The sequence below is a fragment of the Lepisosteus platostomus genome, chromosome 8 (assembly GCF_059453375.1).
Source record: "Lepisosteus platostomus isolate fLepPlt1 chromosome 8, fLepPlt1.hap1, whole genome shotgun sequence".
Lineage (NCBI taxonomy): Eukaryota > Metazoa > Chordata > Actinopteri > Semionotiformes > Lepisosteidae > Lepisosteus > Lepisosteus platostomus.
In genome coordinates this window covers 10,763,319-10,907,497 of record NC_142618.1, presented here as the reverse complement: position 1 = coordinate 10,907,497, position 144,179 = coordinate 10,763,319, and the positions used below count along the sequence as shown (strand labels likewise).

The 144,179-nt window shown below is 36.9% G+C and overlaps 2 protein-coding genes across 14 annotated transcripts; one reads left to right on the top strand and one right to left on the bottom strand.

The window, feature by feature from the left end:
• Positions 1 to 15,360: 15,360 nt before the first annotated feature.
• bpnt2 (3'(2'), 5'-bisphosphate nucleotidase 2) lies at positions 15,361 to 24,597 on the bottom strand. Of its 3 annotated transcripts, none has more exons than XM_088642407.1 (6): positions 24,526 to 24,597; positions 20,977 to 21,211; positions 19,936 to 20,098; positions 19,503 to 19,598; positions 18,304 to 18,465; positions 15,361 to 18,164 (listed from the first exon to the last, which is right to left on the bottom strand). In XM_088642407.1, exons 1-6 carry the CDS (start codon positions 24,546 to 24,548, stop codon positions 17,893 to 17,895), a joined length of 951 nt encoding a protein of 316 aa, XP_088498533.1. In that variant the 5' UTR covers positions 24,549 to 24,597; the 3' UTR covers positions 15,361 to 17,892. The 3 variants fall into 3 exon arrangements, with proteins under 3 accessions (XP_088498533.1, XP_088498532.1, XP_088498530.1); XM_088642406.1 differs by lacking the exon at positions 24,526 to 24,597 and adding an exon at positions 21,578 to 21,802; XM_088642404.1 differs by lacking the exon at positions 24,526 to 24,597 and having other exon boundaries at positions 20,977 to 21,802.
• A 47,538-nt stretch (positions 24,598 to 72,135) lies between these two features.
• Positions 72,136 to 133,750, top strand: fam110b (family with sequence similarity 110 member B). Of its 11 annotated transcripts, none has more exons than XM_088642399.1 (5): positions 72,146 to 72,283; positions 92,779 to 92,827; positions 112,940 to 113,033; positions 123,838 to 123,906; positions 130,745 to 133,750. In XM_088642399.1, exon 5 carries the CDS (start codon positions 131,049 to 131,051, stop codon positions 132,162 to 132,164), a length of 1,116 nt encoding a protein of 371 aa, XP_088498525.1. In that variant the 5' UTR covers positions 72,146 to 72,283; positions 92,779 to 92,827; positions 112,940 to 113,033; positions 123,838 to 123,906; positions 130,745 to 131,048; the 3' UTR covers positions 132,165 to 133,750. The 11 variants fall into 11 exon arrangements, with proteins under 11 accessions (XP_088498520.1, XP_088498525.1, XP_088498519.1 ...); XM_088642401.1 differs by lacking the exon at positions 92,779 to 92,827 and adding an exon at positions 75,510 to 75,619 and having other exon boundaries at positions 72,164 to 72,283; XM_088642393.1 differs by lacking the exon at positions 123,838 to 123,906.
• The last annotated feature ends 10,429 nt before the right edge of the window (positions 133,751 to 144,179 follow it).

The following is a 144,179-nucleotide window of genomic DNA, read 5'->3' as shown; positions in this document are numbered from 1 at the left end:
CAGGACACTGGGGAAAAGACTTGCCTTCGGACAATAGGTGTTACAAAGCGTCTTTCAGTGCCCTTTACAGACAGCACAATCCAGAAGGGAGTGAACAGACACGGGGAGGTGACGAGGAGCTAGGCTGGTAGACGAACAGGGGGGCGTGACGAAGGTGCTTGGTGGGGCGTGGTACAGGGGGTGTTACTGAGTAATTGAACTGAACTAGAAAGAGTAGCATCTGCTTAAGATAGTGTGGTTGGAGGTCTCCTCTGACTCAAACAGTCAGACCTCCTCTGAGAGGGTGGAGGAGGCACAACCAACCTGAAGTTGAGGGAGTGAACAGTGGTTCTTCGTTTCCACATGATTTTTCAAAAGTACAGCTGCCAGGAACAAGAAATTCAACAATAAAAGGATTTCAATTGCAATCTGCAGGAAGAAGGAGAGCTATTTCTTTGCAATTATGCTGTACTGGAAGCACATACAATAAGGCTATTAATGTATAAATCAATTGTGGGATTTTTCCTATAAAGCGACACTTTTTCTATAACCCATGGGTCAGTGGTTTTATAATGAATTCTCAGCAAGCTATGGATTCTCAAACATTTCATTCGGAATATTCCTGTAAAAAATAGGAACTTTAAAGAACCAATTTATACTGTATGCTCTTATGATCTTGCATAAAGTACACAACAATGATCACATGGACAACAAATTTAATTGACCCAGAACACTTGGCTGGGTAAACACCTCTAAACACCTCTCTCTAAACAGCTCTACCACAATCTCAACAGTATTTTGTTTATCTTTGTTTATCATTGTGTTAACACGTAGCACTAAAAGGAGTTCTTTAACACAAATTCAAAGGGGAGATCAAGTTCTAATGCTGTAATACTGATTCTGCTGTAAAAAAAATACAACTAACATCCTATTTAAAATCCCCCAAAGCCCCAACAAGAAACAGACATACTGGTACAGTAGGTTAATTGGCTTCCGAGTGGTGTGAGTGTACAGTAAGTGTGTGTCTCTGTGTGTGCTCTGCAATGGACCGATATCCCATCCGTGTCCAGGTTGTGTTGCCTGTTCCCTGTTTGCCGATGCCGTCTTTCCCGCATCGGCAAATACCCTAAATTGGATGTAGCGGTTAGACAGATTAGAAAAAATAAAAGGAAAAAAAGAAAGATTCCAAAAAGAAGCTCTAAAAAGACTATAGTGCCATTGTGCAATGTAAAATGTAATCTAATAATCTAATGGTTGTATTTGGACTTTTGTGTTTTTGACGTGTGAAGTGCAAAACCTTTGACATCTTGAATATGGCTGCATTTATACATAATTTTTAACTGATACTGTGCAGGGCATTTGAAAGTGCATGAACACATTATTAATTAATAGTGAGTAACTTGCATTGACCATGCAATCACTAGGCAAAAATAATATTGCTCTTAATCTTAAATTGTTAACAATTTTGGTTATTTCCTTGTTGCCTAAAGTTATATCAGGTTTCTTTACAGTTTGTTTCTTTTCAGAAAAAAAGGTACGACGTGCAAATTTAGGTATTCAGACGTGCCACAGAAAATAATTCAGCACATTTTTCACCTCCATTTAAAAAAATATATATTATATTTATAGCGTGTTCAAGACCGAAACTTTGTTGAATTTAAAAGTCTGACTTGTTTAGACTTATTTTTGTTAATTTATTCATGTGTGTGTCATTTCCAACACCTGACACTGCCAGACATGCCCTGATATTAATGTTACAATTTTACAATGTGGGTGACATGGAATCATGTTTGTAATCTTTAACAAAAGCAAATGTTTTCTTCCTGTTGCCAGTTTTGAAGCTTCTTTCTTGCAATTAAACCATTGATTCCTTTATCACAACAAATCTTTTGTTTGATCTGATATGTTCAGTTTCTGGCAATAATTAACTTTATTTAAAATGGATACTAAGGAGAAAATTGCCCATTTGTACACTTATCTGAATAACTCTAAAGAATACTTTATTCTTTCCTAATGAACATGAATTCAGTATGTAACATCACCAGAAATTAAAAAGCATGAGAGATGCAAAATTTCCTGGATAATTGTAGGTACAGCAGTTTATATTCATATTCAATAAACATAATGGTGAAAATTTTCTTTTTTCAGCACCATGGTTGCTTTTATTAAAAAATTCTAAAGCATGTGTCATTACCACAGTTCCTCATTTCATCTGTATGAGTTTCCTTTTTTTTCTTAACTACCACACATACTAACAGAACTTATTTAAACTAAGAGGACAGGTGAGCTCTATAAGTATAATAGGGTTTATATTTTATTTAAAGCAAATGAGATTACTCTGGCAGCTGCATGGTGGAGAGACATAATAATTATATTAATTGCTTACACTTATATAGCGCTTTTCTGGACACTCCACTCAAAGTGGCTTTACAGGTAATGGGGACTCTCCTCCACCACCAATGTGCAGCCCCACCTGGATGATGCAACAGCAGCCATAGTGCGCCAGAATGCTCACCACACATCAGCTATCCTTGGGGAGGAGAGCAGAGTAATGGAGCCAACTCATAGATGGGGATTATTAGGAGGCCATGATTGCTAAGGGCCAATGGGAAATTTGGCCAGGATGCCAGGTTTACACCCCTACTCTTTTCGAGAAACACACTGGGATTTTAAATGACCACAGAGAGTCAGGACCTCGGTTTTACGTCATCCGAAGTATGGCGCCTGTTTACAGTATAGTGTCCCTGTCACTATACTGGGGCATTAGGACCCACATTGACCGCAGGGTGAACGCCCCCTGCTGGCCCCATTAACATGTCTTCCAGCAGCAACCTTAGTTTTTCCTAGGTGGTCTCTCCCATCCAGGTACTGACCAGGCTCACACCTGCTTAGCTTCAGTGCGTTGCCAGTTGTGAATTGCAGAGTGATATGGCTGCTGGGTTCAAATCTCACGTGAGGTACAACAGATATACCTTCGAACAAGGTACTTCACTCGGATAGCTCCTTTAAAATGCCCTTCTGTGCAAAAGGGCACAAATGTAATGAAGACAAATGCCATATTGCAATGTTAGAATTTGCCACATATAGAAACACATCTTTCAGCAAAGTATGTGTAACTAATACTGTTAAGTCATTCAACCTTCCTTGAAAAAGAATGGATTTACACAAATCAGACAGACCAGATGTTTTCTACCTTGGAAATACTTTTTTAATTAATTCAGTCAATTGGTCTGCCTCTGGATAACAATTTACTCACATATCACCGGATTTAGTAGCAAAGTGAGGAGGATATCAGTGTATTCCTTGACCACATAAGTGTCTTATCAGTTACAAAGTCAGTGACATGATTAAAATTGCCCTCAAAGGCATTAAGGCATTTTACAGTGCCTTGAACAACTGCCAAGTAATTAAATATTTAGAAAATCTGTGTTTGTCATCATAACCTGCAGTTCTAGCTCAGATGATTCATCTGTTGTCAGTTCCCATAAAGCAGATTAAGTATGCAAAATATATATACTGTATACTGTATTTAGAAAAACTAATGAAAATGCTTTATTGATGATTACCTGTTCACATTTTGATTGTTTTGTGTTTAAGAAAGTGTAAAAGGTTACAACTGAGAGAAAGTCATTGGGTCCGTCTACTGTATCTTGTTTGGTCGCTTGAAACTATTTGATCAGAGGAACTCATAGAGCCATTTCTTGAGAGAATGCCAATGTACCAGCTTTGACAATGTTGCACGATAGCTTTAGAAAAATGGCAAAAACGACTTGCTGTTCAGGGCTATTATAGCAAGGAAACAGAATTATAATACCATTTTGTATGGTGGCCTTCAAAAGTAATTCTCTCAAAATGCATTACAATACAAAAAGCACATTTAAGGGACTAAAAAATGAAAGACTATTACAAATGCAGGAAATCAACATACATTGCCTTCCCCATGCCTTCGCATTGCTAACCCCAAAATGAGCCAGTAGAGTTTTGTAACAAAGTTCCTAAGGAAATGAGGACTGAGGACTGACAAGTTACTTAGAGAGATATTAATACTTTCATATAAATGAATATAAGGGAACTATTATATAGTGTTTCTCTTTATTAGTTTAAGGAGTAACTAAGGAAATAATATATCTATTCCAACACGTGGAAACCATTATTTTCTATCAGATTTGATGTTATTACTGTATGTGTATGTACTTTCTTGTGGGTAACTGGTTGTGAATTACTGACAGCTGAATCTGATTCAACTTGGCTGTTGTCATCTCCCCTGAAGTTTGGGAGGGATTAGAAAGTCCATTAAATTGCAAGTCAATTTTTTAGGGTCTGATGTTGACACATGGTTTGCAAATAATAAAAAAATATATATTATTGTGGCTACTAACTTGGTCAGTGAAAAACTGTTTCTGAATGTATAGTATAGAGATATTCAGTTCTGTATTTCATGAGGCAAATATTTGTTCGCTTGTATATTTATGAAGGACATACAAAATTTTAGATAATGTTCATTATAACCTTATGGCAAAAAGCGGCATTAAAATTATTAGTTATGCCCATGGTCAAGAGTTACAGCAGCCCACTGATGAACCTTCTGTCTTTATTATGTGTTGTTGTCAGAAACATGTCATTGCCTGGTAATACAGGGCATGTTTGAAATTAGGTTACGGAACCTTTTACACAGAGGTGAGGGTGGCGGTTTCTTTATTTAATTTAGAGAAACAAGGAAAGAAGATAATTACTATAGTGACATCCAGTCCCTAAGCAACTAATTTTGGCAGGACCGTAATTAAATGTAAGGATAACAGTAAATGCACCCTACAGCTTTGGTGTGTATAGACTGATAACAATGTTTTATCCTGTAGCAGCTATTTAACGCTGCCACATAATTATTTTGATTTGCTAATAAATAAACCTAACTCAATTAAATTCCGCTGTGTCCAGTTGATCTGTTTACTTTTTTGTTTATTATTAGTGTCATATTTCCAGTGGAATATTTGGCTGGAGGCCTGATTTCCCGACTGTGAAGCAGCATACGTTCAAAGGTATTAGCTACCAATGCAGTGTGCATGAATACAGTGTCATGTTAATTCGTTTTATTACTTTGAGAAGATAATTATTATAAAATACATCTCTAGAGTCTTATTCGTGCGATCCTTTATTGTGCACCACCAGACACCGGCCTTTGCTTCTGCTTGCTCAGCATTTAAATGACTCATAAAAAATTGCCCCTGGACAGCAGATAAAGTTGTTTTTCTGTCTCCTTTTAGAAGAGGCTTTGCTACAGGAGAACTGACTTTTTCAGCAAATTTAATGCTTTATAAAGATAAGACGAAGGCGCTCCTAACATTTTAAACTCATTCTTTCTAGAAAGATCAGGAACACCAGAGGCAACTACTGTTTATTTGTTCTTCAAATTGCCTGCTGTAAATGATAGTTTTCTTTAAAATTTATTTTTGCAGGTTTCCGCACATAATGTAGGACTAAGTTTCCCGTGTTATCTAGATTTACACCCCATTTCCACTCTTAAAGCAAGTCAGAGTTTGATATATGTTCTTATTTCTGCCATCAAAGTACAATTTCCAACAAATAGGCTTTAAAATAAATAAGAAGTGCTTGCTTTAAGCAGTACTCTTACCACATTATCTACCATGGCAACTGAATAATATTACAATGGTAACATAACTTATCTTGCTCAGGGACAAAATATAATTGTCACTGTTAAGTATCATTGTAAATCGTGGCTTTGGATTTTATTTGGAAGAGAAGAGTTTTCAAAACAGGACCAAATTTACCATCATTATTTAGTTTATCCACTGCTTAGTGAAATTAGGAATTATAACCAATGTGGACACATTTATGTAGTGATCATGTTAGGTTTTAAAAATTGTTTTACAAAACACTGCACTAATGGCCGATAAATGTAAACCTCTATTATTCTTTGATTCTGGAAGTGAATAATGACAAAAGGACAACAGGAATAACATGTCTGAAACAGGACTGAAACTGAAGTATACCAATGTTTTGTTCTTCGTGACTGCAACAGTTTCTAAAAAGTTCTGCAGTTCCACCTGAAACAAAATAGTAATATAAAAATACTGTACGGTAATCATATTTAAAACATGTTTCTGCCATATATCGTAAAACTGCTCAATACACCAAAGAAAATAATGACTGTTAAGAAGGAACAAAGAGAAAGAAAATATTTTTGGTCTTTAAAATCTGTATGTAAAGGTACATTAAAAGCACTGATCTACATAACATAGTAGAAGCAAGATTTCACAGATATTTTATTTTGAAATATTTTTGGAATTTTATGGAAATAAAGTACATTGTATCAGAGTAGCATGTCTATTCATGGATCAAATTGCCTTAGTCAGCTTAGTAGACTCCAAACTTTAGGCAGTAAATGTTTTGTTTACATCACAGTAGTCTACTGAGTGCACTGCAACTTTGATGATGTTTTTTAATTGGCTACTACTACAGTACCTGTAGGTGTTTAGTACCTTGTGTAATACAATGGTTATTTTACAGCTTGTTTAATCAGTTTAAGACTGATTTAGTGAAAGACTGGTTGAAGTTGATCTTCAGGTGCTATTAAGTGGGTAGTTTGAGGAACAAGATGCACAATGATCATACTGCATAACCAGTTAACTGAAAGCGCACTGAAGACTTATGAACAGAATTTAAAGGCACAAAACAAAGTGTCTATAAAAGATAGTTCAGAGTGAATAAAGTGCTTTTAACAAATATGTATTTCAGAGAGAATCGTATTATGAATGCAGAGGTCTTTCAGAGTGAATCAAAAGCTATGGATACAGAACAGCAATATTAATACAACGATGTTTCAGAGTGAACTGAGACCTAATACAGACGTTTTTCAGAGTAAACCTAACAATACAAATGCAGACTAACTTTGTACTATGAATACAGCAAAACAAAATGCCTGAATCTTTTCAATATTCTTTATAGTGACTGCTTATATAGTACATATCAGCCAAGTCACAATAGCTGATATGTAGGTTTTACTATATTACAATTTAAAAAAATGTCTTGGGTTTCTTTAGCATTTCTTTTGGTTCATTGGTTTAATCAATTCAAATCAAATAATCAATTTGCTAAGGAAACAGGATGTTTATCAAGAGCAATAGCACTTTAATAAGTACAGTACACATTCAGGTTTTACAATTTTATGAACTGTAGTCTTGACATTAGAAAAACAAACTCAATAAATGCTATCCTGTCCATCATACACTACCTGAATTCCTCATCTGTTTCAACAGTGGAATTTTTACTTCAGTCAATGCCTACTAGGATTGCAAAGACTATAATGGAGTTTGGTTACGGATATGAAACTTTAATTCCCCCCCGCGGAACTGTCAATATTGAAGAATTTTTTTTGGATTCTGACTGATAAAACCAGATCCTGACTGATCCTTTTGTTTTCTGATGACTAAGTTCATTATGGTAAAAAGGCGAGAAGACAGCAACTGATTGACAATTCTCTAACAAAACAAAACATTAAAAAAAATTTAGCCTGAAGTGGCTAAAGTTCTTTTCCGATTTAGGAAATCCAACCTTGAGCACATATCCACATTAATTAGGGAAAGAAGGCAAACGAAACCTTATGAATGTAAATGAAGTGATTTTGAATTCGAACATACAGGATGGGATAGGCCCATGAACTGCGTTTCTCTGCTGTCCAACAGAAAAAGATAGCCATTAAAAATACACAGTATATCCAAGTGGATTACCTCTTGCATTGCTCAGTGCAATAAATTGGAAACTAGTCTGTTGCCAGGCAACATAAAGAAAGGCAACATTCACTGAAGGGGTGGCAGGCTCCAAGGCACATTGCCACACTCTCCCAGTGTCACACATGTTCATTGCATCTTGTTATACCTTTACAAAACTTCGTATTTAATTAGTATCAATAGTTATTTATAGCTTTTGTTTTTACATCGTGTTCATGTTTTGTAGTGAAATTTGCCCAGATAAGATGCTGGGAGTTAGTCACCCAATCTAGCCCATGAAGAGAAAATAAAAGCTCTACACACTTTGTCTTTTCATCCCCCCTTCCACCCACCACTGATGGCCCACCTGTGCTGTGGGTGACAGGGGCTTCACAGAATGGCACTGAGCTGAATAAATTAAAGAGGGAAACAAAAAGAAGGGGAACCTCTTCAGATTGCATGGTTTTCAAAAAACAAACGGATGTATTTTTATGTACAGTATAGTACAGTATGTGCATATGAACTTGAACTTGAACTTTATTGCCATATGTAACCGGTACTGGTACAATGGAATTCTTACAGAAGTCTCTCGATTGTAAAACAAGTGTAAAAAACAAAACAATCAAGACAATGTACAAACAAACAATAGACAATGTGCAAGTAAACATGCAGACAGTTTGAATGTAAACAATACAGACGTGTAAACAATGACTGGAGATGTGCAATAGATAAGAAATCATAAAGAGGTAGATGGTGATGGTGTACAGTAGGTGTGGTCCGAGGGGGATGGCTAAATGTGTTCGCCAGTCTCACTGCTTGTGGATAGAAGCTATTGAAGAATCTCTATTGAAGAATGGAAAAGATGGCTGTTGCTTTGATACTCTGCGGGACTCTGTGCAATTACATTAACATACCAATCTACCTCTATTCATGCCTAATATTACATCTGGCTTCATACCTGTACCTGTGTAACTAACGGGTGCTTTCCTCTGGTTGGTGCATTAAACTGAGTTTAACTAATTGGCCATGAAAGATCCCATGACACTGTTTGTAATGGAAGGGTTGTTAAACCCAGTGCCCTGAATGAAACTCTGGGCTTGTACCATGTGTCCTACTTAAAATTCCACCTTAATTCAATTAGCCATGTCTTTTTTCACTTCACTGCCTGATCTGTTGGGTAGTACTCTGTGGTTGGTGCTTTAGGCAGTTCTTCCCGAGTGTAAAGTAGTATAGGAACCTTTGGAATGAAAAGTACTATCGTATATAAAATCAATGTATTATATCTGAAAATGAATGCTGAACAGTAACTGATGATCCAGGATTTTTTAAGAGCGTACAGGCAGAAGAGACTTCATAATTAAAAAAAAAATGTTTACTGATGTCTCCTGTGTTTTTTTAATTGGGTAATTAGTTTAGTTCTTAATCATTACAGATGTAATGTCTTGAAATATCAAATAAAAGCATTATATTTGAGAAAGTTGAGAGAGTTTTCTATTTCATGTTGCTGCACAACAGTACAACACTCCTTTTTTACATTTTCGGCAATGAGATTTTTTGGAAATGAGCAGTAGTGTAAGAAGTGTGTGTCAATGCGTGAGGGAAAGATGGTGAAGTAAAGTACTGCCAGGAGCTACAGCAGGTGGTAATACAACTGCTCTCATAGGAGAGAGGTTTACCAACTTACAGAGGTACTGTATTCTGGACTACTAACATTTCACTATGTATCCGAGACATTCTTGCTGTGAAAAACATCTATGGAAATCTGGAAAGTGTCCTAAAACTTTGCTGTCATACCGTTATTGGATTATCTCCAAAAAGCACTAACTGTACTGTAAGTAAACAGCCATTTTGCACTCTAGAATTCTAGTTGTCAAAATACTGTATATATTTTATTAAATATTAAATGTGATATAAATGTTTCTGCCTGATGTAGCAAAAACTGCATTTCATGCATACCTTTCAGTGATTATTATTATTTTCCCTTGACTTGACCATGACTTTTACTAGATGTACAGTCTTCCCCCTGGTTTATGAACCTCTGGTTTACAAATTTGTGATACAAATAAGCCAGTACTACATACCTTATGAACAACAGTTTTTGCCTCTTCATAGGCAAGAAAGTCACTGTAAAAGGGAGGAAAAAGGGAGGAAAAAATGCTGAGGCTTTGATTCTAGGAGGACATGTCCAGCTTAATTGGACTTTGTCTCTCTTTTGCTGAACTTTGTGATAGGTTACGTTGTGATAGTTGTGTTGCGGATTGTGTGTGATCTTTTCATTTATTTTATCTTGCTTTATCTGCACAATACATATCCGTCATGGGTTGAATCATATACAAAATGTGGAAAAATCTTAGTGTAGTGTTGTGAAAGGAAAGAAAGCACTAAAAGTAATAACCATGGGCAAGAAAATGAAAATAATTATGTGATTGGAGGGTCATCACAAAAGACTATTGTGATGCTATGATTTTGACTGCTTCAACAGTCCGTAGAATCATTTTACAAGATAAAGAACATGGCAGAATCTGGTATTGGTGCAGTGATAATCATTGATAGACATTATGAAGGCACAGGAAAAAAAGAAATAGTTTCATTTTTTCATTGTTTACAATTGTATAAAAGGAAATAAATGTTTCTTTTATATGGTTGTAAATAAAGTGATTGGAGGGTTGGTTGGTGAAGATCTAATGATTTAATATGATTTCACTGCTTGTTAGTACTTTGCATATGTTGCATATTATGATCGGGCCTTAATTGTAGAATACTCACCTTTAGATTAGCCACAACAGAGGTGCATAGACAGTCAGAAGGTATATAAAGGAGAATTCAGAGAAGAGAACATGAGCCTGCTCTAAGTCTCAACATGGTAATGGTCTCTGAGGTGCTGTTAGAGTACACAGGACAAATATACTCCAAATGAGAACCGACAGAGGGAAACACTGCCTAGGAAGAATGAATGGCTGCATTTGACCAGCTGATGGAAGAAAGCACTACCTGAATGAAAAAGACCAACCTCGGTCTGAACTAGCACGGATGGAGCAAGACGTGACTGATTCTGTATCTTGATCTGTGAAGGAACATCGCAGATGTGAGGAGCAGAGCAGAGTCACCGCAGCAGGTGAAGAGAGAGCGCAGTCGTTCCAGAAGATCAGTTGGCCTGCCTTACTTCCCCCTGTCTCCCACATCATTGGGCTGTTGACAGAGACAGGGATCTGCTGTGTCTTAGAATAAAATGAATTCTGGAACATATGAACCAGATGACCCACAGCGCTGGAGGCTGTTACGGAAGGGAATTTCTTTGCGTAAAATGTAAGAGAGAGTGGCAGCCAATAAGGCCAACCTGAAGCATAAGGCCTAAAGGGATGGAGTTAGCAAACACAGTCTGGGCTGAGGCAGTCATGAGGAGTGAAGGGGACGGAAAGGGGATTGGCTTGGCACCTGTCCCAGCAGCGCTTAAAGTAGCGGGAAAGGCCATTGACGCCACAACCCTTCTCTTCACAAACCCAGAGGAGGAAGCCATTGCCCTGTCATTGATGACACCTGTCCCAGAGACTCCATCAGGTAATGAAGTAAGTCACCTGCACAACGACACCAAATTCCCCGTATTCTCTGTGTTACTGTGTATTACTCTATTTACTGTATTGCTCTGTATTACTCTGTACATGCCAGCATATCACCCTGCAATTCACATCTGGCAGCCCACTGAAGCTCAGCAGGTGTGAGCCTGGCCAGTACCTGGATGGGAGACCTTCTGGGAAAAACTAAGGTTGCTGCTGGAAGAGGTGTTAGTGGGGTCAGCAGGGGGCGCTCACCCTGTGGTCCATGTGGGTTCTAATGCCCCAGGACACTGTACTGTAAACAGGCGCCGTCCTTCGGATGAAACGTAAAACCGAGGTCCTGACTCTCTGCGGTCATTAAAAATCCCAGGGCGTTTCTTGAAAAGAGTAGGGGTGTTACCCTGGCATCCTGGCCAAATTTCCCATTGGCTCTTAGCAATCATGGCCTCATAATAATCCCCCTCTATGAATTGTCTTCATTACTCTGTTCTCCTCTCCACTGATAGCTGATGTGTGGTGAGCGTTCTGGCGCACTATGGCTGCTGTCGCATCATCCAGGTGGGGCTGCAACTTGTTGGTGGAGGATAATCCCCAGAAAAGCGTTATGTAAGTGTAATGAATTATTATTATTATTATTATTATTATTATTATTATTATTATTACTTCATACTCTTTTCCACAGGGACCAGACCATGGTTGCAGTTTTCTTGCAATCTGTGAGCAGAGCATTGATGCTCTGGCAATATCTTCCCAATACAGCTTCAATTAGAGCAATGGCTTTGAAGCTATCTCTTGATTAGAAGTCACATTAATAGTGTCACTCTGCCCCCATATTTTAACTCTAGTGTAAAAATATTTTAACTCTAGTGTTTAATTTGCACAGCAAATTAAAATAGATCTACTAAACATTTGAATAATAGTCATACAAAAATATTTGGGCTTAGAAAATTGAAATTTAATCATTTTGGAACAAGCGGAATGTTATTAGCACACTATTTGAATCAGAATTTCCTCCCTGGGTTCCTGATTATTAATGTTTCCTTCATAATTTAATGATAGTCATTGAACTGCTTGTCTGGTGCACAAAAGAAAAGATTAAAGTTTTTAATTCCTTCCCTGTAAATGTCAGGAGTTCTTGTAAAATGTAAAATGAAATGGTATTTTTTATTTCTCCTCATTCGTTTAAAACCCATATATACTATGTTTTATAAGAGCTTTGAGTTGCTCTACAGATTGAAGCCTCCTTTTAATTCATAAAAGACTGATTCTGAACACTATCAAAGATCTCCTTTTGGTTAATGGCACAAAAAGACAAAAGATAAAGACTTTTAATATGGGTTCCTGGGTTTCTTATAAATTAATTGGATTTTAGCCTTTCTGACATATTGAGGCAATCTGCAAAGGTCTATCACAGCTCAAAAGATTAGTCACGAAGGCCACAGTAATGATGTTATTATTTATGTGAAATACAATAAAGCACTACTTTCAAATCAAGAATTTGTGACTTGTTGCTTTTTTTTTTTAAATGATGAAATTCATACTTAACCTGTAATTAATTGAGTCAGTGCTGCTCCTTTTCAACATAGGCACGATTTATTTATTTTTTCACTGAAATAATATAATATTTTTACATAAATAGAAACACTTTTTCTCCAAAATAACCATTTGCTCATAGAAGCTAAATGACCAAATTCAGTGGTATAAGAAATAAATTGTTTAGGCAAATACTGTAGCACCACCTGCTGGATTCATTTTTAATTTCTTGAAAGTCTGTCCACCTCAGTTACTTTCACTCTATTCCTTCAGCTAGTATATACAAATTGATTTTACAACAGAAAAAGAAGAATTACAACCATTACCAGAAAGCTCTTATCCCAGGTAAAGATTGCAGCAAACCAGAGCCTTTCTTGAAAGCATAAGGCAGAACTATATCCTGGATGAGATGTGAGTCCATCACATCTAGCCTGAGTTTGAGAGATTTGAGCAAACAGAAGCATAAAGACAAAACATGGACACAGGTGAAAAAGCAAACTCACAAAGTATGCTACTCAGGGAAGAGTTGGTCTTAGCACCCTAAAGCTATGAGACAGAAGTGCTAAAGTTCATCCTGACTTTTTCCCAAAGTTACAAAGTCCTTGAATTGGCTAATGCATATTTACGTATGTGCACGAATTATTTGCAAATCATTTACATATTTCACAACACGGATTTAGAAAAGGTAGGTCATGTGTAATCAACTTATTAGTTTTTTATAACAAAGAACAGCAGTAATGCATATACACGAATCAGATGATACTGTGTGTGTTTATAGAATTTCTGAAGACCTGATAAAGTTCCTCGTCAAAGATTAATTCTGGGCACTAAGCATTCAGGAACACGTGAGTGTACTGAGAACTGGTTAATAAACAGAAAATGGAGAATACTCAAATTGGGGTACAATAGAGATTTGTTTTGGTACTACTATTATTTCAAAATCATATCAGTGATCTAGATTCTGGTATAGTTAGAAAACTACTCATGTTTGAAGATGACGCAAAATTGGGATAACAATATAGAAGCAGCAAAAACGATAGAAACAGGAAACAAAATCTAAAAGGTCGAGTCTTAGACAAATTTTATAACTGGGCAAAACCCTGGTAGTTGATGTTGTATTCAAGTGGAGACTTTTACATTCAGGTAGTAAGAATATAAGCTGTAAATATAAAATGGGAAACAGAACTAGATGATAATACTTAATAAAAGATTAAAATAATTATTCTTCACCCAAAGGATTATGAGGAACAAGGTCATGTCAAGTCATGTTGTTTGAGCTGATACTCTGGATTTCTGCAAGATAAAAAGATGGATGAGATCCTTGGATCAATTAGAATTTTCTATCATTCTAAAAACACTAAGGATCCCATAGCGCTTTATAAACTGTTTTGAAGGGGGGAAACACTTTATCCACCTTGGAAGTAAAGCACCTACCTGTATGATTTGCAGTAGCCGTTATGTGTTAGCTACCCCACTGTACAGCAGATCAGATGGAGAAGTCAGACGTCTTCAGCAGAATTAAATGGAAAAATGTAGGGAGGCCTGATTGTGCAAGTACAGTACAAAGTGGCATCTAGGTATGCATTTTCCAGTCATGTCTTTATATTAACAATTTTTAATACTGATACTTAAACAGTATTAATATTTAATACTGATACCTTCCTCAGATGTGGATCAGCAGAACATCAACAGGACATTAGGCCCATTAAATATGACTGGGATGTTCTTTGAAAATGTGTGGGAGAGATTTTTGAGGAATGGACAGTTTAAAAACTGAACACCTTAATCATTAGCAACTTGACTCATCATGATGAAATGTGTGCTGCAACTTGGGGTGACACATCAAAAGACTGTTGCCATAATTTGGGAAATCAGCAGTTCTCTTTCATTCTTTTTTGATGGAAGGGTTACCTTTCATTTACATTTGAGATCTTTGACTATTGATCAAAGTTCAAACAAAATTAGTTCATGTGAGCTTACAGTATATACTTAAAGGGGAACTGTAACACTATTTCTATGTTTCGCAATTTTTAGCTGGAGGCCAGGAGGAGATGAACAGTGTCTGGCTATCACTGCTGACCTGCCAGCAGGCGGACATAATGGATAAGGGTCAAAATGTAGAAATGTAATCATATACATATAATTCTACATAATACGTTTTGGTTTATTTACCACATTTTTAAAATGTTTTTTAAGTGCTACATGTCCCCTGCTGCTACAGTTTTACACTGGCGATATTTCAGGCAAGGATTCTCTGTCCTGAGTTCCATTATGTAAGGAATGCGAATGGTCTCAGGTCTTCACTGAAACATTTTGCTAGGACAGTTTCAGAAGATCTAACCTGTCTTCTAGACTACAGCCAGTGAGCAACCTGGAAGCCAGCTTGCACTGGCCGTACTAAAGAACGCTTAGCTAACAGAAGAAAAATAACTCAAACACTATGCATTTGACAGAGGCTGTGATTTTTGTAATATTTTGGAATCCTGAACACAACAATAAGTGATCCATAAAGATAATGTCGAATCAGATTGTAATTAAGCATCGTAAGACTATTCAAAACAATCAAAGTATTTATTTTCAGGTCTTTCTTTATTCATTTTTTTAGTCACCAGCCCCATTTTGGCACATCAAGTAGAAAAGATGCATTTTTAAACTTTGCACAAGTTCACTCTTCACATCATTATTTAAATAAGTTACCTAAAGAATGCATGTTTTTCTGTTAATAGATTTATACAAAGTATTGCTTAAAGAGTGCCTGACCAACTATTACACCACATTATAAATGTACCTTTATTTCACATGAAAATTAAATATCTTGAGCAATGTTGAATAAATTCAATTTTGAACATCTCCGATGCAGCAAAATCACAAATTCAGAGAAGATTCGGTGAATTTAGATTGTATGTACCATTTTCCTTCTACATCTTTACATAACATCCCTTAAATACATTTGAAAATGAAAAGGTTTACAGAACTAAATAAAAATAAAAATACCTTGGACTTTTTATTCCAGAAATTATCACATGCCTTGCAGTGGGTTTGCATCTACACACAAAAGAATACTGAAGCTCAGAGGCAGAGATTCTAATCATCTTGCATTGTGACACTATAAAGATAAAGTAAAATAAATTCAAAAAAGAACATGACTCTGTCATTTATGTTTTAGATCATTTCTTTTAAGGAAGTACTTTCATGCAAATCAAATTTTTCTTTTCAATGGAAATTGGCTATAATAGTAGCTAAGTGTCAAAGAATGTGCAAGAGGAGAGAAACAATAAACACATAAAAGACATACGATTCCCAATGAGTCCAACACCCAATGTACGGAAAATGTTTTTGAAAGGCAGTTTTCCTAAAAATAACAGAGCAAATAACAGAGACAGGCAAACAATACTATTTATGTTGAGATGATGGACGGTTTGCCAAAATCTGCACTGCTTCCTCTTTTTAGATTTAATGCAGAGTTCAGCATTTTAAAACAGTTTCAGCACATTACAAAAATGGACTGCAAGCATTATCAACAAATGGAGCACATTTTTTTATTTTATTTTAAACTTCATTTTTTCCTAAACAAAATATATTCTTTTTGCTGGGCTGGAAAAGTTAATTCGCATTTCCACAGACCACCCACGAGTAAAATGTCTGATGGAAGCAAGCTTGAGTTTCCTTTGTGAAACACCCTCCTCCTTGGCATTAAGAATGTAAGAAAATCACTTTTAAGCCATTCTTAACTTCAGCAGTAGAAAACATGTGAAAACTATGTACAAAATTGAAATCAACACATTGCAAACTTGACATCAGTAAGCATGCAGTACATACGTATTCTCACAAAGTAAGAAGTAGCTTTACTATAAGGCTTAGTTTCACAATATTAACTTCATGCGCACCTCTGTTTAAAAACTGAAAAGATGTCAGCACAGAAGGTACACAACACTGTACAACCAATAAGAACATAAGTACTTAACTCCGCCCACAACAACACACATTCATACAAAAATAGTCCATTTGGAAACATGTACAGTATATTTGCATCACAGTGAATGTACACTATTGCAGGAATCTATTATTTGCATGAGCTATTTTATTTTAAATAATTTTTCTAAGCAAACCCCCTTAGAAGAATTCTAAAAATAAATTAGTCTATGTGAAATGGTATTAAATCATATCTATTGTATTAACCCCAAAACTGCAATAGATTTATATTTATGGCATAATTTTATCCAAATGTTAGTATTTACAATAAGTACTCTTCAGCAGCCAACGATTCCTGTCTGAACCAAGAAAATCAGTTATTAATATTTCATACTTTAGATCTTAATACACCATTTATTATTCTATCTATGTGGAAACTATTTAAGTCTCCAATATTATTTCAAAAGTCCATGATTCAGATGATCAAAAGCAAGGTGGTAAATAATGTGACTTACAAAAAGCACATCACATTTTTTAATAGAAGTTATTGTAAGCAAGTGACATTCTGATCTGAAGATCTATCAAATGAAACAGTAAATATTTTAACCATATAACGTACCGCAAAGAACAACTAGAATTTTTCTAAAAAATATATTTCTGTACATGATCTCTGTACCTAAACATTACAACAGCTCAATGTTCTATGTTCTGTGCGCAGATCTGAATTCTGCCTCTTAAGGGCATCAGAAATGGAATGAAAACCAACAGTCCCTTAGTGTTGGTTTCATCAAACCTGCAAACACCTCCCCTAACAGAAACTGTTAATGCATTTTACTATTTAACTCTCTACTCTATTAAATCTCAGCTATTTTGATACAATTCTATTTGTTATAGCCCCTTTTATTCCTTATTGTCTGAAATCCGTAATGTTTAGAATAACTGCCTTAAACACTCAGGATCGAATGATACGAATTATTAGAAAAACCACAAACGCTCCTTAATGTAATTTCAAACAGTCCACACTCCCAAACCACTGAGTATTTTGTTAATTTTCTGGCTGTTTTTGAGAAAATCAAATCAATATTGAAGCTCTATCCTCTTCCCCACTGCATCACGTAAAGAGGACCAGACCAGGAAGAGTTCCAAAGCTTCCAGATTCAAGTTTTTAAGCTACTTAAGTAAACACCTTTTCAGTTGTGTTTCTCGTTCTCTCGGTTTGGGAGCTTTTCCACTAATGCTTTATGATTCACAAGTAAACTCGCCAACAGTCCTCCCTCATTGGCTTCAGAACCAGCATAGTCTATTTCTTCTCCTTTCAAAGTAGTCATATGGCCTCCGAGGGCTTTCAGAATCGCATTGCCTGCACAAATATCCCACTTCTTGATATATGTGACATGGACGTAGACGTCAGCCTTTTCATACTTCTCTTCTGGTATGTCCAAGAGAGACAGCACCTTGTACCCTACAAAAAAGTTAAAACCCATGTGATATCATAATGCACATTTGTGAAGCGACATGTATTAATACATGCAAATACATTACTGACAACTTGAGGATTGTCAGCTACAGTGAAATAATGTAATATGTTCCTTGTACAGTACCTGCTCCACCTGCAGGAAGGATGACTGTGTCGTTTCCAAAAGCCTCCTGAATAAATGGCTTCACTTTTCCAGCATGAGATCGGGAGACAATGATTCGGGGTGACTGCGTATTGTAGGAAGGCCGGGCATTCACATTGGAACCTCCACCTACCATTGCCCATGCTAGGGGAAAACAAAGGAAAAGCGAATGTAAATATATAAGCAAGTTCTTATGTAAATCAAATTCCAAATGAGGATATTCACCTTCAAATAGTGTAGTAGGATCATCTGAAATTGATCACTTTCATGTTATTTTGTTCAGTGCCAAGTGTCCAAAAAGTGTCCAACAGACAACAGTAACAATCACGCTGCTTAGATCTTTGTATATTTTGACATTATAGACCTGAGTTTCCATTTATTACTACGATGTAAAGCAACAAGAAAAAAAGTGATGTGGTTAGAAAATGGAGGCTTTATAACAGGGAGCTATCCTCTCTTTTTAAAGTATGCAAATGGGTTAAAAGGTGCAAAAACGCAGAGACTCACACAGCTTAGGCCTTATTATAACTATCAACTAGAAACTTTAAATGGAATGCAAGATGAACCATGCAGCTTGAGCAGAGCTGGTTACAGTCCAGATTGTAGCAGGGGTCCCTGAGTGGTGAGGAGGGCTACTGCTAGTGGATATTCCAGTCAATGATCATCCCACTACAGTACTGTGGCTCTAGTTGCTCTTAAAACAGTGATTCCAAATCCTGGTCTGGGTGGCTCACACACCTGTTAATTTTCACTCCGTTCCACCTGCAACTGAGAGCTGAGCTGGTGACCCATTAAGTGTGTGGGGGCATGAGGACCACTGTCTTAAAGGATGATGCAATTCTTGCACAAGTTGGCACTACTACAAACTGCAATCAGGGCAATACAATAATGATACAGTTTAAATAAAGATGGCACTCTTTATTTGTATTTATTACTTAAAGATGGCACTTCCACACTAGAGTAAGAAACATCAAGTTTTTTTCCCCTACTTACGACAATGCTATATCTGAAAAAAAAAACACTTTCCTTCTAAAATGTCTAGATGAATGTACATTAATTATGCTTCATTATGCAGTTCCTTGGGACTTTAAGACCCCTTTGCTTTTTGTCCTCTGGAGCTCATCCGTAGTCTAAAAGGTACAAGAGGTTACAAAGAACAATGAAGACACAAGCACACATACCTGTATACCCTGTGAATGGATTATGAATTACTCCAATGACAGGTTCACCGTCTACAGCAACACACACCATTGTCGTCACATACTGGCGAAGGCCCTCTGCCAAAGCACAGAACGCAAATTTTAATTTATTTTTCAATCCGCAAAAATTATGAGAACATGATTAGTTCTCACCACAGAAAGGGTGAGCTATTCAATAAAGCATGAATCATTACCCTGTTAAAAATGATGGGAAATATATTAAAACTATCTCATTTTGCCCAGCAACTCCTGCTACCCTCTCTGCTTCTCCTCTTCTGCAAGTCTTTCAATACATTAATATTCACGGAACCAAGTATTATTTAAAGCCGCAGACAAGATAATGTATCAAACTCTGTACTAAGTAATTACACATCTTCTCCTTGGGATCATGGGAAGACTCATTAAAAACAGACACCTGTGTACTCTTGAGTTGCATCCAGAGGATCGATCCACACAGTGATGCTCTCTGCAGGAACTTCTCTGCTTTCTGTGATCTTGTGTCGAATGTCCTCTGGAATCACGTGGTCCCACACAGCAGATTCTTGATCAGCGACATCATCATGTTCTTCAGAGTTGACCTAAACAAAAATAAAATTCCAAATCATTCAGATACGCATGGCAATTTACCAAGGGTTTTCAAATTAAAAATATGACAGACGAGCACATTTAAAAAAAATGAAATGTGTATAACTCTTCTTCTCTGGGATGTTTAGAGCAGGGGAAAAACTGCCAATCCCAATGTTAAGAGTGTAAAGAACATGAGAAATAAATATTGATAAAAACATACAACTCAAAGTATAAAATAATTCATTTTGGGATTAAATAAGTGGAACCTGCATTTTTTTCAACATAATATAAAACACTGTAGCCTGAAGATAAGACTGTTTATGAAATATTATATATTACACTGCACCCTTAATTGCTGTCTGGGCAAGTCCATTTTACAGACAATCTACGCTATCTGTAATGATAGATCTTTAAGTAATTACTTCATAATACTAGATTAATAGTCATCCCATCTTGTAGCTGCTCTGCAAAACTGATTTAGAAAGCAGTTGTTAGTCTTGCCTACATCTGTCTACTTAGTTGATCAGCCCAGTGCTGGAGCAATGAACGTCCTTGATGTTTTCCCTTGGATATGAGAGGAACATTACATCTAAATTTGGCAACTTATACCACACTCATAACAGCACGCTCTTTGAATGTCTGACACATGGATTCCAAGACCTACTATTCATTTTGGTAAAGTTCCTGCGCTAAAAGCTCTTTAGTACGCATAGTGGTCCATCACACCTTATCAACTTTCCCATCTCTGTTGAATGCTCTGCATTCTCCAGTGCTGAATTCTTTACCATCACTCCGTTAGCCCAGTGTTTCGTTCTCGTACATGTTGACTGAGGGTAGGTAGCTGGGGATGACCACAAACTACCCAACCGCACGATTGAAATGAACCCACCTTTACGGAGGGGAAGGTGCTCTTAATAAGGTGATACATCTTTCTGTGGGAGTACAGGTCTCCCAGCGTCAGCATTTCTTTTGCGCCTTCCCGTGTCTTCCCCTTCGATTTCTCCTCAAGCGCATTCTGCTCCCGGACGCGCTTCACCTCTCGCCCGCCGACGGCTGCCGCCTCCACGGACACGGCCAGCAGCTCCCGCAGATCCACGGCTCTCCCCTGCCGGAACGCGGCTATTCTGCTCGAAATGACGCCGGCGTAGAGGTGATAGATCACCCCGAGCCCCAGCAGACAAAACACAGCCACGCCAAGAGGAGACAGACGGATGCCCATCGGAGCCATGGAAATGCCAATATTGCGATGCAATAAGCATACAATTACACACAAGGGCACAAAACGGAATATATATTTCTATATTTATAAAAATATATAATAATGTTTAACACTGGGTAACGTTGGCATAAGGACTTCAGCGTCAATTCCTTGTACGTTTATACAAAGTACATTTACCAACGACATCCATTTAAAGGATGTTTAACGTCGTTCCATGTTTTTTTTTATTTTAATTTTTTAAAGTATCTCTGAGTAATAGTATAGCTCTTACTTATCGGATGCCGATAGTCCATCGCATAAGCTAAACATTTACCGGTGGATTATTCATGGCTATGTCTTTAATAGGGTAAATTCAAGACACACGCAACAATAGGAACTTCAAAGAAAAAAAAAATATTTCGCACAGAAACGTCGCTCAATTCCCTGGCTAATTGAAGTTATGATCAAGACTGCACACCAATTTTGGAGTAAACAATTCCACGTCCACGGTAAGGGTTCAAACCTTAAAGACGCCAACTTCCTCTTCCAGGTCAAACTAAAAAGTCACATGACTGTTTTAGCAAATGTAGTTTACAGCGAGTTATAGCAAGTTTGGGATGTGCGTTGTAATTTGTGCTTTTGTCATATGGCATTGTTATGATTTGAGAAAGACATTGAAGGGTATTCTTATTGTTTTTGAGACGGTGAAAAATCAGAATTATCGTTTTATTTAGGAAAACTGCTTCCCAGATCACTTCCTCACCTGAGGCGCAAAGAAATTAGGTACAGGGTCCAGCTCTTTAAGGGCCCAGAGATTTTTGTGCCGAGATCATTTGTCGAACTTCATTATGTGATATATTACAATGATAACGATATAGTAGCCTGTGAGGTTTAGCCGAGGCGCGATTATTGCTATTTGAAAACATTTCCCCTACAATGATTACACACGGAATGCAAACGGTATGCTTACCCTATATTTTCACTAGAATTATTTAGCATTCGGTTTAAGTAAATGATTTTCAAAATTAAGCTTGGCCTCGGTAAGGCCTCCAGCGAAAACGAAACAGTAATGTTACAGGAAGTTAAGGAAATTCAGTCTATTCGCCTGAAGACAAGGACTTGTTTCATATCATGCCCTTTACAGAAGTTAATATTAGGACTAAGGGATACAGAATACCAAGGTCCAAATCAAAAGTAATAATCTTACAGTTTTACCATGGCACATCTTCTCATCTGAGATAATATTGCCGAGGATCTTTAAAACAAGCTGCTGTCAGTGTGGACAGCAAAATGGTCTTAAATTTGTATAGCTATTACTTATCGGATGCCGGTACTCCATATATTTTTAGGTTACGATAGAAGAATATTAATATTTGACTTTTAGTGATCGTATTGGTGGATCTGTAGGTGGCACGCTTACAGCTGGACCAGAATTTCTAAAGCAATGCCCCGATATTTTAAGTGGGAACACTGTGCTCTAGAAAGTGTCGTTAGGAGGAGACATTAAAACAAGGCTGTAGCTTCTTTGTCATTACAGACACCAGGCTCTTCAAAGAAGTAAAGGCCCAGTGTCCTGGCTAAATTCCAGTCTGTGTTTAAAATACCTGGCCACCAATAAGCTCCTCCTTACTTCTGAAGTGAAAGGAATTTTCTGGTTCCCGCCTGGGCCTGGTGTATGAGTGATGGTAGCACTCCATCACAGCTGTGTATCGCCATACAGTATGTGTGCTGCATTTCAGTGGCAGACGCAGTAAGAACAGAAGAAAGGTTGCAATTGAGAGGAGGCCATGAAGCTCTTCTAGCACGTTTGATAGTTTGCTGCTTAAAATGAAAATATTCTATTAATATAAAGGGGAAAAATGCTTGATTATGTTCAAGAAGAAAATAGAAAATATTGTTTTTTGAATTTTCTATTCAATTGAAAAAACATTTAAATAAAAATGAATTATAATACCAAATGTTAAAAAGGTGAACAGGGAGGTTGTAATTCTTCACAAATTTAGTAAGAAGCATAAATAGAATACAGAGATAGTCAAATTTGCTGGTCCTTGATAATGTCTCTTCCTGTTAACTTTCTATGTCCTGTAAAGGAAGTTTATTTCATATTTACTCAAAACAGAAAATAAATGAGTTCTACTTTTTCACTCTCTTTTCTTAGTTCCACCACTTAGTGTCCACCACTAGATGTCAGAATATGCTAAAGAATAACAATAGACTCGTATTGAAAGCAATTCACACAATCCTAGAAACATTTTTTATAGATTATACAGTATGTGTATTATATACAGTATGTATATTTTTTCAACAGGGATTCCTTACTAGGAAGGAGTGCTACATTCACAGTTTCTAGCTATAATGTTGTGGTAAAACAAGTGGTTTCCTATAACAAAACATTGATTGAAAATGTGTTTATACTGTTCTGGAGAATGTAGTTTGAATATTTGCTAGTAAATATCCAAAATGTGGTTTAAAATACTAATAGGGCAATACAACTGGTAATATTGTGAAATAACTGCTAAAGGGAAGCCATTCGTATATGTATAAACTGTGGTTGTTTCTAATTTTTGGATAGCTTGATTCACATTCAGACCTTTATTTTATTTCCTCAGAATTGCATAATGAGTTTAACATGACACAAGTTGGAAATAATAATAAATGGGACAGATAGCAAATAATGGGTAAGAGAAAAGTTAAGTGGTATATAATATTGATTATGAAAGTTATCATAATGAATTAGATAAATGCTTAACATTAATGTTCTTAACATGTAAAAAGTTAATATTTCCTTTATATTTCTACTATTGAGATTTAAATGCGAGTTTTGTTTTCATGTTTACAAATATTTGAATGGAAAATGAAACTAATAATATGAGCGTCCTGTGTCGAAGCAGTATACCCAGCAATGTATTACCTAGCCTACTCATAACATCTCATTTAGATTCATGCTGTTGCTAATGGTGATTTCGTGTGGCAGCTGCAGATAGTTGCCATGGCAACACTGTTCCTTTACTTTAGTTCACCAGTAGAGTTCATCAATCCCCAATACGAGTGTCAGGAGTTCTTGGACCCAAAACACATATTTACTGTTTTGTTTTTCATTTTTAAGTTGTGGTATTCTGTTTGTGCCCTGAGAAGGAAAAACACAAAGCACTGCCGCTGAAACAGACAAATATGCTGATTGCTGTTAAAACTCATTTTTCCATGTTATCCAAATGAAATCAGTAGGTATAGTTACAGTACCTTTTACTGGTTGCAGTAGACATAGTGTGTTTCTTTTTCTTGTTAGCTTGCAAATAATTGAAATAAAATGTTCTGGAACCCACACGTGTTTTCTTTTCTATAGTGATAAAAAAGGGTTTTAGCATATTGTGAGGATTTCTGAGTTTAATGATTTAAGGATACAAAAACAATTAATTATTTTGTCAACAGAGATACTGTCTGCTCATCTGGGGTACTGGCTTTGGCAGGGAGCATCATCTGTGGGAAAACAAAAATGAATATACATTTAAATGATTACAGGAAAAAAAAACAGAATTAGGGCAATGATGAAAGACATATACATGCAATTTGGAAACCAATAGTGTCATTGTCACACACTGGTTTAGGCTAAAACATTTTGTGTGACCACTTAAGTTTGTTACCCTGAAGAATCTTTGTGTACATTTAATACATTTTATTCAAAATTTACAATTGTTACTCACCCTAGTGGGAAAAATGTCAATTTTCTTCTTGTTGACATTTCTAAAAATGTGATGCTTTTGACTAAAAATCCATCTTTTAATATTTCTCGCAAAGTTTTAAAGTAAATGTTTTAAAATACTCTAACTCGTAAAATAATTCATTTTTAAACCGATAAATTCTCATCTTAACCCATTAAGATCAGGGTGGAAAAATGTAAAGTAATTTTCATTTTCAGATGATTTATTTAGCCAAACAATTGTTCTTGTAACACATTTATGTTTATATATGCATGTGTAAACAATACAATTGCAGGAGCTATGCAGTACTTTTGTAGTAATGTGTTAACATAATGCAGTGTGCAAAACAAAACAACACAGTCTTTCAGTTCCCAAATTATTTCACTAAGGGACGCTACTTGATTTGTAAGAAATACTTGTTGAGCATTCTTTAACTGAAACTATTCACCTTAGTGTACTATATCTATGCAAATTAAGTGACACTTGCTGCTAGATTGCTTACATAAGACATATGCCAAAGATGATGTCATGTAACATAAGTGTTACCCTTAGTGTAAAATATCCTGTATGTTCCTATCCATGCAGTGTAATTGCTAACATAACTGTTGATGTTATTTTTATTTTAAAGAATGTACGATTGTAGAATGGAAATTGCAATAAGCTGTAAAGCACTTATCCTACTGTAGTTTTCTTTATGGAGCTCCTCAGAAGAGTCATATTTCTCAACAATGATCTTGCTATAAACAAATTAGTCTTTCAGAATTTACTCTCAGAGGCAGAACTGAATTCAGCATTTGATAAATTCAAATATACACCTCTCAATGCAACTGAATATCATAAATAAATCACATCACAGGTAAAAGTTCTAGCTATGTACATCTATGTAAATAAACAGATATACAGATATCTTTAGCTGACTATAATGTCACTGATTTGTAGCTCTCAGCTAATTAATCAATTTATAATTCTAAATGAATTTAATTGTTTTTAATGTAATGTAGACTTAAAGCAGTGAATAAAATAATGACATAGTGGGTTAATTTACCATTTTCTGGGGTACTAGTTAATATTTGACTCAACCGGACACTGAAACAGTACTGAATTGGAATTATATCTGTGGTCCTGGGCGCTCCAGGGCGTTTCTCGAAAAAACAGGCGTATATCCCTGGCGTCCTGCCCAAATTTCCCATTGGCCCTTACCAATCACGGCCTCCTAATAATCCCCATCTATGAATTGGCTTCATCACTCTGCTCTCCTCCCCACTGATAGCTGATGTGTGGTGAGCGTTCTGGTGCTCTATAGCTGCCATGGCATCATCCAGGTGGGGCTGCACACTGGTGGTGGTGGAGTGGAGTCCCCATTACCTGTAAAGCGCTTTGAGTGGAGTGTCCAGAAAAGTGTTATATAAGTGTAAGCAATTGTTATTATTATTATATTCTGCAAGCATTCTCACTGTTCTTTCTTTATGTAAATATGGGTTAGAGACCAATGCTTAAAAAAGAAAAACCTTTCTGGAATTTCATAAGGGAGAACAACCACATCAGGACCCCAGATACTACTTCTCTACTTCAACAAATAATCAGTCTTCACAAAATGAGACAAGCTGAGGCCCTGTTTCCAAAAACGTGGAGTGCTTTAAATGGAGATACATCTCTGAATCCCCAGCAAAAAAACGAAGACTGCTGATGATATTTCCGTCCCAGAAGACCCCAACGCTACATGTTTTCAGTTACACAATGCTCATGTGGCTTCTGTACAGCCCAGTACTGCTTGGAGCCTGCGATCAGTGGCAATAAAATCAGAACAAGATGCAGAAGGCAGTTTCCTTATCCTTCAACAGGAGGAAACCAATACTGAGGACCAGGTGAGACCATTTTGCAGTGCTGGGAAAACATACTAAACTGACCCAGGGTCTTCAAAAGAAGATGCACATCACAGGCAACTGCTCCAGGATCCTCAAAATACATGTCAATTTAAAAGGTAAAAATGAACCCTATTTATATTAAACTTCATGATGTGTTGTGCATTTTAGACATGATGAAAGTTTAACACAGCAATAAAACTGCACAGTGTGCCCCTTATCAGAACTTGCCCAATGTGTGACAAGGGAAGTAGTTTTATCAGGAATATAATAATGTACAGAGGTAGTGTAGTGCATTCGGTATAGTCATGTGTAGAAACATTCCTTTGCATTTGCTGTGGGGTACTTTAAAGCTCCAGATGTCAAATCTATTTAATTTCTGCTGCTGAGAGGAGGCTTGACAGAACAATAGGGAGAATTGTTTGCTCTAACTTTGAAAAGCAGAGACTTAAGTCCCTTCTTGTAATTTTGTTAATGGAAATTTTAATTAATGATAGAAAGGAATAAACATACACTTAAGATCATGGACAAAGGTGCTTTGCAAAACAGTAACACTTCAGACCAATCATATTGTGTGTACCAAAAAATATGGGTCAAGATACTGCTGTAAAACAAAATTGAAAAAATCACTTGTAGATTCTGTTTTTTCCAGAGCAATAACACATATCATTTTCCATAAATAATATGACAAAAATGACTTTATAAGGAGAGTTAATGCAGCCAGGATAAATAACTGAACAAACTACATGTCCATACTATTGAAAGATCCTTAAAGAAAACCTATTTTAATAGGTGCTTGAAACCAGGGCATCTATATCATTTATCTTTCTTATATCCCATCAATATCATCTAGATTAAACCATGTAATGCCATTTACAAATTTTGGTAAAAATTTAATTTCATGAGTGAATGTCTTTTTCCTCAACTGCATGTTCAGCATGAAGGTTTTCTTTGGAAGTGCGAGCGAGGAGCTGTATCAGCATGTGAGGTTAATACCACACTTAAATGTACTGTATGAAGAAAAGTACTATGCATTTGCATAGCCATGCATCACACTGTGAGACACACTGAAGTAACTCTCACATCTGTCATAGCAGTCCTTAATGTACCTGTGGTAAAAGTTCACATGAGTGATTTATGCGAGAAACAAGGAAAGATTTCATGTCTATAATGTAATGTACTGTACATCTAAAAATAAAAGGCTGTCTTTAAGGCTACAGACGCTGGACCAGAAATTCAGTGGCCCAAATCTAGTGTAGAGCTCTGTGGTTGTACCCTTCAGCAAGATATATGATTGAAATTGCTTCAGTCAAGGCTTTCTGTATGAAAGGGCACTATCCAGGTCATCACCGTAAATGAGAAATTGTTCTCAATTGACTTATCTTTTTAATAAAGGATGAAAAAAAGAAGCCTGAAAGATTCACAATCGGTTCCCACACCAGCCTGGCGTAATATCAAGTAAAGTTAAAGAATGCTATTTATCCTGGTCTTTTAAAGTCTGCTATCCCACCCACACTCTCGTGCTTCAAATATCTTAATAAGAGGCAAATAATTTGCAAACTCTCTTAATGAAATAGAGCATTAAAAACAAAGCCCTGTGACTGGACCAATCTCTCCTTGACACTATTTCAAGTCTGATCATTTCCAGTGCCAGCTAAGAAAAACAATTTGCATAAACTGTTAAACAGAAACGTGATCTTGTATTTCGACTTGAATCAGAGATGGAACTTGCAAGAGTCTGAAAAGAAGTAGACTAAAGCCATTAATTTATGTATACTTCTGCCTTCACTGCACTCTTATTTTAAAAGCCTCAGAATGTGGCTGATTTTCATGGGACTGCTTTTAAACTGAAACATCATGGTTTTGTAAAGCAATATCTGCAGTTAAATGTAATTAAAATAAACCCTCATCAGCAGTTTGCCTTTTCCCCATTGTTTATATTCTAAAAAGAAGTATATTAATATAATCTGTGGCTTTACATGGAGTGTACAAGTCTTGGTCAACACAAAGGAATTCTTGTAAGGGGGTTTTCAGTGTATTAAGATAATTTATTTTCCCTGTCTTCTCAGCTTTATGTTTTGAATATTTATGCAACAGAATGGGAGAGTGTTGATGGAAAGAGATTTAATTAAGAAAAGAGCTTTGGGTGTTGTATGAAAATAGTGAGTTATTGCCAATAAGTTTTAATAGTATTAGAAGACCCCTATAAACCTTTAGTACCATGAATCCTCATGATTGTGATGATATTTGTGATAGTGTACATAGCGGATGACATTATTGATCACAACATAGGACTGATGTTAAGTGTAAGTTACCATTATATTCTTAATGAAATGTGTAGAAGAGAAAAGTCGTGCACACAAAAATCTTTCTTTTGCCGTAGGTTTTTAATATGTAAATTAACAAAACTAAGATATTGAATGGGCGGAATATGCTCTTTTTCCATTGAAAAAACACTGAGCCAGGATGTTTAAAAGTCAAATTATTACTGAGTTAAGTAAGTTTTATCATCTGCAATCTGAAAGATGAAAACGGTGAAATATAGGAGAGTTTCAGATTCCACCTATAACATAATTAGCATATTGTAGCAGGCTGGCTGCCCTGTACTTTATGTTGCTGCTTTAAGTGGTGCAGGCAATAGGACAAGAATTTTTCATGCCCAGTTATGATTGCAAGGGATTCTGTGCTGTAGGAGGTGTCATCCTTTGGACTTTAAATAAAGATTGCATAGCACTCTTTAAAGAGCAGTGGAGTCAATCTCAGTGTCCTGGCTAAATTCCACTCTAGGCCTGTATAATCTGGCCCCAAAAAACAAACAAACAAACAAACAAACAAACAAACAAACAAACAAACAAATTGAATTGTAATTCAATTGGTGAAGCCTTTTCTCTTTCCTTTACCTGATCTACTGTGTGGTGGGGCTACTGGTGCATAGTAATGGTAGCACATCACTCAGATGGATACAGCTCTTTAGTGGTTGTATCCCATGTCTTCCTCAAATATTTATTGTCCAACTGAATGAATACGGTAAAACATCATATTGATATGTCCGATTACATAAAACATACTCCTTTGGAGTGCAGGGTTCATCGAACTATTTAAACTCCTCATAACACACTACTTTTTGAGGAAGTAGTATTTCTGGAAAATTCTGGAAATCCAGAGCCTATCCTGCTGTCCTGGAAGATTAGAAGCAAGACAGGACCACAGCTTGGATAGGAGGCCAGTTCAGCAAAGGACACACACAGTGACAGAAATTCATACACACACACAAACAAAACAGAGATCCCAATTCTGTGTTCTCAGTGTGTTTGTCTTGGTTTTTGTTTTTGTTTTTTTGTTTCCTCTGAATGAGTAGTCATGAGAACTACACCATTTAAAAAAGTAAAGTTTTCATTTAATCATTTAAGGTTTTTTTAGCATCCTTTGGCGGGCTTCCCCAGAGACTCGTCATTCAGCAGTCTTATTCCCGAGGATGGTGCTGGAACACCTGTTTTTAGCCTCAGAAGGATTTTTAGTAGCATCAATGATCGATGTGCTGCGCTACTGTATATCTCAGCAAATATAGTCATGAATGTACTGTACAGTATCTTCAGTTTCACAAGTTAATAAATTAACTCATACACTGGTGTGTAAACATCATTGATATCCTAGACACAATCAGAACAAAATGACTCAGAGCCTCTGCTATTGTTTTCAACTATAATTACAACCTATTTGTTATTAATACACACATTTAAGTTTGGATAAGAAGAACCAAACATGTCATGGAATTGTGTTTCTACATAAAGAATCCAAAATCGAGTGAAAAGAATTGCACGTGAAAACTGCACAATATGCAAAGCTAAATACAAAGACAAATAAAAACAGTGTTTCCTTCATAACGTTTTCCAAATGAATTAGTTTTTAATAAATGTCAAATACATTTAACATGTAATGAGACAAAAATAAATGTTTATAAAATAATTTTGACATATTCATAATAACAACAACAACAACAACAACAACAACAACAACAACAACAACAACAACAACAATAATAATACATTCTTACACTTCTATAGTGTTTTTCTGGAAAACTCCATTCAAAACACTTTACAGGTAATGGAGACTCCCTGCCACCACCACCAATGTGCAGCCCCACCTGGATGATGTGACAGCAGCCATAGTGCGCCAGAACACTTACCACACACCAGCTCTCAATGGGGAGAAGAGCAGAGTGACAAGCCAATGTTTACTGTATGTGTTTCTCATTTTTAAATGTTAGAATTGCCTTGTGTGTTCTGTGTTCTATCATAAGTAAAAGTTTTCTTTTTAATTACATACTATAGAATACTTGTATTACACTTAACAATGACAACAGCTTGTTAAATTTAGACATCAGAATATTTTACATGCATGCAATCAATACAGGGAGAAGGATGTATTTGAATTACCTCAGAAATATATTACATATACTTACCGTGTGCAGTTTTCTTTAAAGCTTGTGAAACAGAAACAAAGTCGTTTTAGAAATCTACTTAAAGGATTGCTCTACTGAGCTGTGAAACTTCAAAATTAATATCCTTGCAGATGTACCATACCACAGTAATGAATTGCATCACAGAAGAATGAAGGAATATTTCTGCCCGTCTTGTCATCTAATAACTCATTTTGACAACACTAAAAAAACAATGTTCAATTAAAAAAAAATGCATTTCATTTCAGAAATATTTATTTCTCAGCAAGAGCAGGATGACACATGTGTGGCATCTGCAGCACAGGGCTTGAAAACACGTTTTCAACATCTAATGTTAATTATTTAGTAATTACTGGGGCAAGGCTACTCCATGAATAATAATTTCAGGTCAGCTTTTGTGCAGCAACCTACAGTATGCAACTGAAAATCATTTTACAAACAGTACAAGAGTACAGATTATTTTGGGGGCCATAATAATCAGTTAATGTTCATAAAGGTTTTCCTTTTGTGCTTCCATGTTAAAAAGAAAATATCATGCAATATCACCAGTATGATTAATTATGAAAAAATACGTTCTCAAAAAGATTTTCAAATTGTTAAAATAAATAGGTACTGTATGTACTGTACAGTGTTTTTGTATGATATACTGTATCAGATGGTATTAAGCTACTTTTGGAAGAAAGAAGGCAGGAGGTTGAAAATGCAATATCTTAAAAAAGCAGACAAAACAGAGCTGGAGAATAATAGACAAATTAGCCTTACATCAATTGCTTTTAAACATATGGACTTAGAGTATAAGAAGATCTAAGTGAAAACTGCATTCTATAAATAATGCCTGACAAATCTACAAGATTACTTTAAATTATTAACTAACTTCACTTTCATAAAATTATACAATGTGTCCATATTGCTCCTTTAAAACATCATAATAGATTTAGTACTTACTTCATAAAATCATCAGCAGGATAAACAATGTGACACCCATGTAATACGGACACATTAAAAGTGGGGAAATTACCGACAAGTGCCAACTAAGCAATAAAAGTCTGTACTGTATGCAAGTGAAAGTGTCCACATCTGACAACAAACCTGAGAATAGAAGTGTCCTGAGGTAGTGGTTTGTGAAATTCAAATATGTTAAAAAGGCAAAGAAAGTCAATATTCTACACTTAATAACTTATTCTAAGAGAGAACCACAAGGAAAACACAAAACCATCTGTAAAAGAGAGAATTTAGTCCATGCAGGGATGATCACAACTGGACATTTTTGCACAATTTGAAGAATGAAATTGAAATTCTTCAAATTTCACACAATTTGAAGAATGAAAGTGAAAGTAGCATTTAAATCAAGTTTCCATAATTATATTTGTTCACTGTAGCTACATTTGTTTTCATGTTTTGTATGGCATACAAAGGTAAATAAAAGTATGCCATACACAGTCCAAAAAAGGTGTTTGAAGAAATTGGGACTTTAAAGAACATTACACCAGAACTTTACACCAGGAACATGATTGCTACAGGTACATAATAAAGAAGCATAGGTATTTTTAAGTTACGTTATTGTGTCATGCAGAAAACAATGGAATTGGTGTATTTTTCAACCATATACTGAAGTCAATGTTATGTAGAAAAACAGAAAAGAGTATTTCAATAAGAAAATGCATTAGGTTGCGAATGAAAAAAGTTTAGAAAAGGAAGGTGCGTCTGCATACATTTGCTGTCAAGGAACAAGAAGAGAATAATTCCATAATTCCATGGTCCTTTGTTTAGAAAAGTGCCCCAAAACCTGAAAAGAAATGGAAACTTAAAGAAATATCATAATTGTATTCATTAAAAAATAATGGATACGAATAACGAATTACAGACTTACAGAAATATGCCTGTGACTCTAATATTTCATAACTATATTTGGTATGATTCACACATACAATTTGGGGATCACCTCTGCAATTAAAGTGGAAACTACAGTATCAATTATTTATTGTTGGTAAAAGTGTTAATAGTTTTCAAATAAGTACTGTGTGACACTTTTGATGAAGTGTAAACAAAGGCAGTAATCTCAAGTTACAATTAAGGATCAGTAAAATAATCAATATTAAGGAAAATATAAAATGTAACAATGTAACTGCCAAATCAATAGTGGATGGATAGATTGTGAAAAACTCTATAACTGAAAGCAACAGAAGTGTATAATCTTAAATAAACATTGATAATAAGCTTATTCCAGAATGTAATCCCATTGATTTGTGTAATGATCCAAGAAAATAGCATGTTTTTGCAAACACACAAATTGCTCAGATTTGTCAACTCTAACTATTTTTTACTCCATCCATTTCAAAGATTTAAGATTTAATGTTGTTTTGTCTGTTGAGCTAATGTTTTCATCTTCTTTCATTACCTAATAAAATAAAATGCTTATAAATAATTTGAATAAGAATGATTTGATTTTTTTTTCCGTCTACAGCTGTAAACTATCTCAATTAAGATAATTTGTACAGACATTAGCATTAACGTGGTAGCTAGGTAAGGCAAAGCATGGTCAATATAGGGATGGCAGACTTTCAAGGAAAAACAATTTTCTGCTATAAGTGGTGTTGGTGAACAAGTTGGTGGTACACTTCCCTTTGAACCAGAATTTCTGATCCTATTTCCATGGTCGTATGGTCACCAAGAACGTTGGGGGTGGTGTCCTTTTGGATGAGATTTTAAACTGACGCCCTAACCACCTGGTCAATAAAGAGTAAGGATGTTAACTGTGGTGTCCTGGTTATGTTCCCCTCAAACTGTTCCACCTAAAAATGCTCCCCAATCCAATCAGTGGAGCAATTTCAGACTTCTCTACTTGATCTGCCGGGAAGAGGGGCTTCACAGAAAGAATTTTAATTAAGGAAAGTGCTTTGGACTCCTTTGGGATCAAATTAAAATTGTTCCCAGATTTTACTGCAATACGTCACTGACACAACAACACATATATACGATATATTAAATTCAACATTGACAGTATGTTAGATATTTGATCAAACAAATGATAGTAAAAAAATATTACATCCGACACCAACAGCTAAGTACATCGCCAGCAGCCATATTACCCTGCAACTCACAACTGGCAACTCATCTAGTAATTCCTGGTCTAGATCAGTTTGCAGGCAAAGGTGATGGTGTATTTGTACTAGCTAGCAGACATAGCAGACTGAAGCTCAGCTGGTGTGAGCCTGGTCAGTACCTGGATGGGAGTCCTCCTGGAAAAAACTATGGTTGATGCTGGAAGAGGTGTTAGTGGGGCCAGCAGTCTTTGTGGGTTCTAAAGCCCCAGTATAGTTATGGGGACACTATACTGTAAATGGGGGGGCCGTCCTTTGGATCAGATGTAAAACTGATGTCCTTACTCTCTGTGGTCATTAAAAATCCCTGGTTGTTTTTCAACAAAAGAGAAGAGGTGTTAATCCCCATCTATAAACTGAGTTCATCACTCCCCCCCACTGATAGCTGGTGTGTGGTGAGTGTACTGGTGCACTATGGCTGCCGTCGCATCATCCAGGTGGATGCTGCACATTGGTAGTGGGGAGTCCCCATTACCTGTAAAGCATCTGTGTTTGCTGTCTGTGCTTAAAGGCATGAAGCTCACATTGCTTATGTGATGATTATTTCTTTGTGCTGATGTACCAGTACCGAAGTTGATGGATTAGTGTGGAAGTTTTCTTAGTTCTTAATTGTGTATTTTTAGCAAGAAATCAATAAAATATTTTCCTTGACCTCTGTTTAAGAGTACTTTACCACCACATGTTATCTTTCATTCTTTGTCTTATATCATACAATGGAGCAATAGGAGTTAAATCAAACTGCCACTGGAGAATTATTGTGGAATATTTTGTTTTGAGGGAGTTACATTACTGGGTAAAAATCTAGCAAACTGAACAATATATTTTTGTCTTTCCAAAATACTTTCCCTGTTCCTCTTCTCTGTAATCAAATTTCCTTTGACTGCAGTCAGGGGAGGTCAAAATCATGACTGAGGTAACAGACTGTTAATATTGTAGGAGTTTCTGAGAATTATGCTGTTTTCCAGAAATAAAACTTTAAAGGGGTAATTGAAGATAATTACTTCTTGAGGAGCACCTCTTGAATAAGAGATGGAGGAAATGCAGGGCCATAGATTTCCAATATTTATTTTTTTTACAATAAAGCAGAAAGTAATATACTATACAGAATTTGACCTTTACATTTACATTACACTGTCTATTATTATCAAACAACTTCAGGTTTTTACACCAGCACACACTGATCCATTTACAAATATTCAATATGTAAAAATAATCTAAGTAAAATTTAAATAAATGGTATATAAGTTATTTTATGTTTATTTTCCTTACCCATGTAGTCTTAGATTTTGGCCTCTTAAGTTGGTTGATTATATGATTACTGTAATAAATGCATTGGAATGGCATGTTACCATGGCTACTTTTAACCTTAAACATTAAAGGTTACTTACTTGCATTTAATCCATATATTTTCAAACCACTTTATTCAATACAGGGTGGCGGGGAGCAGAAGTCTATACTGGCAAGCAATGGGCACAAGGCAGGGTGCACCCTGGATGGGATTGTAGTCCATCGAAGGACGAGCACTGACACACAAACACAGACACGCACAGACTCACACCAAGGCCCATTCTCGGAAGCCAATTAACTTACCAGTACGTCTTTGGACTGTGGGAAGAAACCTAAACACCCGGAGGAAACGCATGTGAACACAGGGAGAATGTGCAACATGTAGACAGCACCACAAGCCCAGAATTGAACCCAAGGCCCCAGTGTTGTCACAAATTGCACACGGGCGTGTAAGCGCTCCCACATTCCCACGAGCTCTTCTCTCCCTAAACGTCCACGCACCAATCTGCTCAGCACTATTTAAACCCACACTAGTCTTCCCTTCCTCGCTCACCATTGAGGTCTCCTCCCTGAACTGTGTATTCGTATGTTTCCTCCCCTGTTTTACTTGTTGTTAGACCCCCAGAATTCTGACTCAACGCCTTCCTTCGACTACGTCTTCGCCTCCCGATTTGGTAATTACGAACTCTCGACTCCTTCCCGGATTTTGGACCCCTGCCCTTGTACTCGACCACGTCTTCGCGTACCGACTCAACTTCTAACCTTCGCCATCAGAAGTGCCTCACATAGGATCCCTATCTACCGAGGTCCGGCTTTACTTGACAAGTGCTGTGAGGCAGCAATGGTAACCACCACAACAGCCTGGACAGTCCAAGCAATTCTGAGTGGTGGTGCCTGAATAGTCAGCTTCGCTTAAAGCCTCCATTTGTTGGCTGCGTGGCAATACCCAAGTGCCAATCCAACAGAAGGCAAAAGCCTGAAATGTGCTACAGAGTTTGAAACACTCTTACCTTTTGGTCATGCTGAAAATGGTCTAACACAGTCTTGTTATGAGGGAGGGTGGAAGGAACCCAAGCAGGATCACTTCAGGGAGACATTCACTGCAAAAATCTGCAACGGAAGATGAGATCTCAAAAACACCAGGAGGTAGTCTCTATTTGCAGGCATACAGTAGGTTCATTGTCAAAATGGATTAATTTGACACCTTTGTCACTGCTTATCATGCTGATATCCCATATGTAAATGCAGTATATCAACGGTACTGGGAAAAGCACTGAGAACAAGAAAAATACTAGACTCATTAAATTTTTGTTATACAAAATGTGACAGCTTGAGTCACAGATGCAGCTTTCTTTACTTCACCTTTAACCACATCCAGGTACGAATGCATTGTGACAGCTTAGTTTCTGGCAGAGGATTGCTTTGGTTCTCTTTTGTGGTAATGAAACCAAATGATTTCATTAGAATTATAAGGAAGAGCTGTTTAAGATAACCCAACATGATTTTATTTAATCACATTGCTCAGCAGGACCCGCAAACCCCATATTGTATCTTACATCTTACAGTAGATACTTCTGATATGAAAATCGGAATATTTAAAATTGGGCGTTCAAGATGTTCAGCAGAAAGGGCATACTACTATACTTTTTTAACAATTAGTTAGTAGTTAGTCATTTTCAAACCAGAACATTGCCTACTCCTGGTTTTAGAATGGGTGAGCATTAGTCGTTTGAGTTGCTAAAGAAGTGGTATCTGAACATTCATGATTTGTTAAAGAAATTAACACCAAGACCCAGTTCTTCTTTGGCTATTCCAAATGACTGATCTTCATCAGTCACCTTATTGTCTGTTTCCCATTGCAGCCAACGGCAACTATTTCATGCAAACAGATGAAAGTTTGTGTTACTGTGTATATAATAATTTAGGTTTATGAGAGCTATTCCATACAATGAAAGAAAGACAAAATAACTATATATTCTTAAGAATGTATTGTTTTATAAAACATAGAAATATAATTTTAATAACCAACTCACAATGTCTGTGGTTAAAAAAGAAAATGATCATTTCTTTTAAAATAAATACCTTGAAAATAAAATTGGAAAATTCCTGCCAGTCTGTTTTGCTCAGCTTTGGTTTAAGAGACCTGGAAATCACACAGCTGTACACCTGGAGACATGCTTTAACAAGCCATCAGCCTCTGTCTCCACTGTATGGCCAGAATGCTGGCAAAGAAATAGCAGGATTGTGCTTCCAACCAAATCTGGCAGCACTTGTCCCTGCCATCTACAGTATATCATAGTCTGGTTTCATACTGGAAGCATCCAGGCAATAAAACTGCTTCGGTTCTCTGGTCAGGATGAGCCACTTGGAAGCAATCCTATCCTGTAAAAGACTGTAGACCAGATCTGCCCTGTGGTAAAAACAGATTTAAGTTCTGTATCTCTAATTAATTGCAATTATTTGTGACTAGTTTTATTTAATGGGTGCTGAAATGTTTCTTTAATTAAATTATTTGCATGCTTTAGTTAACTGATTTATTCATATGACAATGCCATTTCTCAGTATATGGTCTCCACAATACCCACCAATATTTTCCAAAATGGGACCCCATATTCAATTCTGCTTTTATGCCTGCTGCTTAAAAGCTGAATTATTGCTCTTAGCTACACTGTTAGAAGAGGAGAGCCTGGTGTTTGTACTAATTAATAAAATAATTTTGTCTAAGATATTAAATTATTCATTTCAATTTATTATTATATACATCATAAATACAAGTGTTGCAAAAGAGTTGCACATCCTAAATAATTTAAATGGAAAGAGTTCAGTCATGAGAACTAACAGAATGAAAGAAAGAATGTTATTGACTTCTGTGTGGTGAAGAGAATGTTTTATAATAGAGACTGGCTTTATAATAGAGCTTTATAATAGAGGCTCTCCAGTTCTGTGGCATAGGATAATTTTGTCAGCCTCTTGATACAGTAATCCACAAACTTTGGCAGTGTTTCTAATGCACTGGAGATGTTCAACAGAGGCCACGGTAACCCAAATTTAATCAGAGCAATAGTGTTTTCCTCCCAGAAATGGAAGTTATCTGGGCGGCTACTGTGGTGATGCATTGTGACCTCCTAACTGGCACTTTAACATGAATGAGAGATCATTCATAAAGCCAGTTCTGGACATTTCAGTGTAGCACACTTGGAAAAGGAGACAGTCATGAAAAGTAAGTGCAGATGGATTGAGGCCTGAGAGCAGTGTGGCCAACTTTTTACACAAGTCTTTGGAGATGTACAGAACACACTCAAGTCTTGTTGTGGATGCTGAGTCACTGAGGAAATAGGAGACATTCTTTAAAGGAGTTTAGTGGTCTTTAAGTTGCCGGCATTTGAGCAAGATAAGAAAAATGGCCTCAGCTCCTCTCTTTGTGGCTTATTGTATTCTCATGTTCTCATGCAAACAATCAGAAATTGGCTAAAGAAACTTGGATTTGATACGATACGGCTGAGTTGTTTCCCGGTCTCCTGGCTCTGTTTTTCCTCCAGCGTGGTTAGAATTTACACAGTGAGCAGGCTCACAGGGAATTGCTAAAGATTGTAATTCAAGTTCAAGTTAGCAGAAAAAAAGGCTTACAATTTTGCAGAGAACATATCCAGATTTTATCATCTGGAGTTAACAATAAAATTAACCCTTAACATGTACTCTAGCTTTAAATATTCAGCCCACTATTGCAAACATTATACAGAATGTCATTCTCTAGGACCACTACAATATCTGTGCCACTGTACCCAGATGCATTTATTAAATTGTACAAGTTTACCTTACAGAGCACATTAGTATTGATGCTTTGCATATGAGGCAAACACACTTCACAACGAAATATATTTTTCTCTGAATGACTTAAGGAGTCACAGCTAGAGCTAGAAAACAATAGCAATTGACAACCGTTAAAATTTTGCTTGGATATACATTTTCACTGGGAAGCCTCTGTCTACCTTAAGCTCTTACACACGGATTTTCCTGATGATCAAACTGATTGAGCACACTAACAGTTGTATTCATACATTATTTAGCACTTTTCAGCTCTTTAGACCTGGCCTCCCCCTGCCACATGTCCAACTGAGGCAGAACCAGGTTGTAGCTTACTGATGTGCAGAGGACATTATTCTCAACTGAACAGTACCACATATTGTATTCTATAGGGCAAGATAAACTGGAAGTGGTTGTGTAGAGATTTGTATATCTTTGCTCTGAAAGTGAAATATTTAACAAGCAATACACTAATCACACATGCAAAGATAAATCAGAGAATAAAAACATTGCTTAATTAGCCCTAACAGATCAAAAACATTTTGTAGAAGTGTTTGAGCGCCAAGTTTTTATACTGATTGTTTGAGAATTTACAGTATTTTCTCACACATACTGTACATTTTGTTCTGAAATCTTGTATAAACAATCCCTTTAAGCTTTTCTGTGCTCCTCTATAATAGTCCAAGTTTAAACTGGAACCATGCTCTATATGAACCCGTTCCATAATTCTTTTTTAAATCACAGTTTGACGTCAAAAACAATTTCCTATTTTCTTTTCAGAGATTACATAATTTGATAAATATTTGGCATTTGTACTGAGAAAAGGGTGACCTCAGTTTGCTATGGGCACTTGATGTACTGAGTATTTCAAGATTAGCCTACGTGAATTGCTTGGTAATGCAAACACTTGACTTAATTTCTATATACAAATACAGCTTCATACAATCTCAATATGTGATACTTCTGATAAGTTGCATTTCTCACAATTTCAGTATTATCCCTTAGGGTTTTGGGCTATAAGCATGCTATGCCTTTTTAAGAGAACCCAGTTGTACAAACCTAATGTATAGAATTATACTGGACGTTCAGATACGTACTTCAAATCAGGAGGCATAGCAAGGTTAGTTGATGAATCCTGTGTTTCCTAGAAAACAAAAAGCTTAATCTTGACTTAAAGCCAAGACTGAACAGTATGTGCTGCAAATACAATCATGTAGATTTAAACATTGATAGGCATATCATATTTAATATAATTCTATTATATATAATTCTAATATTTGAGCCACAACAGCTCAACAGGCAGCTATTTAATTCTGGTTTCAAGGTGTTTTAAACAAACAGAGCACATGAGTTCCCCCTTGACTGGAGACACTGGAGCAATCAGGGTAATTCAGTCAGGGAACAGCATCAGTGTCAGCAACAGGGAACCCACAACTTAACAGCTCCAGGAATCTACAGGCCATGTAGGTACTGTGCTGCCTGCATTGCAAAATGGTGCAATAATGCAACATTTCTGCACAGCAAAAAAGCAAAAACAAACTAAAGTATGTCCTAATTTAAAGGTAAGAATCTAGACATACAGTACAATATCATTTTTTATCAATATGGATAGAACGTAAAGGATGGGGCTGAAAGCCAATGACCTTATCCTAAAGAAACAGATTCTGTTCAATGTAACTCTTTCAAAGTCACTGTGGCATCCCTAACCAGTCCTCCTTCCCCAGCTGCTCAGTCTGGAGGGACAGCCTGACCTAGGCAATGTCTGGATTCCTTCCACTTCTTAAAGATTGACCTCACCATGTTCAAAGAGATACTGTACAAAGGGTCTTTGAAATGTTTTTTACCCCTCTCCTGATCTGTGCCTTCATACAACTTTATCGTTTTGACAGCTACTTGGTTTTCATGGTTGAATCTTTGCAAGAAATTCACTGCCTTACTTAGGGACCTTACAGGAATAGATGGATTTATTCTAAAATCATAAGAACCTTAATTGATTTAATTAATTACCTTAATTTTGTGCACCTAAATTTAGGTTTGCTACAGCAAAGAGTGGAAATACTTATGCAAACATGACTTTTCAGTTTTTCTTTCATACTAAGTATCTATTTAGTTCAATATTTTTGTTTTTTGCTTTGAATTTGTGGAGTAGATATTAGTTGCTACTTCAAAGTGTAATGGCTGCAAACACAAGAGCAGCAAACTGTGGAAATTGTGCAAATATCTGAATTGTTTTTAAGACACTATATGCTTTAAATAAAAACATCCCCCAAGAATTAACAGATTATGTTTTCCATTTCATTTTACTAATGGAAGAAGGGTGAAAAGGAAACACAGATCAGATACTGAATGCTTGAATTATCTGTGTGCATAAGTTTTGTAGCAGGTACCTCCTTAGATTTATTTAATGTATTTGTTTTCTTTCTGTTTCTATTTAAAGATGTAACAGGTTGGAGATATAGTTTACAATGCTTTTTCACGTAGCTAAAGTTAATAATGCAAACCTACACTGCTAATAAAGGATATAATTTTTATAACTTTACTGTTTCCTTCTGTGGAAACTTTGTTACTCACTTTAATTGGCAAAGACCTTAGTCTTACTAACAGAAAACAATATCCCTTTTAGAAAATATATATAAAACTAAAAATGCTGTTTTGAGGAAGTGATTTCATAAAACAAATGAAATCCTAAAATTTTGCAGCTGCAAGTCCTGGGATCAAATGACTCAATATTCCTAAGACATCCACCTCTCCTGCGTTTGGCTACAATCTTCCATGTCTATTTTTAGCTGATGAAATCTGTTGGTGTTAAAGTTAAAGGTCTTCATCCATCATGACATCATAAGTTTGGCTTCACTGGTAATACTGTACATACTGATAATGTGAATAAAATCTCATACAAAGTAGGTTAATTCTCAATGCATACAGTATACTAATATGTCCATAGAGCAGACAGCCACTTATCCTGTTAAGGGTAACCCAGAATCCATCTTGAAACTGTAGAGTCCAAGGCAGTATTACACTCTCGACAGCATACTAGTCCATTTCAGGACACAAACATACAAGTATAGAGGGGCACCATGCTACATACTCATTCCTTCAGAGGTCTGCGAGCAAGCTGTAGCACTTGTAGAATCTGGGAATATGAAACTCCTCTTGGAATTTTGCCCTGAAGCTCTTACACATGGATTTTCTAGAGCTATGAGGCAGAAGTGCTAACCATTATGTTACCATACCACCCATTTTGCATGAAAGCAATACATAAAAAAAAACTTCAGTTAAGACTTTTGGTCCTGTCACAGTGTCCATTCGCTAGCAGCATAGTAGACAAAACTTTTCCATTGCACACTTCATATTGCTCATGTTTTATCATGAATGACATACACTGTAAGTGTAGCTTGGTTAGCATTAAAGTTGTGGGGGTGCTAAATACTCTTATGGCACAATTCTAATACAAAAACACACACCTTTGCCCAAAACCAACAATGTATCAATTAAATACCTCTGCTGCAAAACGTCAAAGAATTTTCTCATATTATTATGTTTCTGTTATAGTGTGCTAGCACCAACATTTCCTACTTTTCCATCCGTACCTAAAATAGCAGCACTGAAGTAAATCTCTCCAAAAGGCGTAATGATTTGGCTAAAGATGCCCCTGCAGAATAATTATGCGTATGAAGCTGTATCTTGGAATAAATGCGGCCTAGTTTAGGAAGAAATACACGTCATTGCTAACAAATTCCATATGTCCAGAATGTGGTGCTGTGTTTTTAGTTGCTGCTTGCTTTTAGTACGGAGTAACATCTGGATTTTATTCATTGCTTATATTTATTCCTTGTTCTGTTCCCTGGTATTAAGTTTTTTGGTTGCATGTCTAAATGTAGACATACTGTAAGTATTCAAGAAGTGAATAAAAATGTGTGTACACATACATGTGGCTTTTCATACCACACAGAGGGCGCTGCTTGTTGCTAAGCAACACTTGCTGCAGGCAGGCCTCGTTTCCAATAGATGGGAAAAAGTAGTAAATAGCAACATTATGTCATTATCAGTGATCCTAGTTTTTCAAAATATTAAATTTTTCCTAGAAAACATGGAATTCCATGTTCTTCCACATTTAAAATAAGAACTGAGGTTAAACTAAACTAGTAAGTATTATAGTCAGATGGGTGAAAATTAATGCTACTGTTTTGTTGCAAATTGGATGTAAATGCATTTATACAAGCAACACTGGATTAAAACACATACTGTTGCAGTTGTCGACATTTTGAGTGGACTACACGTTATGCAGTAGTGCAGTGCATTAAACTGTGACTACAAAAGACTTACAAAAACAACAAAGCAGAAGCACACAACTGTCTTGTAAAGATTGGCAAGAACTACACTTGTCTCATGCTCTCTTCTCTCACCTCTTAGGGACTCACCTCTGACGAACAATCCCTGTAAGCCTCTATCCACCTTTTCCTTCCTTCATTCTTAACCCCCTGACACCCTGCTTCCTCTATCTTATCTGGAAATTTTGTCACGTTTTTCTCCTCCAAAATCTCTGACATCTGCAAGTTCAGCAAAATTCCTTTCTCAGCCACTACTCACAGGCCTGCTCATCCCCTGTCTCCTTATACTTCTTCCTCTGGTTCTTCCTCATTCTGTACTTTCACAAACCAGTCAAACTGCCATCTCTGCTCCTTGCTCCAGGGCTGTAAACCTACTGTGAACAACCCAGGACCCTCTCTCTGCTCTTACCTCTTCTATGCTGGGGCTCCTGATCACCTTCCCTATGTTTTCTCTCTCCTTAACACTGTTAAACTGCCATTTCCTTCTGCTGTTAAACATGCTGGCATTATACAGTACTTCTCCTACAGAAACGCACTTGATCTCTTTTTAGCTCTCTTTGTAGACATTCTGGCAAACTCTGCCCTCTACCTCCAACCTACCCCGATTCCTGCTTCTCCTCTCATCTTTTCTTTTCCTTGCTGTTCTCCTGCTGCCCCACTGCCTCCCTATTGTTGTATGCATCAAATTCAAGATCTGTGTTCTCAACCACTGTGCTGCTGCCTTTCTTCAGTCTTTCCTCTGTCCCTCCACTTTCCATTCTTCCTCTTCTGCCAGACTATCTCTACCCTTGTGCTTCCAGTGACGGTTCATTGTCAACATGTGCTACTCTGGAGTTTTTAATTCTCACTTTTGTATTATACTGTATTTTGTTTTAAATTTAATATATTTGAATGGCACCGTTTTCTAAAATCATGTCATGTATTTATTTGTTTTTTTCATAGTTTCTTGTGATTTGTTTTTTGATTTTACCATACTTCCCTATGCATTACTATAGTTTTACCTTGATTTGCATATGCTTTCCGTTTTGTGTTGTGATGAAAAGATTTTAAGTTATTAAGCACCAGCATGGAATAGAAAGTCACGATTAATTATGTCAGAATTAAATTGAGCTCTTGGGATATAGCCCTACACATGTTATCGCTTAGGTAAGATGAGAGAGTAATGTTTTTGGGGACAACAAAATACATTTATCCCTTTCCTGGCACTCTGTGTTCTTGCTCATTTAACAGACGTTTCCTTCCTGCACGCAAGCTTCCGAGACCAGTTTTTTTTAACTAGTAGAGTGTTAAGTTTTCTTCAGTTCCTTTTTAGAAGGCAAAAATAAACACAGAAAAAAAAACCTAACTAGAAGCCTCTTATAGCTATTCAGCAGTAGGACCTAGTGCTAGAAGCAGTCTTATAGCAGTAGGGCCTTGTATATTTTTAACTGAGCCCACATAAGGTCACTTTTGTTTTAAGAACATAAGCCAGTGATCTTGCACATTTCAAACTGTTTTTCAATAAAAAATAGTTGGAGCTATATTATGATAGATCAATGCTGTTCTTTTTCATACTGTAGTTTCTGCCAAGACAGTGAGAAGCACTGTTCATTACAAAAGATTTCAAACCAGAATTACAGACATTATTTAAATAACTCACAGAAAACCAAATAATTGATGCACAATTACTTATGGCAACCATAGTAAAATGTCTTTTACAAAAAGAATGGAAAACAACTAGAAAAGTAACAATTTAGAAATATATTTTTCTTCGAACTTCAATTTACAATACTTCAAAATGAAGGGTGGAACTTTTAAATGGATTTTATTATGTGGTTAAGCATGTATAGTTTAAGATGAAATATACTTTGTATTTCTTACAGCAAAGTGCCCTATATAATGAGACATTTGGACATACATTGCACAATACATTTATACAGTGCCTTGCGAAAGTATTCGGCCCCCTTGAACTTTTCAACCTTTTGCCACATTTCAGGCTTCAAACATAAAGATATACATTTTTTATTTTATGTGAAGAATCACCAACAAGTGGGACACAATTGTGAAGTGGAACGAAATCTATTGGATTTTTGAAACTTTTTTAACTAATAAAAAAATGAAAAGTGGGGCGTGCAAAATTATTCGGCCCCCTTGCGTTAATACTTTGTAGAGCCACTTTTTGCTGCGATTACAGCTGCAAGTCGCTTGGGGTATGTCTCTATCAGTTTTGCACATCGAGAGACTGAAATTCTTGCCCATTCTTCCTTGCAAAACAGCTCGAGCTCAGTGAGGTTGGATGGAGAGCGTTTGTGAACAGCAGTTTTCAGCTCTTTCCACAGATTCTCGATTGGATTCAGGTCTGGACTTTGACTTGGCCATTCAAACACCTGGATACGTTTATTTGTGAACCATTCCTTTGTAGATTTTGCTGTATGTTTGGGATCATTGTCTTGTTGGAAGATAAATCTCCGTCCCAGTTTCAGGTCTTTTGCAGACTCCAACAGGTTTTCATCCAGAATGGTCCTGTATTTGGCTGCATCCATCTTCCCCTCAATTTTAACCATCTTCCCTGTCCCTGCTGAAGAAAAGCAGGCCCAAACCATGATGCTGCCACCACCATGTTTGACAGTGGGGATGGTGTGTTGAGGGTGATGAGCTGTGTTGCTTTTACGCCAAACATCGTTTTGCATTGTGGCCAAAAAGTTCGATTTTGGTTTCATCTGACCAGAGCACCTTCTTCCACATGTTTGGGGTGTCTCCCAGGTGGCTTGTGGCAAACTTTAGACGAGACTTTTTATGGATATCTTTGAGAAATGGCTTTCTTCTTGCCACTCTTCCATAAATGCCAGATTTGTGCAGTGTAAGACTGATTGTTGTCCTATGGACAGACTCTCCCACCTCAGCTGTAGTTCTCTGCAGTTCATCCAGAGTGATCATGGGCCTCTTGGCTGCATCTCTGATCAGTCTTCTCCTTGTCTGAGCTGAAAGTTTAGAGGGACGGCCAGGTCTTGGTAGATTTGCAGTGGTCTGATACTCCTTCCATTTCAAGATGATCGCTTGCACAGTGCTCCTTGGGATGTTTGAAGCTTGGGAAATCTTTTTGTATCCAAATCCGGCTTTAAACTTCTCCACAACAGTATTACGGACATGCCTGGTGTGTTCCTTGGTCTTCATGATGCTCTCTGCGCTTTCAACAGAACCTTGAGACTATCACAGAGCAGGTGCATTTATACAGAGACTTGATTACACACAGGTGGATTCTATTTATCACCATCAGTCATTTAGGACAACATTGGATCATTCAGAGATCCTCGCTGAACTTCTGGAGTGAGTTTGCTGCACTGAAAGTAAAGGGGCCGAATAATTTTGCACGCCCCACTTTTCATTTTTTTATTAGTTAAAAAAGTTTCAAAAATCCAATAGATTTCGTTCCACTTCACAATTGTGTCCCACTTGTTGGTGATTCTTCACATAAAATAAAAAATTTATATCTTTATGTTTGAAGCCTGAAATGTGGCAAAAGGTTGAAAAGTTCAAGGGGGCCGAATACTTTCGCAAGGCACTGTACACTACATGTATTTTCCTGCCGATGTTTGTATCGAACACTTGAATCATGGTGTAAAACCACTAAGAAAATTGCCTCAATAAATATGCACAATCAATTAATTTCTTATGGCAGGATTTTCCAGTCTTGCAAGAACATTTTATGCTACGGTTCATATGCTATGCATTTAATCATTCTAAGTGTTCTAAAGCAACTCAGATTAATCATGGACACAATCCTCATCAAGAGTTAGTATTGATCTACCGTTGAATAAGTTCTTCTAAAGTCCCCAGAGATTTTCTCCAATGCCTAGTCAGAAACTCACATACAGTATACTGTGTTTCTTTCTCTACAGCTGTGTACCCTAAATATCTTTATTAAAAACTAAGTGTTATTCTTGTTTTACTGTCAAGCAATTTCTGTGTGTTCATGATCTTATCATGAATGATAAGTAAAACAGAATACACATTTTAGTTTAGGGTAATTCCATGTATGTAGTACATGTGATCATATTAGAACTGAACTACACTATACTGAACATAATGATTTCAAATGACCAAAAAGTATCAGAAAACTTTAACTTTAAATACTTTTCAGAGTGTAAAAGTCAGTATTTAGTTGTGTAATCCTGAAACAATACCTACATGAAGACTGTGACTTATTGAGCTTACCAAACTGTAATCACTGAGTTCTTGCCTTTTCTTGGGGTGCTCTGACATTTCCTTCAGCATAATCAATTGGAACTGAATCTAAGTCTAAAGACTTATACTTTGCCAGTCTAAGATTTTTCCTCTTTTTTACTAGTGATGAACTCTTTGGTTGCTTCGGCTGTATGTTTTGGGACACTGTCATGCTGCAAGAATGAAAGAGTTTTAATAATAATAATAACTGCTTACACTTATATAGCGCTTTTCTGGACATTCCACTCAAAGCGCTTTACAGGTAATGGGGACTCTCCTCCATCACCAATGTGCAGCCCCCACCTGAATGATGCGACAGCAGCCATAGTGTGCCAGAACACTCACCACACATCAGCTATTAGTGGGGAGGAGAGCAGAGTAATGAAGCCAATTAATAGAGGGGGATTATTAGGAGGCCATGATTGATAAGGGCCAATGGGAAAATTTGGCCAGGATACCGGGGTTACACTCCTACTCTTTACAAGAAACGCCCTGGGATTTTTAATGACCACAGAGGTCTCCCATCCAGGTACTGACCAGGCTCACACCTGCTGAGCTTAAGTGGGCTGCCAGTTGTCTTTCTAGCCCTCTGTTGATCTTCTTATGTCTGTTTCACTTGATTGTCTCATTGCTGTGGGAAGAGTTTTAGAATTATTTTCAATACCTCTTTCCCCAGCCAAGCTCCTGCCTTTTCTTCCTGAATAATATTTTCAGGATATGCTCTTTCCTAAGAACCTGGTCTCCTCTGCATATGTGCTTATATTTTCATTTTTCTTATCTTCATTAATAACAAATATCCGTAGCCGTGTTGAATGATGCCATGTGATGGATTCAAAGTGTTCTGCATTCTGCATAGGATGACTACCAGTCTGCCTTAGTGAGATTGATCTGGACTACGGCAAAGGCATCAAACAAATGAGTGCAACACTTCATGATACCATCACAAATCTGCCACCGCAGGTCTGTAAAGATATTATAAGATACTGGAGGATAATAAGGGGAGAGCGGAAGCCGGGTTTACTTAGCCAAGTCACGTAGCTGATATTTGTGGTCAAGAGGAAGCATGGTTCTAGTAGCCAGGATATCTCTTACCTTGGAGGTAGTGGCTGAGAGGAGAATGGTGTCCAAACTAGCGGCCATCATGGACAACATCTCCCATCCCCTCTATGACAGGCTTGTAGAAATGAAGAGCACGTTCAGCAATAGACTGATTCATCCATGGTGTGACAGGGAGCGCTACAGGAGGTCATTCTTGCCTTCTGCCATAAGACTGTACAACGCATCCACCTTGCGTCTCGGCAGAGGCAACATTGACAGTGACCTGTTTCTGGACTGAACGCATCTACACATCTACTGCTACATCTGTTCTCTTTCTTTTCCTGTTTACAACCGTTTTTTGTGCAATATATGCCAGGGACCCGTGCAATACATTTATATTTATATCTATATCTATATTTACATCTTTATTTATATTCATATGTGTGATACGATTTTTCTGCGTACTGTTCTGTTCTAGTTTGTTCTTTGTGTTTCCGGACTGTGAGTAACTCTTTTAGTGCACCCCTCACTGTACTGATTGGATTGTATGTATTGTACTATTATTATTTGGGAAGTAGCAGGGGCTTGTGTCTGATTAGTGGAGGCCGTAACAGATATCACTCTTGGCAATCTTGTCTTATTGGCCCTATGTGTTATTTAAGTGTGAAGAAGAAGTAGGTGCAATGGTGGTCCAAAACTATATGCATATTAGGAGGTCAACCAAAAAATCAACCACAGTTAGTAGAAAAAGCATAAGGAAGAAAGTAAAGAGAGTAGAAAGGGAGTATGAACTGGATTTTTACCTGAACAGCCAAAGGTCAAAGACAGGGCGGAGTATTTAGAACTTGCTTCTACTTTCAGGATCTGTGCGACCCACAATGAATGCAGCACTTTAACTTCAACAGACAGCTAATCATACACATCTGATAACTTCTTTAGGTTACTTTGGAAGAATGCATGTAGATAGCACACTATTTCTTTGTGGCACTAAGTCTAGAGTGCAAATAACATTTAAGACACAAGCTTGTTCCCATATACTGTGGATTGTACTGCAGGTATGAGCCAGTCAACTGTATCATCTGAGTGTACGATGTGGCAGCGTTAGGTAAAAGTGATCAGGGGAATTACATTTTTCTGCAACAAAAGACAAAACAGGATTTGCTTGGAAGATATTAGTTTTCTAGTGTCCTGGGGCACATATTGAACATGTGCAGCTACAGTACATGCACTGGCCCAGAATAGGCAACTCAACAAGAATTGAAGAATTGAAGGTGACCTTCATTACCACATTATTCTGTAATGTGCAAGCAATATGTGATGCCATCTATTTGCTTTTTCAGATTTACAGGTGCTCTCAAAGGGAATGTTGAATCCTTATTGGTTCTAACCTTATTCCCCTACTGAGTTGTATCTGGCTTGATTAGATTCGACGTGTGTTTTCTGAATTCCTGTTTCTTAATAATATTATCATGCACAATGTCAGTCGTTTGCGAATGTTGCCCACTTGTGCTTTTGTGAGAGCTCCCATCCAAAAAGGAGCTAAAGGAGTGTCTTTGCATTTCCCATACAATACACAGGCAAGAACAACAACAATAAAAATAATAATAATTCCTTACACTTACAGTATATAGCTCTATGAAGCTCTAGCGTTTCACTAAAACCACTTTACAGGTAATGTGCAGCTCCAACCTGGATGATGCGACAGCAGCCATAGTGCGCCAGTATGCTTCCCACACACCAGCTATCAGTGGGCAGGAGAACAGAGTGATGAAGCCAGTTCATAGGTGGGGATTATTAGGAGGCCATGACTGGAAAAAGGCCAAAGGTAAACTCCCTGGGATTTTTAATGACCACAGAGAGTCAGGACCTCAGTTTTACGTCACATCCAAAAGGAGGCACTTTTTTTTTTTTTTTTTTACAGTATAGTGTTTCCATCACTATACTGGGCCATTAGGACCCACACAGACCACAGGGTGAGCGCCCCCTGCTGGGCCCACTAACACCTCTTCCAGTAGCAACCGTAGTTTTTCCCAGGAGGTCTCCCATCCAGGTGCTGACCAAGCTCACACCAGCTGAGTTTCAGTTGGCTGCCAGTTGTGAGTTGGTGGTGATATGGCAGCTGGCAAGTCAGTTATCCCAGGAACTCAGCATGGAGTACAGGTACTCTAGCCATGCAGCAGATTGTACCAGACATGGGATATTCAGGCAGAAGCAACAGTGAGCACAGAAAAGTCAATCAGGGTAGTCACTGATAGGGGGCAGTGTTAAAATATACCTATCAGATTAAAAATTCAACTGCTGAATATGACAAAGAAATAAAATAAGTGTATTATACCAGCATACATTAGACAACTAAAACTAATTAGAAAATTAGCTAAATTGAAAGCATGGCTGAGATGCAGGAGCCAGGGTGCCTTGTGTCCTCTCAAGAATTGTTCATTGTTTTAGATAGCTCAGCTTGCTGTGTAAATTTTACTATCAGTTTGGCACATGCTCCATTTACTTCAATAAGATGCCACTCCACAGGCCCCCAATGTATTTTGCCAATGGAACTCTTTCTTTCGTCAATCCCTCTTGTACAGAATTGAATTAAAGTATTCTTGTGCACTGTTGCTAAGTATTGATTGAAACATTTACATTTTAAAGCAAAAACACCTCAAGTGTTTTTTTGCAGAGGATGCAAAAATATTGATCTGAAAATGTTACAAAGTAAGCCATGCTTAACTGCATAAGTGAGAATTATTGATTTACTGTATATTATGAAGTCATTTGTCTGATAACAATTTACATGAATTGCTGAGATCCAGCATTATTTCACTGTAGCTATAGATTCTCTCTTATAAAGAACACAGACTGATATAATGACAATTTTTTAAAACATTGCTTGCTGTTAGAAATCTCATTGACAAAGCAGATTGATTCAACAGCGTTTTGCATTGCTTTTGGAAACTTCAACTTAAAATGCTGTAATGCCACCCAAGGCCTTTTAATAATAAATATTATTATTAATAATAATAATAAAAGAAACTACATAAATGTATACTTCAGATTTATAGGTATTCTATTGTTCTATTGTTCTATATACAGGTTATGATAGGTGACTGTGTCCCTAACAATCTGTTACCGTTCCACCATCTCACCAACAGAGGGCACCCCAAGCTCTGGTTCCTGCTCCAGCTGCGCAGGAGAAGCGCAGACCAAGCAGACACGCAGACATCTATAGCCAATCCATGATTGCCCAGTATACTTAGGCCTCCACACCTCCCTCTTCAGACCTATATAAACTCTGCTCTCAGAGTTGAAACTGCTCTGTATCGTTTACCTCTGTGTTGAGTTCCAGATCCCGATTCTTGAGTTTTTTTCCCTGTTCTTTTATTTTCCTTCTTATCCTGATTCCTTTACATGATAGCTTACTCCTTGTCTTTGTTCTTGTTATTTGTTACCTTACTGCTTCTTTGGTTTCCCCTGTACAGTATATTGTTCCCTGCTTCTGGTGTTTGGTTTATCCTCCCACGATTACTTACCTGGTTTTGGACTTTGGTGTGTTTCAAGACTTTGTTTGTGGATTGTGTTTAATTGTTCTCATTTGGGTTGGAAGTTTGACTGTTGAACACAGACAGGACCCACTCTGTGTTATTCTGAAATAACACTGAGCCACCAATATGGACCCCACAGAAACCACCTAAATCCCGGGAGTGCTAGCTCAGCACTTGCTCTTGACTCAGCTCCAGACCAATATCTAGTAACTCTCTGATCACCTATCCCAGTTAGCAGTAACCAACTGCGCACCTCAAGTTCCTCAGCCACCCACACCTCCTTCAGCTGCACACAGATCACCACCTCTAATTACTCCAGAGAGGTTTTGATGGCACCCTGTCCAAATGTCGTGGTGTTTTGCCTCATTGTTCACTAATTTTGAAACTGCAGTGTGCTGATTATCCTACACTTCAAGAGAAGATTGCTTTCATTATCACCCCATTATCCAGACAAGCCTTTGAGTTGGCTACTGCGCTGTTAGAGGAATACCCCGGAAGTCTTCAACTTTGAACTCTTTCAGGAACATATCTAGATGGTATTTTATCACTCAGTCCTTGGTCAAGATGCATGCTATCGAGTTGCTATCACCCTAACGGCAGAGGCTGCATAGACTGATGAAGCATTCATTTCCATTTTAGCTCCCAGAAGACATAAAAGACCACCTATGGTTAGACCCATTGAAAGGCACATCCTTTGAAGAGGTCACAAATCTCAGCAAAGTCGATAATGGGATCCGAGAATGACGCAATGTACCCGGAGATCTCTACTCCACCTATCTCTTCTGGGAGGCTGAGCGAATCATCTTCTTCATCCTCTGAACAACCTATGCAACTTGGATACACACACTATCTGCTGGGGAAAAGAAGATAGAGAAGATAGGACTGTTTACTCTACCGTGATGTCCTGGGCCACTTTTGTGATAAATGACCAAACAGGTTAAAAAGACACCAGCTAAAAAGAAGAGAACAGTGGTACCCCTTTTCCCACTGACTCCACTGAGGATCTCTTTGTTCTCTCCACCATATCATGGAATAAGCAAAACCTTCCTCTTGCCTTCATTTCCAGCAACTTCATAGACTCCACACTAGCACATACCTGGGACATCTCTTTGCTACTTGTAGATCCTCCTCTACGTGTTCAAGCTTTAGACAGGGCCCTATTGCTTCTGGCTTTGTTAACTGGTGTACTACTCTACTCATCTTTCTTGGCGCCACCCACATGGAAAGTATACGTTTACTTCTGTTGGACACCCCTTCCCATCCCATTTTTACGAGGTTTCCCATGGCTGAGTCAGTATGATCCACACATTTCTTGGGCTTGAGGAGAGTTACTTGCTTGGGGTCCCTAGTACTTTTCTTCCTCTTGTCATCTACCATTGAAATTTGTCAAACTTCTCTTCAACAAACTGTTATCCCATAGATTCCATCACAATATTCAGATTTAGCAGAAGCTTTCAATGAACAGGAAGCCTTAACTCTGCCTCCACATTGGTCGTATGATTGCGCTATTGATCTCCAACCCGGAACTTTCCAAGGGTTGGGTTTACCCACTCTCCCAACCATAAACTGTAGCTATGGAACAATACATTTAAGACTCTTTCAAAGCTGGAACAGTCCAACCATCTACTTCTTCTGCATAATCACCTATTTTTCATGGAAAAAAAGATGGAGGTCTTTGTATTGAATTGATTACCAAGGACTAAATGAAATCATTACCAAGAATCACTATCCCCTCCCATTGATCCCAGCTGCCTTAGAGCATAGAGCAACTATATTTACCAAACTGGATCTCAGGGGTGCTAACAACTTGATCCGTATATGTGAAGGAGATGAATGGAAGACGGCTTTCATGACTACCCATAGCCACTATGAATACTTCATGATGCCCTTTAGCCTAGCCAATGCTTCAGGTGTTTTTCAAGTTTTTGTTAATGACATCTTTAAGGATATGATTCAGAGTTTCGTGCTGGTATATCTGGATGATACATTGATTTCCTCATCTTCTCTTCAGGAATATATCTTCTATGTTTGACAGGTCCCTCAACACCTCTTAGAACACCATCTGTGTGCTAAACTAGAGACACACCTCACCATCACAATGTCTTCCTGGTCATTTGTTTTTCCCCATCTCAGTTTGAGCCCCAGTTCACCAGTGAGAACAGGATTCACATTTCTCCAGTTGCCCTGAAGTGCACCATTCTTTTGAGTTGTTCTCCTGGGATTTTTGGTGACCCACCATGAAAGAAGATGTCACTGATTATGTGCTAGCCTGTAAAACTTGCACCAGGATCAAGTCACCTTGACGGAGATCAGATGGTCCACTCCAACCCCTATCAGTACCTGAATGCCCCTGGTCCCACATATCAGCTGATTTTATTACAGACTTGCCTGAAATTCAAGGCAACACCACAGTTATAGTCATATTTCAAAAAGTGTCTAAGGTTGTGCATTTCATTTCTTTGCCTGGTTTACCCACCACTCAAGAAATCGCTCAAGTTTTTGTCGACTATGATCCCCAAAGACGTGAATTTAGATTTAGATTATGGAAGACTTTCTGCACCTCCTTGGGAGATACAGCCTCTTTGAATTTTGCTGATCATCATCAGTCCAACAGGCAAGTGGAACAATGTAACCAAGACCTTCAGAATTACCTATGGGCCTAGATTTCTTCTACATATGACCACAGAATACACCCATAACACCCTGACTTCTTCATCCATAGGCATGTTACTCTTCGAATGTTTCTTGGACTTTCGGCCACCATTCTTCCCTGACACCTCTCCATGTGTTTGTCTTCCTGCATTATGTACATGGTTCTGGACTTAAGCCTGTTTCCAGAGTTTGGTTTTATTGTCATTTAAACTTCTTTGGATCTCACTCCCTGTTATCCTGAGCTGTCAAGACAGCTATTACAGAATCTAAAGACAACAGGTAACACCTAGCTAGTGTCAACATTTCCACTACCCAGAGCTTCAGACGAAAGGATATTTACTTAGTTTTGCTGGGTGTGAGAAATACTAATCAAAAGAAACTTCTGGCTTACATTAGTTAATGTAGTTCTTGGTAAATTATAAAGAATGTCAAAAGTGTAGGATAAAAAGACACAGAGATCAGGTCCATGATAGAACAGAGAGAAGAGAGGAGACAGGAGGGCAATACATAAAGCATGTGCCAGGTGAGAGGTCCTTGTTCAGATCATCCATAAAGACCTGACTGGAGCTAAGTAAATACATATTTGAACCTTGCTAAGAGAGCTTGCTATCCTGTTTTTTTAGGGAACTCTGATTTCCTGAGTGATGAATAGGGAGATAGGTTCCTCCCATTTATTTTTTTCCATCCGGGTTTGCAGACAGAGACAGATTTAACTAAAGTTTTTATTCTATTTACTTTCAAAGGCAGCTATATCTTTGAAGGCATTATGAGTTTGAATGCTCGGTTAACACTCTGGGGTTTTTGTGGGGGGGTTAAGAAGTTAGGCCTCTGGAATGCCATGTCTGTAAATGTGTACATAGGGTATGTTTATGTTGTATGTAGTTTAGTGTGTCACTGTCACTGTAAATTAATAAACTGTTAATAAAATGTTAACTGTGCCTGAATTATTATTATTTTCAGCAAAGCTTTTGCTCAGAGAACAAAGAATTCACATGTCTCTTACTACTGTATATCAGGTACTTGGGTATATTCTTGACAAAATCCTTATAAGTCGGGGTTCATGATTATTTAATTTATTTAGCAATTCATCCGCTTGGTCAATTTCCTGCTTTTTCTCCATTTTCATAACCCCACTCCCCTTTGTAACATTATAAATGACTTGGCAGACCTTCTTTAAAATGGAAACAGTGATGCCAGTGAAAGAACAAAGCAGAACCTTCTGCATGTTTAACTTAAAATGAAAATAAAATGTGAAAATAATTTGAAGAAAAAAGCCTATGTCAAGCTAATGCTTTTAAGCACAGTTTACGTCAGGAAGGCGCAGTAAATATATTTTATTACAAATATTTGTTTTTAATGGAGAACCGTATTAATTTTAGACAAGGGAAGGTAGAATAAATATCTGTACGTATTTTGTTGCTTTTCTGCCTTTTGCATTTTGAAAAAAAAAAGCAAATGGTTATTTTTGAAAATATGATTATATATACTGTACAGTATCAGCATTTAAAGTGGAACATGGTACTGAGATTCAGTTGAATCATATACTGATGCCAAGGAAATATTCCCTCATCTGTGAAACTGAGTTTTGTGGAGCATTAATAGATACTTCCAGACATAAAGAATGAGATAAACACAGCATGGCCATTTGGGACTACACCTAAAAAAATCTTCCTTTTCTTCAAATTCGTATCCATAATCTCCTTAATTGTAGGCTGACAGAAACCTTAACCTCTTACAAAACATTTTTAAATACAGCATAAACAAGGAGAGAGGAGGGAATACACCAACAACCAAAAATGTAATATATGTTTCCAAAATTATGCAGGAAAGACTGTTTGCAATTGTCTCTCTCAGCAATATATTCATAACCATGGCAACTGATTGCTATGATCAAGCTTGAGCTTCCTGTATGTTATTTATTAAACTTGATATATTTTCACTGTCTTTCAGTAAGGCCTCTTTATTGGAACAGTGGAAACAGTGTAAATAAATAAAATAAAATAAATGTGAAAAACACAATTAATTTCTGTCATATATTTTGATATATCTTTAAGTTTGGTGCTTTAAGAAATGTATGTTTAAGTTTGGTCATAAGACTCTTAAAGCATGCCTTATATGAAGATCATATAAAGCAGAATTCTTTTTTGTTTATCATGATCAGTAATGATCAATACTGTAATAGTCTATTTGATTATAAAATGTTATGTATTTCTAATATATTATTCCTAATGAAATGTATACATACAAATAAAAAATTGAATTCAGTGCTTTAGGCAACACTAGGCTAATTCCTTGTGGTTTTTGTATCACTTGGCAAAAAAAATATCTTTGTTTTTTAAAAAGTTAAAATAAAAGATATCTTATGTCAATCTAAAATCATTTATGAAAAAATTAGAATTCAGTCACTTCCTGCAATAGATCATTTTTTTTTAGATTTTGCTTTTCCAACTATTGTGTGATAGAAATCTTGAAATTGAATTTAATTAATTAGACTCATTTTATCTCAAGACAGGAAATGTTGGTCTTTTCTGAAATATATTTGACAATTCTGGCAATTTTGCATAATGTGACACTCTATAATAATCTATTTTCTTCCAAATTAGGGATTTGATTTCTAGAATGTATTACTAACTACTGCGTGCTTTGAACCACACATTATCAACAGCAGATAACAAAAGAATGAATGTTACCATTTACGATCTTTAGGAGGCTTAACGTCTTCTGCTGTTGCTAAGCAATGGCAAAATTGGATGCAAACCTGATTTCTAGTTCTCAGAGAAAAAAAAAGTCTTCCGTTTTCATTGTTATACTAATCTATACTAATGATATAAGTAAATGAAGATCTTATAGTAATAGAATTTCAATAGAATTCTATAATGTCAATTCTAGAATTTAAATGTTAGTCATTCCTGACACCATTTTGAAAAACATGCAATTGATCAAAATTAAATCACAGATACTCCCCGTAGCATAGAAATATTGAGTGAAGTTACACGGCTTCTTCAATATTTAGTGAACAATATGATTGCTAAGAAATAATACAATATCTTAAAAGAAGGGATTTTTAAACAAAGCCTCGGCATGTTTTCAAGAAATGGCTGGATGAGATTAGCTGCTACCTAACCAATGGGCTAGATAACCTCAATGGAACGCCTGAAACATACACCTGTTCTCATCAAAAAGGTAAGATCACACTCCAGATTTACTTTAAACTCTAGATGGACTTTTAAAGACAAAGCCGTCAGCTGTTAGTCTGTGTCCAAACAAACACAGCTACTGTAAATACAATGCAATGTTACAGATTTGGACTGGTGGGTTTTAAAGGACAAAATAGTGTTTTCTTCCTTCAGAAAGAATAATTTTCCTAACCCAAAGAATCGTAGAAATCTGGAACAAGCTGCACAGCCCTATGGCCCTATGGAGCCAAAGAGGTGAATATTGTCAGCAATGCTGGATTCCCTCTTGCTCTAATTTTAAACCACTTCTGCGGTCTTCGCTCTCTCCTGCTATATATTTTTCTAATATGCCTTTTTTACTAAATCTTTTTCTGACTAGACCTGCAATCTACCATATTCATCACAGGGGCTGACCAATAAGCCCCCTTCTCCAGACTCAAATTAAGGAAACATCTGGTAGTTTCCCCCTGATTGGGAGCAGTTTATCTCTTCAGATAGCCCTGATCTGTAAGGGCTGTCCATAGATTTTATTTCCCTTTCTTTAGGTAGTTGAGATTATAACCAGTGCCAGAGCATGTTTTGTACATGTTAATGCACATCTGATCAAAGATTCTATTATTCTTATTGTTTTTGGTGTCTGTTATCCTCACTTATTCATTCATCCAGGTGGGGCTGCACATTGGTGGTGGTGATGGAGGGGAGTCCCCATTACCTGTAAAGCGCTTTGAGTGGAGAGTCCAGAACAGTAGTTCTTCTTAGTTCTTCTTCTTCTGTTGCCTTAAATGAAGGGGTCTGCTGCTGCCACTTCACAGCAGCTCCACAGCTGCCACAGAAGCCTTTCCAGTCATATCCTAAAGACACTTGGCTTTTTAAATGCACAGTGATTGTGATAGAAGTGGATTTCCAACAGCCAAACAAGATGATCTATTGGTGTACTCTTGCTGTGAAGTGCTTATCCACTGAGAAAAGAGACAGTTGCTGAATAGACATTTTTTCTTCTTTATCTCACTGCAACTGCTTTTTTATGGAAAGAGAAAAACGTTTTCTGTTATCATAAGTTTTTTTTTAATATATTAAATATATTATACTATATACAGTGTGAGTTACAGTACCTTATCACATCTGCTTATCCTCTGTGTCCCCTTGTATTACTGTAGATTGATTTTGTTAAGGACCAGATTAGGTAAATCTTCTAGTGAACATTCTTGTCGGAATCTTTTTGATACTGCATTCTACAGAAAGTATTTTGGCACTTCATAAAGCAATCAATGATACTGTAATTTCTGACTGCAGAAAACTAGAATTTAATTATTTGCTGTAAAGTTATGAAACTCTTATGAATTTAAGTCATGCAATCACTGCTTAACCCCACATGTTAAAGAAAACAAGATGTTAAACAAATAAGAGAGAAATAGAGAAAACAAAGAAAAAAGCAATATCATTCTTTGTTTATCTGACATAGACAGTCTGAAGCAATGTCTATCTAAAATAAATCTCAAATTTATATGTTTAAGCCCACACTTTAAAAAATATAGTATGTTGTTATTTATTAAATGCTCTCTAGACAAACGTTTGCTCAGTGCATTTTATTCTTTCTTCCTCTTTCAACATAGTTTGAAAGGTACTTAACCCTTCAGGAGTCTTGTTTTTATTACTTGCTCAAATAATAAAGATCAGTACTGAGGCCACAATAATCCATAGAAACAAACAGCTTAAGAAATAAATGAGTCCATTTTATCTATAACATACTTAGGAGGTGTGTGTTTATGACTCCCAGATTATGACAATAATAAAATGTTTCACTTTTTATAGGATTTTACAATGCCATTAGGGTTACAGTTGCTGTATTTGTGTTTTTAAAAAGGCAGGATAAGGACTTCTCAACAAATCAAAACACAAGTGGTCCATAGAGATGTTAATTACCACTCAAATGAGCAGAAGAGAATATCACTTTAAAAAATGTCAGGACTTGAATTAAAGCCAAAACAAAGGGAAGCATTTCCTTAATTCAGGGTGTAATTATCAATTAAAAATAGGTTGTCATACTGTTTAGTGCTTCCTTATCTGAGGTCGTACTGTATGTGTTTTAACTATGCGGGGCATAGTGGAGTTAGCCAGAAATCTCTGGGGCCTCAGACACTGTTGTTTAATTTGATGTATTATGCTTTCATAGGTCAGTCTACATCTGGTTTGCATTCAGTTCAATAAATCACTCTAGTGTCACACTTAAGAGCTATTTCATCCAGCTTGCCGCGTAATGTTGTTTATAAATGCAAAATCCAGTATGATGTAATGTGAACTGATCTTTTGGAAAAGTAAGCAGACTGTTAAATCCATATGTATACAACAGAACTGCCTTCAAGGGGCAGCGGTGTAGAATAATGGCTAGTTGGCTGTTGCATCCAGACCAGAGGGGCCAGGGCTCAGATTCCAGGTGGAGTGATTTTGTTTGCCTCTTCATCAAGATAGCTCATTTAAAGTACTCCAGTGAATGGCCTGCTGTGTTAATGGGTACTCTCCTAGTCATTTTTGTAAATGAGAATCTGTTCTCAATTGACATATCAGGTTAAAAAAAGGATTTAAATCTCATTTACTCCAATACAATTTATTTTAGTTTGAAACAAGACTGTTAAAAAAAATCTCATTAGTAGCTGGAGGGAAAGAGTACTGAAAGAAGTCCAATGTTTCAATTCAGTACTTTAATTTGTATCTCTTAAATTATTTTTCTACACTTTCTACATTTCTACTACTATCACTGAAAATTCCAGCAATATAATTAAAAAAAAATTATAATTAATTCTTACCAACATTATTGTTGTTTAAACACAGAGCATTATAATGCACAGCATAGAGTTTTATGATGGCATGCATATGCAAAAACATATTAAAAACGATTAAAGAGAGAGGTTCCTTTTCAGAAAGAAAGAAAGCCCTCCAGGCTGAATTCTATGGGTGTTTGTGCAGGCCTGTGCTCAAATACGACAAATAGAATGGGACTCAACGAAAAGTAAAACAGAAAAACAATATTAAAATTAATTGTCCATGCTTTCTTTCATTTTTAAGCTAAAACAATTGAAGCAATATGGCTAACACTGCTGGCTAGGCAGCATTTTAATATTAACAAGTAGTTTTTGTTGTGTTGTGGTAAAAATATATGTAGAGCAGCCAAAAATGCTATGAAATAACCACTTGCACCACAACAAGGTTATTCCACTGATTAATTTACAGTATATCTGTAAGTGTATACACGTCTACTTAGCGTTATATCTGAAAGTATTTAATAAGCATGATATATTGGGAAGCATTATACCATCTATCCTGTGGCATTTCAAACTAATTGACCAAAATCCTTGTGCACAAGAAGATATTAGTAGATGGACATCGATGCGTCTTTCCAGGTACTCAAAATTCTATTGCCACTTGAGCACATTGGGAAAAAAATATGCAATCCATCGGGGAAGATCCTGTTAGAAAAGACTGCTGAAAACAAGAAGCCCTGTAGTATCTATGCCTGAGTTTCAATTGCTATCTAAACAATTAAACCATACCCACACAAACATCATGTCCAGCAACAGAGACAACTGGGAGAATTCACTAACGTGTTGTATGCATTACTGTACGTAGTGGCATTAGTAACAATAATAGCCACAGTTATAGCTGGGGCTGTAAATGAAGTTATTCAGTCTAGAGGGAGGAGAGTATTAGGAAATGTGCTCCAAATGTCCATTCTGAAAAGTATGGACTGCATCCTCCCAATGGATGATTTTATACTCAGTAGCAAAATAAGAACACTAGAGTGCATCTGCAAGTTACAAGGAAATGTACTGTATTTACCACTTAGGAGGGGGGACATTTTGGCACAAAGGGTAATGGGTGTTTGGAACAATCTAGGAACCACCACAAAACAGTGGGGTGAGATCCTTTGGTCAATAAGGTACTAAGTAAATCACAGTATGAATAGCTTCCGCTCATGACAAGAAATGTCAGATTTTTAAAGTTAGTGATAGATTCTTCATCAAGTATTTTTTATTTCAGTGGAAATGTATACTTATATGTAACAAAATTCTGTTTCGGCAGTATTTGCTGTCCATGTGTTAAGAAGAAACTTAATCTCTAAATTTGGTTATTTAGTGGCAGAAGTCAGGGATCAAGATTCTTTAAAGAGAAATGGCTTTTATTACTCACAGCCTTTCAAAAGTAATTGGCAGTATCTGTAATGTTATTGGTATAAAATAACATTCCATTGCTGGATCATACCAAGCAGTTTTCAAAGTAAAAGTACTATATCAGTAAACAGAAATCTGTAGACATACTGCAGCAACCTTTTAGCTTGTTGAAAGATTTTGTACAAAATCATTATTTTTCTTGTTTTGAGTAAATAAGAAGTGGCATAAGCCAACAAAACACTATGCAGCAATTGTAATTTAAAGTAATAAACCTCTTACCTTGTCAGGAAGGAAAATATCTTTTGCAAAGCCTGTCAACTTATTTTAAAAAGTAGTACCACTTCTACATGACTAGCTGCCCCAACAACACAGAACTACATGGTTAATCCTGTGCATTGTATTTTTGCTAACCTATCGTTCAGTTAACTAAAGCACTGGAACTACAGTGTGTGACTGAGAGGCACAGGCGTCCAGGATGATATACAGTCCCACCCTGTGCACTGTTCTTCCAGGATAGGCTCTTTCTTGCTGTGACCTTTATCGGGAATAAACTGCATATCTGGAAATGGGCTTTAGCTAATTTTACCTCTATCATAACGTATTTGATTGCATATTTATTGTGCAAAGCAAGCAGCTTTGATTCTGTTTACAGCGGCTCAGGTTTTCAGTCATGATGCATATGTTAATGCTGTAAACTCAACATTGGCAGAAACCCTAGCCTGGCTGCTGACAGATGAATCTCTCTTGAAGTGTTATTTGTGGGACAGCAAAGCAGAGCTTAGCACCACTCTTGTAACTGGTGAAAGCAAATCATTACAATCCTGGTGCATCTACATATTTGTTCTGCATACGTACATCAAAGGGAGGATGAAAGGACATTTGACTTATCAGTTCATTAAAGAGTAATTTAAAGCATGCTTCATGAATAGAGTAAAGCTTGCAAATATTACAAACTCAGGCTCTTAGAACTTTCCATTTAGACTGATCATTCCTCAGCATGTCATATCAGTATATTGCCTCTTGTTCCCTGAAAAAGGTACTTGGTCTTTGATTTTCAAAATTTGTATTGATTGTTTATACTGCTTTGGACTGTAGCATTTAAAAATGGTTAAGGTTGAGGTACTGTATATGAATACATACTTCACTTTAGGAAAATATAATGGGATTTATGTCTACAGGGAAAGATAGTAAAGTAATATAATTACTTTACTAGTAAATAAATAATAGCAAACATTGTAAATAATATAATTAATTGATATTTCCTTGCCAAAGTATTCAGACCCTTCTTATGGTGTTCCATTATGTGAAATTACAGAATGCTGTATACATATTTTTTAAATGAAATATTTAATTTAAAACCTGAAAGCTAAAACTGAAAACTAGGGGTAAGACAGGTTGGGTGTAAATACACTACATACAGTATTCAGACTCCAGAACACAAGATTTGGTTGAAGCACCTTTGGCAGTCAAAGGTATTCTTAGGTCAGTCTCTACCAACTTTGCATAATTTTGGGTCTTTTTTGGGGGGGGCAGATTTGATCAAGCTTTTTTAAGTTACTTTGGGATTGCTTTAGGATACAAGTCATGATGCTGACTGGACCACGCAAGGACATCCACTATCTTATTCTTAAACCACTCCAAGCTTTGGCGTGCTCACCTGATGAAAGATGAAATTCTTATAAGTCTTAGGACTGAAGCAGGTTTTCCTCTCAAGTACTTCGCTCCATCTGAGTTGACATCAATCTTGACAAGCTGATGAGAAGTTTAACCAAGTACCTCCACCATCACATTTGACATTAAGGATGGTGTTGACTGAGTGATGCAGTATGTTGGATTTACATCAGGTGTAATGCTTTGCATGTTGAATAAAAAGAAGTTGCTTTTTCTTTTCTGACTACAAAAAAATGTCACGTTTGCATAATTTACAGTAGGTGCTTTGTTGAATTCTGGAGACAGACTCTCTCTGTGCTCCACTCACCGAAGGGAGAATGACTGACCAAAGAGAATTGGAAGGTGCCCGCATTCTCCACCATACAGTATGTGAGAGCCTTTTGGGCATTCTGTAATGGGATCTTTAAAATACTGTAGGTGGATCCAGAACAAAAGATAATTGTACGCAACTGCATGTTAAAAAAAACACCAGCGCTCTTTATTTGTAGTGCCATGAACAAAAAAAAAAACATAAACCAAACACTAAACAAATGGCTAGGCTCCTTTTGAGTTCCTGCTAAACTTCTTTACATGCTGTAGTTCCCTATAATCATAGCTAAGCTGCTTACTGGCTTTAAAACAAACAATTCACACAGTTCTGCCCTGAGACCCTTTTTAAACCTTCCAAAACTTCACAACTCACAGTTCAGTTTCACTAAAACCCAAAGATTCCTTCAGTCTTTGACCGATTGTTGTCCCTCTGGTAAGTGGAGCAAATAGCATTCCGGCTGATAAACACAGGAATCTTTTTCTTCCTGAGTTTTAAACAGTCACCTGACTAATTGTCTTCCAGCAAGTGGTCAGGTGACTGAGAGCAGTAGCTCATTCTTCCAGAGGTTTCTGGGAAATGTGGTTCCAGTGGGGCTGTGCTTTTACAGCACAGACACAATGACTTGTACTATACAGTAAATTGATTTGAGTGATGTAACCCATTGCCAAATTTCATGCAGTTTGCTTGGAATATTCATCATTAATCAATGTTTGTATAGTTAATATTATAGTATAAGTTAGTCCATCAAAAAAAAAACTCCTCTAAAAAGCAAGGATGTGTAAATTTAAAACATTTCAAAGCACTTAACACTGATAGTTTCAAGGTCTGAATTTAGATTTTGGCATATATAGTAGCTTGCTTTCTCATTTTTACAATTACTTTGAAATTGAATGACTAAAATAATCTGTTGAACAAAACACTGAAATATTATGTGATTTTGCAATCAAATAAATGATCAAGTTTGCCTTGTTATGTGAGTTAATATTGTTGTATTTTGCAGGGAAGATATTTGCTGGATTGTTGTCCAGGGACCAAGTAATTTCTCATGCCTTTCTGCCAAAGCTGAGTACCACAAATACTTCACTTTCAGTAAGATAATACTGCAGAAATATTTTCCTTCTGCTCCATGAAATAAGTCCAGTTTAACTACAATTTATAAATCCAAATGTTGTTTCAATTCAAAGGATTTATCTGTAGAACTTCCAAAGTGGCCAATTATGAAACCTAAAGCTACTTCAAATGCCCGTGGACTAGAACTAGAACTAGAACTAGAACTAGGACATTCCATAAACCAAATCCTGGATGATTGTAAATTGTATTTATTCATTTGTTTTTAACTCTGAAATACTCTTCACAAGGTTAAAAAAAAACTAAACACCATTTTCAAAAATATTGGGAGCTGTCGGTATTCCTTTTGAGTTTTAGCATGCAAATATTAAATGCAAAGCAGGGTTCCATTTATGTGTCTTAAGAACTGATCAAACAGAAAGGTAGTATATCTAGTTTTTTAAATTGTATTAAAAGGTCTGGCAGAAGCATTGGTATCACAAAATACTAATACTAAAATAATAAGTGAGGAATCTTTGTGGTCTTTGAGCAGGAATCCTGGTCCACTGCCATGTTTAAAACATGCTGAACTAGATTGTCTCATCTTTCTCTCCATATTACACAGCTGTCTTCTTCTGCAATGCATATAATTCCTCTAGCAATAGTTTCTGCATAACTCAAATTTGCAAAATATGTAACTTAGAAAGCAGTGTTAAGGAATGGAAATATGTATAATATTTGCATTTACATAAAAATAAAAAAATACAAATATATTTTCCAGTACTAGGAACATGCCCCACAAGGCCCAATCAATGCTTAACTTGATGCATGTTAAGTTAACACAAGACAAATTATAATGGCCATTCAGCAGATCTAGACTTATTTATTCAAAGATCTCATCTAGCTATTTCTTGAAAGAAGCCAGGATAAATGTTATAACAACATGTCTGGCTAGCTTGTTCTGTAGCCTATAATCAGAAAGAAGAACAACATATGTAGCTCCCAGCGCTTCTGTATGACTTTAAGAGTTACTATCCATACACACCCAGTTTGCTCACTTTAATTCCACTAGTATAGGCTTCTCAACATTCCAATGACTTCACAGTGTACATTAGGAGACTGGTCCAGTTCAGGGTAGCTCCTCACCTTTGGAATACTGTAACCATATAAAAAAGCATCCAATAAAAACCGAATCCCATGCCTATATCTTTAAATCACGCCTCAAACCTTACTTGTTTTTCAGGCCTTGAGCTCTTGATCTCTTTCTTTAATTTCACATGTATAAATGGTTTTATTTAACATTAACAGTTTACAGTGTTTTTTTAGTAGGGTCTGAACATCATGATTAGCCAAATTCACATATAGCCTAACCCACCCCTATACCATTGCATAATGTACTACAATATATAGTATGTGTGATCTAAAATTAATCTGAAAGGATCTAGACTAGGATGATGTTGTGGCACAATAGTTAACACTGCTGCCTTACAGCACCTCTGGGTGCTCTGGTTTCCTCCCACTGTCCAAAGACAAACTGGTAGGTTAATTAGCTTCTGGGAAAATTGGTTGTGGTTGTGTTTGTTTCTCTGTGTACCCTGTAATGGACTGGTGTCCCATCTAAGGTGTATCGTGTCTAGCACCTGTTGCTTGCTGGGATAAACTATGGCTGCCCCATAGGAATGTGGGATCAGGGGAATACTAATGTTATAGTTTACATTAGTAGTTTTTGCAAATATGCATGTAAAAAAAATAAATAAAAGTTTTTATCTGTCATCTTCATATGGTGTTGAGGAGGCCACTCATCCTATCTTACAGCAGTATGTTGGTTGCTTAGTTTCCCAATAATTCCTTCAACTCAGTATTTGGAAGACTTCATAATGTCAATTATAACAATGCACTTTGGGGCTTTTTTCTGTGCTTCAACACTCTCTGCATAAATATTTGCCTACTGTGTTTATTTATCCAAGTTTTTATACTTGATGAACATTTGTGTTCCCTGGTCCTTGAGTTGTTCTTGATCTTGAAGACATCACCTGAACTGGCTTGGCCAGCAACTTTTAGGATTTTGCTACTTGGGCATCTGAATATAGTCCTCATGTACTTTTCCTTTTCCAGGATATTTAAGGTCTCTCTACTGAAAAAGGATGACATTCTCTTCAGACAAAGACATCTTGTCTGGGTGCTTTCCTTTGTGCTGCCTATACAGTAGCGATATTATTTTGTAACTTAACCAAAGCTGAGCACACAATTACTGTCAGGTTTCAACTGAATTGTTATACAATCTTAATTTTAATTCACATCATTCAAATTCTGCAGTTTAAACTTAATATCCAAGAATTTTGTTGCTCTTTCTCTGCTGCTTCCCCACACTATCAGGAATGTGATGAGTCAAAGTGAACTCCTACATCTTTCTCATACATTCCTTCTGCTAGTTTGATACCACCCATTTAACATTCTTTCTCGCTGCCTGCATATACAGTAACACCTTTCACTTATGAATGGATGTGAAATGAAATTTCTTAGATGTCTGTCCAAAGTATATTGTCTGTATGCTGTTGTGGTGCTTATGCACCTATGCACCTGAAACTATGATTATAACACTTTCTTTTCTGTCTTCAATCATACATGACATATTTATAAACCAAGGTCTAGATTATTATTTGAACTTTGAATGTTCAAATAAGAGTCAACCAGTGTCACATTCAACAAAAGACTAGGCATTTCAAGTGTGCATTCCTATTCAGGAGAATCCCAGTGTACACAACTAGGATGATTCTGAGATTTTGTGAGTACTGTAGCTTGGCCGTGCCCCTGCAGGGTTCTGTAATTGTATCTCACTGGTTCAGAGGATAAATAGCACCACTCTCTAGACAGCAGTGAACTCCACTACACTAAAAGGCCAGATCTCCTGCCACAAGTTAATTCTGTGCTGTCTGAATTTCAAGTGGGTGATGCCACTTCTGTTAGAATCTAAGTGTCACTGAGATCTGTTACAAATGCATGACGTGGTACAAGTAATTAATTTACCCAAACCCAGCAGCAGGAAACACTGCCATACTAATGAAGTATATGGGACTGCATTACAAAAGGTTTTGTAGGCCCAGGAAGGTTCTCTAAACTCTGGTTGAATTATATTCTGCTGACACATTACTGACACAATTTCTCTCCACCACTGTTCTACAATGTGAGACAAACTTTGCTCGGAATTGATGTTCTTTCTGTAAGAAAGGAAACAGATGAGAGGAGGCCACTCATCCCATCTTACTGCAGTATTTTGGTTGCTAGTAACTTAATTTCCCAATAATTCCTTCAACCCAGTATTTAACAGACTCCACAAATGCACTTTGGGGGTTTGTTCTAGGCTTCAATGACACTCTGCACAAATATTTGCCTACTGTTTGTTTTGTCCAAGAGTGTTTTTAAACTTGATGAACACCTATGTTCCCCAGTCTTTGTATTTGTTCCTTTTACATTGCATCCAGATATCAACTGCAGATTCCATAGTACCTCTTATTTTTCCAGACAACTTAAGAATGATTGAAATAGTACTTTTAGGTATTAGTTCAGGTGGGTAGCTGCGTCAGCATGCGTAGGCTGCAAATGAACAAGTAATAGGTTTGTTCCATGCTGAAAAAAAGAAGAAAGAGAACACAACGTTTCGGCCGTGGAGCCTTCTTCAGGTGTGAGAGAGACAGGGCAGTAGGCAAAGGTAAAGTAGCGGGAGAACAAAGGTTGGGAGGGAGGAGGAGTGAGAGGCGGGAGCAGGGGACAGAAAGAGAGGCCAATCAAGAGATGTGAAGTCAGAATGGGTGCAGAGGGGTGTGAAATGAAACTTCCAATGAATGGAGAAAATTTAAAAGAACAGTAGTCTGTCGTTAAGAGACGGGAAAAGTGTGTTCCTAGCTGCAGAATAATTTTGGTTTCGGTGGTCTTTCTGATGTATGAGTTCGGAAAACCATCTTTGAGAACACAGACGGAGAGATTAGAGTGGTCGTGGCCGTCAGAGGTGAAATGAGAAACAATGGGCTTGGAGAGATCTTTAATCTTCACAGCCCTGACGTGTTCTCTGAAGCGGTCTCCGAGTCTCCTTCCTGTTTCTCCAATGTAGATGGCTGGGCATTTACTGCAAGAGATACAGTAAATAAGGTTGCTGGAGGTACAAGATGCTGTCTGGGTGATCCGGAATTGTCCTGAGGGGCCTTGAATGAGTGTGGTGGTGGATGTGTACTTGCAGGTGATACAGCGAGCTCTGTTGTAAGGGAAAGTGCCTGGTGTGGATGGTTGTTGAGGGCAGTCAAGGGAGCTGTGAACAAGGAGGTTACGCAGATTAGGTGGTCGGCGATATGAGATGATAGGGTGATCAGAAAAGAGGGCCCCAATGGAGGGATCATCCTGTTGGATGGAAAAGTTGTGGTTAATGGTCCTGGGGATAGGAAGTGTGTTAGGGTGGTAAGGAAGCACCAAAGGAATGCGGTTGTAAAGGCGGGAGTTCCTTATCGGGTTGATGGTCCGGGGGGTGTTTTTGGCTCGGGCAAGGGCCCTGTCAATCACACTGCTGGGGTATCCTCTGTTGATGAAAAAGGAGTACATTTCGAGGGCTTGGTTCTCGAAGTCAATGTTGTCACTGCATAATCGTCGTAGCCTAAGGAACTGTGAAAAAGGAAAAGAGTTTTCAGTGTGGTTGGGGTGAAATGAGCTGTACAGGAATAGCTGTGTGAATCCGTGGGTTTGTAATAAACGGAAGTGGACAGTCGGGGGTAGTTGATGGAGAAGTTGATGTCTAGAAACGGAAGAGTAGTGGAAGATATGTTAACCATATATTTGAGGGACGGGTGGAAGTTGGTGAAATGGTGCAGGAAGAACTCAAGCTGATCATTAGAGCATGTGGCGGCACTGTCATCAATATATCGTTTGTAGAGGTCAGGGATATAGCCAGTGTAGGAAGCGAAGAAGCGTTCTTCTAACCAGCCGACAAAAATATTGGCATAGCTGGGTCCCATTTTGGTGCCCATGGCAACTCCACTGACCTGTTGGTAAAAAAGATTATTGAAAGAGAATGCGTTCAGAGAATGCATACTTTTAGGTATGCCATGTGTCAGGGGTGGCCAGCCTTGCTCCTGGAAAACAGCAGTCCCTCAGATATTATACAGTAGGACACCCTTTAATCGTTAATCTGAAAAATAATGTTTTGATTTATTCAGTAAATGGACTGCTTTTATTTATCTTATGTATATGTATATATGTATATAGAACTACAAATATTATAAAATTATAAACCTATTTTAATATTGTACTCACAACCACATTTTATAATTTTGCTATAAAATCACTTTACTAATTTTATCAAATTATTTTTTATTTAAAATAAATTATTTTTATTTATTAAATATCACATTTTATTTTTGTATTGATAAAATATCACTTTAATAATTTCCTTGGTGTCATATGTAACCACATTTATTTCAGAGGGGGAGGGAGGTACTGGCATCTTACTGATAAATTAGAGAAAAGGCAAAAACTGAAACAAATGTGTTGTAAGCATTTGAAATAAAATATAGATGTGGGACATATAGACATATAGATATGTCTTTCAACTGTGGCACCCAGAGAAAACCCACGCAAACATGAGGTAAACATACAGTACAAAGTACACGCAGGTACTGTACCACTCCAGAAGTTCAAAGCAGATCCTGAGCGCTGCGAGACAGCAGTGCCTTTCACGTTTCCATTCTTTACTATTACAAGACTTGAGACATTCCAGTAGTTTAGCTCATCTAATCAAACTTCTTAAATTAACCCAGGTGCTTAAGATCACTGAAAATTAAGGATTAACTGCAGCATATGGGATAAAAAAATGCCAGTGATCACTGGTGTAATGCATTCTTAAAAAAAACTTAGAAAGCTTTGAGGGAGTAGCAGGGATGTCCAGTACTGGTCCTGGAGGGCAGGTGTACTGTATCTGTAGGTTTTCTACATCTGTAGGACCAGCACATAAAGAACTGGGAGTAGCTATTAAATTAAATAGCTCCAATAAAACCAATAATGGCTTGATTTACAGCACATTGTTAAAAGCTGAGTGGGGATGCAAACCTACAGATATAATCCTGTACAGGACTCCCAGAACCAGGATTGGACAAGCTTGGGTTCTGCTTATGAACATATGCATTTACTGTTAGGTAGGGTCTGGCAAAAATAAGTTTTAGGATTAGCTTAATAATAAAAAAAACCCATTAAATCGCTACTACCAAAACCAGTTCGTTTTAAAGATTCGTCTGGCTGTATAAATAAGAACTCGGCCCCTTTAAAACAAACTGGGACTAATCATTTTTGGTTTGTAGGGAAGACCGGCTTCAATACCACGCGCAATTGCATATAGGGCTTCTAAATTAAAAGACGGAAATCTGTGGCATGCAATATACAGTAAAAATATACAAGTTCTTTAACATATTTTACTATCACGTTGATATTTAATAAAATGATCAAGACTCATTTGAAAGCGTTTCCCCTTTGTCCTCATAAATCTTAGGAGCAGATCCTGACGGTACAGATTGAATTAGTCCTCCGCAATTTGAGAGATAGCAGCACAGAAGTAGACAACGTAGTGTTTTGTAAGCGCATCGTATTGCTTCTGTGCGTTATAATCACAAGGTTAATAAGGTAAGCCAATATACCCAGTTTATATTTTTAATATTTTGCAAAAACACAATGCCACGAGTACATCACGCTCGACATTGATAAAATTAGCTTATGAGATCATATTCACTCTTGCTTTTGTTGAATGTTGCTGTTTGCCATAGAGAAGTGGTTTAATGAGAATTGTAGCACCACTCATTTCATTAAAAAAAACTTTATTTGATTCCGAATTTGTCAGATTGACATTTTTTTGCATGATCTGTTACTGGGTTTCCATAGAACATATTCCCTACTATCAACCTCACTATTTTTATTTTTTAAAATGTATTTGAAGTGGATCTTAATTTTTAATGACAAAATGTTAAATACAGTTGTAATCTACGTTGTAACACACTCTACCGCACACACCGAATTTCTGTAATGTATTGTGCCTACTCTGCTACATGTAGCATCGAGCTGATAACGATAGGTTGCTATATTTGTAAATTATTGTTTTGAGCAGCAAATGCCAACTGTTATTTCAGACGAAGATAGAAATTCGGTCTTAACTGAGGGTGGTTCTTCAAAGTCGAATCAATGTGGCATAAAGCTAACAATGCAAGGAAGTTTGGTTTAGTGTTCCTGTCAGCAGTATTTCGCGGTCTGCGTTGTAAATGGCTTAGCCTCATCTCTGAAAACGTACTGTAGATGTTCTGGCAGGGCAGACGGGCTAAGCGATAATTTTCGGTAAAAGAGAGAAGACGAGAACATTTAGGTGAAGACGGTTATAAAGTAGTCTTTCTAAGAGATGACATCCGTTATGAAAAATCAAATTTACTTTTTATAAAAGGCGTTAAATCTCGAATCTAAACGTTCTTAAAATTATGTATGTAGTGTTTTTTTAGGACTTTCTTTTCTAAATAGTTAACTGGTACTGTGTAGGTAATCTATTAAGAACAGTTAGAAATGAGAGGAGTCCATTCGGTTCATCTAGCCCCTTTAGTAATTACTGTAGTAGCTAATTGGCCCAAGGATGTCCTGCAGCTGTTTCTTGAAACAAACTGGTTCCTGAAGTCCTCTGCATTGGCATTGCTGAATAGCTTGTTGCTTACTCCCACAACCCTTTGCATAAAGAAGTGCCTGCAGTTCTTGTTTTTAAATGTGCTTCCGCATACGGTAGCTTTTACTTTTGTCCTCTGGGTCACGTTTCAGTGTTCATTCTGAGGAAGTCCACTGTGTTGACTATGTCAGTGGTTTTGAGAATTGTGAATGTTGTGAAGTCCCTTTGTTCAAGACTAAAAGGTTCAGTTCTTTTAACCTTAGTATAGGAAATTTCTTTTAGTCCTGGGATGTATCTGGTTGTTCTCTGGACTGATTCCAGAGTAGCAATATCTTGATGCAACATGGCGACCAAAATTGTACACAATATTCTAAAACGTCTGCAGTAATCTAGTGCATTGTGCAGTTTTAACGTTGATTTAAATTAGGAAGAGCAGTGAACCTAGTATAGATCCCTGATATACTCCATTAATTACATTTCCCATTCATTCCTTGTATCTAAATCTGTATTAATTGTCTCCAAATGCCTGTTGTCTGACACTTTATCTTTTATGAGAAACTTTCAGAAGCTTCTGAACATGTAAATAAAATGTATTGTAATCTCTTTGAGTTTTTAGAACTGTTGTTACGTGATGCAAGAGCTCTTAACAGGTAGTTAAGCAAGACCTAAGTTTTGTAAGTCAGTGTTGGCTATTTCCTAGAATATTATTTTTATTTAGGTGATCCTCTGGTTTAGTACTGTTTCCATAACCCTGCATGTAATGGATGCTGGACTTATTGGTCTACAATTACTTGGTGCATTTTTGTTACCATTATTATGGGTGGCCACTATGTTAGTAATTCTCCAGTCTGTGAGTATTACCCCTGTCTTACTGATGATATCACATGCAATGCATTTTATGCACTGGACCTTATGATCTTGGGCCACTAAGTGATCTAATTTCACTCTTTGGGTTCACTCAAGGTTACTGCACAGCTGCAGTGACCAGACCAGGCTGGGCCCCTTACTGAAAACGGGGCCGAACTGGTTTGTTCAGAATCATGTACCTGGCATCACTAATTGAGGAGTGGGAAGGTGTGTTTGCAGAGAAGAACCATGGCCAACTAAGAGTCATCTAATGTACAGAACCTGAAACACTCTTCTTCTGCTATGAAGAGGGTTTCATGTAAGAAATGTGGTGAAGTAAAGCTTCAAATATGGAATATGTCACATTAAGCCACTATGAGCTAGAGATCTAGGATAAAAGAAAGATGAAGCTAATTTTTCATTTTACTCCTTATTTGTATGTTTGGAAGGTAACATGCGTTCAAAGAGCTTTGGGTTTTGAGGATATACACTGCCATTCAACTACTGTACATCCATCCCTGTGGCATACAGACGTGGTAAAAATGTTTGAAATAAGTTGGGGAAAAAATGTCAGAGCAACATTACAATGTTAATTTAACAAGAGGTCAAAATAAATGTGCTTCATTAATTTGGCACCAGATGACAAATTGTAGTCATTTTGGCAGTTGTGTACATGTTGACTAATTTATTTTCTCCTTCACGTTTCCTGGTTAAAAACAATGTATATTATAATCTCGCTTTCATGGAGTAAATTATTGGAGTGATATAATGGGTCCCTTTCTTTTGTCAATGATGCTGAACTAGGACAGCTTTCCTTCTGGGAGATTAATCTGTTGACATTATTGGCAAAGGTCTCAGACTTCAGCCATTCCTTATTTCTCACTGTTGGCTCCTTTGTGTAGATATGTTATAGCAATGAGCTGAAAAAAATAGTGAAAGACAATTTCATATTTTGGGACTAAGATTGGCAAGTAGAATATCTGATTGCTTGAAGAAAAATGAAATCTTTTTAGAAATCTGTGCTGGTTAGTGAGGTATAGTTATCAACACTACAGTGTGTGCTACCATTTGTCCAGTTCTGAACTTTTTAGGAAAGACTTTCTAGACAAGAGTCATTAAAGCATTGTGAGTTTAATAATTACAAACCAAACCAGCAAATGTTTATTTTAAACCTAATTGGACCAAGAGTCCTTGCTGGGGCCCTGGATTCAGTTCCAGACCTCGTGTGTTATCTGCGTGGAGTTTGTATGTTCTCTCTGTGCTCACATGGGTTTCCTCCTGGTGCTCCGGTTTCCTCCCACACTCCAAGGGCATCCTTGAAGGCTCCACAGCCAAAATGTTGTGTCTCTTTTCCCTTCCTTTCAGCGTGGAATAAACCTTGAGCTGTGCCCCTGCGGTCCACGCATGCTGATGCAGCTACTGTACCTGCTCGAAATCCTTGAAGGTTAACAGCTCCTGGGAAAATTGGCCCTGGTGTGACTGTGTGTCTCTCTGTGTGCCCATGGATGGACTGTGTCTCATCCAGGTTGTATCCTGGATAGGCTCTGGCTCCCTCACACCCTGGATTAGATGAAGCAATTAGAAAATGGACTGATATAGAGTTGGCCCAGGAGTACAATAAAGTCCTGTTGGCTTTCCGAGATGGCACCCTTTGATTTTTCACAATGACAGAGCCAGAAAAAAATGAATTGTGGTTGAAATCATAATTAAGGAGATTTCTGTGTAGTAAAAGCTGTTTGTACAGTGAATATGAGTTAACCACAGGTTGACTTGCCTGTCTGTTGAGCAGACACTTCGGCCAGACATGACTGAAATGCATTGCCAGAATTTTTACACAGCAAATACTGTTAAACTATGAACATGAATAACAGTTCTTGCATTTTTACGAAGCGGGACATTTTTAAATTTGTCATGAATAGACGAGATCTTGTGATACTGAAATGATTTGAAGAAGCAGGAGATAAGTCTCACTCAAAATACTGTGCGATATTGTGTTGTACACTGACTGTTTTAATTAAATGCCTTTATCAACGGTAAAGTAGATGGCATACATGCAAATTGAAAGAAATAACTAATTCATCTGATTATACAAGGATTCACTGCACAAGAAACAAAGTCTTTGTTAAGCTTAACATTGATACAGGATTCAGTACAAAGACTGATTTGTTTGATCAGATATAACTTAATTAAAGGGAAAAGTAAGTCTGAGAAAATCTCTGCATTTTTTACATTCTTAAGATATGAGAAGCCGAAACACATGGCAAAGCATGATTGTAATTAAAAGCGGTTAAATAATTTTCATTTATGCTAGCCATTCATTCAGCAGCAGTATCTGAACCAGTTTCATGCAATTATACGGGTGAAAGGCTTTCAAGAAAGTGGTGAGCTTCAGTCCTTTACAGAATACTGAAAAGTAGTCTGATCAGAACGTGTTGTCCTTCGCATTAATAAACTACTCGATATACTGTACCTGACATCACAACAGTATGGAAGCAGCAGAAGATTTCGGTGCCATTTGCTTATTAGAATCTTTTACAATGGACAAAGTCATATTTAAGGTAATTACTACAAAGGTTTAATTCCAAAAATTAGTCCTTCCCAAAGAAAGGCATTGTTGTGATTCTAAGTAATGTTTTTCAACATTCATTTTTGTGCAACATTTTTAAGTACTCAAGCTATTGATAGTGCTCACTGAAAAACGAAGAATAATTAGGTTGTCAGGATGAAAATCACCTTCTAGCTTTGAGAAAAAAAATGCAATTATTACTATTTCCCTACTTCTTTTCTTTTTTGGGGTTGCTTGATGGGCCTGAAGTGTAGATTTGAGAATGCTATCATTTGTATTGCCTAGAATCCTTGTGAATGAGGAAATCAGTTCCAGATGTAGCAATTAACGTTGCTGGCATGTTCCACAGGCAGTGTTTTAGACGAGCTTTGTATCCCTTGGCAGAAGTGATCCAGCTAGATCAGTGACTCTTAGTCCTTTTCCTGAGGGACTGCCATGTGGTTGTGCTTCTCCTCAGTTCTTGAACACAGGTCTGTTTTTAATCCTTCTTTCAGCTCTTGCAAAGTTTTATTGGGATTGTAATTGGCATATCAACGCTGTGCCCGTTCCTGGGTTTCAGAACAACCTTAACTCAAGCGAAAAGTTAACCCACAGATGAAAATACATTTTAATTGCAGGAGTGTCTTATATTGATCATTTCCACCTGTGTCCTTTCATCATGAATTCATTGCCTGTTATGAGCTTTTTAGTTGGAAATAAGGGAGCAAATAGTAACTAGCAAGCTGAGGTGAGACTCTGTTAAGTTCTCTGTGATGAGGTTATTAGTTGGAACTAATACACTTTAGGGTATTATTATTGTGTGCATGGTTAATTGAACACCAGTGGTTAAGGGCCCTATTGGAATAAAAACCAGCTGACACAATTTTCCCTCGGAATCAGAAATGAGAACTACTGTGTCAGGTGGTGTGTAATACCATGTTCTCCTCACAGTGCTTCTTATTTTCGTCATTTTTAGCTGTTAAATACAGTAAGTGCTGCAGTGGGAAAGGTGTGTCACCCGTAACTGTCACCAGAAAGTTAACATCTTTGTGGGTTAGGCTTGTGAGGGTAGAAAGCAGAGCTATTTCTCTGCAACAGCTTACCTGATGCGTTGTTGTCTTCCTGTGAATATTAATTATCTGACATTCTCATCAGTAACCCCAGTTCCTCTTCTCTACATCACGGATAGATATATCATGTACCTACTGTACGTCATTGACTCTATTTTGTTTCCAATACTGGCTCCATATGTTGGATTCTTGCACAGAGTGGCGTTTAAATAGTGGAAATCATAGCCTGTACCTACTTCAGCCCCCTCTGTGTGTGTGGTAAGACATTACACAAATTTAATACAGCTTAAAGATAGTATTAAATTAAATGTGGTATTGCAGTTATTCTAGTGCTTCTACCTTCTGTCTTGCAGATCTTGGGTCATGGGTTGAGCTTTGGACTGGGCCACCTTTGGTGTGGAGTTTGCGTGCTTTGCCTGTGTTTGATTGGGTGTTTGCTGGATACTCCGGTGTCTTCTGTCCTTACATGGTAACATGCTGACCAAGAAAAGTGGTGTCTCGAAATGGACTGGCTTCTGTGACAGACAGAGGTTTGCCTCGAACTTAACAGTCGTTAGTGATTGCACCCATCCATCTTTATCAGGCAATTCTGGTTCTCTGTACAGAAGCTTAGCACAATTGTACAATAAAACTGTGTTGCAGCAGAGCGATTGAATAACAGTAAACACTGAAAATAAAACTGTTTATCCTGGCCAGAGTGAAAGGACATTCTTCAGCCATTCCCAAGGTTTCAGGTTTTGTTTTCTGTACTAAATCAGACAGTAATTGACGTATTAAGAGCTAATAACATGGGGGGGGTATCCAAACGTGCCCTTAATATTTTTAAAAACTCTGGTAAACTAGAAGTGAATGAGCCTCAGGATATATTGTAAGAAAGATTACAAACACAGAGGTGTATCAAAATGGGCCATGTGGCTCATGTTTAGCATTTGATATATCTTCCCTTAGATACCTCTTTACTTGTTTTTTTAACTGGACTGTTTTTGTACTGTAATTTTTAGATGACACAATTACAGTATGTATCACTGTCAGTGCTTGTAACTTTCAAAGCGCAGGGTGCTGCGGTGCCTTTTAATTTTTGAAGAACAGTCTTGTTAAAATCAAATAACTTGAGCATGTACAGCAGTAACAATTTTTATATTTACATTGAGAGATTCCACTTAAAACGTGATCTGGATGATTGATGGTGATGTAAAAGAGTTTGTTTTATTTCAAGAGGGATTCCCAGGCACACAGACGGGTTTTTTTTCTTGTGAAAGCCGGGGGAGGGGTATCACTGGTTGTGCATGTCAGATTTTAGTTTCAGCCCTCTCTTGCCCTCATTGGATTTAAAGTAGAACAGCAGGCTGGTATTATAAAGCAGTTTGGCACAGAAGGGCAGTGGATAATTATGAGGAAAACCATTCCTATAGGGATAATACTCTGAATGTCCCCTGTCCCTCAGGGCTTTGAATGTCAACACCAATCTCTTTAGGGACAGGAGATCTAGAACTAATACAAGCTAAACAGAAGGTCAGCTCTGTGCATTCTTTGCATATATTTCACAAGTGGACATTGTTTTTTGTGTTGACAAACTTATTAAAATATTCCTACATTTTAAAAAGTACTTAAAGTACAACCTGTTGAGCTAAAGTCATTCGGTTTCTTATCCAGTCCTTTTCCTCTGTTTTTAGAAGATTGTAAGAGTATAATAGGGATGACCTTTACAGTATATTACAGATTTTCTTGAAGTGACGCCTTATCAGAATCTAATGATGCCTTTTTTGTTACAGAAAATCGCTATGAATTACTGTGATACCTTTTTTATGTAGTCATTTTTAGCATTAGTTCAAAAAGGTTGAGGGGAAGTTTAGTGTATAACAGGTCAGCAAGTTTCAGTAAGTGCTGTCATACCTAGTTTATCTTGGTTACACTCAGTATAAACTCTGGGGGAACTTTTATTTCTGGTAATGTTTTCACACGGCAAAATAAACCTCAGATCTCCTACACATTATTTCTACAACCCCCCTGAGCAGGACTCCTTGATTTACGTTTTGAAAACTGCATTGTAACAGCAGTTATGGTCTTCGCATGTAGTGTCAAGACGTGAACAGTAGTGAGTTTGTAAAAGGAAAAAAGGCTTGACAGCTGGGTTTATTCTGTAAGGATTTGCATGAGCTTTACAGAATGCATTTTTCCATCTACAAACAGACATGAGAAATCAATGCAAACTCTCCACAAAGGGGTTTGTGTGATAAATCTATGCATACCTAGAGTATGGCTTGAAATGTAAACCAGACATATGCATGGCCATTGCAATCCTGTCCTAGTATTTGCGTTAGCTTTTGATATCAGGGAGAGAGGTTGTTTTTTGTCTTATTTTTTAACTGTAGAGCATTGCCTGTTAATTTATTCTTCCGATTACATTATTACTGTATTCTCCTCCAAATCTGTATATACATTTGTAAATACTGATATAATGGTCAGGATACATACAGTATACATTCCATTCAACTTCCAGTTGATTAACTGTCCGGTCATTTGTTAACATGAATACATTTCATTAACATTACAATTCAATTCTGTATATTGCATGTTTGTGAAGCTGCAGTGATGTAGAGTATATATGTCTTTTTAAAATATAGTCATCTGTTGAAAATCCTTACCCCAATAGTACAATCTAAATTTGTAAGCGATCATTGCTTTAAAATTAGTAACAGAATTTCTAACACTTATTGTCCTCTTTTGTTTTCTTTTTTTTTTTTTCCAATGTGGATTCCCTGGTGGGATTTTGAGGCCATCTGTCTCATTCTTCAAATAATTAGGAACTAGACCTCTTACAGCTTGAAAAATAAGATCTGACCCTCAGGAGGCCAGACAGCAGCATCTGCAGAGATACAATACGACCACATCAGTCAATTTCCCTTATAAAGCTGTTGGAACTACTGGCCTTATATACAAGTATGTTCTGAAACATTTGTGTTGTGTGATGCCATTTTTAGAAAGGGTAATTTTGTCTGGTGTCCAATCTTTTAAAATATTTAAATTCAGAAATCACTGTTGTTCTTCTCATATGCCCATCAAATAATAAAATGTAGTCTTGTAGTTTTAGCCACATGTCGAGACAGAGCTGCAGAAATGCAGCATCAGCATTGTTCTTGTAAATAGACAAGCAGGGATCCCAATGATTTTTTTCTTGTTGCTTTGCTTTCTTTTCATTGAGCTATTTGCATTTTTAATCAGATGAAGTCACGTTTTCAGACTTACAACGTCTTTGATGAATCGGTTTTGCTGTAATGGTTGGTCAGTTTGATTTGAATGCAAAAAAATGTTCTTGATGTCTCCGTGGGTTAAATAATAAACCCAAGGCAGCAGCAGTGTTTACAAAAAAATAAAAAAACTGCAAAAAGTGTGGCTGAAGCTTCTTTTAGTATGCCAATGAACCAGCAGTCAGGCACTATAAGTCCTTAAGAAAAAACACCTCTGAGCAGTTGAACCCAAAGGTACTGTAACACAAAGGAGGGTGTTGTATTAATGTACAAATAAGAAGGTAAAACCTTACACCGAATTAAAGTAGGAGGTAAAACTCCCCCATAGTTAGGAATGAAAACTAACCAAGCTGTGCAAAGCTTCTTTGTTTCTCTGGCACAATGAGATAGAGGAGCAGTGAGCAGGCACTTCACAAATGAATATTTATTTGAGACACTTAACTACAAAATACAACAAACTGCTGTTGGACAGCACTGTGATTCAGTGGGTAGCACTGCTGCGATGCAGCACTGGGGCCAGGAGTTCAATTATTGGGGTGCTATCTGTGTGGAGTTTGGATGTTCTCCCCATGTTCGTGTGGGTTTCCTCTAGGTGCTCCACTTTCCTCCCGCAGTCCAAAGACATGCTGGAGCCCTGCTGTTAGTCCCTGTGTGTGTTTGTGTCTGTGTGTGCCCTGTGATGGACTGCCATCCTGTCTAGGGTGTATCCCGCCTTGCATCTTTGCCAGGACAGGCTCCAGCTCCCCATGACCCTGTATTGTATAAAGCAGTTAGAAGTCGGATGGGTGGACAAACTACTGTTTAGAAATTCTTTCCAATCACTGAGAGACCTGGAGTCTGGCCTTCTGTAGTCTAAGTCTAAAGCTCATCTCATTCAGACCCTCAAATTTGGGCCTGTTTTGATGCACACAAACAAAAAGTAATCATGTCGTGCAATTTCCAGTATTTTAATTTCTTATGTCACTATACATTATATTTTTTATATTTCCCGGTAAGTCCTCATTTTACCTCTCCAGGCTGTGGTTATACTGAACATTGTGTCATTCAAAGAGCAAAGAAAAAATGTAAGTCTTATTCTGGTGCACTCAAACAACAGCTTTGGACTTTCTTACTCCTTTGGACCTGTATTCAGCCCTGAGATTTGATCCCGTTAGCACAGCACAGCCACACTGAGTTATATTGTGTATATTTTATAGTGTTAACCAATATCTTTTTTATTTTTTTTAATCATGCACTTGTACCTAAATGAAAAGCCTAACCACTGCCACTGTATTTATCCCACAATCCTTTGCTGATGTCACCCAGGAGATGTGCAGACCACACAGTTTGGGTTCTCACAAGCTAAGCAAGGCTGACTGGCCAGTAGTAGGACCTCTCAGGAAAATGCAGTGGTGTATTGGTGGGCCAGTAAGTGGCGCTCTTCCGTCTGGACAGGAATTTCCAAACCAGTGTCCCAGTATGGTGACCTGGATGCAGCAGGAAAAGCCATCCTTGTGATGAGATGTTAAACTGAGGTCATTAAAGATCTCATGGCAATGTATGGGTGTAAACCACAGTGTTAGTGCTAAATTTAACTCTAACCTTGAACAATTTGGTTGACTTTTTTTACTTATTTGTTGAAGAAAGTTCTCACTTTTGTAACTGAATTGCCATGTAGTTGGACTGCTGACGCATAATGGCTGCCATGTTTCACTGAGGTGGGTGGTGCTTTTCAGTGCTGGCTGAAGTGAGTACAATCGTACAGTATATATACAGAGATATGAGGTCTTTTAGGGCAAAAAAGCTTTCTGTAAAAGAATAATTAAATTGGTGTGTTAAAGAACGAGAGACCATTTGTCAAATGGTGTATTAGGCTGTCATGGAGGTGAAAATAGAGCACAGTTCCAATGGCTGACAATTATTCTGTGCAGCACCAATTTATTATTAGACACATGTATTTTAAAATACTAATATATCCAAGGTTACTTTAAAGAGCGATTTATATGGTACAGTAACTGTTAGAATTTTTTAGTTACAGCCACACCCTGTGAGGCAGCTCTTGAGACCGTTATTTTAGGTTTTAAGAAGAATGCTCATCTAACAGGGAGCGCTGTAGTGCTCTGTGTTGAACACACCCCTGTTCATGTGCTGTGACTCATTTTGTTCTTAGCCAGACTTCACACGATGCGCTATGTTTTGCTGGTGCTTATTGTGCTTTGTGAAACCAGGAACTTGTAAAAGGGTGAAGGCTACTCTATTAATGTTTTACAATTTAATCTCTGGTTGAAAACTGATGACATGGAGCGTACACTTTTGGGTGGATGATAAATCAGAGAATACACCCTGAGTGCAGGAGAAATCAGGCACCAAACTACTGAAAAAAGGACATTGATTTCTTTCCAAACCTTTCTGTTCAGCACAATGATTAGTGGAAATTGGTGTTCTCAATACGTGTCATACAGTGATGAAACTGTTTTGGAAAAGAAATGGAAGTGAATATGAAATGCTGATTTCCAGTCCCTACAATAAAAATTACACCTTATGTCTTCAGACAAGTTGATCATGTCTTATCTTCTGTAGTTGTAAGAAAACAAATCAAGGAGCAGTTACTTCTGTTTATTGGATTGTATTATGATTCACTGGTTTCCGTAAGTATTCGTAATCCGGTCTGTGATCCACAGAAAAATTAAAACGTTACCGTGATAAACCCTTGTAATAACTTTTATGCTGAGCTCTTGGGCATAATTAACTTGGATCACAGAAAACCAACCAGAACTGCAGCAATAATAAGTGACACTATTAAGTCAATCTGTCTGTGCTGTCTCCATCCCATGCTAATTGGAGACTGTAGACTGCAGTTCCTAGGCTGGTTTATGTCAGACCAAGATGATTACATACAAAACTTGTTTGACTGGCACAATCAGTATCAGGACTGCTACAATATTTACTGTTTTCTTACCGAATAATGCCCATTTTATATCATAGGTTAAGAAAATATCACTAAACAGAAGGCAGCCTGTTAAGGCAGTTGGTTTTCTAGACCTTGGTTTACAAAGGTGAGGTCTGCTAATTCATTTTGAATTTCTACTCATTTCCAGTGATGTCCTTTTTCTGTGAAATACACTACATGGATTCTCTGTGCATTAGGCTTAGGGTTCTTTGTCGACGTTGGCTAGATTTTTTTAATTCCCCAAAATTAGTGGAATGAATCAAGCCGCGTGCTTTTAGTAAAGAAAGTTATAATCCTGTTCCGTGCAATTAAATAGGAAAGTAAAGCCTGTTGAGATCAGGTAGTTGTTTTGTTATCTGACCAGAAGGTGGTCTTTGAGCTTTTTTATCATTTTTTCGCTTTTTAGATTTTTATTCTGTTTTCTAAAAACATCCAGACCAGCAGGTGCTATTTCCTGCATGTCAGTATGATATATTTTTCCTGCAATTTATAGTGCCCAGAATTTCAGTGGAAAATATAGGATGAGTGTTCCCTATAACCTGCTCTCAGAAAACCGTCTGCTGGTGCTGAGTTCTTTTTTCCAAGGAAGAATTGATGTTGTTTCAGTTGCACATTTCTGCTCAGCAGCACATCATTTGGTGATGTTTCTTAAACCTCTGTTTGCTTTGGCTTTTTTTTGCTACAGCAGAAGCCTAGCCATGCATTTGCTTTTGACTGCAGAGGATAAATTTATGTTTTAAAATGTTTCCTATTTCACTTTGGTTGTTAGTTAAAGGGGAGATCCAGTGCACAAGATGAATTAAACTCACTATAGCCAACTGCAGTTAAAAGAATTAGAGAATTTTATATTTGGTATGCAGAGGCAACTTGGGTGGGGGGAGATGTTGAAAAGGACAGTGCAGACCCATGAACTTCCAAGAATTGCCTTAAACAGTGTTTCTCAAGCTGTTTTTAGTACCAAGAACCAGCTCTCTAAGGTGCTCTTCCTTGGAGAACTGCTTTGGATAAAATGTGGTCCATAGCACAGCAGAACATGGAGATGGTCCAGGGACATGTTTTTCAACCACTGGGAGACACATTTCTCGGTCATAAGCATCTGCATCCGTTTTTACTTGTAAAACTGCATTTCATGTAAAAATGAGATTCTGCTAAGACAGCTTCGGGGGCAAGAGTGGGAGGGATCTGACTCAGATCCTGACAGTCCTACATCTGCGTCAGTTTTCAGCCTCGGTGATCTGTGTAGCTGGGTTTGGCAGTTTCATTTCATAGCTCCAGGTTAAATGTCTATAATCAAACAGGCCGTGGAATTAATTAAGAGATTATTCACTTCTGATATACAGTATATGACACCCCGCAAATGACATTTAGAAGCTAGTTTGGACAGATGCAGTAAAACACATTTTAAATAACCAGGCACAACAGATTTTCAATTCTGTTTATTACACCCACCAAACCGTGACAGTAAAATGTTAAACTGTTTATCTAAAGCAGGGTGCCTCCTGACAGGGCAAGTATTTCTTGTGCGTACATGTTTTATCCATTTCTAGATGAAAACAGCAAGAGAACGCATAGGTAAGATTTATGTCAACCACCACTTTTCCTCATTTTTTATATAGCGTTGGGGTGGAAAGTCTGATTAAAAATGAAAATCAACAAAGCATGTAATTTGGCCAGGGGTGCCCAAACCTTTGCATAAAACGGTACCTTTATTACTGAATCCTGTTGTAATAAGTCTCCATTTTTGAAAAATCAATACAAGGGGCCTTTTATATTTTAAAAATCAACCAGATCCATGTAAATGTACCTAGGGCAGTGTTTGTTTGCATTTCTCATCGGTCAGCGAAGAGTTTTGCTGGTCACTTGCTTCCATTCAGCAATGTTCATTGTTGCTTGTGTTGGCCAGCTATAAGAAGTGAATGAAAAAGCCCTGTAATGACTGGTATGTGGTCTTGTAGTGGAACTGATTATAATGTAGCAAAAGTGCCAAGAAAATGTTTGATTGTAATTAAAACTATTTTAAATGAGGCCACAAAAGTGAATCTACAGCTACAGAAACTGCTTTTAAGTTAACATAGGCAAAGTATAGTTAAATTGGGGAAAAAAAATTGTAGATGTGGGTGAATGGCTTTAGTTATTGTTGTTTAGACATTTTAACTGATAATATACCCTTTTGATTGAATGACAATACAATTTATCAGTCAATATTGGGAAATGTGATTTCTGTGGTGTTCCAGTAGTTGGCTTTTAGCATCCCTGTTAATTATCTTGGTTTGAGATACTGCATTGAATCATGAACATAAATGAAACCTAACAGTTTAATTTCTACTATTCCACCAGCCAGTTTCCACTGCCAAGGTCTAGTCTGTCCAGATCCCGACCCTCGTTCTTCTCCCGGTGGGTGGTGAGCATTACCAGGCTCCACCACCGTGGGCTGAGCCGGCCCGGGATGTGTGGTTGGCCTAGCCTCTCTTTGCTTGCCATTGAAAACCACCCCTACTCAGGCTCCATGGATGTGTTCTGGTGTTCATAATCCTGGCAGAGTTCTCCGGGTTTTTAAGGGAACGATCATGGGCATCTAGTTTGGATCATTCTTTGTTTGGTTACTCACCTTTGACCAATTGGCCGGGGGTAACCACAAAACTCCTGACAGCCTAGCTCTAAGGCTCCATCCTCAGGAACTCAAGCAGCTCCATCACGACAAGGGTAAAAGTGACGGAAATGAGGTTTTCCATAGAGCTCCTGGGCTTTCTCTCCATGACGGAGTGAGGAGCTCGGCAAACGCAGGAGGACCTTGAGGTAGAGTCACTGCTCCTCCTAGTCACGCGGAGGGGTGATTTTGCCTCCTGCTGGAGGTGAACCAGGCATGGCCCACTGGGAAGAGGCTCTCGGGCAGTCCCAGGGTATGCTGGAAGAATTATATCTCTTAGCATGGGAGCACCTGGGAGTCCCTCAGGGGGAGCCGGAGACTTGCTGGGTGAAGGGAAATGTGGTCTTCTCTTCTCCCCTCAGCCGGTTACCACCACAACCCTCACCAGGGGTAAGCAGTTAGGAAATGAGAAGATTTAACTCTATTTAAATAATCTATTTAACTGTGTATGCTTAATTATGCACAGAAAACATTAGGCGCCTACAGCAGTTTGGACTAAAACTGGTGATGAGCCATTCTTTTGTCGGATTTAATGGCCAGGAAAGACAATTTTTTCAGACGGAGAGTTTAACTGCCTGTGAAGGACAACTTTCTCAACATCTACAGTATGCAGTGGCAGGGCAGCACATACAGTATCCTTGGCATAAAGTCATACTGCAAGATTTTCCAGAAACAGCTCATTGACACCAGAATTTGCAGTGATGAAGCTGTTCCTAACACTGAAAAGGTTTGGTTACTTGTGTGACACACCCAACATGCCTTCTATCAGTATGTCCCAGCCCCGTGTCTTTCTCCAGGACAGAAAGAGTCAGGACAAGTTGTTGTCCTATCCACTCTTCACATTGCTGGGTAAGGGATCAGTTCTTGTTTCTTCCTTCCTTTTTTAAATCTGTGACTATCCAGATTTTCTTGCAAAAAGCTTTCTTGCAGGCATTTCAAAGTATGGCTTCTTTAGATATGAGTTATTTGAGTTATATACCATACAGTATCCCGATTTTGGGGGAAAAAAATATTTGATTTTTAGTGTCCTGGATACATTTATCTTAATTCATGTATCTGTTCAAATGAAACCATAAGCTTGTGGAAGGTAACAAAGAGACAGAAATATCTACAAGCAGCAGTCTTTGCATGTCTAAGTGCCTCAGTCCTTTTGCTCAGGGTTTTTGCATGTCAATGACAGAACTGAGTATGAGGGGCTTTGATTTACAGATGGTTGCTACTAATTGAATCATAAGATTATTTAGACATTATGCAGAATGAAGGAGGCTTAAAAACTCGTTAGCTATGGCAGTGAATGTATTGACAGAAGAGATTAATAAGAAGCTGTGTTATAAGAAGTGGGAACAGATGGCACACCCTAAAGTTTTCAATGTGAACAGTAGAAGGTTTCTGGTTGTAAACACATTTATTTTTCTAAAATTAATACAATTAAGGCATTGGACATATGTTTGCTAGCTGTATGATGACTAGAGATATTTTAATAAAAATGCCGCTGCTATGTCTGAAGTCCTGAATCTAAATAATCCAAGTTATATGTGAGTCTCTTGACATACTGTAATACAGGGCATTCATAAATTAAGGACTAGAGCACTATGAAGTTTTGAGCATTGGAACATTGTAGAAATTTAGTTTTTGTCAAACAGCTTATTTATATTTTCACTATTATTTAGCCACAACAAATGTAGAAAAGATTTCAGCCTTAACATTTTAAAGTTGTCTTAAGCCAAGAATCTTGCAAAGATAAAACATAAAGAAAGCTGCTGGCGTTAGAAAAACATTGGATGGAACACAGGAGTGAAAAACAAGCTCAAGTTGTTATGTAAGGCTTTTAAATTATAGCACACACTACTTTATAATATACTTTGTAGTTTACTGTATTTATAAATAAGGAGGTTAAGGTTAGTCTCATATATTTATTACTTAATGGTTGCACATCACTTGTTTGTTTAGGAACTAATGGAGCTGGATGAATGCTTGACCTCATTTTAGAAAAAAAAACCTACTAATTATCTTTCTCTGACTAACCAAGAAATATCAGTGTTGTCACCACAAAAGGATTAAGGAAAGTTTTCCCAAGGCAGTGAGATGAAAATGCAAGCACATCATAAGAAGGCCTTCTTTATATTTATAAAGGACTCTCTGTATAAACTCGCCACAAAACCAAAAGTGATGACAACATCAAAAGCTGCCCAGTGACGTAATTGTGTGGTTATAATTTGGCACTGTAGTTAGTACAGGATGCACTTAAGTCTGCTTGGAATAAAATTGACCATTCAGGAGGGTGTGAATAGAAATACAGTATTTCTTTCAACAGACACCTGTTTTCTTCTCTTCTTGAACTAATATATGTATGTTATTTTTACCAGAGGTTTTCTGCAAAGTATGGTTTGCCCAGAATTTCTCTTTTAATATATGTTTCTGTCATTACAGCGTGTGGTTTAAAGTTAGCTTTGTATATCTTAGTCCCTATTTTGTGAAGTGTATAGGCTTTTATTTTTCATAGAATAGAGGTTTACCTACTCACATGTATTTATGTGAGTGGTCATACAGTGTTGGATGGTAAATTGTTTGGGGTGTTTACCTAAAAATGAATAGTAGTTGGCAGAACAACTTACTGTCTTTAGCTGAATTTCAACTTCAAGTTTACTGTGTGTTTTACCTAATTTAGCTTTTATTTAAGACCTGAACCAGCCTCTGTTATGTTCTGCTGCAGAGATATAACAAAATGTTTAAGGGGTGAAAATTCCAGACAGAAATTGGCTCACTGAAGTGATCAAATATTAACTCGCTTACAGATGTAATTAAGAAGTATTTTATAAAGATTTATTTTGTGACTTACCAGAATATTTGCTAACATACCAAAATTAAAATAATCTTTCATAATCAGTAAAACTAAAATGATATTTGAGTTAAAATTCTGAAATGGGTGTTTTTATCTACATTTTTTACGTATATACAGCATTTGGAGTATTAAGAAAACTACTCTTTTCATATTGTAGCAAATTGATTATTACATATGTGTAGTTACTAGCTAATTGCCCAAGAAACTTGTCCATCTCCATTTCTGATGCAGCACGGATCCCGTAGCATGATGCTGCCACCACCATGCTTTATGGTAGGGATGGTATCCTCAGGATGATGTGTGGTATTACTCTTGCACCAAAAGTAGTTCTTAGCGTTGAGGCCAAAAGGGTCAATTTTGTCACCATGTTTATACTATTCAATAGAACTTCGTTCTTCCACTGCTTGAGGCATGTTGTTAACTTTTTCCTTAGTGACTACCCAATTGAAAGAGCTACATTTTAGCATCCATTGTAATATTCCCTTTTCTTTTAGCCTTTAAAATAGCCTTTCTTACCAGTGCTTGTAATTCATTGTTCTCCTTTTCTTTACCGGGATCCTGTCGGTTTGTTCTAATTTTAAGCCCTTTCTTTTCCCTTACATTTTTCTGAATTCATGTTTTGAACCGTTTGAGATACCTTTTTTCAGCTTTTAAATGACTTGTGGAAAAAAATCTGTTGAAACTCTTACCATCCTTTCTCCACTGGTTTCATATCTTATCTCAATTAATTTCTCTTAAACTCTCTCATTCCTTTAATGTCTGCTTCCTTGAATTCCTAAACATTAGCTTTGGATTCGGCCTGTACAGTTATAAAATATACTTCAAAGCATACTGTATTTTGAACTCAAACATCATAAATTACATTATAATCCTAAAAAATGTTTTAATTATAATATTTCATTAATAATTGCTTACACTTACATTGGACATTCCATTCAAAGCACTTTACAGGTAATGGGGACTCCCCTCCACCACTTATGTGCAGCCCCCACCTGGATGATGCGACGGCAGCCATAGTGCGCCAGAACACTCACCACACATCAGCTATCAGTGGGGAGGAGAGCAGAGCGATGAAGCCAATTCATAAACGGGGATTATTAGGAGGCCATAATTGGTAAAGGCCAATGGGAAATTTGGCCAGGATGCCAGGGTTACACCCCTACTCTTTTCGAGAAACACGCTGGGATTTTTAATCACCACAGAGAGTCAGGACCGCAGTTTTATGTCTCATCTGAAGGACGGTGCCTTTTTACAGTATAGTGTCCCTGTCACTATACTGGGGCATTAGGACCCTTGCTGATCACAGGGTGAGCGCCTCCCACTGGCCCCACTAACACCTCTACCAGCAGCAACCTTAGTTTTTTCCCAGGAGTCTCCACTCCAGGTACTCACACCTGCTGAGCTTAAGTGGGCTACCAGTTGTGAGTTGCAGGGTGATATGGCTGTTGGCTAAAACTGGGATGTTTTGAAACTTGCATGGTCAATTTTGATGAAGGAGCTCAAAAAAGGAAAAATGGCATGTGTCATTTCTAGAGTGCAGCAATGGATCATTCTGTGACAAAGTAGCCTAAGCAACTAGCCTAACCAACCGTCTCAGATTTACATACACCTGGGTTGGGGGATAAAAATATTACCCCGTATTCTTAAAAGGTCAAGGGCTCAGGCGTTATAAGGAGGTGAGGTCCGCGCAGAAAATCACTGGGACCGAGCTACCCTCCATCGTCCGGATATGATATCGTCCATCAACTGCTGCCACAACCGGGCTCGAGCTATACTTCCTGACCCAATTCACCCTGGCCACGATCTGTTTTCACCCCTGGGTTCTGGTAGAAGGTATCGCAGTATTGGAACACTGACAAATAGTTTCAAAATCAGTTTCTTCCCCCAAGCAGTCTGCATCATAAACGGCTCAAATTAGCACCTGGACTTTAAGGTACTGCACTGTTTGCACTATGTCCTGTCTTGGCTGTATTATAATTAAGTCTATTCTCTGAATTTATTGTCCATGTCTGTTTGTCGTTTGTGCATTTTTTTCCTTTCTCTAATGTTACTGGGTACAGCTGAACGAGTAAGCATTCCAATACACGTGTTGCATATGGTAAATAAAGAAATCTTGAATCTTGAGATTTTTGCTTATGGGTTCAAGCCTAGGTCATGTCATTAGCCGACTGTGACCAGATTCCCGTATAGGCTTAATGCCTTGGAGGATCAGTTGGAATCAGGCAGCCATAGCTCTTGGGAACGGCGAGTCTCTCTTCTAGTTGGTGCTGAACCTCCAAGTCTTAAGACAAGTGGCTCAAGGGTGTGCAGGTTGGATAGACTCTGCCTGTACTGTACATTCTCATTCTTCACCTGTGTGTGGTCAAAGGGTTTGCAGCCTCGTCTAGGAGATATTTTATTTGGAAAGTGAGGGTGTGCAAGGAATAACATCTGTCATTTTTATCCTTGAGTTTCTTTACACCCCCAATTAAACCCAGCAGTTTCAAAACATCACCAAGAAGAGGTACAGTACAAGTAATAGCTCTGTCAGTGTAAAATAAATCACGGGTAATAGTTTTGATTTGTGTATAGAAAAAAAATGTTTTTCAGTTTAACTCTGTGCATTTGTTAAATTAGTATTACAATTTTTCACTGTTGTAAATCACGAAGACATCCAGACTGGTGCCCCACTTCGCTTACAAGGCACTGTCCCACAAGGTTAGTTTCTTTCTAGACTTCAGTAGCTTCTGGTATACGGAACATCTCCACACATCACTAGCTGCACCTCTGATGCATTTTCCCCTGATGAAAATTAATTTATCATAAACGGTTGTGCTGTTTTGGTACTGCATCGTCCAAACATTAACACAGTACTGGCCTAGAAATCGAAGTCGAGAGAGAAATAAGTAGATCTATTTGGTTTTGAACATGGCTTTCCGTGATCATTGCAGTGAGACCGGGATGATACTATTACTGTAATCTTCTCAGAGAGCTGGCATGGAGCTGCAGAATTGACTGAGTTATTTCTTCACGTGCAACCCTTACTTCCTGAGCAAATGCATTTGATGAGATTTAGTTAAAAAGTGTTTTTGCCCCTGTTAAATATTGTTTTTGCCCCTGTCAACATTTTTAAAATAAAATCTTGATTTGGAAAATGTTAGTGTTAATATGATGTCTTGCAGTGATTAAAGCACACCGTCACACAGTATTAGAGTAATGGAGCCTGACATAAGGAACATCAGCTTTTCATCTGTGTATTGGTGACCGGGAGATGTGAGCATTCGAAAGGAATAGACTTGAATTTCTTTGAACATACTGTGAAATGAAGGATTTGGACAATGTGTACAGTGGTTCTTTGCTTTTTGTTTCGACAGATCTGGAAATGTTATGTCAGAGTAGGTTCTTCTGGAGATACCAAAGGCAGTAAGTTCTTTTTTTGGTTTCTATTTTACCTGAATTTGTTTGATAGAGTTGATGATGATAGGCCAGTTTGAATCTACAAATTGTCTGCTTCTAGAGTAGTACTTGTTCTTCTTTTCCAGTACCAAAATATAAAGGAATAAATGTGTTCTTGGTTGGATTTATTTTTTAACTTAGTTTAACTTTGTGTTTGTACTTTACCATACAACAGCTCAGTTTAAAATGCAGAATTATTTTTGGACCTGCCTATTAAAGCATTTTTGTCTTGTTTTTGGATTTCAGTTGGTTCATTGTAAGGACAGTTACAGATCATAAGTTATAAATGTAAAAGTGGAAACATGAAAAGTCAGATATTGATCAATAAATGGATAGTCATACAAAAATGTCATACAAATTAATTTTAATAACAGGAGGAGCAGCAAGCATTCTATTGCTGAAATATATTTTACAGAAGGCAAGAAACTTGCACACATTTCATTGTATCTTTACAATATATGATATTCAATTAAAGAAAACACTTTAAATTCAGTGTGCTATAACAATTGGCAATAACAGGTTGTTCATAACTATTTTTATCTGGTTTAAAGTGCTTTTGTGAGTGCTTTCTTTTTTGCTGTTGTGCTGTTTTCCAAATTCTTTCCAAATTTTCTATTTTCAGTAGTGTCTCTTGTATAAATATAATATCATTGTGATTAAGAATGCTCTCAAGCCCTCATACGATTTTAAACAAGAAAAAAGGAGTCAAACATGACAAATGGAATAATTCATGTCCTGCATTCCAAATCTGATTTTGACAGTCTGCAATTCCAAATATAGCTGAATATTTCACAGTAGCATGGAGGTTTAGGAGATATGTTTTTATCAGGAACCCAAAATAAATTTTAGTATTCATGTCTATATTTTTTTCGATCTGCTTTAACCTTTATTGGTCACAACTTGTGTCAATTTTAAATCGCAACTTCAAAAAATCCAATTCGATTTTGGGTTTTCTTAAAGCTCTGAAGATTTGTTTTTGTTTATGCTCTTTTGCATTTCATAAATTCAATCATGTATGCATTTTAAGTTCTTCCTGTGTCTTTTTATAGGTTGACTGCTATTTTATATGTCTAAAGAAGTTATTTTAAACCTAATAGAATCACTAGCAAATTACTTAGATACATTTGGAAGAATACTATTTTATAACCAACACTCTGATCTGTTTTATTTATCCCTTGTTCTGTCAAAAGGATAAAATAGATTGAAAAAAATATATATAACTTTGTTTGAGTACCAAAACCTTACTACTTGATTTGTGTTTCCTGGACAAATAAAAGATTTGTTCTGCAGTGTAATTTTTTTTTTTTAGCAGAATGTATAGTCATCTTCACTTTGTGCTCTTCCTTTATTGTACTTTTGTATTGTATTTTATTGTTTATTGTAACTTATTGTACACGTATATAAGTGTTAGGTTATATATAAGTGTATATATGTGTTTGTGATCACTGAAATATGTTTCCCTTGCCTGACCACTGGCTTTTCTCAAGAATTTACATTTTAAGGATATCTACCTGTTTAGTTTTCAATTCCAAATCTTTTTAATAATGCTAATTTTCTCAAATACTCTTCAAAACTCTTAGTATACAATACGATTAAGAATTTAAGAAATTTACAGCAGACTTGAGGCTACTCTGTGGGTCAAGTGATGTTCAGAATGGACAACGTCACTGTTGCCAGTTCAGATTAATTAGTATTCCAGCTATTACAGTTATGTACTGCTATAAGAAGTGAGAAATGTCCAGTGTGCCCCTTTTTCAGAGTAGCAAAGGAATTTTCCCCCTGTTTGCCATTGGATTACTTTCTGTCTCCCTATTTATTGATCTTTTAATTGGGATATCTATGCGCTATTTCCTTACTGAAATTATGGCTCACTGGCCTCATTGCTATCGGGTCCTGTGCCTGGTTCCAAGCTGGAGTATGCCTGGTCGGAATCACTGTGAGTTCTTCTGAGTTCTCCAGTGGATCCCACCTTGCTGAGATATTCAGGTTAGAGATGATTGGCTACTCAGAGTTTACTCACTAATTCCCATTATCCAACCACATACTGTATTTTCTCTCCAATTCCCCAGTGCTGTAAGAGCTTGCTTTGAGGTTCTGACTACTTGGTCATTAAAAATCCTATGGCACTTTTTGTAAGAATAGGAGTTTCTGGTATCTGAAGTCCGCTCTGTTTTTGTACAATCTGACCTACCTTAACTTCCCCATTAATTTGTGATCCTATTAATTTCCCATTAAAGTGATCTTTCATTTTTCTACCTGATCTTGTGTGTAGTGGGACAGAATGGCTGTATTTCAGTGGTGGATGAGAAGGGTTGTCTGCTAAATAAGAGTCTCCCTGTAAATTTAGGGATGAAAATGTAGGCTTTAATAATTTTAATCGTGAAAGCCACTGTTAGTCTTTCAGATGGTGAGTCCTTCTAGCAGCTATATTGACAACAATAAAATTGATTAATACAAAGAACAAAGTGAGAATATTACCTTGCAAGATCTTATTTTAATAAGTCATACAAGTATGTTGAAAACATATATTGCCAAAACAGTTAAGTATTACTGCTTTAAAATTGTTGTGAACTAAGAAACAACGTGACAATTAATAAATTAAGTGTTATTTTGCCCATCAAGCTATTTTTGTACATCTCAATCAGATTTTTGGAACTCTAAATTTCAGACAATTATCATTATATCTCAGTTTGTTTAAACCTGAGTTTTCCATATGGCAGAATGAGTGTACTACCGTATTCAGATAACATAACATAACATTCAATAACATACTAATACTAATAACAGGTTTTCCTTACTGAAAAAACTAATAACAGGGGTGTTCACTCTCTATGAATGTGCAAATATCTAGGAGCTCATATGACAGTATAAAAATAATTTGAATAAACAGTTTAGTACTACTAATGTGTATATATAATATACTGGAAAAACAACTCAAATAGTTTTAAAACTGAGAACAGGCTTCTTTCAACAGTGTTGTTAGAGTCTAAACAAGCTACTTTGCCTAGTTGTTGGAGCAGATACTTTATATATAAGATAGCTTTTTTCATGAAATGGCTGAAGGACATTCTTGAATCAGTTACTGTAGCTTTTATCACCCAAATGAGCTCAATCGGCCAAATCACTTACTCTTGTCTGCAGACTTTGTCCATTTTCATAATTCCTTTAAATATGATGTAGTATCAGACATGGACACTCATGTTATGCCAAAGAAAATGGAATGCACACTACACTATTAATTACTGTATTGAACGCACCACAAGTGTAATCCACTGTATGCTAGCGTCCTGTAGAGATGAGGTTAAAAGTCCCTAAAAGCTTTGTCACTGCGGTGGCAAAATGTTTTTACAGTAAATTGGAACAAGTAAGGTTTTGTTCTATGCTGACAAAAAATGAAAAGAAACACCACGTTTTGGCTGTGGAGCCTTCTTCGGGTGCCTTCTTCACCCTTCTTCTTCTTCAAGGCTCCACAGCCGAAACTTTTTTTTCTTTGTTTTTCAGCATGGAATAAGTCTTTACTTGTTCCTTTGCAGCCTATGCATGCTGATGCAACTACCTACTTGAACTATGTTTTTACATTGCCCGCTAGCTGTGATATTGAACTTGAAAACAGCTCTGCATGGGGAAGCTGTTCCAGGACTCCGTCAGGAGAAAAAGTAATTTAGAAGAGCCAACTATTCACTTCCATACTAGACCAGTGTTTGTACTGTAGAATTTTATTAAATAATAATTTAATATTATGGTGCTTCCAGTGTCCTGGAGTCCTTGATTAAAGCTGTTGGCACCATGAACTCCTAATACCAAATACAAAGGCTTTTTAGACAAAAACCTAGCCCAGGAGGCTTAAACATGGCACAACTGGATCTTCCAAGACAATGAATCCAGACGCACATCACAAAGAAGTGGTTAAAATCATTAACATTCATTAGCATTTTGCCATCTCAGACCTGCTTACTTTGGTGTTCATTGTCCTCAACTGAGGGCAGGACATAATCCCAGACCGAAGGATATATAAGACTAGAAATATTCTGTATGGAAAAGGCCTCAGTGCTGTTATCCTTGGAAGGCAAGCTTGCACAAAGTACGGAAATTTAATTATTTGCGAAAAGCGATTTTGGTTGTGAAAATTTTATCATAACTATCATTTTTATTCAAGATAATTGAATCATTAATAAAGCACAATATATTACACATGGTGGGAAAATAACAGTGTATCTTACCTGCGTTGTTTATTTTATGCTTAGGTTTTCTCATCTTTATCAAGGCTGCTAACAATTTTGTTTGGAGGTGATTGTAGATGCAGCAAGACATCAGGATCCCACACTCCTTGGAGCGGTTTTGTGCTAGGGTACTGTAATGTGTTCACTACCCTTCGAGGCTCAAATGATTTTATGGCTAATTTGCATCTTTGGATGATTATGCTCCTTAGTAAATCTGCGAATGAGGATAAATATGTGAACTCAACACAGCGGGCACCCCTGTCTGGGATCAAACCCAGCACCAAGAGTGGTGCGCTACCTACTGTACCACACCAGTGTATAGACAGGCTTTTATCCCTTGCTCTCCATGAAAAAGACCAGGCATCAATAGATACTAGAATGTTCTAGTTTTTTGTGTCTATGCACTGTGGACTTACTTTCTGTTTTTATAATGTAATAGAAAAAAGGATTCCATTAAACAACTGTTCTTCAAATAGTTTCAAGTACAATTCAAAAGTTGACTTTTTTACAGTTCTCAGCTGCACAGGCTTTCCAAGGAAAGTTATATTTTAGGAAGCATACCCGTTGTTCCTTTTTTATTTGCTAAATAAGGACTTGAATTTCGTTATAAAAACTGCTGACTAAGACCTACAGAGGCATCAAGCTGCATTCCTAATGTACTTCTCTTACAGAGTGCCAGAAGGTGTGCTGTAATATAGGAAGTGATGAACACAATCCTGGTGAAAAATGATGTTTTGCATATACAGTATCTACCATCTTAAAATACATGTACAGTATGGCTGTTTCCTCCCTTAGAATGTAGGTTATAGAATATAAAATGCTTGAAATTCATTCAAACCAGAGACCAGGTAATGCTGTGAAATCTATGCAGTTAACAGTCTTATCTGTTTGATGTCTCTTTAACATTGACAAAGTTATAAGAGCTGCATGACCTTCACACTGTCATTCTGCACAGGGATGTGAGTATTTGGCATTTTAGGTCAAAACTTGCCCTTGACAAAGCCTGACTGCGATATAGAAGGACAGGCATTGCTATGTGGTAACGTTTCTTTACCACAGTGTACTAATATGTAATTTTACAGTTGGAGAAGAAGTTGTTTTTAAAAAGTCTAAAGATTTTCTATTTAAAATTATGAAAATAAAACAATTCTTACATTCACAAAAGGTGCTAGTGCTGTATAACATTTTTAACAACTGCAGTGTTTGTAGTAGTTACAAGCATTCACCATCAGAACGGAATAATCCCATAATTTTGGAAGCAATCATGGAAACTGAGGTTATTAATAGACATGTCCTGTCTGGTGCACCATGTAATGCACCTACTCTAAACGCCTCAAAGTACTGATCTGCCAAGAGCGGTTTCCTGACAGTTGATAATGGAATAGCATTTTGAATTCAATCTGCTAAAATTTCTGAGAAATTATCTATTTATAGATGTATATTTCATGTGATCAAGGTAAAGAAAAGCAGACCATTTGCTTAGTCTACATAAATATTTAAGAAATACCATCCTTGCTTCTTTACTGTGCTTGTATGTTGCCAGCTGAGATGTCTTTCCAGGGAGATATTTTTTACAGCAGGCCTCTTTTAGCGCACTGGACAGAAGTGAAGTGCAGCAGACATTTGCCTGTCTGTTGACAAGCAAAAAGTGCACTTAATGTACGATATATGTGAAACGTTTTTTTTTCCATATAAAATACAGTAATTACATTCAGATGTTCTACATGAGTGAAAGAATTCCACAAAAGCTTAGCTATCATAACTGAGTTTTTGCCTTTATCAACCACACTAAAAAGGTTTGCATCACTCCAGTGCAAATAGGGGTACCTGCGGTGTAGTCTGGTATTTTTTTTAACATCCCACAATATTGTAACAATCTATGAAGAGGTCATATTTAGAAAGGAGGTTTATCTATTCTTTTTTTTTTTAATGTGACAAACATACAACTGTCTTAAAGCAATGAAGAATGTGTTGTTATTGAAAGCAATGAAGGGAGCAAAATCTCTACAGTTGCATCAGTGAGAGAAAGAGAGAGACTTGTGTTTCTGCAACTTCAAAATACCATATGCAGGCTTTGACAAGACTTTTTCCTTTCATTAATTTTAAGATTTTTGTAGTTTCATGTTGATTTTGGTCATGTCGCTGGCTGAACCTTAGTCTTTACCTTAGTGCGACTGCATTTTTTATCTCAACATACACAAGAAATGAGAAGCCCTCTTGTACCTGCCTTCACTGAAGGCTGGATTGAATTAACTGCTTTTCCCCATGAATAGGGAAGGAGGAGTTATTAAAAGAATGTCTGGATCATGTTGTGTCGAAAGAATTTCATTTATTAAAATGTAATTTTGCTGATACCCTGTGCTGCCATTGCAACCCCTCCTCCACGCTGTGCTGGCGAATGGCTGTAATTAGATTAGCAGCCAGCAGAGAAATGAATGGCAGCGTCTGGGCCACAGCGAGCATGTGCAGAATACTGCAGGTGTCTGTCTTCCACATGGCGCTGACGTCAGTACTTGACAAGTTGGTTATCCACCACAGTAATCCTCAGCGCTGCATAGGAGACAACAGGGAAGCCAGTCTGTGGTACCTTTTGCTGGGGGGAAGCAGTGAGTCAGTGAAATTGTAGACTGTTCAGGCAGAAGGTGACAGAGGGGGGGGGGGTGACCGGCTGCTTTGTTTGCACCAATACCTAAAGGTCAGCACGTCCAGCAGTGCCTGCGAAAGGAGAAGCAGTCCATGGTAATTACTTTAAGGCCTTTTATCTGTTTCGATAAAATGCAGTGATGCACAAAATGAATCCTGTTGATTATGCCTGTTAATTTGATTGTGCGGTGTGTGAAAAGCTGTAAATTATATTCAAGTTCCAGGGAAGCAGCAGCAGAGAGCTCTGTGGCTGAGGAGCTTACTGCAGGAAAATGATGAGCTGGAATGTCTTGTTTATGATCCGCGGACCTTTATTCAAAAAGCTACTCAGCGTACAGAAACCAGTCTTTAACACGTTGCTGCATGTGTATTGATCTCCTTTTACTTGGTTGTTGTTTTTTTTGTTAATACATGTCACATGAGGAGGATAATTGTGAGGTAAATCTCCTTTTCTCCTTTATTTTTTGTCAGTGTCATAATTGTGATACAATTCTGTATATATTTGTTCTTTAAATGGTCATTACATTAATGTGAAATAGGTCTAACATTATTGTGTGGTTGTGTTTTCGATGCATTTATTAATATGTACCCTACTGTGTTTTGGAAACCTCATGTTGAGTGTAGCCCAGAAGGGACTATTGTTATTCAGTGTTTACAGCATTTTTTTTGTGGGTGGGTGGTTTATTTCTTTTCTTGAATTTCCTTTAAGAGGGCTCTTATATTTGGGCAATTTGGCATATCCTTTCCAAGACAATTGGTCATTGTTCCAAAAGATGGTATTTGGCCCTGTGCCTTGTTTATTGTAGGTACAGTTCAGTATTGCGGCTTCCAAAAGCTTTTCGTTCTGCAAGGATTACTTTCTTGGTTTAGTTTTTAGTTCTTTCAGATTAATTTGATGAGTTTCAGATTAGGGACTGTATTTAGACTTGCAAATGCTACAGAATTACAAATATGCATATATTTGGGCTTGAACTGTTCAAATACTGTATATCTGCTCAGTAGTTGCTGGGAAGCGTAAAGGAATATTGAGTATACCTGCATATTTAAGTTAAAGTGCATTATGTCATTTGTATTTGTGCTCTGTTTCTGCATACTGTACTACCTTGTTGGATCAGTATCAAAACACCTAGTGTTTTTCATACCTGTATTTTTAGTTTTCCATTAAACCATCCTCTTTACTGTAGCTGTTATTTCAAATACTTCTTTCGGAGAGGACAGCTTTCATGATGTTAAGTTGAAAGAGATTCATGATGTTTGTAGTGAGTTAAAAGATTCAGAACTTCATTGTCTTCTTAAAATCGCCATAGATGGGTATTATTTAAATAGAGGCATTTGGTTTTGAATAAGCAGAAAGTAACATGGACCTACTTAACATGGACTTAAATCAGGTGAATTTATTTGGAGCCCTTTATTACTAAGCTGTCATTAGAAAAAAGAGAAAATTAATTGAACTAATGAAGGTAACTGATACATTCTTGTATGAAATGTTTAAGACTGAAATTTGGTCCAGTTATGGTAGTGCTTTCTTATATTCTTCTAATCTTATAATCTTCTTATATTTTTTTATGAGACATAGTGTATTGAATTAATCTATTGTCATCAAGTGGAAACAGCCCATACAAATACAGCTTATTTATTAAATATTCATAATATGTTCATCTCAAGTTGAAATTGTCTTCTGAATTTTAATTGACTTTTTAAAACAAATGTACAATGTATTTTTTCCTCCTTTGGGCTATACTGTCCAGCAAAGCAAATAATACTGATTACATGGTGCATTTCTTTGGATGCTGAAGCAGAGCACCACTGCAGTTCTTAGTCAGCATATTCGGTTCACTGCTCTCCTTTTTCTCACTTGTAGAAATTATGCTGTATACATTGCTGTTTCATGAGTGCTCTGAATGGCCAGTTTTCTGACTGTCTGGGAGTCTGATATGCTTTCATGGACAATTTAATGGAGCAGCTTTGATAATGAAAAGAAAACTAGTATTTTCTATCATTGGCTTCTTCTGAGATATCAGACAACAGGAATGAGCACTGTTTTGTTCTGTTTTGCAACTGTCAGTTAAATCTTCATTATTATGGATTAAAAAGTTCAGGAAAAATTATGTTTCATGACTGACCAACAGTGGTGCTGCAATAAATGTTTAAATGTTATGACCAGATAAGTTAACTCTCTGTATATATAGCTTTTGTGGGGTTCCCGATGAAATAGAAGAAAAGTCCAAAATCTGCTGAGATTTTCATAACAATGTACCGCTTATACAGTACTAGTCAGTGGCTGTTGCCAAATAACAATGGCAGGTGTCCAACATTTTTTTCCAGCTGTTCATTGAAGTTCTTCTTTCCTCATCTCATTATCGTTCTGTAACACCTCTGGTACACATCCGAGTCATAAAAAGGAATACCAACTACTGTTTTAGGAACTGTATTCAAATACCTCCTAACAATCAAAGTGTTTACAGTAGATAACTGCAACAGACTTTCGCCATTAATTGCAAATGCTTAGTTGTGTGAAACCTACAGTTTAAATAAACAGTTTAAATAGTGAACAAGGGCTTTTCACAGGATGTGTTTTTGTTTTCTCATTTATAGCTAATTTACTGTATTTTTTTCTACACTGCAGTTTGTCCTTTGCTTTTGTTCTTTGACTTCAACTTGTGCTGACACATGTTTTGGCCAGCCATATTGACTCCTTCAAGTGACCACACACTAGCGGGACTCTTTAAACAGGACTGTAAATGCCTAATCTGTTTAATCAACACTGTTTACGCAGACAAATTTATAGCTGAATTCTGCTCAATAAGGGAAGTTTGTAGTTTTAGTTATGTCTGCTTCTTTTGATTATGTGGAGAAATAATCAATGAGTGCATATGGTTTGGAATTTTATTTCTATCATTTGTAATTTTAAAATAAGTCATCTCTCACAGCTCAATTTTGCATGTAGAATTTGTTTGAATTATACAGGTATCTCTTTCATAACTTTGTAAAAATAAATACGTTTTCTCTCATGTTATATCTAAGTCCTGTTCTTTCTGAGTATCCTGTAGAAGAAGTGAAATTTATTTAACACTGTTTAGAGTAAGCTCATCATAAGCTAAGATTTAAGGATAGAAGATTCAAGAATTTAAAAAAAACTAAACTATTTTTCTAAGTGCACACTTTCAGAGATGACTTGTCAGCTTGAATCACTTAAAGATTACATAAATGGAAACTTAATTACTTTAATGCATTTCTTTGTTTATTTGGGGTGCTTACATTATTATTGACCTTTAAAGATCAAGTGTTTGATATTGGACTTTGAACAGGTAGAGTTTTGTGCCATAAACAAAGCAAAGAAATGGATCTTGAAGTAGTGTCTCAGTCTTTCATACAGATAAAATAATGGATTGCATATAAATGGCTCAGAGAAAACCATCAAAGATTTATTATGACTTAATTATTCATATAGTATTTTGCAAACTTGGGAAAACAGGAACAGCAGTTAAAAGTTATAAAAAGTAAAAAGTGAGTTTTCCTGATTCAAGAGTCACTGTTGAATGTTGTTTTTTTATGTTGTTTTTTTAAATGTGGTGGTCCTAATGATTTCTTGTGATGTTAATTAATCAGATTGAATTCTTAGGAGCATAGTTTGATCATCTTTATCTCACCTAGTGTTTACTTGCCTCCTAGCTCTAGGACAGCTACTGTAGGTAACTATGGAAAACAAAGCACTTTATTCTAAACCATTTGAATAAGGCAAACCAGCTGGGAACTGCAAATGTTGCTAAACTTTGCTACTCCCCAGTCATAACAGTATTAACTACTTTAATTAATACTTTAATTTAAATATATTTTTATATAATTTTCTGATAATGTTATTTGCAGTTTATAGCATTATAGAATTGTCTGATGTGGGAAATTGTCATTTTTAACAGTTGCACTATCACAAACTATATATCATAAACTATATTATCACAAACTGTAACTTATGCAATGTCACAAAGTATAGGCGTCAGCCAGATCACCCTGCAATTCACAACTGGAAACCCACTGAAGCTTAGCAGGTGTGAGCCTGGTCAGTACCTGGATGGGAGACCTCCTGCGAAAAACTAAGGTTGCTGCTGGAAGAGGTGTTAGTGGGGCCAGCAGGGGGTGGTCACTCAGCAGTCTTTTTGGGTCCCAACGCCTCAGTATAGTGATGGGGACACTATATTGTGAAAAGGTGCCTTCCTTCAGATTAGACATAAAACCGAAGTCCTGACTGTCTGTGGTCATTAAAATCCCAGGGTGTTTCTTGAAAAGAGTAGGGGTGTTACCCTGGCATCCTGGCCAAATTTTTCCATTGGCCTTTACCAATCATGGCTTCCTAATAATCCCCATCTATGAATTGGCTTCATTACTCTGCTCTCCTCCCTACTGATAGCTGATGTGGTGAGCATTCTGGCACTATGGCTGCCATCACATCATCCAGGTGGAGGCTGCTGGTATGGTGAAGGGGAGTCCCCATTACCTGTAAAGCACTTTGAGTGGAGTGTCCAGAAAAGCCCTATATAAGTATAAGCAATTATTATTATAATTAGTATTATATTTTATTAATCATATTACTAGAGGTACAGTGCTTAACTGATTAATAATGGTCTTAATCATTTTAACAACTGATAGGTAGTATGGCATTATTGTTTTTAACACTTTACATTTTGAGAAATGCATGTTATTTTTATGCTTAATTTCTAAAGGCTTTATGGGAAATAACAGAAGTATTTTTCTTCCCTGAATAAATAAAACTTTCATCCAACATAACACAATTTGCTGCATTGCTGAAGTCTTTTGTAAAAAAAGTCAATTGAATAAATTATGCTTGGAGCTCCATTTTATCTGTCACAGATTCATGAGGAATTAGATATGAGCAACAGACTGAAATATGAATGTGGGCCTCACTGGAGAACTGCTGTTTGCTGTTTAACAAACCTTTGGGATAACCATTTCAGGACCTGAGCCTTTCCGAATTTTTTTTCCAGAAAAGCTAAAAAATACACAGCAAAAATAGGCCAAACCAGAGTAAAACGTATATTACTGCCCAGTACCTATTGGGGTGCTATTACAACCAATTTTAACTTCAGTTATAGTCATAAAATATGTATGTATTGTATGTATACTGTATGTAACTGCTGTTAAAAATAGGATTTAAAAAATCCTTTTAAATTGCAGAACACACAATGGAGAGCTGTAAATTGTACCCAGTGTGGGGAAGAAAAAGAGAGACTCCACACCTTTAAAATATTATAAAGACAATTACGATCAAATCACACAACACAACCACACTGAGGTTTTTCCTTATCTCCTTGTATCCTTCAACCTGCACTGACCAGTCTGTGAGGCTTGTTTATACAGTAAGTACTGGACTGGCATCCTGTCCAGGGTGTATACCAACTTGAGCCTGTTGCTTGCCAGAATAGCCTTCGTCTAGCTGCAACCCTGATTTGGATGAAGCAGTTAGAAAATGGATGGATGGAATTAAGAGCCGGGCTGGAATGACAACCTGCAGATACGCTGTCCATCCAAGTCAGTAAAACTTGCTATCACTGCATTTTTGTTTACCTGTTGGCTTCTCTTTTGACATCAAAAGAATCAAACCATGCATATAAATTTGATATGATGTATTTCCATTCAGTCCAGTTCCAAAGTGATACTTTGCAAACTTTCCAGGCCAGTCTAAAATTGTGTGTCTTTATTTGTATCAAAGTTTTCAAGTCACACCCTTTTTCAAAAGTAACACATTTTGTGACTTAACAGCTTGAAATGTTAAATTAGAATTTTATTTGGACTTTTTGGTACATTGTAACACACGACCCCCAAGTACAAAACAAATGGTCAAACATGAAAAGTAAAATGAAAACCTGGAAAAAGGGGTTGGATACACATATATGCCCAAAGGTTAGGACCTGGTGGAAGCAACTTTTGCTTGAATTACAGTCAGAATTCTGTTTGGATAAGTCTCTCCCAACTTAGTTTCTTAGTATCTACCACTTGGCAAGGTTTGCCCTTTCCTACTGTTCGAACTCAGTCAAATTGTGGGGGGACTGTTGATAGCCTGCAAACGCCATGTCATTCCACAGAATTTGCAGTTGGATTGAGGTCAGGTCTGACTCGGCCACTTGAGGATGTTTCCCTTTTTGTTCTTTAAGCAACTCCATTGCTGCTCTGGATCCTTATACTGAAAAGTGTACTTCTGACCCATTGTAGTTTCAGCTTTCCTGAAGAAGGCAGCAGGATTCCCTTAAGGGTTTTTGTTTTGGTCTTTGCTCCATTCATTTCCCATTCTGTCCTGACAAGTGTCCCAGTCCCGGCTACTGAGAATCATCCCAGTGACTTGATGCTGACACTTCCATCCTTCACAGTAAGAATGGTATTCTCTGCATAACAGGCTATGTTGGGTGTGTGCCAAACCTAATACTTGCAAAAAGTTCCATTTTAGTTTGGTAAGACCACCTAACGCTTTGTTGCCATTTTATTCAGTAATGGCTTCTTTCTTGTCCAGTTGCTCTACAGGCCAGATCTGTGGAATGCTTGGGATATTGTTGTCACATGAACACTGACCAGTCTTGGTCATTGTCTTTCAAAGTTGTCATTGGCTTTTTGGTAGCCTATCCAATCAGACTCGTTTTTGCTTGGTCATCCAGTTTAGATGGACAGCCTAATCTAGACAGGGTCTTGGCCATATACCCTCCAGTTATTAATAATCATATTGACCAAGCTCCAATGGATATGTAAGGCTTTTGAAATCTCTATATCCGTCTCCTGCTCTGTGCCTTTTCACAACTTTATGCTGGAGGATTTTTGATAGCTCTTTGGTGCCAATAATTTAATTTGAGATGTACTACCTAGCAGAGGAGATCTATAGGAACAGCTGATTGTATTCTGAAATCATTAGAATCACCACATTTGAACACAGGTGGAAGCTGATTGGGTTGTTGTATGATTTGGAAGGCAACTGGTTACACCAGAGCCAGTTTACAATAGCTGTTACGAAGGAGTGTTTACACTTACCCAACCAATTTTTCTAGTTTTTCATTTGTAATTATATTTTGGAATTTTTTAGCTTTGTTTTTCACCTGGAGGTTGTGTTACAATGTGTAAATAAATGTATAATCTGATTTAATGGGTCTTAAGTTCAAGCAGTTAGGCCACACATTCTGCAGCTTTGGAGTGTACTGTGTGCTTTCCATAGGTGGTGTATATAGAATGCACTCTGCGCAGCATGATGGAAATAAGTTTCACAGTAATCTCAGTTGAAGGGCAGGTGAAAGTGATGTCTGCAGTGAGGTAACATGTTCACATGAAACCCATGTGGAAGCAAACAGCTGCTGACATTTGAGTTGAGCCAGCTGCACTTTCTTAGTCAAAAAAAGCACTTCACAAGGTATTCAAAAGGCTCTTAAAAATGACCAGTTTAAACAATGTAAGGGGTGAGGGTTTGGTATGCTAATATACACAATATGTATACTAAACCCAATAATATATTGCAGTGTTCTTCGGTCCTTTTTTTAAGAAATGCCTCCTGTTTGCTAATTTATCACAGTTATTAATCTCTTCTAGTGAAGAAAAGTTCATCCTGTCCATAGAAATCAAAATACTTTAGTTATTTTAGAATACAGGAGTATGTACAAGGTTCACCCATAAAGGAATGTCCCATTTTATGTTGAAGAAGAGTGAGTGTGTAGCAGTTTTTAATGTAATCCTCAAATGAAACTTTAGCTGGGCAGAGAATTAGCATGTTTATTGGTTAAATGCACACTTTCTAAGTTAGATCTTATACTGTATGCTTCTACACTAAACTCTACCTACTTTTGTATTAAGAAACATTTACAGCAACTAGCATTATATTAATGTCAGTGAGATGAAATGGTGCAGTTAATTGTCTGTCCAATAACAATCAAGCAATAGTCGGAATTAAATCCCTGTATTAAAAATAATAATGACTTAGTTATATAATGTGTATGTTATTAGTGTGATGCACCTTATTTTGTCAATTTCAATTTAAGGCTTAGTTTAAAAGTGCGTCACAAGAGGTTTCTGAAGAATGTTTGAACTTTTACGGTGTTCTGTTTTAATTTGTGGTTAATGGAAGCGCTTATCAGCACTGAAATCTGCGGGCTCTGATCCACACGTGGGGCTTAGCACAGTGTGGGCAACCACAGTGGAGACTCCTTAATGGTGAGAGCTTTGGGGGAGGGGATTGGGATACCACCCTCAACACAGTCCAATGGGAAACAAAAGCCTGGCAGGAAAAATGGAGCTGTTTATTTATCGTGATTGCTGTTGCTGTGCGGGAATATCAGCAGGAAAGAAAATGGGAACAGACAGTGTGGTAGACAGGAGACCTATAAAAGAAGTGATGCCCCTGGGCCGAATATCCCTTCAGTATTACAGTCCCGCAGATTGCCTGCCTTATTAATGTGTTCCATCCCTCAGGCTTTGCCAGGCGCTCTGGAAACCATGATTGTGCTGGCCCTCGTTTTTCATGGCCACTTAAAGAAGCTCAAACAAAGGCTTCCTCTGTGGTGTTACTTGAGTGTGGTTATACTGTTTGAATCTTTTAAGTCACATTGTGTAGGCACTTGTAATCAAGGCTACTGTTTAGGCTGGATTCTTTTTTTTATATGCCAAGAAACTTGCAAACAAAGTTGACTAACTTACAAAAACAGATTAACTGTGGTCACTGTGGGAACAGGGCTTCAGGACACTTGAAAACCTAACCTGATACACCTGATTTTTTTTTCCTTCCCAGTTTTCTGGCTTAAAGACTGGACAGTAGATGCTCTAGAGATTCTGTTGCAGATCTCCTACAACTTCATGATGGTTATGATGAGATAGACTTTAATTAAACTATACCTAGAGGTGCATTTACTGTATATTCTTCTGTATGTGAATGGTGAAAAAGACTTAAGATAGATAAAACTATATGCTGGATATAGAAATGGAAACAAATAATCTAAAACATTAACTTGCTTTTTTATTCAATTATTTGAAACTATTGGACTGCGAGAGTGACCTTTGTCAGTTTAGTTAAAGATTTTTTGTTCTCAGCATTTTTGGAAGATGCATGAAATTGAAACTCATTTGCACATGCAAAAGAGAAAAATACCTGGTTCTTGTCTCATCCTTTTACAGACATTTTGTAGCATGCTAAATTTAGCAGGATATTTTATATAGTTCTGAAGAGCCGGTGTGTTCTTTTTGTTGTTAAAAATGGCATCTGATAATGACATTTTGAAGACGCACTCTGTACCGTGCTCAGCTAAGTTACTTTTTAAAGTGACTGCTTGTGGAGTAAATGATCTGGTTTTTCTGAAGCGAATGTCTGATTGTTTGAGTCAGGCTAGATACTGTAGTTTAGCCTAGGTTAGCATGAAATTTAAAGTTAGAGCAAATCATCAAAAAGTCTAATGTTGTGCAGAAGGTCAATGAATGATTAATTATCAGAATGCAGCAATCTCTGTAAAACTAGATTTCACCCCATATGCTGAATTAGAAAAAGTCAGTGACCAATGGAAATGTCTCACTTAGATCCCTCACCATTATGTTTTAATTCTCAGACTTTATCATACAATGATATTATTGTACATTGTTTTGCTTTATTTTTAATTGATATCTCATTTTTATGTAGGGTTTTGGGGAAATCACTTCTTATGATTTATGAGACTTTACGTCTTTATTCAGTTGTATTCTCTATTATTGCCGCTTTTGTGAATCTCGACCTTCAGCATTTCATTGTTTTACAGAAGGGAGGGGAATTTCCAAGGTACCATGTGTAAACTCAGAATAATCTTCATATGGGCAATTGGGATCAGCAAGTGGTTGAACTGCATCTTTTAATGAAAAGAGAAACAATTCTAAAATACCCAATATCATATTTTAAAGCACATGTGGCTGAAGCTGTGATTTACATTTTTATACTAGGTCCTGTCAACATCACATTTTTTTATCGCCAAAAAAGATCTCGCAGACCAAGTCGAAGCACTCTTTTTCCACACGCAACACAAGAAGACTATTTACACTTCAAGCTGACATTTGAAAATTCACGTTCTCTATGGTCTGTTAGCTGTTCTTCTATGAAGACATCATTCATAATTGAGTGTTTATATCTTGTTTTAAAGGGATTTGCAAATCAGTTTTATCCCAGAAACATTTTTGTAGTGTCGAGTTTTTTTTTTAAACCCCTTGTTTTCAGTGCCATCAGCTAAACTTGTTTTAATGCATAGGTTTGCTTATTCCAACACCAATAACCGCCGTATTCTCCTGTTGTGAGAAAGAACTGGTGCTTTCACCGGAATGGGAGCATTGAAATGGTGGTTCAGGCAGTCCACAGGGCCTTGCAACTGTTCAGAAAAGAAGGGATCCATCACCCCCTGTGTTTTTCGGGGACTGCCGCAGTGTATAGATTGTCTTTTCTGAGAATCCACAGGTTTTACTGGCATTGATTTGTATACTCCTGCAGCTCAAGTGCCGAGAACTTTTTGTTCTCAAGAAAACAACGCAAGAAAAATTGAACATTTACGGGTTCACAATGAATTTGCTGGACTTCAATAGGTGGCATCCACTAATTATGTTCACTGGGCAAGTATACAGTAATTCACCACACAGATGATGTGGGTATTGCACTGGTCAAGTGGACAACATAAGATGATGGTGACTGTTTTCTGCCATTCCTCTTTTTTGTATACTATTTGTAATTTATTTAATGCACATATCTATCATCAAAGTTTAAGCCTTTCCATCATTTTTTTTGCCTTTGTGACTGGTACAAAATCTGAATTCACTGTAATTGGATATTAGGAAAAGTATGTAGATACAGTATTAGAATTAATGTTTTTTTAACCTGTATACCCACACAAAAACTGAATGTTTTTATCTTCATAAAAAAAAAAATAATTTAAAAGGGTGCTACAAATCCAGTTCTGTTGGTGCTCTGTTCCAACTTATCTGACTTTCGTGACCTTTTCAGTCAAGCCAACTTTCAGTCTCTGGCTGACAAGTTCAGGTAGACACAGGTACAGTACCATGAAGACCCGTGGCACAAAATATTTTGTCATCAGAGTTTTTTTTTTTGCTTTTATACACTAATGAATACAATTCTTTTGATATTTCATAAACAAGCGTGTTTGCGTAAAGTATTGGTACATAATCTGTATTAATGCAACAGCTATCCCCCATGATTAAAAAGTCATTGTGCTTAGGATGGGATGCTGGTGGTGATTGCTTTTCTCTTGTCTGATTTATGAACTTTTGAGATGTAGTTGACATTAATCACTGTGGTAAATGTGAGACACCGCTCAGATCACACAGGGATTAAGAGGCTTTTCCAGTCTTTATATTTATGTTTTGGATAGCGTTTACTGATTAATACTGTATTTTTAAAAGGTATGAAAAGAGTACAGTGATTTTACAGCAGAGTAATGTAGGTTCAGCTAAGGACAAAACTTAGTGCTAAGGATCAACTGAAAGTGACTGCAAATTTTCAAGCCTAGCAGAGATTAAACACACTACAGTACAGTCCACACCCATCGACACAGTATTGTTGTAGTATTTATCTGAATGAAAAAGTTGGTATTTGATTAAAATGTCTTGTAATACTATTAAGTGGTTCATTTACAGTCATGAACATCAGCATTGGCCCATTCCATTTGCAAACAGCTGAATGTCTTAAGTACAACAAATAGGGTTAAACTTTACAGTATGCATCTGACGTCTACTCTGTGTTTTGAACTTTTACCCTAAAAGTGGCAATTAAGGTTTCAAATCGGTTAGCTGTTTCAAGACATGCATGAACAATTGTATTTGAAAATCTATGTTAGTCCACACAGTAGATTAAATTAGTATTTGCATCCTGTATCTTATATTAAGTACATATCTTAAATTAAGTAAAATACTGGATTAAACATTCACTACCCCTTGGTTGTGTTAGTAAGTATTTTTTAGGCATTTGTGAACAAGTAGTACAGTATGTGTTTAAATTAACAGATAAAGTGAAAGATCATTGGAGTCTTTCAGTACCGAAGTCTGTCTGCAAACGTTTCAAGGTTTTCTGAGGGAATGCTAAGAACCCCCTCCATATATGCACACTGCCTACTGTCAGCTTTATATTAAGTCTAGAAATTTTACATTTTTCAGTTTTGGTTGGAAAAAAATCTGATTTTGACATGACACCTTTGACAAGTGTTTTGTATGTTTTCCAACACTGTGAGCCCTGCCTGAGTGGGCCTGTTCAGTTACTGCAGAGGGAGTGTGTTGTGAAACAGCAGACCCTGAAATCCCAGACAGGCTCCAGACTTCCTGTGTCACCTTGGAGACAGAGGAGCCCTGCACTCCTGCCTCCACCATGCACCTCAGGAGAGCACAGCTGCGGGACTAGTTAATAAGCCAGATTAAACATCTCACATGAGCAGCAATAAATAGCAGCGTTTTCCTATAAACCTCTCATTTGTACACAGGTTGGCAATTGAGTCCCAAATGTGTGGCATCTGTAGCTCAGTTTCACTACCTTTTATCAAACACAGTACATTGCCACACAGGATCTCCGTACCTGCAGGTCTTTTTGCATACTGATTGTTCTTTGAGGACTTGATACCTGTACGTCTTTCCAAGGCTTTTCATTCTAGCTTTCTTTACCATGACATAACATTTCTTCTTGATTCGTCCTGCTCCAGCTTTGAGTTGTTTCCGACTTGCCAAATTATTTGTTGTAAACTCTCATTCATTGTTTTTTTAGGACACCATTCTGTTATGATGATGAAATGGACATGCCATTTGTTCTAAGTGATTCAGTCCATTAATTGCTTTGTTCCCTGTGCATTTCTTGAATACCAAAAAATGTGTTCTTTGCTCATTGCAATGTTCAGAAATTATTGGTCTTATACCTTTCTTAAATATGTAGTTGTTTGTTTTGTGTCAAACATCCTTTCTATTGCACATTGAAGCAAGTTGCTTTTTGTAAACACAATAATAACAGTTTGATGTCAAGAGCAGATAATTTTTGCTTTTGAAGAATTCCCTTGAAAAATTACCCCTCAATTGTCTTTTGATTAATATTTATCTGCAGTGGATGCTTTAAAATTTCATTTCATTTCTCATTACAGATTCTAATACTTGTTTGACTCAACCCTGTGCAGAGAGAAGTCCAGGTGGCTGAACTGCTGGTGGTGAACTCACTGGTGTTGGCATTTTTATTTGGCAGGTATCTGGCCCTCTGAAAGTCCTCAGCCACTGAATGAGAAAGAGGGGCCAGAGAGCAGCCACTCCCAGCCTGCGGAGATCTCAGACTCCCCCAGGTGAGTTGCACTGCTCTGCCTTTCCATCCTATGTAAACAGAAGCACTACAGTAATTGCACCTTTCAGCTGTTCTGAGCCCCTGCCATGAGCTGGTGCCGTGAGAATACCTGCAGATAGTAATTAATATCACAGAAATATAGCCTTGGACCTTTGTCGTTTCATTTTCATTTGTATTTATTGTAAACAAACGACTGCTGAATGTGCAGTTGTCCAGCATTTAACTTTTTGGTGATGTACTGGTAGTCCAACATGGGTTCACCACAACATTCCCTTACCACAATTTCTTAATTATTCTGAGAGGCTGCCATTTTCACTGGTGCGGTCCTTGCTGTAAGTGAGTTGCTGTGTACCTCAAGGCTGAAGACCTCTTGGATTTTGATCCTATAGCTGAGGTAAACTGTTGCTTATCGAAGGTATTAATATCATCATAAAGTGATTTTGGTCTGTTTCATTCCCCTTGCTGTAGAGCACTTGACGTGAACCATACATCATTAAATAATCTTTCACTACATAGATATCCTGATATGAAACAGATTTATCAGGAGAGAGAGACGCTTCCTGTCTGTGTTTCCTTTTGCAATTAAAAGGAAGTAGAACTGGCAATTTCGTGTCAGTAGCACTTTAATTAACAAGCACAAGCACATCCGGTCTTCTTTGGTTGTGATATCTCATCTAATGTGAAGTTGATTCAGTGATCTTAGACACAATTACAGTTGTTTTAGTTTACCTAATTAGTTTTCCTTTCCTGCATATTTCTGCACATTGAGGTAACGTTTGGATGTAAGAACAGATCACAAGTAGATGTGTGAAAGCTATTTCAGTTTTTTAATTTTTCCATTGGTTTTATAATTCATGACTTTGTGGTTAAATTATTCAACCTCATTTTTCACTTATTCTTTTCATGACAATTCCCTGTTAGTTCCTTAATTAGTAAAAGAACAGTCCATCTCTGAACGCCGCTTCACAATGATAGGAAGAAGTACTATAAATGTACAGAATAGACGAATGCATTTTGTATGCTGCTTTGAGCATCCACAGTATGTATAATATAACATTGCAATGTGCAGGAGAAGAATCACCGTTGCTGATTAGCTTCTGGAGTGTTGTATTCATTTGTTTTAACAAGATTTGAGCAAGTAATTTGGATTTAAATAACCAAGTGTTTAGTGTAAAAAGTCTGACATCCATTTTTCCTATAATGAAAAATTAGCTCCAGAAATTACAATAGCTTTTATAACGCTGGTACCCACTGCTGATGCCTGCCATGGTATATTTTCAGTATATTTTCAGGTAGTGCAGTTCATCTACAGTACCTGTTAGGTTTGAAAACGTTACTCTACAAGACTAGGTGGCATTCAGTTGTTCTCAACCTTTTGTCACCCAAGCTGCACCTTAAGTCCTTAAGTGTTCCTTTAGTGACCATGTACCATACAACAGCAAAAAGCAATGGCTGGGGTCCAAGGGACTTGACCTAATTTAGCAATTTGCATACTCCCTAAATATGAAGCTTTTCATTCTGAGATCCAACCTACAAAATATTTTTTTTTCCTCTAATGTCTAATTTTATTAACACCGAGTTTTTGTTTCTAAACGGCTATACAAATTTGCAGGTTTTAAGCTTTCATGGCAGAGAAAGTCATCCATAAACTTCAGTTACATTATCTTTTTATTATAAATTAATGTACATTAAGTGAAGAATTTCTGTATATATCATAGACCAAATTTACTTTGATTTGGTCTTGTTTATTATATCGCTAATCATTAATATTTGTATGCTGGTGGTCTGTGGACCATCTATAACAAACCCACAGTCCACCAGCAGTCCCCTGGACTAATCTAGATTTAAGTTACCACAACAACGTGAAGTAATGTGCATGCAAATTACAGAGTTGTTTGTGGGGCAAAGAAAAGAATGATATTTCTATGTACAGTAACAGTATGATTCACACATTTCTCTTCCCCTTTCAGTGATCTTGAGCTCTGTACCCATTTCCTTCAGGCTTACATTCTTCATTTTACCCTGTTATCTAAACAGTGTTTTTTAAAAGTGTTTTATTTTTGTGGAATTTGTTATCTGCATTTTTTTTCATTCTCTTTGTTGTGTCCCAGAGCTCACTAAGAAATGTTAGGTGCACTAGTTCCTAGCATGTTTATAAAGTGCAAGGAGACGCATTAAGAGAAAAGTTAGTGAAAGATAACTATTTGTTCACTATTCTAAAATTCCCTGCCACTGCTGTCCGATTTGATACACTTTCAGTCATTTGAAAATTAAAAGGTCAAAAGATGAGGTACAGTAGCTACAAACAACCCTCTTCAGTTCCAGTGCCTCTGTACCAAACAACTGATTTCTTTATCTGCTTGAAGATGTCCACAATGTTAAATTTATTGTTTTTTCATCATCATGAAGTAGATGTTTTTAATAAGGTCTGAAACCAATTAGAATTCTTGAGATAGTTTTAAAAAATAATTTCTTTGATTTCTCCATAGCTGTTATCTTTTCTATGTCATCTTAAAGGTGACCAATTTGAAAAAAAAAAGATGTTTTGTTTAAATGGCAGTGAAAAACAGAATCAATTAATGATGTATTAATTTTGGGAGAGCAGCTGATATTTTCTGTACTCAGTCGCCCCAGTGGAAAGACACAATGTGGCAAGATGGAAATCTGCACAACAGGAAGTGTATGATTACATTCTTGCATAATATGTTCCAATGTGAAGGTCATACAACACAGAAATTTTCTGATTTGAATGTTTGCATTTCAAACCTCACAAAACAATTACTTATTTTGAAAACAATTACATAATTTCGGAACATTGTTGTATTTGGTTCCTTCAGCAACAATGCTGAACAAGATTTTCTTTTGCCATGTATTGTCTGACTACAGTACAGTAGATATAAATGGTTCATATTCTAAAGTGTGGAAAATACAAATACTAAAAAATACAAGTACTGTAAATGTACAAGATAAATAACGGAGATACCTTGAAGTGGTCTATTTTGTATAGAACCTGCTGTTATTTTTCTCTTGTTTGAGAGGCACAAACCTCTGTCAGTGCATTCACATTGTGAGATAAAGGAGCCTTGAAATAGGCCTTTAAAGTGCCCAACTAATGTGGATTGAAATCATTGCAAACAAGACGGTGTTAAGTGCATTTTTTGCAGAATATTTCAGTAATCCTGATTACCGCCGAAAAATAGAATACTTGTTTACTGCAACCAGATTGAAAATTCAGCGCATGTCACAATTTAATATTTTTAAGTGGGCTGTATTTGTTAGACAAATCTTGTCAAAATGGTTATTGTATTTCATGAATATGAAGACTTGGTTTGTAACGGCAGTGTGTTACTCTGCTGTATATTCACTTTATCTTGGGTATCCAAGTGAAGCTACAATGTGCACTTAACTGACACTGTCAGTTGTACTGGAATCGCCAAACAATGAGGACCTGCTGGCAAATGTGTACCCAAGGTATGCCTGCGAATCTTGAATCTGAAAATAGATTTCGTTGCAATCCCATTTGTAATGGCTGTCAAGTAATGCCAGCCTTTCTTGATCATGTGATCACATTCTGAATGCTTCTCCTTTTTGGAGAAAGAGGAAAAAAGCAATGCAAAATCCATGAGCACTGCTTTAAAATAGCCGTGTGGTTCAAAGGATATACAGTCTGCTTGAGATTCTTTAATAGGCTGAAAAGCCAGTGCTGTCCTCTGAAGAGATTATTATGTTATAAAAAGACAGAAGAGCCAATGGAAGGGTATGTACTCTTTTGTTTCGTATGTTTTTGTATTAATTAGCTTCCATAGATAATCATTTCATCATGGGTAGCTCCATTAAGGGAATGCATACCTCCAAAACAGTCTTAAAAAGCACAAGAGGGGAAAAGGGGTATGCAATCTTTGGTGCACGAAAACAAAAAGAGCAGTTTTGGAAAATTAGCTGGTCACTAGGCTGTCTGTGGCAAACGCATGAAATGATCGTGCATTGTTAATAAGGCCTGTTGTCATGGCAACCCTCTTGCTAGTTTACAAAACCCTTGGGCTAGTTTCAGGAACATTAACTCTCTGTAGCCATACAGACAACATGTAGTGACCCCGTGGTGTAATAACAGTTTACTTTAGTAATATCAGATGTAGGAGTTTCAACTGTGGAATGTATATTCTTTGTGTACTTCTCATTGCTATATTCTCCTGCTCTGTGGTGGCGTAGCAAACTGTAGATCAGAGAATACTGTATCTGCCTAAAAATTCAGATGGGATTTGGCTATTTTCAACTGATGTTGGGTCAGACACAGCTTTGTAATATGCTGAAGCCTGCCATAGGAAAGCTTATTCAAAAGCATTGAACTCACTAATACATATTGGCAATTTTGTCAAGTGTAAACATTCTGTAAATCATTTCATTAATAAAAATGTGACCACTGTTACATCAAGGATTTCATGCTGGGATAGGCGATGCATTTAAAATGCTTCTCATTCCAAGAACTACATCCACAGAGCCAAAATGAATTCATGCAATCAAGTTTTCATAAACACTTTGGAGCATTGGCAGAATATGCACACTGCTTTAAGACATATTATTCTGCTATATTCTAAATCTACCTTTCATTTGTTCTGACAATATTGATAACTGTGAAATACCATTGTGAGGAACCCTCCCAGATGCACTCGCTTCCAATAAAGTGGGTCACTGTGTCTGCAGTGCTTCTCATGAGAAACCGAGAATGATATAGTACAATTATAGCCTTAGAAAAACAACACTTTGTTAGTCTTTTCCTATAAGCTTATCATGCATGATGCAATCTGCTTTCATTTTACTCTGCAGCAGAAGGGAATGTTTAATTTAAAACTTATCTACTCTTTGATTTAAGTACAGGTAAAACACTGTGTTTTTGTTTTTCAGAACTAATTACACAAAAAGGTTATTCATTTTGTGTTTCTGGAATTTAAAAAAAAATCAGTTAGGATGCAATTGTTTTTTTTCTTTAGCACTGTAAAATCCATTTATTTCTGCAGACTAAAGGCTGCTAAAAATAGCACATGGCCCTTTTAGTTAAAACAGCTGTTCTCTGTTGCATAAGATTCATCTGAAATTAAAATCCTGTTTTGAATCCTAGATTTGTCAATAGCCCCACCTATTTATGCAGCTGAATGATTGTGACCTATTTTTATCCAGGATTCATGAGTACATGTAGTACACATAGAATATTAAATATATATATATATGTAGAAGCATCATTTTATTTCAAATACTTAAGATATGAACTGGTTCCCTCTGAAACTTAGTGAACTTTTCAAAGAGTAATTTTCAGTAAACTATGACACTATGTGGTATTTGAGTATTGTATTACTATACGAGTATTTTGCAGTTTCATATTCAACATCCAATTAAAATGTTGAGATCTAAAAAGGAATAGTTCAGACAGATGTTTTTCTTGACTGAAACTTGCATATTTAGCAATGTGGTTTTAAAGGTTTAGATCTTGTGATTTAGAACATATATTACCCTGAAGCTCCATCTGTGAATCAAATTGTGTTTCATGAAAAATAAGAAATGTAGTCTTATTGTCATTTGGCTTATACACGAAACAGAGAATTACTTAGGATCAGTCTACACTAACATTAAACATCTCTGAATACTCCTGGTCATGATATGATATACCACAAATTCAGAGGTGAACATACCTGAGCGCTCTTTCCTTTTAAATGCATATATTCATACCAGTTTCTTGCAGATCATATTGACATACTGTAATTTGTTTATGTGACTTGCTGACTTCTGCATTGAGTAGCACAGGAAATACCTGTACCTGTAGACACTGTAAGATGTTTTGTGGTAAAGGTGTTGCCAGTTATGCACTTTCAGGAAAGCTTGTATTTTTTTGTGCTGTTAAGAAAAGTCATGTATAAGATCAAGGTGTCATCACCTGACAGGCCAGATGGATCACTCTGTTCTCCAGGTCTGCTGAGTACTTAAAACAACTTTATACAGCAGTTCTAGAAGGTCTTTCAGCTTTTGCTAAGAAAACAAAGCCATTGATTTCGTCTGTCTTCCTCCTCTTTACAGCCTTAGGATGTAGTCATGGAAAGTTTACATTATTATGTTTACTACCCTTTTTTTAAAAGTAGAGGAACAACATTACAACGTTGCAAAGTCAAAAAGAAAGAAGGGTTTATGTGGCGTTTTTCATCACTTCTAGGTGTATTTTTCACTAGAAAAAAAAAACGGGTAGTATCATAATAATGACAAATGGCTCAGTATTTCAACTCTTATGTTCCAATGGACCAGGAGAGAGGGAAAATGAAAAGCTGTCTTTCCATAATCCAGCAGGGCATTGCTCGGGCTCCATCTAGAAAGGAGGTATTTTGGGACAATGACAGATTTGCTGAGCAAATTCTGGGAAGGAGAGGCTTAAAACATTCCACATAGTAATAAAAGCAAAAATCCTTGGGAGATTAAGTAACAACATGATTCTGACAGGGCTAGATTACAGTATGCTTTGGTTATAAGTAACCTAAAAAATATAGAATTACAAGGAATGTTACTGTGTTAAAATGAATCATATAGACTTAGAAAAACTAACTAATGTAGAAGCATCCAAAATCATTTTGATCATCTTTCTAAAAGTGTCACAAATGTAGGTAAACTCTATTGTTGTATACCTTAAGACTTAAGACAACACAACAGACAAATGTTTTTAAAAAGAAATGCCAGTCTAGATCATTGATGCTGCTATTTGCAAATGTCCATGTTTTATTACTTTTTGTATGAAGAGTATCAGTATGTTCTTTCACTAAAGTAATACTTTTGTTAATATACAGTAAAATGATAAAAGGTATTTCATGTGAACATGGGGTGTTATAACGACCCAGTTATGGTGCAGTTATGTTATGTTCTGGACAGGCTGAATGAACTCCTCTCATTTATGACTATTATAAGATAAGGAAGGTCACAAATGGGAGCAGGCCATACAGTTATTCGTTATTAGTTTATTAATCTAAGTGTCTCATCCAGCTATTTCCGAAAGACAGCCAGTATCAGTTTCATCTCGGTGATTGGGTAGCTTGTTCCATGCTCCATAAAAAGTGAAGGTGCTCTGTTTATTTTGTTCTTGACATTAAAGTTGGAGTATGATCACAGTTGAATCATACATTGCTTGCATAAAGAGAAAAAAATACGTATCGTAAAATATATTTGAATGCATATCCATATGTAAAATAGATTCTAACCTTTTGTGAATTAATTTACAAGGCACCCCTGGTGCAGATGTATCTAACAGTTTTAAAGTTTTGCTGCAGAAAACATTTCACAAACAGACAGGTACACACACCTTTCTATATTCCTGAAATATAACAAGGTTTAGTGTTTGTCTTCATCTTCCTCATACAGTAAAAGCCTACAGAGGAGTCGGCTCCTACTGTACATACTCCTTTTCCAAAGCTCAAGAGAAGCTGATTTTGGTGTCTGCTCTTCATCTTGGAGATGAGCAACTGTCACAGATTACGGTGGCCTTTTTACAGTGAAATCTAAAAGATGTACCCACATTTCTAATGCTTAGGAGGTTTCCTATGTGGTATCCACTCTGTTTATCACGCTGTGGTAAATATGAGAACTGACTGTAGTAGTGAGTCCCAAGGGACAAGACCCCATCTGTGTTTTTAACCCAGAGGGGTTCTGTGCTGTGTTCTGGATCTTACCTTGGCTTCTCATGTAGTGTGGTATGTGCAGCAGACCCTGGAAAGGATAAGGATTTTAAAAAGAAGAAACAAAAACAGTAATATGTTGTATTGTGCCTGTTTAAAATGATATTTCCAGTTCACCTTTTTACATGTACAGTAACAGGTAAGTGTGTAATGGGAAAAAGAACTGTTAAATGTTTCCAAGGTCATATTTGTCATATAAAAATACATGATTGCTTTGTTTCATGTGCAGTATCTTGTTGATCATTTAATGTGCTATTGTTTATTTTGTATAAACATGAATACAATTATCCACCTTTATTACATGCTTTTGTTCACAAGTTTACAGCTTTGGTGTATAAGATTTTAGAAGACAAAATCAGGGCTTGCTGACCTTACAAACATCTGTTGTTCTGTCCACAGTAAGCGTTGTGTTGTATTTTCTACAAGGCCTCAAAATTGAATAATGAAGCACAGTACATTGGACTAGTTTGAGGGCATGCAAACTGCACAGTAAATAAGTGATAAAAGTTTTATACTAGATTATTGTTTAGGATTTTTTGTCTGTTAGACATTGCAAAGCCTGACCTTTCTGTGATGTTATGGGAAAAGTTGCAGTTTTAGAAGACATTCATGGGCATATATTTGCCGAAGCAAATAGGTACGCTGGAACTGGGCCAGTGTTACTGCCCTGGATTATAGACATAGCTGTTATTCCACTGGGGAGGAGGATAATGAACAGAGGAGGCTGGAATTCATTTAGCTTTCTTAGTCTCTGCTGAAACCATTTCCTGATTTTAACTGTGCAGCCCATAAGTCAAATTAGGGGAAATCATATCTCTGCTTTGTTTACTGCACACCAATGTGAGTTAATATACCTTATGGGAGCAGGTTACTTCTAAATTGCGTATATTCAGTAAAAGGGAATATTAACTTTCAGTTCGTTTGGTTCCATGGATTCATCTATATACTGATACAAAAACTCAATTCGACATTGAAATAGGCAGCTTCACATTGCAAAGTATTTGCAAACCATGAGGACTCATGATAACTTCATTAAAATACAAACATGAAAGAAATTGTTTAATAATGCATCTGTAGTAATGCTTACTTCAGATAATGCAAAATGTGATTGATTACAGGTTTACGAAGGTACACTATGAGTAAGGTGTGATGTTTCCTAATGGAATCTGACACTATAATTAGCAGTCACTAATTATACACAGACAACCTAAGATTTAATATCTGTCCCAAATAGACTGCTATTTCATTGCTATTTATGACCATAGAAAAAATAGTCACTGAAAAACACAAATTATAGAAATGGATAATGATGATAAAGTATCCACGGTTATTAAAACTTAGCTTACCATTTGCATTGTATTAATAAACAATAGCACATCATAGCTTTTTATGAATAGGGTTTGAGTCCTAAAAGCCTGAGGGTGATGTTTAAATATTATCTGTTATAACTGTGGAGTTTGTCAGCATTTGAATTTTTGAAAGATAATGCATTCTTATATATGATATACTGTAGGTTCTGAAATGAGAGAACAAATGTTTTATGATGTCGAAAAACAGAAATAACTCGCCAAAGAATGTTGTTCAGAAGCTCCTTAAAACAGTAAAAAACAGCAAAACATCATCACTGTTAATCACTTCAGGTTTCTTAAGTCGTTTAATAAAATCTTAAAAATGATTGTAGCCAAACATTTAAGACTTTTGTGTAGAATATTTGTCTTTTTTTAAAAAGGTTATCTTCATTTCTTCACTGTTTAACATTTAAAGACTGTGTGTGTTAATGTACAATGTAAGTATGCATTAAAAAGATTTGATATTAGCATTAACATTTTCTTCAGTAATGCTTTTTGATGCTAGAAAATGCATCAAATATGCATTCATTTCTACATAGAAAAATTCAAGATGTCTTCTGCTTAGTTTTAAGTTCCTGCTGATCTCCCTTAAGACAGATCTGACAAAGTCTCACAGCATCTTAAGATTGAAACCATTTCCAGTTAAGTGAGAAAAGATGGAGGTGGTGAATTCAAACAAGTTTTAGACCAGTTCAGTAACTCTTCCCACACTGCTGGTCTGTAAACATGTTTGAAATATTGCTGATTTTGAAAAACAAAGATTATTATTTCTTAAAGTTATTGGGATTTTTTTCTTAAAAGTTTATGTTTTTAGTGTTAGAAATACACATTCTGAATAATTAAACTGTTTTGTTAGTGCTTCATTTTGATAGAAAGTAATGAAACGGGTGGTGTTCTTCCTCGTATAAAAGGGAAGATATGTTGGAGCCATGTCAGCCCTGAAGACAAAGCAAGCACAACATTCCCTTTGTGTTGCTAAACTGTCCTGCATTTGTCCTGCATTTACGTGCATTGTAAGTAGTGCGTAGCAAATACAAAAAGTGTTAAAAATTGGAGAAAGAAAACCCAATTTTGAAAGAGCCCAAGGTTTGTGAGTGTAAGTGTAAATAAAACAGATTGTTTCACTATCCACTCAAGAAAAAATACTCTTTGAAAAGCCTCTTGACAATCCAGTAAAGGAAGCATGAAACAAAAGAATGAGGGATTTAACAACAGTGGTAATGGAGTTCCGAATAAAACGCCTGCACAATTTGAGTTAAATGCCACCATGTTGTACTGTATGTATCTTAATGAAATTTGCACACTTGAAAGCATACATTAATGTTGCCAATTAGAATGCTTACATATGCTCGTTTTCTCATGGAGAGTGTTTAAATTCCTGTGACCTTAGTCTGTGGGATCTGTCTTTTTTTTCTTTAGGAAAAAGAACTTAATGACATCCAGATGCTGCTCATACATGTAGCTTCCTCTTTTTTTTTTCTTCCTGGACCCCCAGCTGTCTGCCCTCACCAGTCACCCTACCTTGTAAAAAAATGTTAAAGGCCCAATTACAAGGCTGCAAAACGCTGGGAAGGAAGGGGCATCTAGCTGTAGAAGCAAGGGGGTGTTGTTAACAGGCTGCAAGGGCATTTATTCTCAGTCTGCAAAACAAAGCAAAACACAAAAGCAAACTGATCAAGCAAACGGTACTGAAAATCTGATGGGTGCCTACTATCTACTGTTTTTCCCCTTGTCTTTGCTGAATTGAAAGCAGTTTGGGGGAAGAGGGGATGTTGAAGACAATGCCTTACAGCTGGGGAGCCCAGTTGCTCAAGCTGTGTGGGTGAGCATAATTTCATTTATTCTCAGTGCTGTGTTTTAGTGCTTTGGCCTAAATAATGTTTGATGGCACTAGCCATTTAAAAGATCATTATTCGTTTGCATCTCTAGAACCTGATTTATCACTGAAATTGAAGGAAAAAAATAAATATCTGTGCCTTCTTGGTTAAAAAGATTCCGATTGATTTTCACGTAAGAACAGAAGAAAATAAATGTACACACCAAAGTAGTCCTTAAAGCAAATTAAGGGGTGTAATATTTATATATTACATATATATGTAATATTTATATATTACATATAAAACAACTATATTGTCATATAGTTCACTTTTGTGGGGGTGTCCAGGGCAGCTTTGTTTTGCAACTGTCCATGTTCTATCAGTACAACATCATTTCATCATTCTTCCTAGGCTCCTTCACTCTGATTGTTTAGACTGCTATAAATTGAATATGAATGGAATGGATAATAAAGCAACAATTTCTTACTTTTAAGTGACTCAATGTTGTTTTTTCATTTTATCGTCCAATACCTGTACGTTACATTTAAGTGCCTGGGTGTGTCTTACTCTCTTTTTTTCTGAAGTTTTTCATAGTTTTTCATTGCCTCAAATCCAAAATCCTGTATTTTTATTTTTCCAATTTTTAGAATGTCATGCTGCACCACCTGTGGAATAGAACATTTCTTACTGGGTGAATGGTGCGTGATGTCACATGATGACTAAGGAGCATTCCCTAAGAAAGGTTCACTGCTATGGTGTTGAGTCTGAGTTCACAGCAACGCCTGACATTTTTAAAGAATACCATTGATACAGTATCAGACAGACTTGTGCAAATTTACTTGATCGTTGTTCCAATAAAACCTTATGCAACATCCTGAAGAACAAGAACCTGAGAAGGTCTCAGAATAATCATCAAGGACAACATCCTGGCATAAAACATTTTTTACTGATTTGCAAAATGTTGTGGTGCATTTAAATCATGTCTTCTAAAGCGTTGGTTTTCATCCAAAAATCACTGCTCATGGCCAATGAAATGGATGTCATAAATCACATGTAGATCTAAACTGCTTTGAACTCCTTATCTGTCAGATTGCATCTTTGCATTTCATCATTTCTGTAAGCTTTGCACTGCTTTGTGTCAGATGAGAATCCTCTAGACAGAGGTTTAAGGATAGATCAGAATCCCCTTTTTCTAAACAAGCAAGTTGGGGTTTCAAGACATGAAATTAGATTAGTCAAATCCCTTTGTGTTTCCTGAATTGGCCAGTTTTTTTGGAAAGAAAATGTTAAAAGTTCAATCAATTCCAAATATTTGAATTTCTCTTTTAACGGGGTTGTCATATTTGTGTCACAGTCTGTAGTTCAAATGATGACAGTTGAGCCGTTTGTCTCTCGTGTTTTTGTTCCAGTTTTCTTTAGCTCCATTTGACTGTATCTTACTGATCTTTTTAAATGTCTCTTCCGTATTGGAAATTCCCTAGGGAGAAAGGTAGTTGTTGATTTCGTAGGCTCTTGATCATCCAGTTTGACATCTAGATATTTGTGTTGAGGCAGTGTAGAACATCCAGCTGCATCTCCAATGTCACACATGCTTGCAGTAAGCAAGTGATGGGTGCAGCTCTGTATATCAAGAGCTAGGAGCAGATACAGCAACACTTCCTGTGGTCTTCTGACAAGGGAGAATTCTACAATGTCTTAGGTTTTTGACATTTCAGTGTTGCTCCTACCTGTTACATTCTCCATTCTAAATGTATTTTCCTTCTCTGTAAAACCTCAATAAAAAGGAATAAATGCATCCCCAGTTTCTCAGTTTGGGTATTGTTATTGATATTGCAACATTTTATAAAATTGTCTCCGAACAATAATAATCCCTTTTTGTCTTTTTGTACTTGCGTGTATATTTTGATCAAAGCATTTGGCTGTTCAGTACATTGTGGTCGCTCAGAAAACAAAGAATCAGATCAGCAGAAAGCAAAACTGTTCAAACAGTTAGATCAAACTCTGTCCTTTCCAGGGGTTTCAAATAAATACAGGCACTAATGTTGGTCCCATTCACAAGTTTCTTAATGAGGTTTAGAGTAATATACGATCGAATAAGTACAGGTGTGCAGCAGACATTTCACCCCCAGACATTTTTTAACATGATCTGCATGCTGAGTTAAGAAGCACTATAGTCTTGTCTGCAAAACTGTTGCAGTCGATATGTTGAATTTAGTTCAATTGCACTCATTCAAATCAGCTGTGCAGGTGACAGTATGGGCTATGGCACAGCAGGTCCTCCCAAAATATAAGTCCTGCGATAATTTTTTTTATTAGATGTGATTTACCATAAAATAACCACCATTGTAAATGATAGAGTAGTTTTGAAAAACCTGAAAATGAACGTGAGTGCATTGTAATTGGTTGAAATGTTGCTCTTTTTTGCAATATTTAAAAAACATGTTCCCTTATGTCGGTTTCATGATTTTTTTAAATTATAGTAGAAAAATCACATGTATATCTACACTGGTCTAACACATTTAAAATATAATAAGGGCACTTATGCCTTATTGCAAGTTTTGTTACCTTGTTCTGAATTGCAGACAATAATGGCAATATGGTGCTACATACAGTACCTTGAAATTTCCTTTCTTTTGTGATGTAAATTGGAGGTTGTAAACATTACAGTGTGTACTTGGTAGTTTCATTGTGGTTTGAAATACACTCATCATTGACGACTCATTATAACCCTCAAAATGTAAAAACAGTGTTGCACTTCCCCTTAACCAACAAAATACTTGTGTACAGTTTTGGTCACCGTATTATAGAGAAGATGTTGCTGCTCTGGGATCTGTCCGTCCAGGAGCATTCTAGGATTTAAGGAAATTTCTTGCACTGACGTGCTGAAGGAACAGAACGTTTTTAGCACTGTAGGCATATTGTTGAAGCCGATTTCTTTCAAATGTCTTTCAAAAAACAGCTGGGTAAGATCTTTGGATCTGTTAGCTACTCATTACCGAGGATGCCAAGCTAGATGGGCTGAATGGCCTCCTCTCATTTGTAACCTTTCTTATGTTCTTATGACTGTGTAATCCGAGTCTTGGCAGCAATATAATTGATGCAGCTCTGCTCTGCCCTTGCTGGGATTCAGTTAAGGTCGCACAAGGGCTCAGAGCATACACAGAACTGCACAGCGAACAACTCTGCCAAAAGACCTGGATCTCTGAGACCTACACTGCCTGTTTTTCAAGAGGTTGACATCACTTCCTGTAATGTGTTCAGTGCTGTGCTGCCCTGTTGCAGTTGCAAATTAGTTTGTTGAAGTTAATTTGTTCAACAAATCTTACAGTACTTTCAAACCTCTAGTAGTTTCTTAGTATGCATTTAAAAAAAACAAAGGAACAGTATTAATACTTACAGTAGGTCCTAACCTTTATATATCATTGAGAAGCCTTTTGCTAACCTTTTTTGCAAAGATGTTAGAATGTGCTGTTGCAATGCAGCTAAATAGATATTTCTTGCTAAACTTTTGAAACCCTTACAATCTGTCTTTAGAATTGCAAAAGACTAGAAACTTCACTGAACGGTGAAGGTACTGTAATTAGTTCATTTCAGATGATTTGGGTGCATCATCTGAAACTTAATTCTCTTAGATCTCAGCACTGTGTTTAATACTAAACCATGTTATTCCACTTAATCTATTAGAAAGATTGAGTGACATTTCTGGTACTGTCCTTAAATGGTCTTACTAAGGTTGGGTTTGTTAGATTCGTTGTTCAATATTGGACACACTTTATAGGTTTCCTCTTGATCAAATAGTGTATTGGTCTGAATGATCATTTCTATGCAGATGATACTTAAATTGTTGTCCAGCTAAATCTGACTCTGAGTACGTTTTTCAGTACACTTCTTTTACATTTCTGCTGAATTGTTGCATGACACTTTTTTTTTTTTCATTTTAATTGTGATGACTGAGAATGTGTTATTGGGTTCCTCATATCTGTTATGTACAACCAATGCTGTTTTGGGTTTCAATCCAAAATAAAGAATTTGAGGGTGATGTTTGATCCTTGATTGCCTTTTGATCTGTGTGGTAAGAAAAAAGAAAAAGGGTCTGTTTTTTTTCCTTCTGAGAAATATTGCTTGGCTGCTGTCCTTCTATAGGCGTAGAACTGATTTGTTCTTTGAAAACCTTGTTGTAAATTCCTATTCGCCATGGTTTCTGAAATTAGAATTACTTATTTGCAGGGTGTTCGGAATTCATCTAAAATCCTGACTAGGCCACATGCAAGTGATTACATCACTCCTATCTTGGGTTTCGAGTCCGTTTTAAAATCCTTCTGCTTGAATTGAAGGCTCTGCATAGCATTACCCCCCTGTACTTAGCCAGTAACATTATCTGGTTGCTCATCTCCACATGACCTGTGCTCAGCTGATCCTGTTTTGCTTTTGGTCTCCGGTGTTTCACATACACTGTGGGCAACAGGGCTTTCTGTTGCTATGTCACAAATCTTTGGAATACTGTACCATCCCAGAAGAAATCAGGCACACGACCACATTGGATGCCCTTAAGTTTAGTCTAAAAATTTACTTTTTCAGAAAAACTTGTTTTGTGATTATTTTTAATATGAGTTTGTGCAATGACCTTTATATGTATTGAAAAGTAGTTTGAGAAGACTGCTTTAATTAATCTATATAAAATAAAGTTTATTTAATACTCTAGAAGTTTCACCACTGTGTCTTCAAAAGTTTCAGATTTATTTCAGCTCTGTAAATATGGCTAAATTTCTATTAGGTGTGTCTTTTCATAACACTTTTTATATTAATTTGTGGTGGCCAGGTATGTAGAATGAAGCTGTTTTGAATTTCCTGCTTGTGATGAATGTTTACTTCGAGTGATAACCTCTAACCCCCACATTATGAGTGGTTTTAGGATTTTAAACTACTAGATGTCGCACTCTGTAATATTCTGTTCCCATGCATTAAAGCTTACAGAACATCGTATGGAATAGTAAAAACAAAACAAGGTGGTCTTGTTTATTTCAAATATGGAAGATGAAATGCTTTAAAATGACATAATTATATGTATAGCATCTGTACTGTAGGTCAGAAGTTAAAATTTCTTCAAGAATGACTGTGCATGTTCAGAAATGACTATATGTCACAACCTTTTTGGGATATTAATGTGAGCTTTTGACTGGCAGAAAAACGTAAACTTGTGTGCCGAAAATCAGGAAAGTTTATGTGGTCATATCTAAATCAGGTTGATTTCACATGAAATGATCCATAACCATTTATTCTGATCATGCAGGGTTCCAAAGTGAAAACTAATTTGTAGCCTGTTGAAAAAGGTGGCATTTGGTAATTATCAGTAACAAAATAGATGAACTATCAGTTTGAAAAAAACTTTGCAGATATGGCCCAACTTTAAATTGCAAACTGATCCATAGCTTGAAAAAATATGACAAAGCATGCTTAGAAGAATCATGTCTAATCTTTTTTTGATGCTGGAGTAATGCTTCTTTATTTCACTCTGTACTGTGTTTTAAAGAGTGGCATACATCTGAAAAACCCAGAGATTATAGTAACAGTTACCTCGCATTACAGCGCATTTCTAGTGCTAAAACTGAGAGTTTTATCTTTTATTTGATCTCTTTTTGTTCTTTACTCAAGTAAACGTGGACATCATTTATCTGTGGTCCCTTGCAGCAGCCAGTGCCCAGTGCAGCATACAGTGTTTGTTTTAGGTATTCTTTGAGACAGCAGTTCACTGAGCTTAAACTGAGTATCGCCATGAACAGTTGAAGTCCCCTCAAGTAACTGTGATTCTAGTACTTTGCACTATCTTGAGACAGTGGAGCTTGCCTTAGGTAATTTGACACTCAAGAAGACTTACATTTGGAGGTAGTGTGGATAATGCTTTGTCGTTGTACAATTTGTCAAGGACTTTACACCAACTGTGTTGTAAGTAGAATGAACTTAAAAATCCTTGTGCTGTATGCAATCTTTAGTGCCAATAACTTGATTTCCTTGTCTTGTTTGATTGTTTAAAAGTCCCCTAATTAATATTTTTCTTTTACAGTTTCTCAAATGTAAAATGACCACTTGCAGTTGCTCAGTTTGTTAAAGCTAGGCCAAAGCAGTTTTTTCACTTCCAATGTACAATAAAATTACTGTAAGATGCATGAAAATGCACATTCCAGTCAATTTAAATTCCATCGTCTTGTTTTATGTATTTGTAATTCTGTAAGTTTTACAGAATTAAAGAAGTATTACTTTATTACTATATTTAAACTTTGTGTTAGCAGGTTCGGCTGTATTAAGGGCAGTTACTGTGAAGGCAATAGCAATTAAATGAAAGTCAAGTGAAGGCCAAGTGTAATCTGTTCTCTCTGAATTATAGCTCCATAAAACATTTTAATAGCTCCGCCATAAAAGATGATAAGGAATTAAGATTATCAGAGTTTATTTTACTGAAAGCTTTGTATGAAGCTTGGCTTAATGGGCATTTGTTTAACTTTTATTCAGCAGATACATTTACATCCAGCATAGTTAACAACTAAAAAAAATATTGTAAAGATATAAACTAACTATGAATTACTACATGTCAAAAGTACTGTCCTTCAGTGAACAGAAAATGTTTTCATAACAGAGAAGTAGTCATGGATTCGGCTGATTTTCAGATTTCATCCCAGAAGAAAACCACTCTCGATGTTAACCTTTATATAGCAGCTTCTAGGTGTGTTTCACACATCAGTCATAACACCACCAGCCAACTGCATTCATTTGTCTATATTCCTTCTTGTTGCTATACATGTGATGTCACTTCGCTGCTAACACATGGTTGGTTTTTCTGTGTTTCAGATAGCTGCCTGTGTTGAACACAAAGGAAGAGACAGGAATCCTACATCTTTCACTCGGCTTTAAGAAATCACCCGAGCAGATTAATACGGACTTGTGTCTGGTGCCCCTTTTTTTGTACAAAGCCTGCCTTGAAAGAGAACGCATTGGTATTTAATGAGCTGTGAGATGAGGCCTTGCTGCTAACAGTCAGTGGAGAAAGGATTCATCGTCCATTCATCGGGCTTGATGTACATGTTTCTAAGCAGTACTCTGAGGAGAGCCTACAACGGAATCCAAAACGGCTGCTGGGGAAAGACCATTAAACATGCCTACAGAAACACTACAGACAGATAGCATGGTCAAGCCTGTCGGCCAAGCAACTACATTTACTTCTGCTGTACCTCTCCGCATTCTCAACAAAGGGCCGGATTATTTCCGCAGGCAGGCAGAACCCAACCCTAAAAGACTGAGCGCGGTTGAGAGGCTGGAAGCGGACAAGGCAAAATATGTGAAAAGTCAAGAAGTGATAAATGCGAAGCAGGAGCCTGTGAAGCCAGCAGTGTTAGCCAAGCCCCCTGTATGCCCTGTCACAAAAAGGGCAGGAAGTAGCCCAGCCCTGAAAGCTTCCAACAATAACTCCAAGTCGGACAGCAGTGTGAAAAGAGAGAATCTGAACCTGGAAATCCTGAAAAATATCATCAACAGTTCAGAGGGATCTTCCTCCGGGACGGCGCATAAACATAGTGCCAGAAGCTGGGCTCCTCATAGGTCGGAATCGACAGAGCTTAACCGACGGTCGTTTGCGGAGTCGCTGAAAGTGTTCCCCACTCAAGGTCACTCAAGCCCCCAGGGAAGTAACCTAAATATCAGTAAACGCCTGTTTGAAGAGCAGTCTAGTGATTCATCACTGCATGTTTCCCATAGTTCTTCGGATATTAGAAGAATATGTAATGGCAAGCCATTCAAAGCGACACCCAGCAGTAGTTCTGCACCACCCTTGCCGCCTAAGCCCAACATCACCGCCTCCAGTACGCTTAAATCGCCAGAAAATGATGCTGGAGAGCCAGACAGTGGTGTAAGCAGGAGACCCTCTCTCCACAGATCGAAGTCTGATCTAAGTGACAGATATGCTCGCGCTAGTGCAGATGTTGAACGTTTTTTTAATTACTGTGGACTGGATCCTGAAGAACTTGAAAATTTCGGTGTGGAGAACTTCACCCGGGCAAACTCGGATATAATTTCTCTCAACTTTCGCAGCGCAAGCATGATCAGTTCAGACTGTGAGCAATCAAGACATAGCAATGACGACCTAACAGATGATGAGGACGCCAATGAACGAGTACCTTACGGCATCTCTGCAGTTGAAAGAAATGCCAGAGTCATCAAATGGCTCTATAGCATCAAGCAAGCCCGCGAATCGCAGAAAGTGTCTCACGTTTGAGAAAGGACCCAGAGGTTTTTTTTCTTTGCTTTTTGATTTTGAAAAATATAGTCTGTGAATCTTATATTGGTGGTTAAGTCTGACTTTCACAGCCTCTCAATTGCTTTGCGTTAAATGTGCAATGTCTTGAGATTCTGCATGCTTGTCGACATGCAATGTAACTTGGCCTCCAGCTAAAGAAACAAACTTAAGTAAATCAGTATATTGAAGATGGGTGCCATTCAAGGCCCCATGTCTTAAGAGTACAGTATTTTGCTTATATCAATCGAACATATAGGCGTCATTTCTTTTAGGTGCGTTTTTTTCATGCTATGCCATTTCATGAAACATTTGACATTGACATTTAATCTTGCAGCCATATCAGTATGACTTCAAAGATGCAAAGAATTACAATCATTAGGAAAGCTTTGTAATGTGTGTGGATGCAGTCATACTGTTTGTATATAGATTCATGGGCTGAGGAAGCATGTTACAGTCCACAGTAGGTGTATTCTCAATGACATGTAGCTTTTCCATTGAGCTGTCCAGTTTTGCACTGGTAATGTGGTGCAAACAGTACATCATCTGCATTCTGTGGTTCGTTTTCATCTATATCAACATATATACTGTTTATATTGACAGCTAATAGTGTGGTACAATGGAATGAAAGTTTTGTGAGTATGACCTCATAAGTTGTAGTATTTATATGTCATGTGCATTACAGTATGGCAGTCTACACTTCATTGTCAAATAGAAACGTTTATTTTTATTGTGTAAATTCTGTAAGGATATGTACATACCTTCTAAGTCATTACCAAATCTGTAAAGAGGAGTCTGTTATGCTAATAAATAGCTCTGGGTTCATTTTTTCTTCTCATGGTTCTTGCATTGCAAGAGTGTTCATAAAGCCTATAAAAAGCATATGTCTCATTTCAAAGACGTTTGTGTTGACTGTTCGCAGAAAATTAGCTTAACATTTTTTTGTCCTCAGTTAATTTTGCAACACTGTAAAATAATACAAAAACATTCATTTGTTTCTATCTTTTCATACCCCTAAATTGATCTGAAAAGAGATGTTACCGCTCCACAATTTTAGTAAAACTTCAGTGAGCAAAATTACTACTCGGTTTTGTCTGTGAAATGTTGTTGGGTCAAAGTATAAGCTTGGGATATGTTACATTTATATGCGGAAAATAATGTGAATACCTAGAAGGTGGCTTAAATGGGAAATGCATTGCAGACCCAAAAGTACATGTATTGTATATGGTGAGCATAAATGTCAAAGAACATTAAACTTTGCTGTGAGAGGGTTGCTATGGGAAATTCTGGAGTTTGCAGAGGTCACATATAGGTTATGTTTCAAGTTCTATGTAACTTATGTTCTACATGTAATTCTCTGCAGGCTGCTGAGGTTTAATATAGCGGTTGCTTCAAAATGATTTTGAAGATCAGCTCCTAATCATGGCATTAGTTCCACCCACCAAGAATTAGAAAAAGAAGTGCTGTTGTTGTTAGAAATGTAGTGTGTACTATCTATTTCTACTTTGCTTTGTTACAGTTAGAAATTGCACACTTGAATTTGAATAAATCACCTCTGAACTCTTTAATGATGTGTGGTTTACATATGTAATCTCTTCTTTTTTTTTTCCTATTCAATCTTTTTGAGACCTGGTGTGAAATATGCAAGTGTCCATTTACAACAGCGTATACTGTATGTCCAGTCGAATGCTGTAGATAGAACCTAGGTATACAAAAAATCTAATAAAACACAGACATTAAAGTTGTTCCTAAAGTATAGTAGAAGTGGTCCCTGTTATGTGTAATCCTGCTATAATATGCATCATTTTGCATTTACATTGTTGATGAATAGAGGAACTTGACATAAAGTTCCCTGCAATTATGACATTAAGGGCTTGAGCGTTCCCAATGAATTTTCAACTTGTGTACCAGAATTCTCAGTGCAGTTTCTAGTTTGTGTTCTAGTTTGTGTGCAGTTTGTGTTCTCTTATGTTATTTTGTGATGCTCTGCCCTGCCTGTTCAAGTTTAACGTACTTTAACCATAGTACTGGTGCAGTTAGTACTGTACATTAAACTAAAAAATGTTAGCAGTATCAAGCTGGCTGTTAAATTAGACATGGATGTGACTGTGCTCTCAATTTGCTACCGGTGTCTGTACATGCAGTAGTTAAAAGCTTCTGTTGAAATAAATGTAAAGCTACTTTCAAAGCATTTAGAAGTAAAAATAACGTGGCAAAGGAGTGAGATAATGTAAAAAATTGAGCGATTGCTAGCGTTGCAAGATGAAGATCACAAACCTAAAACCATGTAAAGGTTTATTCCATGCTGAAAAGAAACCCAAGTACACAACTAAAACACTCCAATTAGCTTAGCCCTCATCCAGGAGAAAGTTTGTATAAAAACTTTAAATTGGAGTTGAGAGAGGTATGATAAATATCTCCACCTCTTCTTTTGGGAGAAATAAGGTTTGGCGGACTGGTGTTTTCTTGTCTTCTTATAGGGGAAAACTACGCTCTACAGTACATCGTTTCTCTTTAAGTCACTACTTTTTTAAATCCGTAATCCCAGTGTATAATGGGGACCGTCTCTACTGCAGAGGCCATGTGTGTATTCATGTGAAAAAAAAATCATTTTGGAATGTAGTTGTTTTTTTAACTATAGTGTTAGCTTACAGCCTGATGCCACTGCCTGTTGTTAATATTCTCGCTGTCTGATGGCTTCCACAGGTCAGAAGGCAGAGAATACACCAGATCTTCTGCAGGCTGAAGAAGGGTCTATTCTATGATTCTTCACTGTGTGGCTTGTCTTCTGCATTTCAGAATGGCTTTTGCTATTGATTCCCCCAACAACAGATCTAATTTGTACTAAAATATTTTGTTGCTTGCCAAACAGATATTGGCTTTGATGTACTGTCAAGGGGAAAATAATCTCGGGTCACCAAGTGATCTTTTCTTTAAAAAAAAACATTTGTTATTTCAGGATGTGATTAATAATGATAAACACAAGACTGCAAAACAACGGTACCATCTTTCTTCTGACTTCGTCGGCAACTGCAATTGGAATACCCCCCACCCCCCTGCCCTCCCCATCCAAAAGGAAACACACGTGGGGAAAAAAACTAGATCATGTAAAGGAAGGAAGATTTTCTCTAGGGGTTTCTGGTGGAAAGGGTGTCATTAGAAGCCTCAGAAGCTGGAAGCTGAGATGGTCTTCGCTATTAATCTGAAGGTTTCTGAAAAGATCATTGTGCAGTGAGGTAAACAGCATTCCACGCCTGGGTAAAAGAGTGGGGAATCATGGGAGAAAGGCTTTTCCTAAACAAGTATCAGTGGCTAAACTGTTGCCTGAAGCTTTCTGTAATTTGATGGTTTCAATATAATTGAATAATGTTGAGTGGGGAACTATATCACCGTGCAAGCTGAAAAGACATACAGTAAGTAGAGGTTATTTGCATGCAAGTCGAAAGAAAAAGATTTTGGCTGTGGAGCCATCTTCTGGTGGAAGAGGAGCAAAGGAATGGTGGCATTTTGATATTTATTTTCTATCTGTATTGAATTTTTGTACAAAAAATGGTGGCTTTTTAAATGTAACAAAATAATTAGGCTTCAGCTAAAATGATTAAAACCTAGCCATTTTGTTTCTTGGAATACTGCAAGGCTAAACTTCTGTAAGCCTCCTTATTCAAGTATGTCAAATCATTCTTGTTCTGTGCTGGTGTCTTGGACTCGATTCACATTTTTAACTCCTACCATATGTCTTCTCCTGGATTCAGATCAGGTAATTACAGGAGCCAATGACATTTCCTCTGCGTTCCAGGTGGGGGAGAAACAAAAGCAGAGCTTTAATTCCATGTGTGATAATCGGTTTGACATACCCATCCACAGCAATGCAGTTCCTTAACACAGTGTCTTTTCTGCTCCCATTATTTGTCCTGTGACATTTCTGTAAGCAGTACTATTATCACAGAGACTAGTATGCTATTATCTAAGACTTTACAAAAGTGATAAGGAACTGCACTATTATGTTGTGCCATACGGTACCTTTTAACATTCGACTTAGTGGCTCGAAAGAGTTTACTGACCTGTGTGTTCAATGTCAGAGCATCTGTGTGCTTCCCCTGCCACCAGCATGGTACTATTTCAACACCTGCGAGTTGCACATTTTGTTTCAATGCCAGCTTTCACAACTCCGGGCTCTTTTTATCGAAGTGGAAGACTGCTATTATTCAGACACTCATTTGGGCATTGAGGCATTGTACTTCCAATTTTTTTTTCTGCTTTGATGATCCACAATAAAGGTGCTTCGCTTTCTAGCAACATTTATTGCAGTATTTAAATGACATTTTCTGTACCCTATTCATTAAAACCTATTTATAAATGGCGAATCTGTCTCTTATAATTCAATGGTTGTACATTCTTTACATTTATCTATACAGTATAGCACGTTTCATGACACTGTGTTTTAACATTTTTATGCAACAAGGTCACAAAGTACACTTGCAGAGTTTAATTATTTATTGAATAGTAGACGGGTACGTACATTTATTTCCAGATATAAAATCCACCTTACAATATGCAATATAAATTAAAAAGATGTTACACTACTATGTTATAATTCTATAATACGAATGACAGCTGTTGTGTAAATGTAAAAAGCTATACAATTATTGTTTCTGTTTTAAGATATTAATGTTTGACCCACTTTTGGAGTTCTGTGTTTTAAACTTTTACAATGAAGATATAGACCTGAAGTCTGAAGCTCACTTTGTGAACTCCGACTAGATTTCCATTTAATAGAAAAAAACATACCCACCAAATTTTCCTTATCGGTGCAGTAATGAACCTGTGCTTTATCATGTGATTAGTTTTAACGTTCAGCAGCTGAAACATTTCATGTGTGTTCATTGTCATTTGCATATCGCAAACCCCCAGCTCTCTTCCTCCCCCTCAAGTCTTGCATAGCTGTCTTATTTATCCTGAAGTCATTAAAGGCAGTCCATGACCCTTGAAGCTTATGGAAAGAGGGGAAAATGTAGCTCTCTGGCAGAAACAGTCATTCAGGTTCCTCAGAATACAGGTAAGATGAAAAGTGTGTTTTATATTAGTTTATACAACAGTGTAGAGTGCCTCACATACAGTATAGTGTACAGTATGGTGAGAAAACTATCTAAGTCAAGCTGTACGATGTGTTCCAAATAATATATTTGCCTCAACCACATCTGGATTATGCAAACACTGATCTAATAATGGGGGACATCTGGTATATTGGTAATGAAGTCGCTTCTGCACCAATGAAGGAAATGACCTAATTTGTTTAAAAATGTTAGTAGCTCAAGAAAAAGCACAGGCCCACTTCTTTCTGATATAATTTAATTTAAGTCAATAGCCAAGATTTCCAGGTGCTCAGGGTAAATGTTTAGCTATTGTTACCTTTTAGCAGTTTCTCTTCCAGTTGTCTTTTAGTGACTATTAAGACAGCAAGCAGCGCCGTGATCCAGCTTGATCTTATTAGAGCTTTAGCAGCTCAGCTAGGATGGAGCTGCCCACTACTGCCTGCAGCCATATCACTCTGCAGCTCACAACAGGCAACTCACTGAAGCTCAGCAGGTATGAGCTTGGTCAGTACCTGGATGGGAGACTCCTGGGAAAAACTAAGGTTGCTGCTGGAAGAGGTGTTAGTGGGGCCAGCAGGGGAAGCTCACCCTGCAGTCAATGTGGGTCCTAATGCCCCAGTATAGTGATGGGGACACTATACTGTAAACATAAGTCACAGCAGAAGGCTCTAGTAAAACTAGAAGAAATACCTTGTACAAACTATGGATAGTATAGATCAGGCCTAGAATACACAGAAGTGTCTCTCCACTTTAAGAAAGAGAGGAATACTTCTGTGTTTAGTGATATTTCTTAGATTATATTTAAATTTCAGTTCTTATCTGCGACTCAAAAGAGAGGTCTGGTTGCACCTATAGTTCTCATTTCAGCTTTGGGTGCAAGAGAAAAGACAACAAGGGAATGATCACATAAATGTAATATCATAGTGTTTTATTAATTCTAAAGGTTGTGGATTATTTAATCTGTCAGTCTAGTTTATAGGGATAGATATGCATTTCATTAATGTTAGATACTGTATATCTGGCTTTTGTATTGTACTTTAAATGTATATGTATATATCAAATGAGATTTGAGACTTCTTTGATATTGTAAAAATGTGGTTTGTGAAATTCAATGTATTATAGGATTGTTTGACATAAACAATTATTAAAAGTATATTATAAAGCCTTAACCTACTGTATCAACTTGTCTGTCTACTTACCTAGCTATCTACTGATTTAGCTAAAGTATCTTATTTACTATCCTGAAAAGTTTTACAGATGGTGAAACAGTGCCTGACTTTTTCAGCTCCAAGAGAAAACAGCATGTAAGAAACAAAAACCAGTAAGAGAAAATAAAATCAACTGTACCACGTTTCAGTATAATGCAAAGGTATTCATTCACCTTGTGTGTGAATGGATTTTCAGTAGTGTTATGATCTCCTCACACTCTATTGGGGCTCAGTTATTTTTCATGCTCAGATTTTAAAATCATTAAGTTTTCTTCTTAATGTTTTAGTCATTTCTGATAAAAAAAAATATAAAGTACAATGTCACTGCAGTAGGCAGTAGGCCAGGAGGCAACATGAGAGCCTTATCACGTAGCTCTGTAAGCAGGCCTGGGTATCTCCTGACATTCAGTCTTGGGATTCTGCCAAGCACAATGCATTGTGCCAGACTGCATGGAGTTTCTGGTGCTCTGGACCAATAACTGGAGAGCACTGATGTCTTCCAGCTCATGTCCCTTGTGACCTGTGTTGAATTCCAGAGAGGAGAGTCTTTCCACATTAATGCAGCACAAACTAAAGAAGTACTGTACCTACGAAAGACCTCAGCTAATTGATTCAGAATAATTCAGACCACAATTAGAGAAGAGAAGCTGGTCATTTTTATTAGTACAACTTCCTTTGGCTATCTACATCTCTTGCATAAGGAAAATGTACTCTACTGTTTTTTTAATAGATTGTGGTTATTGTGATTTTTATTTCAATGACTCCTTACATTATGTAAAAGCGGTTATTAGGTAACATTTCTCTCTCCCTTTCATTCCAAGCACAGGAATTATAACTTCAATCTCTGCGAAAATATCAAGACAGAAAATACACTTATTTTTCAATTTTAAAGTGTTCACCCGTCCATATAATTACATAGTATTTTTCACTCTTTTGAAACTTTATCTTTGGATAAAATAGCAGGACATTTATAGGCTTTAACCTGATTAGAGTTTTTGACAGGAAAACTACATTCAAAAGTATTTTTCTAACAGTATCAATGGTAACAGGCATTTCAGATATAAAAGCTGGAAACCACCATCTTAATTTTTTAGATCATGTAATTTGTATAGTTAACCAACTTCAAATTTGATAGCCTGGTATTGGTTTTCATAGACAGAGGAGTAACCTGATATCATTATGTAATAAAGTTTTTGCTCTCTTATGATTATATTATGCAAAACACAATACACAATTCACTTCACCCAAAGATATTGAAAGCAGAGCTGTGAGTACAATTTTCTTTTAAAAATATATATTAAACCTAGCTGCATTTAATCTTTCATCTACTCAAGCTTGTGGTTTGAACAAAGAGCTGATGAATTAGGCCCACAAAAATAGCATTCGAATCATGGGAGCTCTTTTTTCCATTATCATTTGGAAAGTCCACCCACCCCCTTTTGTCAATGCTTTCCATTCATTTAGAGTCATTTATTCTGTGAAAAGACCAAAGATGATTACTTTCAAGAAGTGCCTTTGTGGCTTTAGATTTAAGAGGTCTGTTTAAAACTTTATAAGGTACGTGCTTATTTGAATGTGTTTGAAAGTTTATTTAAATAAAAATCAACATTCCTGGAAGTTTAAACTACAGATTTGAGAGTTGATTCTAACTTAAAATTATTGAATGGAAATATGAATTCTTTTTTAAGGGATCTTTCTCTTAAACTATTGATTTGAACAAAATGCATCTTTTGAAAACTGTCTTGGTACAAGTACCATGGACAGATTTTTTAATAATCATGCTGAGAAGGAATCATGTACAGTGTGTACTGTATGCCATCTCCAAACGGAAATGTCACAGAATATTAGCAATAAAAAATCAAATGTACTGTATTTTGGGACTTGATTCACAAAAGATACTGGGTGATAAGAATCTGAAAGCCTTTCAAAATCCACAAGTACTCTATTGACCAGAGATAATGTGTTACTTAGGCCTAATATTCTAAACCAAGAGCTAGGGGCTGTTGGCTTCACGCCATTCTTCCAGCTGACCCTGCACTCTGTCACCAAGCTTCTCTCCCTGTCTGTGTGTCTCATGGAGAGCACGTTGGGGTACTGTATGTGAAACGAAAAATTCCTAATACAAGAAATTGTACAGTATATGGCCAATAAAGTGATCTTAAACACATACTAATAATCAGGAAAGCGAGAAATAATGCATTTTATAAAATGGATTATAAGAAAACTTAACATGAGAATCATAGCACAGATGAAAAGGATTAGTAATGACTTGAGATCCTTCATATAAAAAGCCACAGTATGAGTGTTAGGATAATTCTATTAGCATTAGGAGTGTGCTATAGATCACTAAAGGTAAATGTAGATGTAGTCAATACTGACATTTTGTTGATTTCTGTTTGATTTTTCTGTAAAAGAAGAAGTAGGTTTTATGTGAGATTTCAACTTTCTCAACATAGAATGGGAAAAACCTATTGGAATATCAGCAGTAGAAACTGAAATGTTAGTAATGATTACTAACAGCTTTCTTACCCAGTTTGTCAGAGCACCTCCAAGAGGAAATGCTTGTACAGATCTTGTTTTTTCAAACAATCATGACAGAGTGAAGGAAGAAGTAGTGAAAAAATACTTATAGAACTTTGGTGTGCTTTGTACTATACATATTATGACACAGTACAGATTGAGTCTGAAGCTCAAGGTTACAAACTGCAGAAAGCAGATGCTGAGAAGAAAGAGACATGGAACAGGGTAAATTGGACATGAAATCAATGGAAAATGGATGACATAAATTTAAACAGATTATAATAGCAAAGATAAAAAGATCTCAAAAGTGAATAAAACAGAATAACTAGAAAAAGAATCCCAAATTGTCCAACATATCAATAGGGAAAAAATATATGGGAAAAGAGAGAATTAGAGAAAATGAATAAAAACAACAGGATCTAGTTAAAGAAAAAGAATACAATGAATTGCAAGCAAAAGAAAAAAAAGAATATACTTTATGAATGGGAAAACAATCGAGCTCATTGACAAACGCTCTTGCAACTGAATATAAATGCTTGGTTACAAATTTTGCAGTGCCATCCAGGCTGCTGAGAGTTTCAGAAAAAAAACCCGGATAAGAGCAAAAAATCACTCTTCCTAAACTTGACTTGGGACCAAAGATCCAGTGCTGAGCTTAAATATAGTCTAAATAGTGTGTGAATGCTAACCCTAACCCTACCTGGGGCGTCAACTGAGCATTTCTGTTATCTATATCTGAACCTTTCTAGGCATTGGATTTTTGATGTGTTACCCAAACCAAAAAGTATGAGTGGGAGACCATTGACAATTAACTATTATCTAATTCGTGTGTGAATGCTAACCCTAACCCTGTCTGGGGCTTCAAGTGAGCATTTCTGCGATCTGCTGTAGCTCTGCTACATATATTTTATTTACAAAGGTTCTATATAATAATCATAACACTTATACTAATAATAAGCTTGGCAATTTACATTGAACTTGACAATTGGCAATTTTTCCAGTTCAGACTGAAATAAATTGTTATTCCTCAAGATGTATTCGACTCTTCTAGCCCTTTTGAAACACCACAGCATTGCCAAAAAAGCACGAAAAGAAAAGAAGTGAGTACAGTCCAATTTAGACTTTTGCAAGCAACTAGCTTTCTAAAGTTCTTTTTCAAACAGTATTAGACAGCACAGTGGTGTGATAGTTAACACTGTTGTCTTACAGTTTCTGAGTTCAGTTGTAGAATTTGTGTGTTCTTTTTGGGTTGTCCCTGAATTTTGTCTCACCTCATAAAGACTGGATAAGTCTGACTGGCTGTTTGTCACAATTGAGCTTTTCTGTTTGGCCCTGTGTTGGGCTGATTCTCCTTTCACAGAGAGGGCAGTTATGGTGTTTCATTCATGTCTTTTGCTTTATGCTTTCAGCATGATGGGCTCTGGTCAGCTTCCACCCTCTCCAGAATAAATGGATTTTGGATAACTGATTGATGAGATAGAGGCTGCTTTTTTCCTTTCAATCAATTACAGTTGAATAGTTTTCATGATTGTTAGAGGGAACAAAACAATCATTACGTGAAAGCTTTTGTTTTTCTTTTAGGGGTTGTAGTGTGTATCTTAAACTACTGTATGCATACAAGATAGATAATCTGAAAACAGTCAAATCCCCTTAATAGTTCCAAATAGATTTATATTGGAAAAAATAAAATGGTCACCATGGGGTGTTGTGCAGGTGCCCTTAAACTAGTATTGTGAAGTTCTAGATACCACACATATGAAACCCATGTCACTGGGTACCTACATCCTATTTGGTCCAAACTGAAAAAGATCTGGGGAACTGGGCCAACCTTAGAGTAAAAAACCTCACCAGATTCCCTTGTAAATCTAATATTAAATGAGGAGAGAGCTGCATGTATCCTTTTTCAATCTAACCTGTATGAGAAAGTGATACTTGCTTTTTTTCCCTTTTTAACCATGAACCACAAGGGAAAACTAACCCAGTTTTTCTTTTTGACCTACTTGAGAGCCAAACCATTTCTCCTTACAGCCCTATAGGAATTTCTAACTTTTTCTATCATTGGCACTAACCAATTAAACTATTAGAACTGTGTTCTGAGCACTTCAATAAAGCCCTGATCGACTGCAGCCGGAGTGGATCTTCCTCAGTCCAACTAGTGCTCGCGAAAGCCTGTGGGTTTTTTTTTCTCTCAGACTAGTGTCTAAGCTGTACACCCGCAGCGCAAACCCACACAACCTGCTTTGAGAAATAGTTGCTCTGTTATGGGTATAAAATCATTTTGTCTCAAGAAGATTGACAATACAAGGTACAGATAAACATTTTTCAGTGTTGTGAAAGTCCTTGCCACCTATCAACGGAGAAGCTACAGTATATTCTCATAATAACTTTAATGGAAAGCATTCACCCTTTAACTCCAGTCTACATTGTAATTTTGTCTCGCTACACGTGTGTAGTAAGAGAAAAAGATAGAGGGTATATTTTGAATGTACTGTGCATTTTTTCAGAAGATTTGTTTTATAAAAGCACAAACATTAAACTTAATGTGTCTACATGCTGCACTTACCTGTGCTTGCACTTTCTTTTTTCAGCTCTAATTGATTGCTTATTTATGCAATGTAATTATGTGATGTAATTTCTTGATACTGTCACATTGATATATTCTATTTACTTTTGAAACAGAAATAGCAATATAGTTTATGAGTACTTGAATTATATCGTTGCATTATTGCACTTTATTATCTTCAGCTGTGTAAACTTCCCTGGATAAGATACTGTTTGGATGTCTACCTTCCAAATAAATAATAATGAAATGAGAAAAGAATTATCCTAAATTCATACTGTACCATACAGTATGTCATGGCATCTGACTTTCAGATTTGTAAAGAAAAATAAATGTTAACCCGATGAAATTTGCAAACCTGTAGTTCAATGTAGGTCCATGTAAAGAATCATCACTGACTACCTTATCTACAAAGAACATACTCTAAGAACAATTACAACCGAGAGGCCATTCTACCCAAATTGCCCATTAAGTAGCTTGTAACTTACTGATACAACGTTATCATTTCTGTTGTTTCTTGAAGGAAACAGGGATCAACAACAAGGCTAAAAACATGGCTGTTTCCTGTTCTTGTTTTTAAATGAATGTACATATAGTTTCCACTTGTATCCTTTGT

Excerpts from the sequence above, each read along its gene's own strand:
- bpnt2 (XM_088642404.1), bottom strand. The coding sequence starts at position 21,315 with ATGGCTCCGATGGGCATCCGTCTGTCTCCTCTTGGCGTGGCTGTGTTT. Across the intron at positions 20,099-20,976 it reads GCACCTTCCCCTCCGTAAAG|GTCAACTCTGAAGAACATGA; the intron begins GTGGGTTCATTT and ends ATTTTTGTTTAG. Across the intron at positions 19,599-19,935 it reads TGCAACTCAAGAGTACACAG|AGGGCCTTCGCCAGTATGTG; the intron begins GTGTCTGTTTTT and ends GTGCTTTGGCAG.
- fam110b (XM_088642394.1), top strand. The coding sequence starts at position 131,049 with ATGCCTACAGAAACACTACAGACAGATAGCATGGTCAAGCCTGTCGGC.